This window comes from Aulonocara stuartgranti, assembly GCF_965226115.1.
Source record: "Aulonocara stuartgranti genome assembly, chromosome: 4".
In the NCBI taxonomy this organism is placed as follows: Eukaryota; Metazoa; Chordata; class Actinopteri; order Cichliformes; family Cichlidae; genus Aulonocara; species Aulonocara stuartgranti.
The window spans coordinates 23366640-23505185 of record NC_138942.1 but is presented as its reverse complement, the minus strand read 5'-3'; the positions used below and the strand labels follow the sequence as shown (position 1 = coordinate 23505185).

At 41.8% G+C, this 138546-nt stretch overlaps 10 protein-coding genes across 21 annotated transcripts; 4 read left to right on the top strand and 6 right to left on the bottom strand.

Annotated features, from left to right (window-relative positions):
• Positions 1–6488: 6488 nt before the first annotated feature.
• On the top strand, positions 6489–9336 carry atp5mf (ATP synthase membrane subunit f). The gene is made up of 4 exons (XM_082531059.1): positions 6489–6591; positions 7502–7609; positions 8983–9099; positions 9222–9336. The coding sequence occupies exons 1-4, from the start codon at positions 6504–6506 to the stop codon at positions 9248–9250; spliced, it is 342 nt and encodes a 113-aa protein (XP_082387185.1). The 5' UTR covers positions 6489–6503; the 3' UTR covers positions 9251–9336.
• Positions 9337–9413: 77 nt separating this feature from the next.
• Positions 9414–13268, bottom strand: cpsf4 (cleavage and polyadenylation specific factor 4). The gene is made up of 8 exons (XM_082531058.1): positions 12674–13268; positions 12482–12532; positions 11843–11995; positions 11647–11742; positions 11416–11509; positions 11106–11178; positions 10787–10945; positions 9414–10034 (listed from the first exon to the last, which is right to left on the bottom strand). The coding sequence occupies exons 1-8, from the start codon at positions 12774–12776 to the stop codon at positions 9966–9968; spliced, it is 798 nt and encodes a 265-aa protein (XP_082387184.1). The 5' UTR covers positions 12777–13268; the 3' UTR covers positions 9414–9965.
• A 2342-nt stretch (positions 13269–15610) lies between these two features.
• shmt1 (serine hydroxymethyltransferase 1 (soluble)) lies at positions 15611–22448 on the bottom strand. The gene is made up of 12 exons (XM_082529725.1): positions 22301–22448; positions 21545–21687; positions 21289–21434; positions 21075–21190; positions 20806–20966; positions 19044–19125; positions 18693–18905; positions 18448–18561; positions 18234–18356; positions 16835–16951; positions 16269–16379; positions 15611–16180 (listed from the first exon to the last, which is right to left on the bottom strand). Exons 2-12 carry the CDS (start codon positions 21635–21637, stop codon positions 16008–16010), a joined length of 1449 nt encoding a protein of 482 aa, XP_082385851.1. The 5' UTR covers positions 21638–21687; positions 22301–22448; the 3' UTR covers positions 15611–16007.
• A 2025-nt stretch (positions 22449–24473) lies between these two features.
• Positions 24474–29446, bottom strand: pdap1b (pdgfa associated protein 1b). 2 transcript variants are annotated; one of them, XM_082529727.1, is made up of 6 exons: positions 29425–29446; positions 28188–28279; positions 27529–27633; positions 27270–27391; positions 26837–26988; positions 24474–24937 (listed from the first exon to the last, which is right to left on the bottom strand). In XM_082529727.1, the coding sequence occupies exons 2-6, from the start codon at positions 28251–28253 to the stop codon at positions 24873–24875; spliced, it is 510 nt and encodes a 169-aa protein (XP_082385853.1). In that variant the 5' UTR covers positions 28254–28279; positions 29425–29446; the 3' UTR covers positions 24474–24872. The 2 variants fall into 2 exon arrangements, with proteins under 2 accessions (XP_082385853.1, XP_082385852.1); XM_082529726.1 differs by lacking the exon at positions 29425–29446 and adding an exon at positions 28546–28688.
• Positions 28872–33633, top strand: bud31 (BUD31 homolog). The gene is made up of 4 exons (XM_082529729.1): positions 28872–29263; positions 29712–29834; positions 31096–31262; positions 33175–33633. The coding sequence occupies exons 1-4, from the start codon at positions 29170–29172 to the stop codon at positions 33223–33225; spliced, it is 435 nt and encodes a 144-aa protein (XP_082385855.1). The 5' UTR covers positions 28872–29169; the 3' UTR covers positions 33226–33633.
• Positions 33634–45490: 11857 nt separating this feature from the next.
• On the bottom strand, positions 45491–71493 carry usp7 (ubiquitin specific peptidase 7 (herpes virus-associated)). 6 transcript variants are annotated; one of them, XM_082530331.1, is made up of 31 exons: positions 71003–71493; positions 65317–65421; positions 64469–64667; positions 62436–62574; positions 62133–62221; positions 61899–62007; positions 61030–61160; positions 60820–60874; positions 60629–60709; positions 60165–60255; positions 59964–60046; positions 59521–59630; positions 58634–58811; positions 57855–57999; positions 57535–57665; positions 56181–56315; positions 55619–55720; positions 55056–55161; positions 54256–54348; positions 54065–54132; positions 53720–53820; positions 53244–53397; positions 52939–53006; positions 51853–51961; positions 50904–50981; positions 50711–50811; positions 50013–50112; positions 49545–49664; positions 49377–49448; positions 49171–49261; positions 45491–47507 (listed from the first exon to the last, which is right to left on the bottom strand). In XM_082530331.1, the coding sequence occupies exons 1-31, from the start codon at positions 71088–71090 to the stop codon at positions 47401–47403; spliced, it is 3339 nt and encodes a 1112-aa protein (XP_082386457.1). In that variant the 5' UTR covers positions 71091–71493; the 3' UTR covers positions 45491–47400. The 6 variants fall into 6 exon arrangements, with proteins under 6 accessions (XP_082386457.1, XP_082386452.1, XP_082386453.1 ...); XM_082530326.1 differs by having other exon boundaries at positions 51853–51955; positions 71003–71211; XM_082530327.1 differs by having other exon boundaries at positions 58655–58811; positions 71003–71211.
• Positions 71494–74318: 2825 nt separating this feature from the next.
• On the top strand, positions 74319–82133 carry LOC309705895 (HUWE1-associated protein modifying stress responses-like). Its single transcript, XM_082531965.1, is given in 6 exon segments — positions 74319–74856; positions 75884–75964; positions 76370–76437; positions 77160–77370; positions 78577–78809; positions 78812–82133. Coding segments are annotated over 6 exon segments (873 nt in total). The 5' UTR covers positions 74319–74660; the 3' UTR covers positions 78896–82133.
• A 939-nt stretch (positions 82134–83072) lies between these two features.
• On the bottom strand, positions 83073–85658 carry dctn5 (dynactin 5). The gene is made up of 6 exons (XM_082532024.1): positions 85482–85658; positions 85234–85302; positions 85032–85150; positions 84733–84844; positions 84206–84308; positions 83073–84097 (listed from the first exon to the last, which is right to left on the bottom strand). Exons 1-6 carry the CDS (start codon positions 85527–85529, stop codon positions 84000–84002), a joined length of 549 nt encoding a protein of 182 aa, XP_082388150.1. The 5' UTR covers positions 85530–85658; the 3' UTR covers positions 83073–83999.
• A 1233-nt stretch (positions 85659–86891) lies between these two features.
• LOC309704499 (acyl carrier protein, mitochondrial-like) lies at positions 86892–89739 on the top strand. Of its 2 annotated transcripts, none has more exons than XM_082529669.1 (5): positions 86892–87122; positions 87901–88020; positions 88361–88448; positions 89271–89384; positions 89468–89739. In XM_082529669.1, the coding sequence occupies exons 1-4, from the start codon at positions 86952–86954 to the stop codon at positions 89360–89362; spliced, it is 471 nt and encodes a 156-aa protein (XP_082385795.1). In that variant the 5' UTR covers positions 86892–86951; the 3' UTR covers positions 89363–89384; positions 89468–89739. The 2 variants fall into 2 exon arrangements, with proteins under 2 accessions (XP_082385795.1, XP_082385794.1); XM_082529668.1 differs by having other exon boundaries at positions 86893–87122; positions 89464–89739.
• A 1399-nt stretch (positions 89740–91138) lies between these two features.
• On the bottom strand, positions 91139–131196 carry LOC309705518 (trinucleotide repeat-containing gene 6A protein-like). 5 transcript variants are annotated; one of them, XM_082531410.1, is made up of 28 exons: positions 130847–131196; positions 129407–129456; positions 120945–121040; positions 111673–111976; positions 110948–110995; positions 107763–109700; positions 107454–107652; positions 106879–107351; positions 106637–106768; positions 106410–106433; positions 105552–105695; positions 103432–103617; positions 103128–103288; positions 102917–102994; positions 101750–101917; positions 100967–101116; positions 100059–100178; positions 99818–99946; positions 99599–99673; positions 99332–99506; positions 98958–99098; positions 98586–98756; positions 98361–98501; positions 98169–98276; positions 97821–98048; positions 97512–97582; positions 97253–97392; positions 91139–96895 (listed from the first exon to the last, which is right to left on the bottom strand). In XM_082531410.1, exons 5-28 carry the CDS (start codon positions 110991–110993, stop codon positions 96547–96549), a joined length of 5547 nt encoding a protein of 1848 aa, XP_082387536.1. In that variant the 5' UTR covers positions 110994–110995; positions 111673–111976; positions 120945–121040; positions 129407–129456; positions 130847–131196; the 3' UTR covers positions 91139–96546. The 5 variants fall into 5 exon arrangements, with proteins under 5 accessions (XP_082387536.1, XP_082387537.1, XP_082387538.1 ...); XM_082531411.1 differs by having other exon boundaries at positions 130990–131196; XM_082531412.1 differs by lacking the exon at positions 106410–106433.
• Between the last annotated feature and the right edge of the window lie 7350 nt (positions 131197–138546).

Here is a 138546-nt window from a genome sequence, read left to right as displayed (position 1 = left end):
GTGTGTAGGCGTTTTGATGACAGCATTTGGGAAAATGCCACTCTGGAGGTTGGTGCCGGCTTCTCGGTGTCAAAGGATGACATTGGATTAGAGGTTCTGGCCCACACTGTGTGTGAAACGCACACAGGTGTTGGTTCCACAGAGTGTGTGACTGAATCTGACCTTCATTCGGAGAAGAGAAGAGCAACGTGGATAGACTGAGCCGTTTTCTGCAGGCTTACATCACAGGTAATTGACTTTTTGTGTAGTATAGTAGACACATTTAATTAAAGTAGACGCTCAATTCTATTTTATTTATATAGCAATAGATCAAAACAGCGGCATTTATATTGTAAGACAAAGAGCCTACAATAACCCAAATTGTAGAAACTTTACCAAAACAATGTCCTTTAACTGTCACATTAATCCACTGTCTAGTTCCAAAAGCTCACAGGGACTTGGGACTAGAAAAATCCATCATATTGCTCCTGTTTTAGCTTGTCTTTATTGACTCAAAGGCCTGAACGATCAGGCCTCATCATATCTTTCTGACTTATTTGTCATTCCTAGACTTTCTATAAAGTTTCTACAGGTCGTATGGGAGCCTTCAGCTCTCAGGCCACTCTCCTGTGGAACCAGCTCCCAGTTTGGATTCAGGAGACAGCATATTTCCGTTACTGACTACCTCCACCAAGACGGTGGCAGCGTTTTTGGCAGCGTGTGCATGTGTCATCATTCTGTCTATAAACACAATAGCTCAAAACTTTCTGAATCAATTGTGATGAAACTTTGTAGAGGTGTGGAGTGGGGTCAGGTTAACAATAAGCAAAAACCTCGTGACTGAGAAACTATGATTCTCATATGTGCGGTGTGTATTGTCAACATATTGAAAGTATCATATAAAGATTTAAAATATCATCCCACTTTTGAACACCGACTTCTCTTTCAAGATCAACAGACCAATCTGAAGGTCATTGATGATAATTCTACACAGAGCTATTTAAATCTTTCTTACTTCAGTTGTTTGTATCGACAACATATAGGCATACAGGGAACAATAAATAGGGATGTAAGTTACTCTAACCTCTTCTTCAAGCTCAGATAAGGTCACACATGTACTAAATCCACACAATTGTTTTAAAGTGATTGTACTCAAAATTATGTTAAGTATATTAAAATTGGTTCAACAGGGTAAATAACAAAAGGCTCCACTTTGTATGTTACGTCCCCACATGAAAGCTAGGCGAAGAGTGTGGGGGACAGTAACAGTTGGATCCAGGTTGAAATGAAAAGAACGCCAGGCAGAGATATTTAACACAAAATATATCTTTATTATAATCAATTAACTCAATATTCATATACACAGTAACAACAAAAAGAGACAGCAACGCTACTTTAATGATAAATCAGACAGGCCCACCCAAAAAGATGGTGACCACTTCAACAAAGAAAACAACATTAAGGCTTCAACAGAAAAAGACAGCAACGCTGCTTTTAGCAATAACCAGGCAGGCCAAACCAAATAATGGAGGCCGCCGTCACTTAGGCAAAACCACTGCTCAGTTAAGAGCTACTCACAAAGAGCCACGCACGGTGGGGCTGGTCACACACACAGCAGGCCTTTTCCACACCTAGACCAGACTCACACACTGACCAGCACAGAGGAACTCCACCAGAAGCCTCTTCCACTGCTCACATCGCAGGCCAATCGCTCAAAGCGGCTACACCAGAGAAAGCCACCCTCCCACATCCAGCCCATCCCCAGGTTATATAACCTCAGAGAGGTGATTGCTGACTGGGCCCAGGTGGTAAACGAGGCCAATGAGCAGCAGCTGTGTCCTGGGGAGAGAGAAGAGCAAGAGAGAGACAGAGGGGTGGAGCAAGAGAGGAGGAGGAGGAGAAAAACACCACGCCCACACAAGGGCAGTATCAGGAGGCCCAGCTAGGGCTGTAACACCCCCTCCCATAAATACAAACCAGTGGTTTGTCACAGAACGTCCTACCCAACTTTTAAACATATCACCTACCATGCACCATAATAACGGTTAGGCATACCCTGCCAAATCTGCCAAGACCTTTTTGATGGGTTGAAAACACTGCACGGGGTTGGCTCAAGTCCCTCAACATAGTGTCCCAAGTGACAGCCAGATGTTTTTTGAGCCATCACATATGGAGAACCCAGCGAATAGCTAGAAGGCCTTTCCGAAACACTTTTCAGACGCTTCTTCGCTAGGTCATGGCGACAGGTATGCTGGTTAGCCAGAGGTGCAGGTTTGAATGTTTGTGTCGTACACAATGTGTCACACTGCAGGTCTTCTGGACCTAAAAGACGGTCAACAGGTGGCGGACCACAATTAGTCGATCTCTGACAGTGACCAAATGACACCACCGAGCAATTATGCTCCAACTGTCGCCTAGGACTGGCAACTTTGTCCGTTTGTGAACCACAGTTCACTCTTTTGAAAGCAGATCGATTTTGCTTTGAGTTGTCTTTTGAACAGTGAGCAATCAGGTGGCCAGGTTTGTGGCAGAAGAAACAGAGCTTTGCTCTGGATCTTGAAACCATGCCTGCATTAGCATTGTTAGCTGGCACACTCCTAGCCCTTGAGACCGACTGTTTCTGTTTGTAGGCCTCACAATTTGCAATTAAATGGTCAGGCTTAAAACAGAAAAAACACTTTTGTTTTGCCTTGGAATGGGACACAAGTACCTCACTCTTTGGGTACTGTGCAGCTGGCACATCACTAACCTTCACTGAGGCGACGTGTTGTACTTTGTACATTGTACTTTCACTTTTACTTCAAACTACTTAATAGATGTTTAAAAAGAACCTGGATACAAACCACAATGCCTTTGTTTTAAATCCTGTCCAGAGAGTGAGCTGGCTTGGCGGAGGTTTGCATTCACTGAGTGCTTCTTGTTACTGGTAATTTTAGGTGCTCGTTGGCACACACCTCCACATTCATATGAAGTCTTCATAATGAAAATAATAAAGTCCAAGCACCAGACGTGAGCCGTGAACACAGTACGTACTCAGCATCATCATTAGTCAGCATACTGAGCAATCCAGTGGATACAGAGCAATAGTATGATAAAAGTGTAGTGTTAAAGTGGTGTGTGGGTTCGGTAAATAATTGCAATACTCACAATGTAACTGTGTTTTGGTCATGAGGCGAGCATGGTTTAGTGCTCCTCTGTTATTTCTGTGCCCAGGTAATGCAGGGAGCTCTTTAAAATTTCATTATGAAGAATTGTATAAGGTACTTTCTGCTGCTCCCCTACTTCCAAAGGTACCACAGCAGCTGGTCCTTCATGTTTAATTTGGTGCAGATTTTATACTTAATGCCCTTCCTGAAGCAACCTTCTTTATGGGGACTTTGAAGCCTGCACGAGGCGTGCATTAGTTCATAACTCCTTGGACTGGGGTTGCGTCTGCCCCTAGGTCTCAAACTGGAAATCTTTTTCATGTAAGGTGAAGGTGCTAACCACTCCATCATGGAGGATCATCATAAGGAATTTGATGCTGTGGGATGCTAAGGATAGTGGGTGCTGGACATGCCTGCGAGTCGTCCATCTAATAAAAGTCATTAGAGAGAAGCAGGAAAATCAGTCTAATAAAGGAAAGAGGTTGGTGCTGAGTCTTGAGTCTTGGATGAAGGCCAGAGACATAATTTAGTTAGTGGTATGTGTGTGTGCATAGGGGTGGGGTTGATACACAGGGGTGTATTGATTGGTGGGTGTGTTTAACAGGGACCTGAAGCACCACAGCACCTCCTCCCCCACTAACACAAACCCCTCTCTGAATGAGACTGTATCTTCAGGTACATTATGTATAAGTGCTACAAGCTGTTGTTGTGCTGCTCATCGATCGCCTCCTTTTCTGAAACCAAAATAAAAAGGACCTGTCTGATAGCGTGTCGGGACACATCAATAGTAAACCCTTCAGGTCAGTATTTCAGAATTCATGAGCACCGATCCTTTAAAAAAGAGAGAAAGAAAATGTGAGAAAACGTGGAGAGCAGCCAGCACAAGAACCATACACAGGTTATCCTGGATAAATAAGTCTGCAGATTTCCCATTCAAATTCTGCACAGGTTACAATAGCACTACTGATCAGCCACAACATGGTCTGTGCTCTGACTCCAGCAGGGCCTGCTGTGATTTGACCCGGTGGGTGTGTTCTGTTCTTTCTCCAGGTGTAGCTGCTTCCCTTTTGTACGTCTGACTTGACTCAGCAATAAAGCCAGAGTACTTAATGCCAGAGAGAGGAGCACGCTGGTACCAGAGAGCCGTTTTGATTTGCACTTTATGAGCTGTGTGTCTTCTGGTGATTTACCCTTCGTAACTTACTCTTTTGTTTGGTGGCCAACTTCTGGACTCTGTTATGTTTGTTTCTCTCTTTTTTTCAAGGTCGTAGCAGAATTCGCATCTTTTACATTTTTATTATTAATAAAACCCTTTACTTGGATTATTTTGCCTTTTAGGTTACTTTCCCACTTCCCCAGTTTAGGCAGGCAACACAGTGACCCAAGGTTTCCCAGCACAGCATTTCAGTGTAAGAAGAATGGGCCTTATTTACTTCACCTTGCCATGTGTGCTGTGGAAAATCAGGGTTTGTAGTCCTGACATTTTAAAATGTATTATGAAGTCCTTTTAAATAAGTAAGAAGATCTTTTATAATGGAAGTCCCGCTCAGTTCAGCTCTTTGTGTTGCTCCATGTGGATGCTTGAGCGTCGCTGTGCAGCACTGATGGAAGTCCTGCTCTTTCATCTGCTGCAGGGGGAAAGCTGTGAGCTCACCCTAAACTGTACGTTACAAAGGTAACTCTGCTTCTGTGAATCACAGATCTTTCACAAACGGGACAACAAAATCCCACGTGGTAGCCTACAACCGGCCTCTCAAAATCCTTATGCCCTGAAAGATTCACAGAGACCAGTGCGGCTGTTTTGTTCCCTCGCAACTTAACAAGGTTGATGACTCATCCCAGCCAACGATCTTACAAAAACACAATTCCCACTCGCTGATCACCTTGTACTGGCTAATGACAGAACATCCAGAGCTAGCACAGACCCAGAGGCCACGCTGAGCAATTAACCTTAGAAAATGTTTAAGGTGCCTTGAGAAATACTCTGTGAGCTGCATTGACCTAAAGGATGAAAAACAGTTATAAGCTCACATCAGCAGCCTTCAGGTTTCTTTCAGGGACTCCAGTGACCTTCAAGTGGCTTGATCAATGATATAAACACTGCTCCAGTGGTGTCCATCTGAATGAGCCTTTCAGAACAGATAAGAGGTGCTTCATTGCCGAGGAGACTGTTTGAGACGTGTGCTGTTTTTCCCTCCAATGGTTTCCAAACTCACTGGACTGACCTCTTCTGTCATATCAGCCCTTCATCTGTGAGGTGAGGCATCTTTTTGATCACCACATGGACAAACTATGCAACAGAACCGCCAGGCATGAGTAAGGCACTTGTGTTCTAAAGTTAATGGGGGAAGCCTCTGACCCATCTTCAGTCTCCACATACACTCGGAAAAGACAGCTCAGGGGAAGGACCCTGCATGTGGCTCAATGCACCTTTGCTGGCATGAAACTGAGACATTAGGTCATGCTCTGTCTTAGTCCAAAACACAAATGGCCACTTTGACAGTTGCTACGGTCCTTCCGTGTCCTGCCTCTTGTGCTTCTCCTACTATTTGTTTGAAACACAGCTTCCATTAGTTACACAGATGGTGGAAATCCAACTCCAGTGTGCAGGTGTTCTAGCATTTCCTCTCTTTGAGGCAGACAAAATCTTTATCTGATATACAAAGCAGACCAGGTTTCCCTGAGGTGATGCACACTTGAAAAATTAACTCACAACAGCGGCCAAGCTAAGAACTCCCATCCAGAGCTGTGACCAGGCCACTGAGCACAAATCAGTACCTCCAGGACGCGCATACAACTATTTGCATCTGCAGTGCCAATTTCACACATGTGGGGCAAAACTGTAATCCTAACAAGGTACTAGCAGCACAGGTGATGTAGCCAAAGTCAGGAAGGAAAGCTGGCAACAAAAGTAGGCTTCTGCAAGTGTGCAAGTTAATCTTTTAAGTCTTTACTCAATCAATAAGTTATAAAGGGCAGATCTCACTCTAATTAAATTTGTGCACACCATTTAACAAAAGTGTTGATTCAATTATGGTGTGCCTGACAAGTTTGTTCCTATTTTTTAACACATGTAGAGACGTAAACAGACAACCGGGAGTAACATTAAAAATATCTGAATAATGATTCATTCTAGATTTTTAAAAGTGAGGGAGGGTGAACAGATACAAATTTACACCAAAATAAATAAAAAATTAAGATGTTAATAAACATGAACGTATTATTCAGAGCAGATTACGATAAAATAGAAGAAATTAATTTATTTAGGAAATAATAATAATAATGATAATAATAATAATAATAATAATAATAATAATAATGTTTGTTGTTTGGTTTTATTGCTTTTGCCGCTCTCTAGTGGATTCACTTTAAAACTACATGACCTCCCATAATGCACTTTCTCCTTTTATTCCCATCATTCCTTGCAGCAAACCTTCTGCACCGGTCAAGATGGCGGACAGAGCAGGTACCGTAATGTGCCTTCTCCCAAAAAAATATTGTCCTGTTTTTGTTTTATATGTCATCATCTTGGCATATAACGAGGCTTTTGGGGACTGAGGGGTGTTTTCTATCAGACAAGCCGTGAATTCGTCACTTGAAGGTCTTTTTCGGACTGAAGGCCTCGCTAAACCCTTTGAGTCACGTCAAGGACTTTGCGTGTCATTGGCGGATTTACTGTGAAAATAAATCTGCAGGCCGCTTTTTTACATTTAACTGCACCTTTCAGAGTGACCTACAGCTTGGATGAAGCTCTAATAATCGTGCTGTTGATAAACGTGTCGATTATATAACTGTTTCTTTAGCTAGCTTGCTCGGTAGCACGCAAACACGGTGCGATTAGCACAAACTAGGATGGTCTCTTTGACCAACTTTAATTGTAAAAAAACATAAAGAAGAGCTTGGGTGCCTTGTTGTGTGCTTTATGGTGTTTTTGAAAAGCGGTCCAGCAAACTTTCATTCATTATGTCATCACAATCGGCTACACACACCTGGTAAATTTCAAACTAGCTCCTAGCGAGTCGGCTGCTGTGTTTTGAGTGTAATTGAATTACTGCGACGACTGAAAACATGTTAACAAGTTAATTATTTTGCAGAATTAAGAGCTTCGGTTTTTAATTAGTCTCCGTAACTCTTAGCCTGATAATTATTTGAAAGGTTAATAGTTTATTGGATTTTTTTTTTTTAAAAAGTCAGAAAATATGTAGGGAAATTACAATTTTGTATCCTCGGTACACGATGTTGCCACTTTTTGTCGTCTTAGACAAGCGGTTTAAACGTGTTTTTAGATTGCTAATGTTTGTAATTCAGTGGCATGTTTTTATTCTTTGTTGACAGTGTGCATTTTCAGTGATGACGCTCTTTTTACGTGTTTTTAGTTTCCTTAGCTGAGAAGCGGCTGATGGACGTGAAACTCAACGAGCTGGGAGCCTGGCTTGGAGGTCGAGACTTTACTCCCAATGGCATCCTCTCAGCCATTCGCAGGGGTGAGTACATCTTGCTCCGACTACTTCTGGTGGGCAGGAAAAACGTTTTTCTTTTCTTTTTTTTATCTACTGGAACTTGGTTTTTAAACACTGACTGATTATTTATATACATTTTTTTCAGCTTGCACTCTCTTCCTCACCTCTCTTATGCACTGTCGGTTGCTTTGGATCTTTGACCCCCACATATTTAAACCCATCCACATTAACTACTTCAGCTTATTGCATCTTTATGGTTTCACCTGTAACGCATCTGTTATGTAAGGAATGTTATTTATGAGGGCTCAGCTCTGCCTTTGGCTAGGCGCTTCCTTAGTACACGGGTCCTGAACCTCTCCAGTGACTTTATCAGAAAATGGATATGTATATAAAAATAAACAATGGCTTTGTGTGTGAATATTTCAGTTTTTGGCATTGATCAGATGTCCAACTCCAGGCCTCGGGGGGGCCAGTGAGGCTAAATTACCTCCTCAACATGTCTTGAAGCTCTCAAGAGGCCTGCCAATGAACTAATCATTTCATTCAGTGGTGTTGACCCAGGGTGTTATCTAAACTCAGCAGGACACCGGCATGGAGTTCGACACCCCTGATCTAAAACACTCTTTACATTTACCAGCAGTACAATTGTGTCCTTAAACACAGATTCTTAAAAAAATATTTTACGATGTGCATCATAGCTCATGTTTATCGCCTTGATTTTTGCTGAACCTCAGTAAAAATGGTCAGCATGGCTGTGTAGTTTTAACTCCCAGTTGGTATGGATTCCAGATCTAAAAACAAAAAAGTGTGAGGGGAAAATGGAATGATTTCTTCACTTTCACCACCAAGTATTTTTAATCTAAAGCTGGACTTTAGTTAAAATTGTTGAAAATTGACTGTTTTAAAGTTTTTAGATTTCACTTTGATATATTGTCTGATTGGGGCCCCTTAAGATTGATTTGCACAGAAACCTGGGTTGAAAATTATACCTGCTCTGTCTCAAAGTGGATTTAAAAATGCTAGTTTAACTCCACTTCTCTTTTGTTAGTAATAAGTATAAAATAAAGTGAAAATCCAGAATTGAAGTACAAAATAATCAGAAATGGCCCACTGGAGAGTAAGAATCTACTCATTTAGGCTACTTTACACTTAATCTTAGTATCCTTCTTTACATGAGGCTCGTGCTTTGTGGTCTTTTATTTTTTTGAATCACAAATTGCTGAAAAATGTCTCTTGACAGTAAAGGTTGCTGACCCCTGTGCTAGTAGCTTTACTTATACTTGGGACACTAATTTGAGAATCTGGCCTCAGTAGTAATTAAGGTCACAGAATGAGTGCTCCTCTTGCATGTATTGAATACTAAACAGGACACTTGACCATGCTGTTTTCTCTTCTAGGCCATGACAGATACTACAACAAGTACATCAATGTGAAGAAGGGGGGCATCGGTGGTGTAGCTATGCTGCTCGTGGGCTACGTGGCCATCAGCTACTTATGGGAATACGACCACATCAGTAAGAAACACACTCGCTTACAGAGCCTCTTTTCTTTCTTTGCACTCCTGTCACAGTTAACCTCACTGGTTAAAAAAAAAAAAAGCTAATATGTTAAACGACTTCCGCTTCTTTTCTTGTAGAACACGATCGCTGGAGGAAGTACCACTGAGCCCCTTCAGGAACGCGTCAGCTCTTTCTATCCTCGGCTCTGTTCATATGTGATTGTTGTGACCAATAAAAAAATAAGGATAAGGATTTACTGTTGTGAGTGTACTGTGTAAATCTCAGAAGTGGCTATGAGAAGATCAGAAGTGAGGGGTAAAAAAAATTAATAAAATCTGAAACAAGAACATTTATTTGTACAGACAGAATATGTTCAGACTGTCAAAGTGTCTCTTCCAGCTGCTCTGCACTACCGTACCTGCCACACACGGCTGCTAAACAGAGGCTGAAATGTCCAGAATGAGACCGTTGTAGCTAGTGTGGATTTGGGCACTGAGTACAAGCTAAATTACATTCCTAAGATGTTTATCACATTTGTTCAATTTTTTTTTTTTTTTTCCACGGTCAGACTTGGAACATAGCAGTGGCAGTTGCAGTCACATGACCTGAGGAACAACAGCACCTGTATTGGTGTTTGCAGCAGTCTGGACCCTGGGAGTGACTCTTCAAAGTCACCTGTACTGTACAAACCCAGCAAATCAGGCCGGATGACCTTTTTTCTTGTCACTTTCATGTGTCCACAGGCCCCCCTCCCACTGTCCGTGTCTGTCGGGCAGCAGTTAGTCTTTAAGAAACACCAGCATGTAGAGCAGTCTTCCCCATTCTCTCTTCTGCTCACATCAGGGGTGGTGCGCTACAGCACTGAGGTGTTCGGCTGAAGGTTACTGACCACTCAGGAAGGCGAGATGGCCTTTAGTGCATTTGTTGGCATAGTGGCCCTTCTCGCCACACTGCAGACAAGAGGAAGACGGAAATGAAGCAATTAACGACATTTACTGCATGTTCCAGTTGTTCCCAGTAGCGAGGAAAAAAAAAAATCCTCTAATTTTAAAGGAGATTGTTTTAGGGGTGTTTTCCCTTCATTATTTACAGTCATATGTGCTGTGAGATTGGTGGCTCTGTTAAAAGTGTACAAGGTTTAAATAATGATATCAGTGAATGTCCAAGTAAATCCTATAACCCAAAACCCCAGGCTGTTGGAACAGCTGCTCCACCCACATTCATACATGTTCAGCATACAGTTTGCAAGAGACAGCCAATCAGAAAAAAGTGGGAAGCAAACTTAAAACTGATGATTCCAGATTGTGTTTGAACTGAGGAGCCAGACTCTTGTGCACATTTTTCATCCCAAAGAGATTTGTGTCACCGCCTTTTGCTTTTAGGCAAATGTGTAAAGTACTACACTGTGGAGAGCCAAGAAATTCAGAAAATTGTTCCCCTTTAAGAAGCTGGATAAATTCACAAGAGCACCAGTGATCCATCTTGTTCAAGGCTCACTGCAACCACGCAGAGGAAACCAGTATTATAGGTAAAACCTTACAAGTGCATCTAAACTTGAGAAAAGTCTGGTTTTAATGATCTAAATGTATGGCCGGTGCATGCTTTGGCAATATAACCAACCACAGTTTGATTAATGATTGCAATTACGACCAAAGCGAGAGACTGGCATAGCTTTAATCACACAGATGTACAGCCGACTCACCTTGTAGCAGGTGACTTGGTCCAGCGGACGAGGCCCTCTGTTGGCATTTAGATTGTTCTGCTGAGACACAGTAGTCGTGTTGTTCTGCTGCCGCTGGGCTGGGATGGAGTTGGTGAGCTGGATTAAGGAGAGCGACGAGCGACCAATGGTAGGCACGGGCTGCGGCAGGAGGCAAGCAGAGAGACTGTTTTCACTGTGCACCTCAGCAACAGGAACGAACAGTTAAATAGAAGCACCGAGAGTCATGCTGATTCATCCTGTGAGATGGATCCACGCCGGCATCGGGATGCATCATTCGAGTGTTTGTGTGCATTCTTACCTTTGCCTGGTTCTGGTTTTGCTGTGGGAGAGGAGGCTGTTCAGAAGCGCCCATAGGCAGCTCAAATCGGGGGCTGTGGAGGAACATCAACGTATAATTTACGTTACTGCAGGGTGAAGTCTCAAAAAACTTTTAATCCAGCTATCCATCATTATAAAATCAAACAAAGACCATTTATACTGGAGTGTAATGTGATGAAATGAAATTCCTGTACAATTGCTTGGCAGATTTAACCAACTTAATGTGGAGCAGCGGTCCTATCAGGAATCATACCTGTTGTGTAGGAAGTAAATGTAAAAGGACTACTTACTGCATAAATTTACAGGACTTTCCTTCTGGACAGAAGCCCACCAAGTAGTTCACACAGATCACCCTTCTGGTATGTCGGTGTCGGCAGTCAGGACCTGAGGTAAGAAGACGGAGACACAGATGAGGACAAATAATAAGACGTATTATGTTTTTCTCCATTTAAACCACAGAACAGACAGGCTACGTCTATAAGCAGTGGGTTTGTGGTATTAGTACCAGAATTTGACCTTACCGTGTTTGCAGAAGCCTCGGTCATACCAGGGACAGTCTTTGATCTTGGACTCTGGATCTATGTGTAGGAAAGGACACTCCTTGTTGCTGCATTCACCTGTGAGGGTCGCAGAACAAAACATTAATCAGTACGGCATTCATCTGACAAGATCTGTGCAAAGTTTAACCAAATAAATGCACTCATGATGTCAACTCACCGAACTTTGAGTAGAAGTAGCATTCAGGCATCTTGGTCATGTCGTATTCGTGGAGAAACTCGCACTGGTCTCCCTTCTTACACAGACCTCTGAGCCAGTGCTTACACACCACTGTCTTCTCTCCACTGATGTGACGGAACGGACACATCCCACCTGTGAGACACAGTGCGCTTTGTGACCGTCTCCTCATTAAGACACACATGGCTCTCAGTGTCATGCTGATCACTTAAAACACAATTTAGTACTTTAAATTTGGACATTTTGAGATCAGCAGAGACTGGCCTAATGGCAGGGATTGAAATGGTTACAAAAGTGATTAATAAAGATGGGGGGGGGAAAGGTCATTTCCCTTGAAGCTATTAGAGGAGTAATATAATTCACAACATTATGAAAATGGGCTATTCTTGGAAATCAGTGAGGTGCAGGCTACTGTAGCAGTGCGTAAACAGTATATCTAAGGCTGTATTTAGACATGAGAGGTCGAGCTTGCTTAAAAAAAGGTCAACCAGCACCGATCTGTGCGTTTGAGTGGCGTGAAGTGTCTAAACTTTAACTTTACGGAAGTTAAAGAGTTCATTGTTGGGGCCGTTCACGCTGCAGTGACATCACCACAGAGTTGAGACCATGTTGTGATTTTACCTTTCTGACACGCAGCTCTCATGAAGAACTCACACACAGCAGACCCGGACTCTGCAGAGACACACACGATCACAGGGTCAATGAACATAAGTAGTCAGTGGCGGTCAACTCTCCCCTCGTCAATTTTACCGTTAATTCCGCTTAAGGTTAACCCGCAGCGGGCTTAGTACCAGCTAGCATCCCAGCACTTACTATCCATGCCGGGGAAAGGCAGCGGCTGGGCTCCCAGCTGCTGCTCCACGGCAATCTCCAGGTCAAACTTGATGTGGTCCACGTTGGCCAGTAAATCCTGCATGTCCCCTGCAGTCTATTCACTCCTCCGATCAGATAAATGTCCGTTTCGGTTAAGCTAGCTCGAAGTCTAGCTACTAGCTACCAAGTTCCCTCTCAGCCTGCTAAGGCGGCTAGCCAAGCTAACTGATAAGTTAGCACCAAACTCCAAACTCCGATACCGAGAATACAACAGATGCCGTAGTTTGTAGGTCTAATGTCGGTTTTAAAGACAAGCCATGGACACGACCGGCCCGTAAATGTTTGTATGTCCCCGAACTACTCCTTGTTCTGTGTGGATGATGGGAGGCGCGCAGGCTGACCTCCGACCTGACAAAATCAGACAAGACTAAACGATCGCAGAGCGCTTCGTTAAATCCACAACTCAACAGTAAGTTTCAGTTTTTCCACATGATGAAGAAATGCTGCTTTAGTAAAATCTGTCAGCATTTCTCTTTGGGCTTAAACTGTAAGAAATGAGAAAAATTACAGGAAAAAACCGTGGAGCCAAAACAGAAATTTCTATAGTATAGTATAGTGACAAAACAAATTTCCCACGTGTGGGACTAATAAAGGTTATCTTATCTTATCTTAGTAGATCATTTGTAATCTGAATGTAAGAGCATTGAAATCAGAAATTACTGTAGTGTAGCATGAATAGCCAGGGGGGAGCTGGAAGGAAAAGATGTAAAACTGATTACATTTGGATTCTGGTGCCCCTTTATGTCTGACACCATTGGTACAAAACATATTTTATATCAGTCTGTGTGGTTCAGAGGCCCGACAAGGTTTTATTCAGCTTCACTGAAGTGTTTTTTTTTCTTTATAAAATCCATCGCTGTTGCTTTCGTGCATTTATTATGATTATTATAGAGCTTCTCAGTGGGAAAGCTGAGGGTACTGGGATGTGTTATTTTGATCTTCAATGATTGATTGATTGAATCTTTATTTTGAACATGTTGAAAAAGTACAACAAAATAGAATTAAAAGAGACAAATGAACAAAGCAAAACAAAAGGAAAACGAGCAACCACAACTCCAATTAACGTTCATGTTCAAAAAGGAGCAGGAAGAAGCATAAGCTTATTTAATCCCACCCCTTTTCCACTATCTAGTATCAATAGACTACAGAAATACCTCATTGCAATTACATTATATGTTATGTGTAATTTTTTTTTATATATATATACATATATGTTTCTATCTATCCATACATACGTATATACACACATATACACATCATGTTGAGCAAAACCTGATTTTGGCTCATTTGAACCCAAACACTAATCAACACTTCTCAAACCGAGCTTGTCTGTTGATGGAGTTCAAGTTCAACTTTTATTCGCCACATGCAGTGGCAGGTTGCCCTGCAGTGGAATGCAGGGCAACCTGCCCCCCGACTTTACACACACAACACAGACATCACATAGGGATACAAGTCAGAGAACGGTTGCATTACAGAAAAAACAATGAAATATACACTACAATGGGAAAGTACAAGAGGAAAAAAAGAGACCTCTACTCATACTGGGCTATAGGAGGACAGCATGAGAACAGGAAACAAAAAAAACTCCTCAGGACAGAAAGCACATAAATGTCCACAGTACAACATTATAGAGCACGTGACGAGCAACAGGGTTGGGTAGGGGAAAGGAGTAATCCCAGGCAACACAGCAGCCATCCTGCCCCTCGCCGTCTCTCCAGTGCGGGTCCAGACCCGCCTCGTGTTCCCAGGAGGCAACAAGCATCGAAGGCATTGGAAGGGGAGGGGGGATGTGTGAGTGCTTATCAGTGTAAGTGTATGTGTGTCCGTGTCCATAGTTCAGCTGAGACAGTTTCCTTCGCCCTACCAGGCTAAGTAAACAGTCTATCAGTCCCTCCAGGGCACTTGGGCTCACCCGAGCCCAGACTTCTCCTTGAGAAAAGGGTGTCAATAGCATTCAGAGACCAGTTGATCAAATCCATAATTCTCTTTTAGGTTTTAGAGAACAGACTGTGAGAGAGTGTTCCAGGGAAAGTAATACACACGAGACAAGACAAGGACACAAGAGGCTAAGCAGGGAAGATAAGGGGAAGGAGGAGAGGAGAAAAGTGCGACTGCAAACAAGATTCTAATCTAAAATAATCAAATGTATAGATTAAGAAAAATTTAAAACCCCCAAACCAGTGATTGTACCAACATTTGTAGTTTTCAGTAGAAACATATCAGATCCTTGTTTCCAATAAAATTGGGACACCACGTAAAATGTAAATAAGGTTGTTTGTTTAATTTAAAATTGGTACAAAAGCAACATATGAAAGGTAGAAAATTAGATATTCTTTTTTTAATTGGATGCCAGCAGCATGCTATGCTGTTTCAGTGTTTTCTAATGTCCTGTATCACCTGATCTTTCAGGATTACTGACCGTTTTTCCTGAAAGAGACTATGTTATAGCATATACAGATTCATACAGCAGTATCCAGTTTGAGTGAAAATCCAAGTCCAGGATATCTCTTCACTGAGAATTGTACTAGGAAGAAAAAATGTCTACTGGAGAAAACTTATTTTCACCCTTTGAAACCAATGTCCAGGTTTCACAGGAACACAGGGTCTGGATATTCGACTCTCTGTGGACTCGTTCTCATCAAGGTGATTTGAATTTTAATGACCCCTTAACTTTTATTCTACCAGAATTTTCATTTGTCCAGTGCTCTTGTAATGACATTCCAGCCAGCATCAGCTGTTTTTCTATTGCTGCTAAATCAAGATTATTAAACCACTGTAAGCTTCCAATATCTACTTTACTTAATCAGAGTCCAGAGCACTGATGTACTTAGACTGGGGGAAAAAATAAAGCAAAACAAAACATAACAGCTGAGGTTTCGTTCATTCTTAGTTTATTCAGAATGTAATTATTTTATTTTCAAAGTTGTACTTACGATACTATATACTGAAAATGTGGTAGTTTGCTACAAAACCTCTGAAGTGTAATCTTAATAAAGATGAAAGTGAGATTTCTGATGAGCTCAAAGCTTAAATATGATTGTAACACCCGACCATGAAGCTAAATGGAAAACACGTAAAAATGGGAAAGGCTCAGTAACAACACAGAATAATTCGATGGTTATTAAATCTGTTTGAACAGAAATCGTGTCTATCCATGCGAACTGTGAGTCGACAGTCAAAATAAAGGAAAAACAAAAACCCAGCATCATATGCCTTCGTACTAATCTTCTTGAATCATCCGTTCAGCTGCATTTAGAGTCTGAACTGCGCTCTACAGCTCGGGTAGACCTGGCATTGGGAATTGTCCGGCGAAAGCCTCCACCTCAACCCTGATCTCCGCTACCCGCTGCTGGAACTTCTCTCCCTGGGATAATGCCTGAACAAACGCCTTCAGAGTGGCTTTGGGATCCAGACTTTTCTGCACCTCCACAGTCAGTTCAATGCCTGCGGAAGAATGGAAAGCATGGGTTATTTACATTTTGTTTGTGAGAAATCTTTTTACACCAATTCCTCCTTTAAAGAAATAAATTACCTCTGTGGATGAACTCAGCCACTTTCCTGAAGTCATTCTCCACCAAGCCTCTGGAGGTAAGAGCCGGCGAGCCGAACCTCAGGCCGCTAGGTCGCAAAGCACTTTTATCTCCTACAAAGATGTACGAGAAAAACTAAGAATGGGACTTTGCAGAGACTCCAATCAAGCAAAAATGGGATCTATCTACTTAAAAAAAAAAAAAAAATCTTATTGTACATCTTTAAATTTCACTTAACTTACATTTTAACTACTGATTTTATCTACTGTTCTGAGTTTATCTACTGTTTTTTTTTTAATCAATTTTAAATCATGCTTTATTGTTTTTGTTTTTTAATTTCTGTGTAAAGCACTTTGAATCACCTTCTTGTTGAATTGTGCTATATAAATAAACTTGCCTTATTCCTCTGCTTCTGAGCATGTTTATGACAAAAGAATTTCCCTCAGGATAAATAAAGTTCTTATCCCATCTTAAATATGAAATGTTCCTTACTTGCCATACTCGTGTATGGAAAACTACTTTGCCTTACACACACACACACACACGCACACACACACTCACTAACTACCTGGACAGGTGTTTTTATTACAAGCAATGGCACATGCTTCCAGGACCTTCTCTGCTCGTCCTCCATCGGTTCCCTTGCTGCGCAGGTCCAGCAGGATCAGATGGTTGTCAGAGCCGCCTGCACATTAAGAGATTACAAAAAGGAACATTAGATGAGCATGAAGCTACAAATCATCCATCCACCTTTTTAACCCCACTGAGATAGTGGAGCGCTACACACTGGGCAGGCTACTCCATCACAGAGAGATGATCAATCATTCAGGCTCACTCAGGCTCAGGATCATCAGTTAAGTCAATGACCATATAAGGCTGATGCTGTAATTCAATTTTAATGAATTGATATTTTCCCCCTTTGCACCTACACGCTGCTGCACTCTCGTCTTCCAATCAAAGCAGTGCAGCAGATCTTTCATTAGGCATTTCAAAAGCTATCGTTTTCTTCTTCTGAAAAAGACTCAAAATCAGTTCTTTTGAGAGCAGATCCAATTTTAGGGAAAAGAAAGTCACATGGTGCAAGATCAGGCAAATACAGAGTGTGGTGTGGACCAAAGAACCTTTCAGAGAGAGCAGTGTGGGTCCTGATGAAAGAGGGAACCATTTTCCAACAGTTGTAGCCTCTTTTTCTTCACCCTTAGATAAAAATGTTCAAGAACCCATTTATAATAGAGTTTTGGTTCAATCCCTTTTGTTAATTCCTCTAGAACCCCGTCCTCTAATCCATAATTATGCTCTTAATGTCAAAGAAAACCGTTAACACAGCCTTGAACTTGAATTCTTTCATCCTTGGCAACCCAGGTGATGTCCAACCTTCTCCAGATATAAATACTCCGGATTTGCTTCAATTTGTTTCACGAGTTTATCCCAACCGTGGGATAAACTTTGCCTAAATGTCCTTCATGTTGTGCAAAGATTTCCCTAAGTCTCTTTGTTGATGGACACATTGCTGCAATCATTCTGACGCCTTCATTTGATTTGTTTTCGAACACTCGTTCTTGGGCATCCATGGTGTTCCCCGTCCTCGGCATCCTCCGAAACATTCACAGGATCTTTACTGCCACGCAAACACACATGAACATGCTGGCCTTCTGAAATTTATAAACAACCCTCTCTTTTGAACTATATATAAGGGAGGCTTTATAAAGCATCGCATGCACCATGTCTCATGTTCACATAGGACATCAATCAAATAAGATTGAGCAGGGATGGATGGTCAAGTTATTGCGGGATTGGAAACTTCAAGCCTCTTTTACTCTGAAGAATGAAAAAATAAAAAGTAAAGGGGCTTAGTTATACTTTTTGCATCCATGTTGATTGCTCTTCTCCCACTCAGTGTATTTTCAGCTGGCTGTCATGGCAATTTTCTCTTCCACTTGTCTATTATGGTGCTCTGCAGTACTTACCGGTGACAATCTTGTAGCCATGGTCAATAAGAGCGCTGGATAGAGCCCTGCAGTTAGCGAGAACCTGCAATTGATAGGCCTTGAACTCTGGTGTCATGGCTTGCTTCAGAGCTACAGCAACACCTGCCATTTGTAGGAAAAGAAACAAACAAAACATGAGCCCAGTGAGAGACATGAAAATTAGTAAAAAGCGAAAGTGGAAGAAAATGATGACCTGCGATGGCGTGGTTGTGCGGTCCTCCCTGCAGTCCGGGAAACACGGCCTGGTCAATCAACGACTCCAAGTTGTACAGAGTCTCTTTTCCTTTGGCATCCACATTCCGCACTCCTGAAGAGATGGAGTGAAGACGAGAAAGAGGAGAAGGTCAAATAAAAATAGTGAATTCACAGATATCAGTGTGGGGAAGAGCAGATTTACAACAAGACAAAGGGAGAAAAAGCTTCAGGTCCGTTTTATACCTTTTCTGTAGAAAATAAGCCCAGCACGGCAGCCACGCAGTGTTTTGTGCGTCGTCGTGGTAACAATGTCACAATGCTCAAAGGGTGAGGGCACCACTCCGGCAGCCACTAATCCACTTATGTGAGCCATGTCTCCCATCAGATAGGCACCGTTCTCATTAGCAATCTGCTTCAAGCGGGCATAGTCAAGGTTGCGAGAATAGCAGCTTGTTCCTGAGAAAGACAAAAAAAAGACAAAGTGTAGAGATTTTCTTTTCTTCCCCCGACAAATACCCTCAGATTTAAAGTTCCCAGTCACTGCTCACTGATGCATAAAAGTAAAAAGATAAAAACATAGGAGGGATGAACTACCTGCGATGATGAGTTTAGGGTGGAAGAGTCGTGCATTTTCCTGCAGCCTGTCGTAGTCGATGTAGCCAGTCTCTGGATGGACCTGGACAGAGAAGCAGCAGACCACATCATAACCAGGAGAATAACCTCCTCCTAAACATCAGCAAGACTAAGGAGCTGATCGTGGACTTCACTACAAAGCAGGCGAGGAATTACAAACCCCTCATCATCAGTGGCACGCCAGTGGAGAGAGTGGACAGTTTCCGATACCTGGGTGTCCACATCACTCAGGACCTGTCATGGTCCTGTCACATCAACACCCTGGTTAAGAAAGCCCGTCAGCGTCTCTTCTTCCTCAGAAGACTTAGAGACTTCCATCTGCCACTGAAGGTGCTCAAGAACTTCTACTCCTGCACCATCGAGAGCGTCCTGACGGCAAACATCTGCACCTGGTTTGGGAACAGCACCAAGCAGGACAGACGAGATCTGCAAAGAGTGGTGCGCTCGGCCGAACGCATCATTCAATCAGAGCTCCCTGACCTGCTGTCCATCTACACCAAGCGGTGCAAGTCCAAAGCTAGGAAGATTATGATGGACCTCTCCCATCGCAACAATGGACTCTTCTCACTGTTGAGGTCTGGGAAGCGCTTCCGCTCCCTTAAGGCCAAAACAGAGAGAATGAGGAGGAGCTTCTTCCCCCAGGCTATTCGGGGCCTGAACCAGGTGTAGGACTGGACTCTCCCACACACGTCACTATAAGACTGGACTCTCACACACGTCACCACACGCACCACCACACATTTCCTATAATCCTATAATTTATAATCCTTATAATCTTTATAATCTCTTCTGCTATTTGCACATTCTTTACTGTAAATTCCTAAGTTAATTTGTAAATTCTGTAGGAAACTGTAAATTGTAAATATTGTAAAACTTTCTTCTGTCATTTAATGGTCGGGCATTGTACAGCTACAAGCATTTCACCCCCATGTCATACTGTGTATGGTTGTGTGTGACAAATAAAATTTGAATTTGAAACCAAAATATAACACCTGCTATACACAAGATGAGGACAACACCACATAGTTGGACTTTGGATAAAACTTGAACCAAAGTGAAATCAGTTGTTTTGATTTTGCCCACATTTACAAACATAGACAGCCACAGCAGATACTGGTCAATTTTAATGAATCTGACGATATTTTTTTTCAGCATGAATGGCATCACAACCCGTGGGAGATTCAGTCAAACTTCACAGATGTGTAGTTCATTGAGTCTGAAGTACTCACTGGTGTTACAGATGGTGTGCTCCCACCACGAGGTGATTTCTAGTGCTCACTTTTGTTTCCAAAAATCGTATCTTTGACCTTATACACCACCTTAAACAGCAATATCTAGTCAGCCGATCTTATGACTTTAATTGAATGAATTTAAGTATGTAGACATGATCAGCGCGACATGCTGAAGTTCAGATTGAGCATTAGAATGGGGACAAAAAGATGTTTTAAGTGACTTTTAATGTGGTATGATTGTTGGTCTGAGTGTTTCAGAAACTGCTGAGTGAGTGGCAGTTCTCTGATGAAAAAGCTCTGTCACTGTCAGAGAAGAATGGCCAAACTGCTTTGAGCTGATAGGAAGGGAACAGTAACTCAAATAACCGCCTTGATTCTGTGATTTGTCCCAGCTGTCGTGAGGAAATACCAGAGCACATCGCATCTTTGAGAAATTTGTTCCCAACTCCGACAGAGCCTTTTGGTTCCCGACCATACGTGCACATACATACCTTGTATGGCATGGACTCAAAGAAGATTGAGGTTGCCGAGATTTTTTTCTTCTCAGTCATGAAGCCGTGTGTCAGGTGACCTCCATCTGGAAGATCCAGCCCCATGATCCTGCCGTGGGGCTCCACAACAGCCGTGTAGACGGCGAAGTTTGCAGGTGACCCTTACAGAGAAGCACAAACGGTATGACAGTAAGTGACAGGAGCACGGCAGATGTTGCATGCCAACGGGTGTAGTCAGACTCAGATTTAAATGCATCCATATTTGATACCCGAGTATGGCTGAACGTTGACACCCCATTTCTCCGAGTCCAGACTGTAGGCCTCCAGTGCTCTCTTCTGACAAAGTCTTTCTAGCTCATCGATATGCTCCGTACCACCGTAGTACCTGTACACATGAATCATGCTCACCATTACAAATAATGTTCATAATGTTAATGCCACACTAATGAGATTGAGCCAGTTGGGATTTTAACTAGATTGTACCTCTGGCCAGGATAGCCCTCGGAGTATTTGTTGTTCATACAGGAACCCAGCGCTTCAAGAACAGCTCTGCTGGCAAAGTTCTCAGATGCTATCAGCTCCAAACCGTACGTCTGCCTGTGCTTCTCTTTTTTAATAATGGAGAACACCTGAACACACACACACACACACACACCTGTTAGGTGGGAACTCTCAAAGGCCCATTATTAGGTACACGTTTATTAGGTAATTTGATGTTTTACCTCCACTAAACACAAACCTCTGAGTCGTTGACTGCCAGCGGCTCCAGCAGCATCTTGTTGTGCGATTCCCATTCTTCTTTGCTTATATGATGGGCGTTAGATAAAGACATGATTGCTGTTTTTTTCTTGGTCTCACAAAGTGGAAATCTAAAAGATGAGACTTTTACACAGACATAAAAACAAAAACAATATCAATTTGAAAGAAATGAACATCTGTGTGTGATGACACAGCATGCAGACAGCGCTGCTGACAAACTGGCCCTACAGATGCTCCATTATTGCAGCACAAAGCCTCAGACAAAGAGTGAATATGCAGCAGCACACCACCCCTGCTACAGTATTATAGTGATAAGGCTAAACTTTGAACCATAGCACTGCCCAAAAAGGTCACTGAACTACACAATCACTGGTTATTTTGTAACCCAGATAACAAGCTCACTGCTCCATGAAATCCACAGCTGCCAGATCTTTATCAGACTGTCTCTCCTCATGACAGTCATGCATCTGTGCAGCGCATGCTTCTCATTACATCTCCTGACTGACCCAGAAAGACAGCAACAGCTGTTCAGTGCACACGCTGGCTAAATCTGAACTGAGAGGACCCCTGAACACATCATCAAGTTTAAAAAACACAAAATGTGAAAACTTCTACCTGCAGAGCTAATCTGCTTTAACGAAGGTTAAAGTGCAAAACACATTTACTTCTCCACATATTTTCTCCCTGCTCGCATTAACATTACCGTCCTCTGTGTGTGAAACTTTAACCAGCTCACCGTCTGTGGAGACTCCCGCGCTGTCAGCCGTACACTGAGCTGAAGTTCGAGCCCCTGAGCGCCAACAGTAATATCTGCTTCACAGCGGAGGGTAAAGTCCGCCAAACTTCCCACCAATCAGCGCATCGCTTCTTCTTCGTTTGCTTTTTATCCTGCGTGCTACATTCTTTACTGCCACCTTGTGCTACGGGCACAGACATGAAGACGACTGTGAGGAAAAATGGAGATCAGCTCACCGGACACATTATTAGGCACACTTATTAGCATGCTCATTAACTAAAAAAAATCTAATCAGCCAATCACATGACAGCTCATCTCCATCTCTAGATCAGGTTCAAAGTAACCATCAGCACGGAGAAGAAAGGTGCTTTAAATGTCTATTCTGAGGATTTGCTGTGATATTCCCACACAAACATATGTAGTTTACAGAGAATGATCTGAAAAGGGGAAAATATCCAGTGAGCAGCAGTTCAGCTAACCCCCTTCCACCGTAGGAATCTTACAGTGGACTGAAAGCAGGAGACATTGCATTGGAAAACTTTGCAAAGAATTTTATTTCTTGTAAATGTAGTCATTAATAATAGGAGGGGTTGTGGGTTGTTGTTGTTTTTTTACTTACCTCACATTGGCCATGTTTAGTAGCTGCTTTTCTGGATTTTTAATGTACAATTTTATATTCAGTTAAAACAAACATTACTTTTGTCCTTGTGCCTTACTCCTCAGTCCCTCACATAGACCGGTGTCTGTGGAAGAATCCCAGCAGATCAGCAGTTTCTGAAATATTCAGGCCAGCATGTTTGGCACCAACAATGATGCCACATTGAGTCACTTAAGTCACCTTTCTATCCCATTTTGATGTAATTCAAAATCAACAAATCAGTGCATTCCCAAAAGCACTGATTTGCTGCCAAGTGATTGGCTGATTAGATAGTTGAAGTTAATGAGCACCTAAAAAGATGTACCCAATGAAGTGGCCAGTGAGAGTATATCTATGCATACCATGATGAAGAACAGCTGTAAAATAGCACTTCTCATATCTAACTTTGGACTGTTGGTGCCACCACAAACACACGTCTAACAGAAATCACATTAATTGCATATGAAATCGTCCACAGTTAAGATCAAAGGATAGATAAATGTGATTAATAGCTTCAGTCATTTCAGTTCATTATAAATGTATAACTCCCAAAGAAATAAATTATATTTTCATTGATGCATCTTCTCATGTGTATTTAAACGCAATTCTGTATTTTTCTACAGTTTTGCATCTGTGGTTTGACTGAAGCTTGTAAAATGTTATTTGACTTTTGTGCGTCTTTATCAGTCTCTCACATCATTGTGGTGGAATTTGTGTGGGCCCACTTCTTAACTCGTGAATGACCTTTCTTACTGCAGCATGACAGACTTCAAATTGTTTAGAAATGACCTTATAATGCTCCCAGATTAATGTACAACAACAATTCCTCCTCTGAGATCAGTGCTGAGGTCTTTCCTATTTGTGTTAACATACACACAGCCCAGCAAACTGACAAAACCTCTGTTTTTATGGAGGTGGCCACACTGACTGACGATCAGTTTATCAAGTTCATTTGATTAGCAGAACTTGCCGCTACTTACTGTTTCTAACAGAATTAAGAGGGTAAGGGTGGACTTAGTTTTTCATGTGAGTCAAATTTAGGTTGATAGGATGAATGGTTTCTTTATCTGAGACTATTTGTGTGCAAGTTAATTTATTGTAATAAACATAATTTGATAGCAACAAAGTGTTGGAGTAAAACTTTAATTTATAATACATGCACTGAACCCATCGTGCCATGAGCTTTTTCATGTCATAGAATGAGTGTGGCATCTGGGACACCGGTCAAATCTTGATTTAAATGCTCCTAATTATTGGGTTGCAGGTAATGCTTCCATGCATTATACCAATGACTACCACAAAGCCATATTTTACTCATTTTAATTTATCAGTTACATTAACTGATAACTATTTGGTTTTTTAAATCTACCTAACGAATGCTGTCTAAACCTGCAGTGAATCGGCAGACTCCATAAAGTAAATATCAGCTGACTTCCATATCAGCGGACCCAGATGTGGACTCTTGCACCTGAAGTTACAAAAGTCTCCTCTACACCAGGACATTCCGGTAAAGAAGCAAATAAATGAACAGACACATTTCACTGGTTCATCTTATTAATCTGAAATATTTTCATGAGTCAGTTATATACAATGTAAGTCCCCCCCCCCCAAAAAAAAAAAAGCCCAAACAAAAAAAGAGTGGCAAAGCTCAGTTAGGAAAGTTGAAATTGTACAATGATGAGTTTACCATGTTCAATATCGAGGGGTTCATCCCAATGTACGTGAATTTGATTTCAATTGTAGCTTTACTTCCTGGAAGGAACGAGGCCGTTATTCCCACGCCAAAATATACATAACCCCTCTTCACTGGTGTCTCCTCCGACGGTCACGCGTTACAGTAAATATCAAATACTCTTCATAGATCTTCCTTTAAAAATAGTCAAAGATATATTGCCTCAGTCCATGCGCAAGTGAAAACGCTTCGGATACTGTGCATCATTTGAGAGATAGGGAGTTTATTCCTCTAGCTGCTGCTGCCGCCACCGCCGCCGCTTCTTTTGCTGCAAAGAGAAAATTCAAGATGAAAACAGCCAGTTGTTGTAGTGGACCTAGGCTTGATTAACTACTAATCCACGACTACTGCAAATGCTGGGATTGTGTCAATACATTTCTGGAATCAGACTAGACATCATTACATGCTTAATAGACCATCTCAGAGCAGGAAATTAGTCACATGAATCACAATTTTTTTCGAGTGGACTAAGCAGGATTAAGTACTTTGTCAGCTTTCTTAATTTAATTCTGAACTTCAGTGTGCATGACTCAAGTCACAGCCTGACCTGACTATCAGAAATGTATCTACACATGGCAACAACTGGGTATTATTGTCAAAGGTCTGTTTGACAGCAATAAGTGAGTATATTGTTAGCACAAGGATGCGACAAAATGTAATAAGCTTCAACTGTGTTTTGTGTTCTGCCAGTGTAAACAAGTGCTGGTTTTTTTTGTTGTTTTTTTTACTCAAAGGAGACTTCTTTCACACAGAAATACATGCACACACTGTACAGGACAAGAGAGATTTATCAACACTAACAAGTTTATTAAAGTACACCTAATATGCTCTTTCTGACTTTTGTATCAACTGTGGACACTCATGTTATCAAGGTCAACGGTACAAAAAAAAAAAGTTCAGGCTTCAAACTGCTCCAAACACTCAGTGTCAGACAGGTGTTTTTTTTCTACTGCAGAGATCCTGAACATAGTCATTTCAGGAAGATGGCTCTGGCGTGAACACAGAAGCCTCGCCCACCTGATGTTTCAAGCCTGCTGGTTGGGCGGGACAGCCAATCAAGAGAAAGGTTTGTCTTAAAGGAGGAGACACTAAAACAGCCTATTGCAGACAAAGGACATACCAAAATGCTCAACCAAAGACTAGTATGAGAAATATGGATTATTTTTGAAATGGGAATCATTCAAAGCTATTCTAAAGGAGTGGAACTGAAAACAAGCGTAACAGATCAATGCCGGGAGATACAAGTATGGCAAACATCAATTACAATACTGCCATAACTGTGACAATCTGGCTTTGTAACACCAATAATAACACTTTGACCATTGCTGCAACTCCTCAGGAAAAGTGCAGAGTAATCGTGCTTGCCCTCCACTTGGTATAAGACACAAGAAAAACAAATATGAGCTAATGGGAAAGAAGTGGGACATCTAGCACTTGCAAAATAAGGCAGGGGCACTAATTCAGGTTTTGTACGGTGTAACAGGACAGTGATTTGTCCCTCAACTAAGTCTTATCACCACTTTAAACTGTAAGACATATATTGTTATGTTGTATGACTGCCATTGAGTATTGCATTAGAAAAACAAGGTTTTAGGTAAATTATTTTAATTGATTTAGTAAACATAAAAAACACTTTATTGTAAGAGCCTCTCCTTGCTGAAAGTCAGTGAGGAAAGTAACTTATTTATTACTAACTGAAAACTGGAGATAAGATGAGTAAAAACATCATAAAACAAGTTCGGAGGTAACAGAAAGTGGACTGGTACTCCTATAGCACCTTTCCATTTTTAAACAGCCGTCTACAATCACACACAATAAATTAGTGCTTTTATCTAACCCTAAGCACCTTTTAATATGTAATATTGTAAACTAAACCTGTTACAATAATAAATATATAATACATACTGTATACTATTAAAAATAGTATGTATTTTCACTCCTCCAGCTGCCCTTAAGATATCATCGAAAAGAATGCTGAACACTAAAAAAAGTAATAGGGTGTAAGGTGTGCCAATAACAGTGCAGTTTTTCTGAAAATAAATGTAAAGAATTCACTTTCATTGCCAGTTTTCCTCACAGGAAACTCAACATTTACCACCTGGTGTTTAATTCAGTCTGTGCTGTTAAATAACCACTTATGAAATGCCTGCACAGCTGAGGTACTTACCTTTTTTCTCCTCTTCTTTCTTTCTTGCCGCATCCTCTCTCTGTTTTCTAATGATGGCGAGGCGAGCGAGGTCAGCTTTGGCCTGGTCTGTCTTGCCGGCCAAGTGCATCTTCATGTAACGCTCCTTGGCCTTCTGCTTCTCGATCTCTTCTCTGTGCAGAAGAACATGTTTCAAGGTTAGAGGAATGACAGGAGTTCAGTTTTCCTGTAATGTTCTACACACAAAAAGCCTTTATGACACATAGTCACCTCAGATTAGATTTGTGTGTACCAAGCAGCTTTTTCTCAAACTGTTAACAATTTGCGCTTCAGGTTCATAATCCACAATAGTCCAAATCTCATAAGCTCATTGAAAAGGTTTCATTTAATACTATACTTTCGAGTAAAGTCCCCTATTGGTACTAATACAAGGTGACAGGCTGATGACACACACCTCTCTCTCCTTGACAATTGCCGGGGCTCTTCCAGCTCAATCTGCGTCACCTTCTTGGACTTCTGAGCCACTCTGTTGGGGTTCTCAATTTCTATCAATCCCTCGACACCGGCTCTCCTCCTCTTCAGACAAACACCAACATCTCATACAGTGCAAGCCAAACACTAACCACATATTGAGATCATAAGAAGTGCTTTAAGTGTGCACATTAAATAACACATTGGCCTTTATGTACATGATGGAAAAGCTGTGGCAGTACCTGGGAATCTTCATCATCGCTGTCCTCTGATCCAGAACCTGGTAGCTTCTCCTCTGCTGTGTCATTCTGAGCTGCACCTTCCTGCTCCTGCTCTTCTTGCTCTTGCTACAATACATAAATGACTGTTATTTTTTACATAATACATAATAAAGATGTTTAACTAATCATCTAATCGCTGAGATACTTTAAGAAAAAGAAGTGCAATTTCAACAATACATCTCAATTTCTCTACATGATATATTTTTGTAAAATGGCATAACCCCCTCCCTTTTTTTGGTAGCTCATTAAATAAAAAGGTTCTATAGCAGATGGTGAAAACTGTAACTTTTCAGTCATTTACTTGTTTAGCTGTTACTTAATCACTTTGGTTCAGTATGAGTTGTTATGGGGGGGGGGGGGGACTGGCTTTTCTTTTTCAATAAGAAAACCTATGAAAAAAAGTGGGTCGGACTGGATTCTTTGCTGGACCGATTCTAGCCCCCTTGCCTTATGTTCGACATCTCTGACGTAACAAGGATAACTTTCAATCAGGAGTGTCTAACAAAAATGTATCCGGCTATGTTTTATTCTTTTCAGCTGTTTTCGCGTTGCATTGTGGGAAGTGTAGTCTCCAGCCGGTCTACTTGTGTGGGACATGACTGAGTGTACACTCCACCAACCTTTCTCCTCTCCTTTTCTGCCTTCATCTGGGCATCTATCTCTTCGGGGCTGGTGTACGTCCGCATCCGACCCTTGTGGCCACCTTTCTTACCTGGAAGGACGACGAAAAACACAGATGTGATCGCATTTTGTACAGAGCACGAAAGAAAGAGCGGACAGACAGGCATCAGATGAATCTGAGCAGTTTATAGACATGCTGGCACAGGCCTGCTTAATGCTGAAACATCATTCAGAGCGTAGTTATGCGAGTTAGAATGCCGCCCCAGCGGTACATGTCCATCGGGTGGCTAACAGCGGACAAACAAACATACAAAAATGATTTCAGTCCATTCAAACAACTTTTAGAGTCACTCTCACCTCCTTTTGGCATTTTAACAAACGAAGTCTTTACTATAAAGTCCCTAACCAGTGAACACTGACAGAAAACATAAATGTGACGGCAGCGACACAAACTGACAGCTGGCTAAACTCACAGTTGCAATAAGGAGCAGTATATTTTGCGTTGTCCAAGGATATGCCGGTTCATAAATAGTGAACACACGGGTTTTTTTTGGTAAGCCCGTATGCCGCTATGAACCACACATAAAATATTCCAAGAAACGTGTTAGTTATTTTTCCAAATAACATTGGCTATCGTAGTGTAGAAATCTAAATAATGCCCTTAAATGTAAGGCAATTTGTAAGACTGCTAAAGTGATGCAATAGACCAGGCCCGACAGTAAAACATACTTAACCGTACGAAATAAGTATTTTAGGGGAACTTGCATAGTTTATTAGGCTGAGACAAGTTTTAAGAAGTTACTTAACGCCTTTATAAAGAGGTTATCTTAAGTTTCGCGCAATGACGTCGTTCGAGAGACGGAAGGCCTTTTAATCACCCCCCGCATGTGACGTCATATATACGCGCCTGAGAGGGGCTCGTAAGACAAACAGGAAAATACTTACAGCGTTTTGTTGCATTTTTAGCTAAACGGAGACAAAATGCCAAAAGTAAAGAGGAGTCGAAAGCCTCCCCCAGACGGCTGGGAGCTCATTGAGCCCACTTTGGACGAGCTGGATCAGAAAATGAGAGAAGGTAGGCCAGGGAAGTTTCTCGGGGTGATCGGCCGTGGGGCTGTATGCGCAAAGTGAGTCCTGTGTATGACACTGTGAAGCAGCATGGTCTCCCCACACTGATGGATTCGGGTTATTCAGTTTCAGTACATGTTTATATTTGAAACACAAGTTGGCTCTCACCTGAGTTATGTGATGTACCCACAGTAAAAAAAATTGGGGTGAGGTGGGGTGGGGGCGCGGGCAGTGGTTTTCCTGGATTTCCTGTTCACATCAGCTACATCCGGTAACTGGGAAGAAATGGGAAGCTCACCTGGCCCATCATATTTCTGCTTACAGGTGCCAAAATCCTGTGCGGGTTCACCACATTAATACATTGCATTGTATCAGTTCCCCAAGGCAGGTAGTCCTTGTGATGTCATGCTCCTGGTATCAAAGCTAACCATCCTGAATCTTGTTCTGTGTTCTAGCTGAAACTGAGCCGCACGAGGGGAAGCGAAAGGTGGAGTCCCTCTGGCCCATTTTCAGGCTGCATCATCAGCGGAGTCGATACATCTATGACCTATTCTACAAAAGGAAAGCCATCAGTAGAGGTGGGCACAGCCAGCTGAAGTGTTTCCATTACACAGGTTGTGTTTAGGGCAGCTATGGACCACTGCTAGCACTTTCATCTCCTTGGAGGACCACTTTAGTTTTCAAGTATTACAAAAAAACCCTAACAAACAAACAAGAAAACGCCCACAAAATACTTAAAAAAAATGTAGTTTTGTTGTTGTTGTTTTTAAATTTAAGATATTGTATAACAAAACAAAACTGCACAAGTAAACACAATTTTTTTCTAACTTCCAAATGAAGCCTTTTATTAAACTACCAAATAAAAAAATTGGCACTCTTTCTGGCCAGACACGTGACAGCACTTCTGCTAATATTTTGTTTGTATTTAACACAATAAAATATAGACATAAGTGTACACAATAGTTTTTGAGTGCTAGTGAAAATGGTTTTCTTTACAAATAATTCTCTCACTGAAACACTCACAGCCAATCCCTCAACATGTTTATACTCTGCTCATTTTGCCTTCGTATTAAATAATTTTTTGCTTTTTAAAGAACTTGTTTTAACATTGCACTCAACAACAAACAAATCCTCCCTAACAAAAAAGGAATTTCAAGGGCCAAATTGCATTATATTTCTTCACATCAATATACAGGCTGAAAGTGGCCCCTGGGCTGTGAGTTTGAGATCCCTGGTCTAGGTATACGCATTCATAGTGCACTTACTCGGACTATACATGTGGAAAATGCATCTATGAAAAGCCATCAGTGTCTTCATTTGGTCCGGAGACTCGTGGCATTGGTGGCTGGGAAGAAACTCTTATGTCATGGCATCAGCAGCTTGTTTTGAAATGCAGTAAAGGCTAAAGCTGAAAATGTTTTTAAATAACATTAAAACGTTAGGGGGAAAAAAACACTGAAACAATAACCCTCTCTCCCCGAGGTAATTTGTACATTGACGAACTCTGGTAGGAGGTACAGGATTCCCTCATGTAAGCCTAACCACTATACTCATTTGTTCTTCTGTTAGTTAAACCGATTAATGAACATGACAGAGAAGTGTTTTTTGAGGTGAATATTTCAAATGATAATTATTAATTGTTATTCATTTATTCATTCAAGTGTGTATGCCTGCTTAGGGTGTTTGTCTTGATTTGTGTTGATGTCTAATTATTGATGCAACAGTTTCCTGATCCAGGACGAGTTTCTTCTATGGGAGATGGTAAAGGTATCTTATCTTAACATTTCCTGTTCTGGAATGTACAAGATATCAAACCTGTACTGTGTTTCTTCCTTGCAGAGCTATACGAGTACTGTATAAAGGAAGGCTACGCAGACAAGAACCTCATTGCCAAGTGGAAGAAGCAGGGCTATGAGAACCTGTGCTGCCTGCGTTGCATCCAAACACGAGACACCAACTTTGGAACCAACTGCATCTGCAGAGTCCCCAAGAGCAAGCTGGAAGTTGTAAGTCTGGCAGTATTTTAGCATTTCTTGCTAGAATCATCTTTTCAAACAGTTTCCAAGGAAACAACAGATTGAGCTTGTTTCTGTTTAGACAGAATTTGTGTGTTTGTATGAAGAAAACACAAAAAGGAAACAGAAAAGGAGACTAGAAAGCTGAAAACGTGACTGTCAAATTGAAGAAAATATGAGCTTATTTTCTTGATCAGGCAAACACGTTCAATGTACAGTAGCTTGCAAAAGTATTCAGCCCCTTGACCTTTTCCACATTTTGTCACATTACAGCCACAAACATGAATCAATTTTATTGGAATTCTATGTGAAATAGAATAGATCTGGACTTTGACTGGGCCATTCTAACACATGGATATGTTTTGTTTTAAACCATTCCATTGCTGCCCTGGCTTTATGTTTAGGGTCGTTGTCCTGCTGGAAGGTGAACCTCTGCCCCAGTCTCAAGTCTTTTGCAGACTCCAAGAGGTTTTCTTCCAGGATTGCCCTGTATTTGGCTCCATCCATCTTCCCATCAACTCTGACCAGCTTCCCTGTCCCTGCTGAAGAGAAGCACCCCCAGAGCATGATGCTGCCACCACCATCTTTGACAGTGGGGATGGTGTGTTCAGAGTGATGTGCAGTGTTAGTTTTCCGCCACACTTAGCGTTTTGCTTTTTGGCCAAAAGGTTCCATTTTGGTCTCATCTGACCAGAGCCCCTTCTTCCACATGTTTGCTGTGTCCCCCACATGGCTTGTGGCAAACTGCAAACGGGACTTCTTATGGTTTTCTGTTAACAATGGCTTTCTTCTTGCCACTCTTCCATAAAGGCCAACTTTGTGCAATGCACAACTAATAGTTGTCCTATGGACAGATTCCCCCACCTGAGCTGTAGATCTCTGCAGCTCGTCCAGAGTCACCATGGGCCTCTTGGCTGCATTTCTGATCAGCGCTCTCCTTGTTCGGCCTGTGAGTTTAGGTGGACGGCCTTGTCTTGGTAGGTTTACAGTTGTGCCATACTCCTTCCATTTCTGAATGATCGCTTGAACAGTGCTCCGTGGGATATTCAAGGCTTGGGAAATCTTTTTGTAGCCTAAGCCTGCTTTAAATTTCTCAATAACTTTATCCCTGACCTGTCTGGTGTCTAAATCCAATCAGGAATCTGTGGCAAGATCTGAAAACTGCTGTTCACAAACGCTGTCCATCTAATCTGACTGAGCTGGAGCTATTTTGCAAAGAAGAATGGGCAAGGATTTCAGTCTCTAGATGTGCAAAGCTGGTAGAGACATACCCTAAAAGACTGGCAGCTGTAATTGCAGCAAAAGGTGGTTCTACAAAATATTGACTCAGGGGGCTGAATAATTACGCACACCCCACTTTGCAGTTATTTATTTGTAAAAAATGTTTGGAATCATGTATGATTTTTGTTCTACTTCTCACGTGTACACCACTTTGTGTTGGTATTTCACATAGAATTCCAATAAAATTGATTCATGCTTGTGGCTGTAATGTGACAAAATGTGGGAAAGTTCAAGGGGGCCGAATACTTTTGCAAGCCACTGTATATAAAATAGCCAGTATGAAAAGATGCTGAAAGGATGATCCTCTCGTTTTTCTTTCATTTGTGACAGAAAGAAGTAGCTTATGATCTGTTTCTATTAAACGTTTTTGCTTAGTTTTACAGAAAATTACACAAAAAACAAGTTATGGGAATATATTGTGCAAGATGTTTGAACCAATATAAAAGCCCAGATAAATATCCTACTTGACTCCATCTTTTTTTGTGAGGTGTAGTCTTTATGTAAATCTTTAAAATAAAAAAAGATATGTCAGGAGACTTGATGATGTTTATGTATTTTAATAAGCAAGAATTTGGAGTTATAAATACCTGTCTGACCTCTGCTGTGTCTTTTTTCCCTGCAGGGAAGGATCATTGAATGCACCCACTGTGGATGTAGAGGATGTTCTGGCTAACCCTTACTTGTATTTTTGGACTTATGATTTTTCTGTCAGAACCTTGAAGCAACATTATCTTTTTGGAGTCGCCTTCATGTAAAATAATCTGTCATTTTCCCATCCATCACCCTGAGTTGCCATTATAGGGGAGAAAAACAGTGGAAAAATGATAATACACCAAGAGGGGCTGTGTTGAGTATATAAATTTTCTGTTGCGTTGTTTTTTTTGTTTTTGTCTTTTTTTAAATATCTCGCTAAAGCTTGCAACTCTAAAAGAACCAAATTAAGACCGGTCATTCCAGCAAGACACAGCCACTGTGGCGGTCATTTCTAATGTGCTTGTTTCATTTAAAGCGCAGTGTTTAAATTTAAATTTAAAGAGTCATCACTGTTATAGTGCAGTTTTAAATAAAGTGTTTCAGATTGTCTTGCTGTCTTGTTTTGCTTTTTTGTTGTTGTTGGAGGGGGAGTTGTGTGGGGGGTTTTTTGTTGTTGTTTTTTTCAATCAAATAGACTCTAGACTTTAACAGTCTTCATCTGAAGTTCTGATTCTGTTTGTCGTGTTAAAATAAATCACTGAAAGGCTGAAGGTTTCAAAGATTCGTGTGTAATCATAAAAAAAAGATTTGGATACTTGAGGATGGGTACTTTGCATTTGCATGTTCTAAGTATAAAATATTGATGTAATATTTTGTATGTGTTTAATCGCTACAATGGCGCAAACCTCCACAAGCATGTAGCTTTAAAAGTTATGGAAGTGAAGATTTGCAAATTAAATCAAGACCTCAGTTATATCAGTGAACTTTTAATAATTCAAAATGCCAGGCTGTGTCTCGACTTCAGATTAATAATCTATAGCAAACATATTATGATTATGCATTATATACACCCACATACACATGAACAACAATAACTGTGGTCCAGTAATGAAGTCACTATTAGGGCGTCATATAGTGGGCACATTATAGTGGAAATATAGCTCATGTAACATATGACACAATCTTACACAATCTTTTTCATCTTATCAGAGGTCCCTCATGTACGGAGATCATTTATGTATAAAAAATATTTACTCCAACAGTGACACAGAAATTACAGAAAAAAAACTGCTGAGAATTCAGGATCACAAGTGGCTCATAAAATTAATCATTTTTAAATGTCACAGCTTTCTTACTTACTTTTCTTTTTTAAATGCATTTTTAAACTGAATTACAAATGCAAAACTTTTCACTTGCAATACCAGATACACCCACCAGGGGGAGGTGTACCTTCTTTTGTCCATATATCTTTATGGACAACAATTTGTCCATTAAAATGAGGTAAGTAAGTTGATGTTTTATATAATAGTGGTGCCACATTTTACTTGCTTTATTCATTTTGATGTTTGAAAACAGGGTTAAAATAAGTGTATTTGTAGATTTGATCTAATGTATTTGTCTGTTTGACTCCTGGCTTATTAAAAGAGCCAAGTTAATGTTCCTGTATTCTTACAGCCCACTTAAAAATAAATAAATAAATCCAGTTGTAGTCCTACCTTTTCATGAAGGAGCTCTTGCACAAGGAAAGACCTAATTTTGAGATTTAGGCATAATTTTCCTGTACACAGACATAAACAGATACACTGGTAGCACAATACAGGAAGAAATGCAAGATTCCAACAGAAGCCTACAGTACTGTGCAAAAATCTTGAGCCACCCCACATTTGTTTTTATTTAGAATAACTTTATTATCCACAATTTATTATCAATGGACAATTCTCTTTGGTTCACCAAGTTATAAATCAAGTGACTTCATATCAACCCACATATACATGTACAAAAAATGTCATTACAAAACTTCAATACAATGATAACATATCAGAGCATCTAATTATTCAGTATACTAATTGCTCTGAGCACAAATGTATGTTTGGCTGTTTCAGTAAATAACTGCATCCATTTCCAATTTTTCTAGAAAATTCCAAAGAAATAAGGAGTGACTGACACTATAACATTTTGTAACTTGGGTTTTTCCTGTTGAATTTAAAGATGGATATTACATGCAGACTTTAACAAAGGAAACACAAAGCAGTGACTCAATGCCATCTTTATAATTTTGCTCTTTACATTGCAAAGATCAAAAAGTTTTGAACTTGGTGATTAAAAAACTGCAGATGATTTCCACTGTTTTCTTTAACAAAATCAAGTTTAATGAGAGGAGAATCGGCATTATGAAATAACATCAGTTCATGTTCAATTTCACGAACAAAAGAAAGTGATTTCAGAAGCACAAGTGTGACCACACAGAGCACACCTGAGCACAAAACAGACATGCTACCACACAATGCCTTCATAAGCAATATCATCTGATTTGCTGCTAAAACTCTACAGACATCTATGAAAAGTCAAGTCATCAGTGAAAGTGAAGAAATGTAGTTTTAACCCTAGAACACTATCGCTGGGTGATTTACACCCGAGAAAATAGATTTACATGATTTCTCTCTCCTGCAGCTGTTTGCGTGTCGAGGAGCCTGTGCCTTCACCAGGGAAGTCTCAAATGTCCCAGGAATGGGTGGACCAAAGACCAGCTTTCCAGAGTCATTATTTTGTTTTAGGAGTTTTATTTTTCATTTTGTTAGACATGGCACAGTTGAAAGTAAAAGAAGACCACTCTAATTTGTCATGTGTTGTCATATTTTCATATATTTGATTACTTTTCATTGGTTATATTATATCGGGTAAAAATCACCCGGCATTAGTGATCGTGTTACTATTTATAGCGATAGTGTTCTAGGGTTAAAAAGCAAAATCACAGATAATATTTATCCATACTTTATAATATTGATAGATCTTAATTTTCAGGTGTTTTCATTTGGTAGTTTTTAACCATCAGAATAAAACACAAATGTATGGACAGTGCGGTGACCCTCCTCGGCTTGTATTTGTAGGTCACATAACTATTGGGCGGAGGTGAAGAAGTCTAGCTGCCTAGTTGTCGTCAAGGGGCAACTGTGGCTTTGAGGACATAAGGAGCTGGCCTGACTCTAATGCATACTAACTCATCCAAGCATGCATCACACAGCTGATTCACTCACTTTCCTTGTTGTGCTTAATGCTTCACATCCTTGTGTGGACTCACACTTCAAAGAAAAGCTAGAGCAGGGTGCTTTTATTTTAGATGAGCTTTAGATCATTTGAACAAGACTAAATGTTAAGAAAATTGATTGATTGATTGATTGATTGATTGATTGATTGATTGATTGATTGATTGATTGGTAATTTATTTCAACATGTGAACAATATACAAGTACATTTAGAAAAGAAATAAGAGAGAAAAAAAATACTATACAAATTACATACAAAAAAACATTCTGATTAATTTACATGTTGAAAGGGAGTGGGAAGAAGTATACACTTATTTAATCCCACCCCTTTGCCATAAATTATCAGTGAATATTTAGTCAGCTTCCTTACTGATATAATTTGTAATAAAAATAGTGAACAGATTTCTGATATACTATACTATAATATCACATCATGAATTTTTTGTTTGTTTGTTTGTTTCTAAATAGAGACATTCACTTAATTTAAATATTTTCCTTTTCTTTATAGATCGAGAAGATCATATTTTTATAACTCTTTTTGAACAGTTTTATGTTTGGACATTGCTTTAATTCCATATTCAGTTTGTTCCACCTTGCTGGCGTCTGAGTCGGACTGGAGCTCTCTGCCCTTTACCAATCCAGCCACGGGCCCATCCATCTGGCCCATCAAGACTCACTCTCATTTCATCAGTCCATAAAACCTTAGAAAAACCAGTCTTGAGATATTTCTTGGCCCAGTCTTGACGTTTCAGCTTGTGTGTCTTGTTCAGTGGTGGTCGTCTTTCAGCCTTTCTTACCTTGGCCATGTCTCTGAGTATTGCACACCTTGTGCTTTTGGGCACTCCAGTGATGTTGCAGCTCTGAAATATGGCCAAACTGGTGGCAAGTGGCATCTTGGCAGCTGCACGCTTGACTTTTCTCAGTTCATGGGCAGTTATTTTGCGCCTTGGTTTTTCCACACGCTTCTTGCGACCCTGTTGACTATTTTGAATGAAACGCTTGATTGTTCGATGATCACGCTTCAGAAGCTTTGCAATTTTGAGACTGCTGCATCCCTCTGCAAGATATCTCACTATTTTTGACTTTTCTGAGCCTGTCAAGTCCTTCTTTTGACCCATTTTGCCAAAGGAAAGGACGTTGCCTAATAATTATGCACACCTGATATAGGGTGTTGATGTCATTAGACCACACCCCTTCTCATTACAGAGATGCACATCACCTAATATGCTTAATTGGTAGTAGGCTTTCGAGCCTATACAGCTTGGAGTAAGACAACATGCATGAAGAGGATGATGTGGACAAAATACTCATTTGCCTAATAATTCTGCACTCCCTGTATACTGCAGTTACAGTACTGTTACAGGTGAGTGTTATCACATGACCGTAACCCACAGTGTCTCAGACTAAAGACAGATCTGGAGAAATCAACAGGCTGACGATGTCACTGATGTTTACATCTGCACTGTGTGCTACAACTCTGCACCCAGAGGCTGTGCACCATTCACTCATTTACACACAGAACTCTGAATAAAGCTTCAAATTCATGTGTCACAGAGAGACAAGGCCACACAGATCTCACAAATCCATATTTCATTCCCAGCAGAACCCAGATTTGATCATTTTGAATTTGATGGCAGTTCCAGAAAATCTGAAGAAATCTCTGTGGGCAAGGGACTTCAATATTGTCCAGTCACAGGCCTCTTATACTGTACTTCCCCAAGATCATGCTAAACTGCACACTGGATCTATTAAAAGAAACATGGCTTCATAGCGGCAGAGTCTGAATACTGAACTTGGCAACATGCGGTGCAGATGTTTCACCATCATGCCTGTCACAAAGTCCAGCACATGCTCTCCTCAGCTCCCAGATGTTTATGGACCGCTGTTAAAAGAAGAGAGAATGCTGCACAAGGTGAACCTGACGCTGTACTTCCATTTTGGAGACATGTTGCTGCCATCAAATTAAAAAAGACCCCTTTTTCTTTTCCTAAAATATAATTTTTTGTCAGTTTAAACATCTGATATATTTTCTATGTTCTATTCTGAATGAAATATCATTTAATGAGACCTGAAAGTCGTGGTATTTTATTTTTATTCACATTTTACACACATTGGGGTTATAGATCAAAAACAGGGTTCAACACTGTTTCTCCTGATCTGTGCTTAAATGCAGAGCATCACAGACTCTGATTTACTGAACTGTTTATGCTGTTCAGTTCAACACTTCTCAAATGATGCTCAGGCCTGCAGAGCTGCAGCACACGTCGCGGATATTAATGACATCATCACTCACCTGTGACGTCACCTGATCGGTCCTTAAAGACACGTTCTGAAAGGCAACAACAACACGTTTTCACTCTGCATCATCAGCTTATCTCCTGCTGTTTGCTTCGTGGTTACATCTGTACAATCTAACAGTGAGAGCCACCTCAGCATAAATGCAGAACTCTGTTATTACATTATTGGAGTGAGTAAAGCAGCGATCTTAGTTGTGTTTTCAGGATGTTTTCAAAAATGAAAAACTCACCAACGATGAGTTTAATGTTGAAACGTTGTTGCTTTGGGTGAAGATGTGGAATAATACAGGAGTATTCTCCACTGTCGACCAGCTTGGTGTTTCTGATGACTATGGAGGCGTTACCAAGCTTCAACTCTTCTGAGAAATGTGAGACCCGACCTTTGAACTGCTCATCTTGTCCCGGACGTCCGTTATTGTATTCGTCGCCAGCAGAGTACAGGAACACCTCCTTCTGACCATCTTTCTTCCAGTCAAAGACCTCATGTTGAAGGCTCAGCTTGGTGCTGAGGGAGCAGGGTAAGATGGCATCTCTTCCTTCTGGGACCAAAACTGTGACAACTCCCCGCCCTGAAGGATGAAGCATATTTTAATTCTTATGTTTCAATAAGTCAAAAGTCCTAAAACACATGTACGTAACCTCCAATGTCTAAAAGACGTTTTTCAAAAGTAAAAAAGTAGATCCAAGTTAATCCCAGTTTTAACATAAAACAATATTTAAAAAAACGATTCAATTTGTCATCACAAATTAAATCTACTCTTGAAGAGCAGCAGAGTTAGTCCTTAAAAAGATGCTTTTTGCGTTTTTCAGTTTGATGTAATTTCACTTTTTTTTTTCTCAGTCACCTGGTTACCCAGCATGCCTCAGTGGTATAAATTTGCAATATGACATTTGTGTCTGTGGTTCTCCCTCATTCAGGACACAGCAGACTTGAGTGCAGAGGGCTTGTTTGTTTGTTTGTTTGTTTGTTTGTTTGTTTGTTTGTTTGTTTGTTTGTTTGTTTCCGCTGGCCAAGGGACGCGTTTAATCCTTCCTCTGACAGAAAGTATTTTTCTATAGTGGAAATACACAGGACTGATACAGTAAACTCATTAATTCACAGTTAAATTGTCCGGTTGTATATACTTTTGTTATTACTACTACCAATACTACAACAACTAATAATAATAATATTATTATTATTAATAATAATAATAATAATAATAATAATAATAATAATAATAATAGTGATAATAATAAAAGTAAGAAGAAGAACCACTGTCCTCTCTTTTCTCCCTAAAACACTAAAGAGAGCTGAGAAATGTTGGAAACTATAAAATCAAACATATTTAAAGTTGTGGTTGATTAGCTGTTATAGTTTGTTCTTACCTATGCTGCCTTTTCTGACGTACAGTTTTCATTGTGGTTGAAAAGAAATGTTAAACCGTGAATTTAAGTAGTACAGACTTTACTTCGTTTTGGTCCACCCGTAGGTTGGAAAGGCAAAAACTTCCTCTTTCACTCCAGAAAGAGGTCGTATCCAATAATCTGAGTAATCCAGTATGTATCTTTTATATTCTGGATTTATAAATTTTAAAATTACACATTTGTAACATAGATTAACAGCACTGTATAAATTTAGCTGAAAATAAAATTTATGATTTTTATTTTGGCCAGCACAGGTGTCACTTTTGGCTTCCAACCAAATCGTCTGAGATTTTCCCTGGTGCAGAACATCTTGTATTTTTTAATAATACTTTGTACTGTAGCCACTGGAACTTGAAAACATTTAGATATGGCCTTGTAGCCCTTTCCTGACTTGTGAGCAGCCACAATGCACAGCTGCAGGTCCTCAGTGAGAGCTGAGAAATGTTTTTTTCCACAATAATACGTCTTGTACATTGTCTTATTTTCTTTCGGCAGACACCTATGTCATTTCCAGTCAAAACAAAACTTGCTGGTTGAATAAAAGTAACTTTAACTAAAAATTTGCCATGGGTATGAATAATTATGGGCTTGACTGTTGTGTGTTTAATCATCATGTTTGAAGTACAGAGTTTCTTCAGTTCTGGTCAAGAGAAATAGGAGAAATAGCGCCCCCAATAGGTGTCCATTGCTTGTGGGAAGTGCTTTGCATCCGGTGTGTGTGTGAGATGAACTCACACACGTCGGAAAGAAGACTCAATGCAAAAATCCGACCCAATAGGCTTATGTTATGTACTTATGTGCCCTCTTGGAAATTAGATTTTTATTCTCAATTAGTTTTTTACCTAGATAAATAAAGGACTAATAAAACAAACAAACAAAAACTGTCTTTTGAGTAATCCAGATACCACATTTTCCTCTACGATCTTTTATATTTTTTAGTAATTCTGATTATGCCTTCCAAAATAATGGCCTGTTGAAAATGCCCATAATTTACCTAACTTTCAGTGATTTCGGAATGCTCTAAAAACAAAACTGGAGGCTGGCTTGACTGCAAGTCTCGAATTGGAGGCTGGCTTGACACAAGTAAATATCTGTTGGTGCTCCAGACATTTTCATTCCGGTAACTTCTAAATATGTTCATATCACTCTTTATAGCCTATTAGTTTTATTTTCTATGCACTCTGAGCTCATAGCAAATTAGAACAAACATCCTACTGAGTGATTTTGCAGAACTACCTTCTATTTATAGAGTTGCTAATTATTTGGCATTATTGCAGCAAACCAGCCTATGAAATGGATAAAACATCGTGACTGGGTTCCAGCGCTACACAAGGGACCTGCTTCAAACATACCAGCATGCCAATCAGATTACTTCTTCCATGTGAGGGTGAAGAGGTGACCCTCCTGGATAAGATGGTGTTTACTGCGTTTGGTGAACAGTGTGATAATAAAACCAGGGAAAATGAAACCTGCTCCTGTTAAATATTCTTAAGTCTTTTGCTGTATAAATACCGTTATGTTTTTCAAAAGATACAGTAAATAAAGTAATGTTAGTAGTGGGTGATATCATGTAAACACTGTCATGATTTTATGTAAACATTTTGTCATTTGTAAACTATAAATGACATGGATTCTACACTGTAACTGATGTGATGTTCTATAAGGTGGTTTTAATAAAAAAAAAAAAAAAAAAGGCAAAAATTAGTTTGTTTCTTTATTCAACAGTGGTACTCAGTCAGTACATATTCAGTAAATGCAAATTATTTACACGGCAGTGCACTACAGGCATACATCTAGACCCCTAGATAAAACATTATGGCATTATAGCAGTGACAACTCCTCCACAGTAGCAGGTGGGATTTTTCTTTTTTAAGGACGGCTCCTTTTACCTTTCAATACGGATGGTCTGTTTATGTTTTGATCAAGAGCCTTTTTTTGGGCAGCTGAAGAGGAGAAGTCTATCTTATAGCCAACCACTGACTGTATCTTGGTCATATTACCCAGCAAAACCCAGTATGCAGGTTCATCTGTAACAGTCCTTGTGCCACGGATCAACACTGTTGCTTCTACATTAAACAGAAGAGCAGTGACGTGGGTGCAGGTCTCTGCGACTCCGGCCATACAGGTGCAGTGGGCGGCTTCAACCTCCCCTGTGATGCTCACAGTGACCCATGGCTGCAATGCTGGTTCATTCAGTCTTTGAGAGTGCAGGGCTCCCACAATGCATTGCGGCGTGACGTCAACTCCAAAGCCCTGTACATTAACATATTTTATTGTGAAAACTGTTGTTGGAACCATACTGAATTTAACCAGATAAATGTTTTATATAGTGAGAGAGAGAGTATGCAAATTGCTAACAAACAGTCATTATAATTCATCATACATTGAGAATAGCAGACAAAATCAACAATACAGCTCTTCCAATTTATATATATATTTATATATATAATTTATAATAATAATTAATATTGTGCTGAACGCAGAACAAAACATTAAATAAGCCACACCAGTGTCTACTGTCTGTCTACTGTTTACTATCAAAGCCAAGTGGCTAATAAAGGTAAACAGAAGTTTTCTTGTTAGTTTATCTTATTTCAGGATACATGTCATATATCCACTTCTGTGAGGACAGCATTGTGCCATCACGGACCAGGGTGAGTTATAACAATGACAAACCCTGGTTTACTCCTAAACTCAAAAAGCTGTGGCTGGAAAAGAGAAAGGCGTTCAGAAGCGGAGACAGGGACTGCTACAGAGAGGCCAAGTACAGGTTCACTAAAGAAGTGGACGCAGCAGCAGATTTCAGAGAATGACTCGGCCTCTGTGTGGAAAGGTTTTAGGAATATCACCAACTACAAGCCTAAAACCCCCCACTCCACTGATGACTTGCTCTTGGCCAACTCCCTCAACGACTTTTACTGCCGTTTTGACGAGCCATCAGGCAGCCTTCACACCTCCAACGGCCCCAACAATAGAGGCACTTTGGACACTAATTCCCCCACCTCTCCCCCCTCCATAGAGCCATCACCACCTTCAAACTGTTCACCTACAACACCCCCCTCCTCACCCCACACAAAAGAGGATTTCACACCACCTCCTCCCACCACAACTCTTCATATTCATGAAGCAGATGTGAGGAAGCAGTCTAAGAGTCTGAATGCTCGGAAAGCTCCCGGCCCAGACGGTGTGTCTCCTGCCACCCTCAGACACTGTGCAAACGAGCTGGCCCCAGTGTTTTCTGGCATTTTCAACTCCTCACTGCAGGCATGTCATGTGCCTGCCTGCTTCAAGTCCTCTACCATAATCCCTGTCCCCAAGAAACCTAGGATCACTGGACTAAATGACTACAGACCCGTGGCTCTGACATCTGTGGTCATGAAGTCATTTGAGCGCCTAGTTCTCTCCCATCTCAAGACCCTCACGGCCCCCCTCCTGGACCCCCTGCAGTTTGCATACAGAGCCAACAGATCTGTAGATGACGCCATCAACATGGCCCTCCACTTCATCCTGCAGCATCTGGACTCCCCAGGAACCTACGCCAGGATCCTGTTTGTGGACTTCAGCTCTGCCTTCAACACCATCCTTCCAGACCATCTCCGAGGCAAGCTTTCCCAGATGAATGTGCCTGATCCCATCTGCCGGTGGATCACTGACTTCCTGACGGACAGGAAGCAGCATGTGAGGCTGGGAAAGAATGTCTCGGACTCCCGGACCATCAGCACCGGCTCCCCTCAGGGCTGTGTTCTTTCTCCTCTGCTCTTCTCCCTGTACACCAACTGCTGCACCTCCACCCACCAGTCTATCAAGCTAATCAAGTTTGCAGATGACACCACCGTTATTGGGCTCATCTCGGACGGGGATGAGTCTGCCTACAGGAGGGAGGTTGAACGTCTGGTGTCCTGGTGCAGCCACAACAACCTGGTGCTGAATGGCCAGAAGACAGTGGAGATTATTGTGGACTTCAGGAAGCACACAGCCCCACTCCCCCCCATCATCCTGACTGACACCCCCATCATCTCTGTGGACTCATTCCGCTTCCTGGGTACCACCATCACTCAGGACCTGAAGTAGGAGCCCACCATCACCTCCGTCATCAAGAAAGCCCAGCAGAGGATGTACTTCCTGAGGCAGCTGAAGAAATTCAACCTGCCAACACGGACGATGATGCAATTCTACACCGCAATCATCGAGTCCATCCTCACCTCCTCCATCACTGTGTGGTACGCTGGAGCCACTATCAGGGACAAACAGAGACTGCAGCGTGTTGTGCGCTCTGCTGAGAAGGTGATTGGCTGCAGACTCCCATCTCTGCAGGACCTGTACACGTCCAGGACACTGGGGCGTGCAGCTCGGATCTTAGCTGACCCTTCTCACCCTGGACACAGTCTGTTTGACCTGCTCCCCTCAGGCAGGAGGCTCCGGTCCATTCGCACCAGAACCTCTCGCCATAAGAACAGTTTCTTCCCCTCTGCTGTTGGACACATGAACAATAAACGTACGACTGTTCCCACCACTAACACATGACCCTACGCTGTGTTCACTGCATCATTCCATGTTTGGCACTGATCACCACCTGCACTCATGTATATATCATGTATATATCATGTATATATCTTTCTATGTAGCACTTTTAATTCTTATTCTTACTTTTATTTTTTCATGTCTATTTAAGCGCAATTTATGACAGTATGTTTGCACTGAAGCACCGCAGCAATTTCCTAATGTTGTAAACCTGCTCAACATTTGGCAATAAAACCCTTTCTGATTCTGATTCTGATGTCATACATAATACTTGCCATTATCCAAAGACACACCTGCTTACCTGTATAAAAGGCCCCTAAGTTCGGATAATTCTATTTGAGTTCTGATACAGGTGTTTGTAAGTTTATATCAGTTAATATACTGTTCATTTAATATTCAACCTTCTATTATTTTGAGCCAGCCCACCATCTTGTGACATCATCCAGTCAGTAAGGTGGGCAGTTTAATGTCAGATGAGTGATGTGAGTCTGGTGGGGATGATTCTTGTGGGATGTGATGTGTGCATGAATGATAAGTGAGTATTAATCTGTGTTGCAGTCTCCTTTCCTAAATAAAGAAATTACCTATTTTTGAAGTATCTTTATGACTTTGGGTGATTGTACTTATATTGTTATCAGTCCAGTTCTTTTTGGTCACTTCAAGTAAGTTCATAGAAGTGTGAGGTTATTTATTTATTTATTTTACAATTTCTGCTGCCCTCTTGGCTAGATCGATCTTGAAAAACACTTTTAAATGTTAATGACACTTTTTACCCAGATATGATATGTAAAAGTCACTTGTCATTTCTGGCTCTACATTACTTGATATTCTTCGTGATATATGGTATAGCTATTTTTTGACAGATTTGAGGTCAACAAGTCATTTATAACAGCTTAAATTTCTGCAGTAATTTTTTGGCAAATACCGGGAATCGCAGGTCGCACACTGGCACGGATAAGCAGCAGCGGTGCGTCTATTTGTTTTTATAGAAAATTTTTATTCAACATACATTTTCCAGCAAAAAGGCAATATACAGGAATAGTTGTCGTACACTGCTGCTACACTGAGGATTTTAAAGTGGAAAAGATCAAATTAAGGTGTGATTCTGCAGGTCATCTCTGTACTGCACTTCTTAACAAGACAAACCAATGCAGTTAGTTTTTAAAAGAAAAACAATCCAAATGTAACAGAGGGGGAAAAACCTGTCAATGGTACATCAGGAACGCAAAACAAACGAACAAAAAAGAAACCTACACACAAGAAATATGAACACCTGGCTCCTTCTGTACCCAACAACAAAGGCGTGTGTTTCTCTTAAATTTTACACGTTCATATTTTTAAATATACAATTCTTAAATGTTGTCTGTACAGAGCCAGCTATGCGCTATTAGGGGTGCATTCCATCTGTGCTTTAAAAGAAAGAAGAAAACAAAACCTGAAATTAACAAAGGAAAAAAGAAATTCATAGGGCTTAAAGTGTTTCTTACAATGCTGGTTTTTTGTCTCCAAACAATCCTCAAACCAGTGGGGCTCTAAGTGTCTGCAGCTCCCTACCAAGCACAGCGCAGTTACTGCTCCCAACCACCAGGGGGCGACAGATTCAATCAAGAAAGAAGAGAGGTTGCAGCTTGCGTATGTGTGTGTGTGTTTTACAAGAGGAATGACTGAGAGGAGGAGGGGGGGGGGGGGGACAAACCTTTAGCAACCCCCCAAAAAACTAAAAAGGAAGTCATCAGGGAGGTAACACATATCTGTGCGTGTCTGTGTGTGCGTGAATGTTACCTAGCAACTCACAATCAGGAAAAAAAAAACAACTACTTTTGCCAGACCTGAGAAACTTCTAAGGTTAATTTCCAACGTTCAAGAGGAAATACAGACAAATCGTATTTTTCCCCATTTATTTTAAACAGATTCTGTTTTGCAGATTTTTTTGTTTTTAATAATACAAGGTTTGCAGAAAGAGACAAAAAAAATTTATTTTTTCCTCCAACCAAACTAAGTGGAAAAGAGAACTTGAGCGTAAACTTGGAAATACTGATTTTTGTTGCTCTGTAGGGATGGGAGCAGAAAATATAAGGAAACCTCATCATAAGAGCAAACCAGAGAACTTCAGGGTGGACGCCAGCCCGCAGCTGCTTTTGCAAAAATTATTAATAATTTTAAAACGACTGCATGTCTCCATCATTTCTGCAAGTCAGTCCTCCAAACAGCACACTCATTGACCTCTCCGCACAGCAGTGTGACGCCCCTTTGAACAACTTTATTTAAAAACAACCCCCCAAAAATTGTGAAGGGGGAAAAAAAAAAAAGCTGTAAATGAGGTGGAAGTGAAAACTAAGCCTAGAAGTTCATATTTATATATGAAAATATTTATATATAGCATACATATTATATATGCTATACTGTGTCGTGATTCCTCCTAATTTTTTTTTTTTAAACCATAAAATCCAATTACACGTCTCCCATTTCTGAACAGGCAACAAAAAGCAGTCAACAGGCAGACAAGCCAGAAAAAATAACCGAACAGCCTCAAACGTGGAGGGAGACGATTTTTAAAAAAGGGGGGGGAAAGGGAAAAGAAATAAAATGTACAACAAAATAAACAGTCAGTGGTTGGTGCGGTTTATTTTGTGGTTGAATAATCCATCAGCTGCAGCAAGATCCCAATCACTGAAGACATAGTGCCGGTGTAGAGCTGTAGAGGTGTCCAGGCGGGGTGAAGTGATGAACACACACACTCTCTCAGTCTTTCTCACGCACAATCACACACACACACACGGTTGTTGGTTACAGTCTGTGGTTATGGTTTGTTAAAGTAGGTAGGGATGAAGGCGGAGCAGGAGAGGATGAGGAGGACCAGGGGAGAAGGTGGGGGTGGGGGCTGCTTTAGTTGTGGATCTTGATTGCTTTCTCCAGGTAGGTGTAGCGACCTCTCTTTGGAGCTTTGTTGAAATGATCCAACCCTAGCCAGGGGCGCGGGTGGGACATGTTACCTACACAGGAGGACACATCAGAGAGGCCATTAGGAGAAGTGACAGCGCCACCTGCAGTACAGAAATCACATGAACAGTAACAGGAGCAGTGGGAGTATTTCTGTAGCCCGCGTGACATCGACATTAATCTCGGGTGTCGCTGACACACCGGCCAATATTAGGAACGTGAAGAAAATAAAGTCCAGTTTTAATGATTCTGGTGACTGGGTTGGGCTACACACATCAAAACTATCGACTGCAGGGGAGCTTTTGGCCATTTTGATGCAGTTACATTACAAATAAGAACCAATCACTGCTGCAGTGAACAAAACACCAGAGGTGCCGTGTCACACTTGTAAAGGAATCACTAGAAAGGCAGTGTGGTAAATACTAGAAATACACATGCCAGCCGCTTTGTTAGGTACACCTGTGTAACTGTTTGTTCTCACACATGCACACGCGCGCACGCACGCACACACACACACAGATCTAATCAGTCAATCACATGACAGCAACTCAGTGCATTTTGCCATGCAGACATGATGAAGGTGACCTGCTGAGGTTCAAATTCAAAATCAGGGAAGAAAATGTAGCATGGTTGTTGGTTTCAGACTGAGTGCTTCAGAAACTGTTGATTTGGTGGGATTTTCCCACACAACCATCGCTGGGGTTTACAGAGGACGGTCCGAAAAAGTAAACAGGGAAGCAGTTCTCTCTCAAATAAGCACTCGTTACATCCAAGGTTACAGAAGAGCATCTCTGATTGTCATAGCCTGAAACAGATGGGCTACAGCAGCAGAAGACCAGCCCAGATGGCACTCCTGTCAGCTAAGAACAGGAAACTGAGACTACAATTTGTAAAGGTTTGCAAAATTTGGACCACAAAAGATCAAACCGTCTTGTCTGAAGTTGATTTCTGCTGTGACATTCAGATGGTATAATGTGGCAAAAACAGAATGAAAGCATGGATCCATTCTGCCTTTTATCTACACTTCAGGCTGTTGGTGGGGGTTTAGTGGTGTGGGGGATATTAGTACCAAATTAGCATCATTTAAACACCACAGCCTCGCCAAGTATTGCTGCCGACCATGTTTATAACCATGCACTCGTCTTCTAATGGCTACTTCCAGCAGGACAGCAAATTATGTCACAAAACTCAAATCACCTCGAACTACTTTATTGAATGTGACGATGAGTTCACTTTACTCAAATAACTCCCACAGTCACCAGATCTCAGTCCAGTAGAGCACCTTTGGGATGTGGTGGAACGGGAGATTCACATCACGGATGTGCAGCCCATAAATCTGCAGCAGCTGTGTGAAGCTGTCATGTCAATGTATCTGAGGAATATCTCTAGCACCTTGTTGAATCTGTGCCATAAAGAATGACGACAACTCTGATGGCAAAAGCAGATCCGACCCAGTACTAACACAAGGTGTACCTAACAAGGTGGCCAGTGAGTGTACATAAAAGGTCTTTAAAGTTCATTATTAGGTGGATAAACTTGTATAAATATGAGCAGCCGTGACATTGAAGTGGTGCATGACGAGGCACTGTCACAGTTTCATGCTTTTGTTTTATTTTTGTGTTTGGCTCTAGCCTGGTGTCGTTCAATCGGCGCAGTATCAGTATCAGCAGCAGTTACACTGGTATCGCTCCCAGTAGCGCCGCAGGCAGTAAATACCTGGCTGTGGTTCAAAGTCCTTCAGGTTGACCTCGTACTCATCCTCATTGATGTACTGATGCCGACCCATCATCACAATTGCAAACTTGAACTGAAAACACACAGAGACAGACATCTGGTGGTTAACTACCCCCCTTGTTAACACTTTAATTATTTCAGCATCAGGAGAACGCTGTTTAAGAAGAAGCAAACCAACGACGACCTACCTTCTCAAACTCTTTCTCCTGGATGTCCAGCATGGTCTGGATCCTCCTCATCACCTCCCGAAACGACTCACCCTGCACAAAGGAGAATAGGATGGCAGTGAGTCAAGAAGAAATAAAATAAATAATAATCCCCACATTATGTGGTACAAGTAAACAAAAAAAACACACCTGTCTGATCTTGAGCAAGAAGGGAATCCCAAAGGTGCCAAAGACCTCCTTATGGAAGTGAGCAACAGGAATTAGCATTTCAGTGTCCTTATCCAAGTCCACCTGGTCCAAAGGAATCTCCTGAAAAAGCCAAGCAGCACAAGAGAGATGAAGGAAGAAAATAAGCTCAGATCAAACCACTGACTATAAAATGTAAAAATAAACACACTGTTTTTACTGACACCTGGTGGTCAAAGTTTTTAACGCGCTGTAATGACGCAAGAGCTACAGAGAAAACTGAGCCAGAAGCTTGGTATTTAACCTTTAACAAGCATGAAGAAGTAATACTTCTACTGCTAACTGACTGGCTGTGAGGGCAAAAATACAGTGTCGGCCTGACGGCGTGTTAAGTGGAAGTTAAGCGGCTAACATAAAATAAACGACACAGTGAAACGCGCTGCACAGGCAACGCCTCGCATAAACACTCACCTCTATTCTGAAGGTGCGGCTGGCAGCAGGAGATAAACATTCTAGCAGCTCGTCCTCCTGGTGAACTCCGATGATTTTATAGCTTACTATCTCTAACAGCCTGCAGAGGGAGAACGAGGGAGGAGGCATTAACGCTCTGCAGGAGCTTCTCAAATGCAGCAAAATCTGATTCTGACATCACACCAGGGAAAACAAGAAATTCAGCCAAACTAAAGGGAAAGGTGCCAGTGCAGTCACAGAGAGCAGGTTTACAGAATGAAATGGGGCTGTGCAGGCCGCGGTTGCTGTGAGGGTTGTAATTGTCAGACTATAATTTTGTGAAAAGTGTTTAAAAAAAAAAGGAGAAGCAGCACACATTTCGCACGTGGTTAGGATTAGATTAAAAAAAACAAATCAAAGGGGTTAAACAAAAGCCAAAATGTTACCTGGATCAAGATGAGTGGAAAACTAAAGTGATAAACTTCACTACAGACAGTCTAGGCCACAACAACAAGCACTCAATCTCTAGTGATTTGCCCAGTGTCAAAGATAATGTTCAAAAAGCTAAAACGGACCATAGTGTGCTCGATTTTTTAATTTTAACTCAGTTTACCATCAGATGCAAACTCCCCGTACGGCAGAACAGCTGGAGCAGCTGTCAAAAAGTTCTGATTGCAACCACTGAGAGGAAGACAAGCAAGCCAAACACAGATGGATACCTGAGCTTCTCAGAGCCATTTTCAGACAGCTCCACAGCCTTTTTACATTCTTCCAAAAGGTCCCGCACACAGCCGTGCTTGTCAGGGTAAAGAGTAATCTCCTGCAACACAAGAAACAGTTTCATGTCTATGGTTGAATCACAGAAACATTTTTCCTTATGTAAAGGTTTTTGGGGTTTTTTGAGTGTCGTACCTCCTCTCTGAACTGGCTGTTGAGCCATATGGATTTAAAACTCCTCCTGTTCTCAAAGTCTGTTATCTTCATCTTTAACTGAGAATACATAATAGAGAAAAGAGAGAGATAAAAACAAAGTTACTCCTTTTGTGGACTCGTAGGATGTGGCCTTCGATTTTCTTCTGCTAATCTGGGGCCGGGTCACTGGGCCAGCAGCCTAAGCAGAGAAACCAAGACCTCCCTCTCCCCCAGCCACCTCCTCCAGCTCATCCAGGGGAACTCAAAAGCGTTCCCAGGCCAGTTGAGAAATGTGGTCTCCCCCGTGTGTCGTGCGTCTACCATGGGGCCAGGGTAACATGAACACCTCAACCAGCAGACATCACAGTCAGATGCCTGAACCACCTCAACTAGCTCCTTTCAACATGGAGGAGCAGCGGCTCTATACCCGGTCCCTTTCAAATAGCTGAACCCCTCACCCTTTCTCTCAGGGAGAAATTAGCCAACCTTCAGAGAAAGCAAATTCTGCCTTTTGTATCTATGATCTAATTCTTTTGGTCACTACCCAAAGCTCGTGACGTAGGTGAGAGTAGGGACGTAGATCAAGATACAAATCCCTGTCGCTCATGAACAAGACACTGAGATAAGTCATCCACCTGAGGATGTAACTCGTTCCTGGTTTGCAGGAAAGATTTGAAATAAATAAAAACTTTCTCACAACCGTTTGTGTGTTAAAAGTTCAGGTAGTCAGAAAACATTTTTACCCCAATGACTTTGTTTTCTATCAGACAGCATTTTATATTTTATAACGGAGGAAAGACAAAAAGACATTTAAGATTACCAGAATTATTACCGGCACTATGAAACACTGAGCTCCTTTTCAGGGGAAACACCAGTTATCTTACTCGAAAGAGAGAACAAAGACAAACTTGAAATCCTGACACAGAAAAAGTAGACAAACCAGTCCTACCTGCTGGTAGTAGAGTTTCTTGGGCTGCCGAGGCTTGAAGAATTGCAGCAGGTCCCGCAGCGTTCCCTCATAGTTGTGTCTGAGAGGATTCCCTGGACCGTCCCTGTACCTGGCCACCACACCACCAGGCAGGGGGGGAGGACAACAAAGGGGAGGGAAGAAGGGTGGAAGGAGAAGAGAAAGAAAAGTGGGAGGAAAAGAAGCAAAGAAGCAGAGGTGGAGGTGAACAGCAGAGCAAGACGAAAAAAAAGAAGCACAGAGGGAGAGGGAAGAGTAGGAGGAAAAACAACAGAAGACAGGTGGAGGGGGGACAGGTTATGCAACATTTCTACTGACAACTGCAAGTAATCAAATCAAAGGCAAACCTGACAAAAGCTACGAGTCACAACACTATTCAAACGCGGTCTACACGTTCCTTTCTACATGTCAAACAGAATGACAGGATTTTGAGTTATTTAGGAAAAAACAGCCTTGAAACAACACTGCATTATTCATTAAACTACAGGCCGTCTTTAGCAGATTTTCCTGGCTCCAAATGAGCCTTCTGGGCAATGACTACGCACGTCGGCGAGATCGATCTATGTACAGTGAAGGTGATGAGTCAGTTATTTGGCCCAAATCCATGTGGTTTCCTATTCTTTCTGACCATCAGATTAAGAAGCAGCATAACACGCTTCAGTAAATAAAACACCAAAAATAACGAAACCGGTCAGAAACATTTTGTCACAGTCCCTCTATGCAGGAAAAGCCTTTGTTTAGTATAACCTTTTTTTTGTCAAAACCACAAAAAAGGGATAATTACGCTACAGCAAAAGCATAATTACTCAGTTATGTGCAAAGCAAGAACTAAAGTGCTCTCCCTTGTAGTTGACTTCATGTTCAGTGTTGTTTCAAAGCCCTTAACTGCATTTTTCCTGACTATAAAGGCCATATTTTGGCTTACAGTGAGAACAACGGCTTAAGAAGAAAAAAGAAAGAATGACAATCACTATTATGCACTGTTATTGTTACTACATTTACGAAGAATGCAGTGTGTGTGTGTGTGTGTGTGTGTGTGTGTGTGTGTGGATGAGACAAGCCTCCTACCCCTGTGACTTGAAGAACTGCAGTAGCATGGGATCTGTGTTCAACCTCTGCGCTACAGTCTTAGCCACCTGACAAACACAAAAACAGACAGTTCATGACGGGCCTGTCAGATTTCACCTGTCAATCAAATTTAATGCTAGCAGGTGGAGGGGGTGGGGGGCAGCAGAAATCCACTCCCGGATTAACAGTAGCAGCAAAAAATAAAAATCAGTCTTCGTATAATGACTCGGCAGCTTCACATGAGTATTTTTTAAAAATAATAAGAGTTAATCAATATTCATCCAAAGAACCTCAACCGATCGTACCTGAAAATAGTTCATGCGGTTCGACAGTGTGACCACAAAGCCGGGGTCGTTGTGGATGGTCTTGTCGCAGAAAATGACGTCCACCCGGTGGTAGAGATCCCGGAAGTAGTCCTTGGCCGTAGGCAGCTCGCTGCTGTCGTTCTCTGGGTCGTCCCTGTGGTGTTGGAGAAAGGTTGGAAAGACAGTTTGAGGTACGGGTTGTGTTGTAATGACGGGAAAACAGAGATCAGTGTGACAGAGGGAAGTGTGAGTGAAGTGAAGGTAGAGGTCAAGCACAGAAAGCGCAGGTCAAGAAGTAAATGAGGGCACAGACATAACAAGTAAAGCTAACAAGTTCTGCAACAATTTCTCAACCAGAGCGTCATCAAAGAGAGACATTTTAAACGAAGGCAACTTGAAGCGTGTCGACCTCGGGAAGATATCAATTTGGCAGATTTCTCAAAGCACAAGTGCCAAAACCCCCCAAAACAACTTACTTCTGGAAGACAATGATGTCCCCGTCCATGAGCTCGTCCAGGGCCTTGTCCAGAGAGACATCATAGTCCTGTATCCGCTCTGTTAGATTGGGCTTTACTTCCTGTAACACACCAAGCATCGGGGGTTATGCAGTCAATTTATCTGCTAAGTGCAAGATAGTATTTATTTTTGTGGCAGATGTATGTATGTACCAAGGCCTACATATGACAGAGTGCAAGTGTGCACATGAGAGCCTAACACAGCTTCTGTGCCAGATAGAGGAGCCTGAGAATGTGAGAGTGTGAGGGAGCAAGTGAGAAAAAGACAGGAGTGTGTCAGCGACTGGGCGTCACAGAATAGATCACCTCATAGAGGATAAGGCTAGTTTCCTGCTGAAATCCTGCTCTCTCACACATGACTGGCAGCAGGTCTCCTGGTTAGAGGGAAAAAAGAGAAGCAGAGAAAAATCTCAAAATCTTTACGTTCACTGCAGACGAAGAATTCACACACTGCACCTTATGAAAGGGTACTGAGGTTATAACAGAGTCACGCTTACTTATTTTGCAGGATATAGGTGTGTAGATATGTCCACAATAATTTAAGCTTCTGGTTTTGGGGTCATACATCTTCAAGAACAACATGACATCATCTAGAAGAGAAAAACAAAACAGGGCAAGGTGAAATCAGCAGCTATACAACACGCCTGCCAAAGAAGTGGTTGAGGAGCAGTATAGCTTCAATTTGCATAAATATTGTTCAACTGAAACACTAAACAAAGCACAAAACGCCACTTATGGTTCTGCATTTGTGTCTGTTGGTGCAGTTCTCCAGCTATGCAAAGGGAAAGATTGAGCGAACTGAGAAACAAAGAGATACGTCCAAGCGTTTGCAGCCTTCGGGTTCACTTAGTTCCACTATGAAAGTTGTTTTTCACAAACCACAAGGATCACCAACACCACGTAAACTACATGTCTCGCATGTCTCTGACGTTGACCCCAAGTGGCAGCAGGCAGCTACAACATCGCACTACAAACAGTAGCATGCCAGAGCCTTTAATCAGCAGCTAAACACAGTGTTAATAATCATAAACACTCAGAACAAACCCATCAACATTCAAACCGATCAGTAACTATGTTACTGAGTAACTAGTACTCTACGTTTATGACTGTGACCTCTAAGGCATTGTGTCGATTATTCTTATCTACACGGTACCAACACAGGCAGCTATGTAAGTGGAATCAAAGACTGACACCTGAAGAACATGTTTTCTACAAAAATGATATTTTAAAAGTTTAGAGAAAAGAAAGTGCTAAGACTCAAAGTCTGATGATGAGCGCCGATGGATGGAGAACTTACGGTCTTTATCAAACTTGGGTAACGTGGCCCCACTGGCTGCCATCTCTGGATCTACAGTCTCCAAAAATATTGTCCAGGGGTTCTCATTGTCACTCAAGTCGATCATCTGAAACACAAAAATGTTCCAATCTTTAAAAAAAGTTTCTTATGTTACATTTAACTGAGTCATAAACTCAGGAGTGGTCCCAGGAATTAAAGTGACATAAAACTGTTGCATTATACGGAAAACTTGTAAAGAAAAAAAAGACTTGTAAACAAACTGAGGATTTTTTTATTTTATTTATTTTTTTAAAAAGAGAGATTTGACAGGTGATTCTATACATGGAGTAGTTATCCAGGGATTCAAATTAAACTCAATTTAGATAATGATTCATAAAAAAAATAATTCAGGGAGTGATAGTTCCTTCTAGAACCCGTGCTCTAAATCCTGCATATTTTTGAACTGATCTTAGCACAGTTGTTCTGGTTCACTGGCAGCTTTCTTTCATTATTTTAATGCAAAAAAAACTGGCTAAAGCATACAGGAATTTTTGAAGATGTGTGCCACAGGTGCAAACACCTACCGACTTGTTGCAATCGGCCTCGTAGTCGAGCATGGCAGGTCGCTTGGTTCCGTTGCTACGGGCCTGCATGGGCCAGAGCCTCATCTGGTCCTGTGGAAAACCCTGCGGCACATCAATACAGTTTCAATTTGCGTATAAGATGTGGGAAAAGCAGAAACGTGTTGAGAAAAAGACATCAAGACTAAAATTTCCAACTGGTATTTACTGATCAACCGCAGGGAGCCAGAATTTAAGCAAGTGTGTGTACATGTGTGCTCCGCACTGTTGACAAGCTAACAAGCCCTCTCTTTCAGCCTGGGGTCCGAGCGTGAACCTGAGACACAGCATGTGCGTGAATGCGGTTTCTTTCACAAATATTAAACTTCCACCGAGCACAAGTTACTTTGATGAAAGATAAGTTTACTGACTAAACATTTCATGCATCTTGAAATCTACAAACTAAAACTCTTCGCAGTTAATCTTAAATGGTTTATTTTATTCTTTAATTTAAAAAAAAAAAGTTAGAAATTTCATCCAAATATCCATCACCATCAAAGAGCATACAGTCCCACAGATGCCTCACCATGGTCTGGGAGAGGTTCTGGACAAACTCTTGCAGCGTGGAGCTCTTCAGGACCTTGAAGACCGTGTACTTCACTTTCTCCTCGTCGTACATGTCGTTGCCCTGATGACCGCAAAACTGGTCCTCGGTCACCATCTGCCCAGAGAAGGAAGATGAACAGCATTAGTATAACTGGACCAAGAACCAAAGTGTGAAAAATAAGAGACTAAAGACTTCATGCAATGAAAACTCACTCCCCCACACCCAAGTTATCTCTAGATCTCGACAAAGCAAGAGCTTCATTCTTTGTATCCACACTGGTGGTGACATTTCACTGCAGCAGTCAGTAGCTAACACACACACACACACACACACACACACACACACGAAATCATAATTATGTCGAGCTTTCTGTTTAGAGGGGTGCTCCACTGCTAAGACTTTCAATGAGGTGTCAGTTCTGATGGCTTACAGGCAAAGTGCAAAGCAAAGTTTCACACAGCCTCATTACAGCCTTTAAATGTTACGCTTATCACCTCTTCAGAGGAAAATAATGAGCGTAATTAGCCTTTGTGCTGCCTTAATACTCGAACAAGTAAGTAAGTCAGTGCTGAAAAGGGTAAACCTTTATCATTTAACAAGCCATTTCCTCATTATCACTGACTGCTCTTCTCCCCATCTCAACCACACAGAGACCGCCAAACCAGAGCGAGAAGACCTGCAGTTGTGCGTGCCACTTGTAGGTTACACCGAGTCCAACAAAACACTCGAACACTTTGCTTGACAGAAAGAAGAAGCTTCCGTTTTCCAGCCCGTCGTTAGCCCGACGATCCGATCCAACATAAATGTCTAAACGTCATCTACTCGTTTTCAAAAAGGCAAAACAGTTCATTCTTATCGCACTGAAATCCAGCATTCATCCACCTATGAAACATATCTGCCCCGTCTAAAGGTGCACGATGTTATACTTTGCATAGCTTCTCACGAACTAAGCTGTTTCTGTCAGGCCTCTTATGGAGGTCGACTTTATTGGGTTCAAGTTCGAGCTTCAACAGAACAAATATACTGATTAATATGAATAAATAATCCGAGAAGTACCGTACGAAGTCCTGCACCTTTACACACTTTAAGCAATAAACACCAAACCATCCAGATTACAGTATGATGGCGTAAAACGGCACAAGCTGCTAGGTGTGGTGTTTCGACACAAATGTGGCTCTACCTGAAATCCACAAACACAGCTTCAATTTTCTCCTGTACTTCCTACACTGTAGGTTTCTCATGTGCTGTATACTAAATTATTCAGCCACCCAAGTATTTTGATCGCAAAGTATCAAAGCACCACAGAGCGCTTAAATAACCTCCGATTCCCTACCTGGACCTGCATGTAGAGGTGAGCCTCTTGGCGTTCCTTCCTCTTCTGTGCCTCCACCCTCTTCTCCTCCTGCAGACGCTCCACCAGTTGCTGGGGGATGTCCACGTCGGTCATCGGCTGGAGCACCTCGCCTGAGTGTGGGTAAAACGGCAGAAGTGATAATTTAGTACAACAGTATTATTCACTACAGTCACCTCCATGTGAAACAGGAATTTTATTTGCACTCATCAGCTCAGAGGATACCTTCATGTGTTGCTGGGAAAGTTTCTCATACCGATGTTTTTTAAATGACGAGTGAAGAAGGACGGATGTTTACTTACTGAGCTTGGACTCACGGATGTAGACCAACATGTACGCGTTGGTGCAGTGGCGGACGGAGAGGTCATCGTCGTGTCCGCCGTAGTTGTGTTCTATGGCCTCCTCCTTGGTGCATCGTGACACTACGTCATCATCAAACTTGCACCACTGCAGAAAGAGACAGAATGATAGACGGAGACAGATGGTGATTGCAGGATGGGGTCCCAGCCAGAGGAAGCCAGAGGAGGATGAGGAGCAGAGGCGAGATAGGGGTGGGGCAACCACCAAGGATTGGAGTGGAGGGGAAAAAAGAGAAAAACCAGAGAGCACTTAAGACAATCATTGTCACACAAACCTAAATGCAGAATTAATGTAACATCACACTGATGTGTGTATATCAGAGGGGTTTACTCGATGAGTATGAGATTAAGAGTCTGAGCTGAGAGCTCGTGTTTACATCCGACTCTTTACACTAACACATCTTTTCTGACAGCGTTTATTCCACTAAACATCTAAATTGTGAAACATCCCTTTTCTTACATTAGGTGATATCGTCTCACCTGTCAGGAAGCTTGTGTGTTCTGTCATTTTCAGTATAATAATCACTGCAGACCTGGGAGGCACTTATTCTGACTCTCAACCCTTGGATCTTAATGCATGCAGCTGTATGTAATTAATAAACACTTAAGGTCAAGAGGTAAGATAACATAGCTCTGAATTCCTCCACAACATAAACTCCTTTTTGTTTTTTTGTAAATTTGAGCATTTTTGGTGAAAAGTGCAGAAAAAAAATTGTTCTCACTATTGGATCCTTGACACTCACTTTGCCGTCTCCTTTGGGGTTAAGATAGACGACGTAGTGACCGCCATGGTTGTCCCCGCTGTGGACTAGCACAGCGTGGAGGATGTAGTTGGCTGGGTCCTTTGAGTCTGGCTTCTGGAGGAACTCGTCCAGAGGTAACTGGTCTGGAAACTCAAATCTAATGAGCACAGAAAGATGGCGAGGCGTTAGAGACAAAGAAATTGAGAAGGGAAAAAAAAAAAAAAAAGGATGAGGTAAGCAGCAGTATTTAAAAAAATGGAAAGGTAGAAATAAAAAACAAATAATGTGAAAAAACAATGTGTAGATTAATACAAAAAGGGTCAAATATCAGCCAAAAAGTAGCATAAAAATGGAAGAAATCAAGAGTAAACTTGAGCATATTCAAAACTACTGTCATTCCACACCCACACCCGTGTCTCCATGTACGTATACAAAGCCCTCAGGATGCCAGTTGGCTGTAGCATCATCACAAGGATGAGTCAGAGCTCATCGAAATGGCACAGCAGAAAGTTAGCACTTCTAAATGGTAGCGTTTGCTACAAGTGTCACATTATTTCTGCTGGATTCTATTTTTAACACCATTAACTGTACACAGATTGATGGCACAGAAAACAATCTTGGTTCCTTTCTCACCGTCTGAATAAGCGAGGTCAGGGCAAGCTTTTCACGAGTGTAAAGCTCAAGTGACATTCCTCCTTTAACCTATGCTACAATGGAGCAGACCTTCTCTAAAATTACATTCGAGCAGCACAGTTACCGTCTCATTGTGTGACGGGGAGTTATCAGGGTGCGTTCTGCACAGTAATTCACAAGTAACCTTACTTCAAAAACTATTTTTAAAGCATCAGCTTGTTTTTTTTCCTTACCTGTCATTGATCTTGATGTTTTGGTCGGTCTGTGGGTCGTACATGAACCTCATCAGCTGCAGATGGAGGATCGGAGGGAAGGTGAGGAACTTCACTCCCTTTTCTGCTTCCTGCGACGCAAAACAAAAATGAGTCAGTCATCTGGTGAGGACATCCCATTGACATTAATCCTGCCATTATAAACCCTTTCAGCTTTAGGCTGCTCATTTAAACCATATCAAAACAAGGCAGGTAAACAAGCTCCAGATCTTATTTTTAGAGCTACATATTTCTGTAGCTTGGCAAGAAAAACCGGAAACCTACTGATCCATTTGAACACGTCTAATTTTTGGAACACCAAATATTTTTTCACAATGACATAAAAACTAAAATTTTAGTCCACTTTGCTTCAATACCAACAGCATGAAAGCAACAAGAGCCAACAAATTGCAGAAATACTTCACCTGCAGCCCGTGTTCTCCTGCGTCATATTTGTTGTCTCCATCTAACTGCTCGGTTGCCACATAATCTTTGAATGACTCAAAGACTGGAAAGAAGCAAAGATTATATTTAGAAAATCGCCGCTTTGATATGTGTGTGAAAATCATGATCATGCAGGACAAATGTGCCACTGATCAATAAAACACCACATTTATGCTACTCACTGTTCTTCTTTCCTTTTATGCTAAGCTGGATGTCATAGTAGTCCTCTATCCGCTCAGACCTGTAGTCCACATGCTTACACTGGATATATGACTGCAGAGTGACACACACACACACACACACACACACACACACACACACACACACGCAGAGTCAGACTATACGATATGAGAGGCGAGTCAGAAACATTATTTCTCATCGGGTCACGTCTTGATTTACCCTCAGTCTATTCTTAAACTGGCCTTGTTCCAGGCTACATCCTGTGCTGTGTTAGCCTACATCATGTCGCTGTGTTTACAGAATCTACTGTGCGAGACGTGCTGCAGAGACATTACTGAGCAAAATAAACACTATAAATTTCCCCTCATAAGAACAATATTGTACAAAAGATATGCAAAATATGACCATAACTAAAAGGGCGAGTCAGCTAAGAGGAGGAAGAGACGGAGAAAGAGAGATGACATACCACCATCTTTCCTCTGAAGAGCTTTGGGATTGTTCCCTCAACACAAGTGCCTTTCATTTTGTTCTCTACGTTGTCCAGGAGCTGCAGTGCGCGCGCGCGCACACACACACAGACACACACAAACAGTAAATACTGTCAGCTGTTGTTCACCGTGCATACAGGACCTTTTTAAACGTGTATAGGAAACTCACCACTCTGCACAGCTCCTGCACATCATGTTGCATGAAGCTATCTAGTGTTTCCCACCTGCACGTAAAAACACAAACACCAAGTGAGAGAATACAACCAACCGTCACAACGCTTATTGTGAAATTCTGATGGTTGACCCACATGTCAAGCATGCAAGGATCTAATAGTTTTGCTTACAACACATATAATATTCTAAGCAAGTCCTAACTTACCCAAAGGACTTCGTGAGCTTCTTGGTGCCAACCGGTTTGTCGCTGTGTTGCAGCTCGTAGAAAACCCTCTGCAGTGCCAGGGGGACGCTCTTAGAGGAGTCATCTCCTTCTGTGGGCATCATGTAGACCGCCTGGGAAGGATAAGGATGCTCCAGGATTACAACTTTTATATAAAACTAATCATCTTAGGCTGACTGTACTATTTTTGTGAAAACATTTACTATATTTAAACTCCAGATATGCTACTGGAAAATTTCAAAAAGCACTTTGATCGTAGAATTAAAAGAGCCAGCATGGGAGCAATGAAACAAAAGCAGCAACTATAGTAGAACGTTACAAATAAATAAATATGCATGTCATAAAAATATATATATTTTTCAATATGTAGACGATGATATTTGAAACTGTTTCAATGCTCATTTCCACCAGGGTCATTCGCCCTGGGTCATTCGCCCTGGGTCAGTAGCATTTTCTTGGCAGTAGAAAGTTGGCACGTGCAGAGCTTAACAACTGAGCTTGTTGGCTAAAGAAAACAGCAGTCGTGTCTATTGGAAATATTTCGCATTTGGGGGAAATAAACACAAGAAAGCCGATATACAAGATCCACTCATTTAACCAAGCACCTGAAAGGTGGAACTACTATATCAAGAATTAAGAGCTTTGTGTGCCTCATGTCACATTACAACCTGCTTATTCTTACTTGGATGAAAAATTAAAAGCTTTATGACCGTATTGAAAGTGGTGCTGAGAATCAGGGGGTTTAAAGGTATTTTAAATAATCAAATCTATTATGTTAAGAACCCTATAACAGATAAGAAAAACAGCCACAGCCACACACAGTCATTAGAAGCCACAAAACAAAACCTTACCCGTCGTAGCTGGTTGGTGAAGAAGAGTGTCTGTAGCAGGCTGTTCATGTAGCAGGTCGCTCCTTGGTTCTTAAGTCCAACATAGCCTGTGTGTTTCTTTGAATCCCAGCTGGTTACAGAGACCAAAAACTTCAGTTAGTTATAAGTCATAAACCCTGAACAGAACAGAGAAAATGCACATGGGAAATAGTTTATAAAGACAAAAATAAACGACTCAAATAGAACACAACATACGCCACTCCGTGTGGGGCATCCGCCTGGACGTAGACTTCGAATGTAACTTTGTCGTCGTCGATGAAGCCCCTCTCTGGATCGGTCACATCCTGAAATGCATCATTGCAAAACAGTTAATCTTTTTAAGAATAGCAATTTGTAGTAATGAAAGAATACAACCAGGCCCAAACAAAAGGTTAACAAAGTGGTAACTGCTGAGCGAGAAGAAAAAAAGAACCCCACCAACACTCACAGCAAAAATATTCCACTGTTTCTTTGACAAAAGTAACAGTACATTAATTTCTGACAGGTTTGTGTACTTACACTCCAGGACATAAAGTTGGAGAAACCCCAATCGTTCTCTTTGTGGAAGAACAGGTGACTGATCCTGCGGCTGAATGACTTCTCGTCGTCTTTGTGGTTAATGATCTTTAGCATGGCCTGTGCGTGGCAAGACCATGACCTGAAACACCAAAGACACGACACCTGAATACTAAAGAACTGTTTAAAAGTTGTATTATTTCCTCAGGAACATTTTGGCGGCACTGAAATCGGCACATTTAGAAGACTGCGTAGGCTACGACGTTAAAACATAGGAGAGCAGGACCAGCAACCTGTGCAAACTTATGAGCCAAGTAAGCCATCCAACACTGTTCCACTTCAGCTACTGAAAAACATAAAACAGTGTTGTGCACGGTAACAGGATAAAGCATCAGATGCTAATTTTACATCCTTCCACACCATTAACCAAGATATACCCAAATCACCAACAGCATCTATGCATCTCTCAGAGTGGGATTACAAACTGAATCAATCTATAAGCCTCACATTTACATCTGTGCCCTCCCAAAGATTTCAGTTTACACACCAAAGATATATTAAGAAGAGAAAATATAAACCCAAACACACAAGGGTATTTAAAAACCAACAACCCCCACCAGGGAAATAGGGCTGACAGCACATTTTCTAAATGAAGTTACGCAGCTGAGTTGCACCAAAAAAAAGAAAGAAAAGGGCAAAAAAAAGTGACATTCGATTGTGAAAAATGACATTTCATTGTGGGAACTGGCAGCTGTTTGTCTCAAGAGAGGCACAGAAAACAAAAGCTAGGTTGCCACCAGAGCAGTGGTTAAAACCAGCAGCTGTGACCCCGTTAATGCAGCAATACCCAACCGCAACACAGGACGGCTGGGCTGTAATGTCGGAGCACGAAAGCTGTGCAGGTTTCAACTCCTGCTACTTCACACAGGGAGCGACGGGAAAGTGGTGAAGGCTTTAGCCTGCCACGATCAGCGAATATGAATCGTCTCGACGACTCGATAACAATAATTCAACAACCACTGTGTGGCAATGATGAAAGAAGGTTCCCAATCCAACTGTGCTCCAGTAATCAAAGCAAGCCCCCCTTTACATCAATGCACCTACAGGAGCAGTTATGATTGCGCCATGTTGTTTGGAATTTTGCAGCTATAACACAGACAGTGAAATGGAGCAAAACCTGCGTCTTTTTCTTGAGGAATAATTTGCTCTGATGTTTTAAAGTATTTTGACAACACCAGTAAAAAAACAACAAAGATGTCATAGGTGTAAACCTTCAAACAGCGGGCTGCCTGCTGCTCTGGCAGGTATCCTACTGTATAGGACACGAGTGAAGAAAAAGAGCAGAGTATTTAAAATTGGTCTAATTGTGTAGTTAAGTTAACATTAAATACCAGAGCTTTGCTAGTCCCAGCTATTAAGCAAACTGGGAAAGAGAAAGATGCCGCTGAAAAACTATGGAAGAAGCTTTGACTGTCTAATAGGACGTCGAAAAGCCTCTTTACCTTTCACTAAATTAAAAACATAAATCCAGTTCTAATCTAATTTCACCAGCTCCAAACTTGACTGTGTGCAGTCTTAACAAATATGTTTTCCCATTAGCAGCTGCATTTTACAAAACAGCAATAAAAAGCATTTCCACTGCAGTCTCACAGTATGGGATAACTGCGCCGAGCTGCTGCGGTCCTGCCAGGTACCAGAGACGACCACAACCACTGTGCGTCAGGCCTCCTGGCTACACACTAAAACCTCACTTTCACTTCATTCACTCAGAACATCATATATCACATGAGATACTTGAGAGTTTTTACTGCAGCTTTGGCACATTTCAATTCGGGGCTCTAGGTAAACTACATCCCTCGAAGCGGTGTAGTGGATAAAACATCTGCAGGAAGTTCTTCACAGCACCACTGATCCCGACTTACAGTAGAAAAACCTACTGCAACTTTCAAAGCAGCAGAATTTCCAAGAGAGCATAAAGTGAGTTGATAATCACAGCTTATATCAAAAGGCCCACATCCCAAACCCCTCTTACGTACGTGGAATCTGACTCTGCATTACACTGCAGGAAGAAGCCCACGCTCTTCTGGTGTGGTCGGTCAGGATAGAAGCGCGGCATCACCATTATCTTCCAGGGAAGGTTCCGGACAAAGCAGGACGGGCTGAGCACTGACTCGCTCAGGCGGCTGAAGCGCTCCACCACGAACCGGAAGGTCGCCTCCGACCGCCAGCTAGTGTCTGTGAGAAGACGGGAGGGTGACGCGTTAAGAGGGGGAGGAGAAGATTTGGTGTGTAACAGATTCCCTCTGATTCACTGAGAACTTTTAATTCGATACAGCACTTCTGCTTTATTTGCCCAGTGATCCAAATAATTGGGGTCAGAACTGTCATTATTCCTGGACACCTGCAATCCGACAACAGAAATACGAGACAGAGTTCCACCCCACATGTTTTGGCAGTAGACGGTTGCTGCAGTCGAGCAGGGGTTAGCCTAAACTGCCCACTATGATGCAACAGTGGTGCAGCACAGTGCTGCGGCACCATTTGATTTTTATTAACCTCATAAGTTATGTTTAACTCACGCTAAAGAACGTAAAAGACATAATTACAAGTTACTTCAAACAACTTCTGAAAACTGGCAGAAGTAAGAGAGCTTACAATTACATTAAGTTAGAGAAAATACCGTTTAAATTTAATTCATACACTGCCAATAAATAACATGGACAAGAGTCTTTATGTTTTCCCACTGACAAGCTGTCAGCATTTGAGTTACTACATATAAAGACATTAACTTCAGGTGTAATTTCAACCAGACGACCTACAGTTTCTTCTACTCGAAAAGCTTCAAAGAAACTAAAGCGTTTGCAGAGCTGCACATAATCCTCACCATCCTCCATGTCCTCCTCTGTATTGTTGTGTCCGTCTGCCATGGCCACGTTACCATTGATCACTGGGTTGGCGGGGATTCTTGGAGGATCATCTGTATCCCCAGCTACACAGGGAGAGATAAGCAACATAATAAGACTGCATGGATATGGCGTTCCTGGATAGATTAACATGTTAGACACCCCCTTTTTTTTCCTCTTTACTTGGGGTAAATGTGGCTGAAAACTGCATTCCCAACTTGCAGGTGTCAAAAGGTCAGGAACGTGCAATCGAAAATCCCTCTAGGATTAATAAAGCGTGGCAAGTACTTTTATATGTTCATTTTGTAATTTTAAACCAAAATAACAAATCTGGACAATGTGAGTAGACAGAGAAGTACAGCTTAAGCGTCCTCTTATTCTCCCATTAATGCCATTTTTAGTTTCACGTTTGGGTCACACAACTGATATATAAAATTTTTTTTTAATTATATATATATATATATATATATATATATATATATATATATTAGGGGTGCAACGATATTCGTATCGATATTGAACCGTTCGATACAGTGCTTTCGGTTCGGTACGCATATGTATCGAACAATACAACATTTGTAATTTATTTTATCAACTTTCCTTCTGACGATGCTGTCTGTGTTGAGCGCTCAGTGAATCTGCGTTCGACTACTCCGCCTAGACTGCACTGTCGAGCGCAGATCCACTGAGTGCTCAACACAGACAGCATCGTCAGAAGGAAGAGCGCAGGGCAAGCTAGCAAGACAGAAGTTAAGCTCTCCAGATCTGGCGTTTGGAATATTTTGGTTTTCATGTGACGTATGACCCTGAAGGTAAGCGAGTCATGGACTAAAGTAAAACAGTATGTTGGATGTGCCGTGCAATGCTCAATTACATGGGTGGGAGCTAGTGTGTTAGCGCAGTTAGCTCGTTAACGTGTTGGCCGTCTAGCCCCATGCACGGGGTGATCGGCGGTAGCTCGTTAATGGAGATTTGCCGTGTTGTGGCGTTAAGGTCATTTCAACGAGATTAACCTGAAATCACTAGTGGGAACACAACGAATATGACTGCACATTTACGCCGACATCATCCTAGTGCAAAGACAAAAACAACAAGCATGCTACTAACTTTAGCCGAGTCATTTAGACAGCTGTTAGCACATGATTCTCCTTATGCTGCTGAGAATATAGCCCAGAAGAAGCGGATAGTATAGCTTTTATTTTGGAAAGAGCCATTTCTCTGTAATAAACTCTCTTTTCCAAAGATGAGTGATTCCTCAATCAGATACAGGGCTCGCAATATCGCTAGCCCGACGTCCTGGGGCTAGCGATTTTTTTCAGTCGGGCTACCAAAATCTATCTCTGCCCTGCCCGTCGGGCTATTGTAGGAAGAAAAATATATGTCAATGCTTTTGCATTCTTTCAGAAATGTAGCTGGGTAATTATGTCATTGGCATCTGTGAGCCACTGTCAATATGTGACATATTGAAATCGCGTTTGAATTTGCGCTTGTTTTTTTGCTTTCACTTTGCAATCGCGCGAACTGTGTATAGAGAGCGACAGCACTGATCTGTGAGTGATGAAAATTTGTGCACCAATTCCTCTGACATCGTCTTATTAATCGTTAGCTTACTATGCAAACATGACAAGTGAAATCTCCCGCAGCAAGCTTAAACATGTGAGAGGTTGATCGCGCAGAGAATCGCTGAGCTTATGTGAGTGCGTGTGTAAAAGCAGCAGTATATATATTTCATTTCTTCTGAGCCAAATAAGACAGGTCAGGGTGAAGAAGTGACAGCCAAAGAAAAGCTTACCACAAAACGGAGAAGTTATGACAAATCAGACTATAAGGCAAAAAGAAAGTGCAGCTTTATGGTTTCATGGACAAAAGAATTTCTGTGGCTGCAATATGACGAGCTAAATAACCAGGGCTGCACATAAGTGGTCCGCAGGTGCGCATTCGCTGTCAAAATAAAAAACGCGCACAAGGGTTAGGGTTAAATTTAAAAACTGTACTTTTGAGTTAAAATATATATTTATAATTTTAATAAATGACAAATTAAAAAGGCATGAACATTTTTTTTGTATCGAAAAAATATCGAACCGTGACACCAAAGTATCGAACCGAACCGAACCGTGAATTTTGTGTATCGTTGCACCCCTAATATAAATATATATATATATATATATATATATATATATATATATATATATATATATATAGTGGGGGATCCTTCTTTTACTTTTTTCTTCACTTTAATGGGAAAACCCCGCTGACACGGGATTTTAAGCCTCCTTTCTCAGTCTGTGTATGACAGAGTGAGAGCAACAGAGAGCGAATGTGTGAGTGTGTATACGTGTGTATGAGCATAACAAAGGCCCAGCGACACCAACAGTAGGCTGGGTAATTACGGATACAATGCAGGATTAAGCAGCAAGTCATCATTCAGACAAAACACACGCGTACAGGGGACAATAATTATCCCAGCTCGGCAGCTCGACGCACAGTCTAATTTACCAAAACACGCCGATGAGGGAATCAGATGCGCGCTGAATCGACTTCAAGGAGTGAGTGAAATCTGCCCGGATCCTGTGATGTCCCAAAATGGGTTGCTTTGTCACCTCGTCTCTCGCGCAAAGTTTTGCGTGTGGCACTCCTCTGTGTCGGTCTACAGGTAACGCTGCTGACCGAATCCTCCAGGAGACTGACCTCATTTACCCAAGCAGATTACACCATGCTATTGGGCTCCGTCAGTCAGCTCCATGACAACCTTTTGTCCCGCCCACTGTGTCAACCTATGCTGAAATGTATTTATTAACGGATCTGTCACCAAAAACTGCAACAGTAAGAGCTGGGTGTTTTACTTATGGGACAAAAATCCACAAAGAGCAAGACTGCAGAGCTTACCCCGACTGGCTTAAACTATAAAGAGAATAAAAATGAACCCCTGTGATTTAGCTTAAGTCTCACTATAGCTGCAGTAACCCTCAAGTGAAAAGTTTTTAGAGAAAAAAAATGCTAATCTTTTCTAATCTTATGAAGCTGAAATCCTTTGGACTAAAAGCAGCAAATGAAAGTTTGTCAATAATCACACTCAATCTTCTCCTCTAATATACAAACTTTATGCTGAGCAAATGGAAAAAACACTCCAGATGTGTGGTTAACCCACACCAAAAAGGTTATAACTGCATGGTTGATCTTGTTACAGTGACTTGGCACTAGGAGGCTACAATGCAGTTTGCTGCATCAGGCCACACTAAGCTGTGTTCCTGTACTTTGAGCAAACTGGCCCTAAATGCCCATAAACAATACTAAGTCCTCACCAAGGTGCCAATTGTACCCCTTAGTCTTGTATTTCTTAGAACCTTTTGAATATAAAGGCATTAAGATTGTTCAATATTCATTTTTAGAGGGACCCATATAAAAGCTTGGCCAGCTATGTGACAGCAACAGCCCTGCTTTTAAATTAGAGTGCGGAGACACACAAAAAAACAAAAACACAAAAAGAGGCAAAATGATTTAGCTTTGCCAAATGAGTGATGGTGGGGCTGCAACTGCATGGCGCCTCATACCATATCGGAAATGGAGTGTGGGAGTGTGTGTGTGTGTGTTGCTTCTGAGAGAAGTCAGAAGCACCAGAAAAAGTGAGCAGTTTGTTATGTCAACTTGTCTTCACTGTCCTTGTAAGGCTTCAGTGCACCTAAGGATAAGGTATGATAGGAGAGGGGGTGGGGAAGTCCGCTAAATGCACCTGCTATTAGTGATTAGTGTTACAATGAATCATCAAACAATGGAAATGTTGTGCCTGGTCATTTCTTTATTTACTCCACAGCATGCATGTAACTGCTTAAGGTCATTTGTATAATACGTGCTCCCAAATAACAAGCAAAAGCGTGTGAAAACATAGTAAAACTAAAAGGTCTGAATGACGCAGTGAAAGTGCCCACTGGTCCATACTCAGCCCCAAGTTGACATCATTGTAAACTTAATAAAAATGCTGGTAGTGCTGGTGTTGTGTGTGCAGACTGCTTAAATGACCGCCTCGGACTCCAAACTGAACCCCAAAAACGAAAAAAAAAGAACAAGAAAAAAAAACAGATCATTAAAAATGGCGAGCTCCATGCCTTTTGGTCTTCCATACAATGAAGCAGCAAATCCCCGCGCTGCCTCTGTGCGGGCCTGGCTTACCGCAGCGGCAACTACCGTTACTTGCCAGCGTTGCTCCACGTTTCACGTAACGACACTAAATACCAGGATATAAATTAACATAAAACGGGATAATGTACGCTTGGTGTTCCACATTGTTATAATTTCAGCAGGGATAGCTAAAAATGTAGTGTGTTAGCTAACACAGGATTGACGCATATGCGTTCCCGTTAGCCACCTTAGCAAACACTAGCCACAGATTCACCTCAAGGCCTTTATTAGCCAACATTAGCTGGAGTCAAGAAGTACCAGCTATTGATGTAGATTTACTGTTAGAGGAATCGTTTTACCCTCAGCTGCTAAATTATAACCGTGAGATAAAATTTAGACACAAGCTAAAAGCTCGGAGAAAAAAATGCAAGGCCCGGCTCTCGGGCAAAAGGCAAAATCTTAACGATGCAAAATACAAGCCACCATTTTGGAACGCCACACACCCCCTCCGTGCACTAGTTGGCTAGCTAGCTAGCATGCTAGCTAGAGAAAGAACGTAACGAGGTGCGCCTTGGAGCTAATTGACTAGCTCAATATTAGCAGCCGCGCTAGCACCGTTCTTCGCGTTTTACAAGGCGTAACGCGCAAAGTGGATGTTAGTGAAGCAGATACTCTGTTACAATATGGTAACATGTCAAACTTTGGAGACACACCTAACATATTTTTACCCAAATGGTCAACCGATCTCTTTAGCCATTTAGAAACCAGCATTTAATGTACGAGCAATCACACGATGCTAACGCACACGCTCTCACTGTTAGAGGCTGAACCAACGTCACTTGTCGAACAACAACTAACAGACTAAAGTTTAACGTTATCAGTAAAAAATAAAAACATATATATCACTACTTTATTCGCGGGAGAAGTGATGAACGCAGCTAGCGATAGCTGTCAAAATCACCCCAAAAGCCCACACAGCCAAGTCAGAGCAGAGAGATTAATTTACCTTAGCGTTGGATCCGTGTTAATTGCAACACTAAGCAGACTGTTTACAAACACTTGGGCCACCAACAAGCATCGGGCCCGGAATTCTGTGAGTGCAAGCGGATTCTAGACGGCGGTGATTTGGCAATCTCGAAGCAACAAGCCGATGAACTGTTTATTTGGAGATACGGTTGCCGATCAGAATGAATGATTTATGCGGCTAATCTGCGACAATGTGCGGGGAAAATGCCACCGGTTCTGGATAAACCTGCAAACAGCTGAATATCGCAAGCAAACGAAGATCGTTAAGGACTCGGTTTGCTTGTAACGCAAAATGAGGTCAGCTGAATACAAGTATGCTGCATCGGACGCACAATCAGCAAAAAAAAAAAACCAACCGGCTATCTCTGCTAGCTGCAGGCCTCCGTGTTTACCGAGATGTTGGGCTCAGTTAATGCGGATAAAATTCCGTGCATTTCTCGTGCAAATGTTAACTTATGGCACAAACCTGGTTAAAAAAAAAGATTAATAAAAAGTCCGTTCACTTTACTCGGGGCCATTACTTACCTTCCATCTCCATGTCCTCCGGTTCACTGAGCTGCTGCTCGCCGGCTTTCTGTTGCTGCTGCTGCTGCGTGTGGTGATGGTGGTTCATGTTGGCAGGTGGCGGTGTTGTTGTTGTAGGTGTGATGCGGTGTTCCCTGTTTTCTCTGTTGCCCTCGACCTTGTCCAGGGTCGACTCGGTGGGGAACCGGGTTCTGGACTGCTGGTGAGGTGTAGTGGGATGCGGAGGTGGGGACAGGTCGAGCCTTGGCGGCCGGGCCTGCTCTGTTGCAAACTCGGCCTTGTCCGCTGTCAGCGCCGGGGAGTGAGGAGGGGAGGTCGGCGGGGGAGCGGGTAGAGAAACGCGGACGTATTTGCTCGCTATTCGCCCAATCTCGGCGCCTTTGGTGGGTGCGAGTCGCTGGTTGACGGCAGGGGTTGCGATGGATGTAATTAGGGGAGGGCGGGGGGACTCCGAAATCGGAGGCCCGCTGAAATTAGCTAAATCAATCCGGGTCTACCCCGGGAAATGTGGGGCAATAAGAGAACTCTGAGCACGACCTGCACCGTCAGGTACAAATACCCTGTTTCAAGCTAGCGCTAAGCTACCTGACACTAGGCAGCCAAATGGTATTAAAGGTACGACAATGAAAACAAAGGCTCATTTGCTATACACACACACATTCAACAACTTTGCCTGCGATATCCCCAGTCTGTGTGCTCCTCCGATTGTCCCTCGTCTGGGGGAGAGCGGAGGAAAAAGCTATCCATTCAAACCAGCTTCCCAATACGGAATAGCACTGATGTTAACGTTAATTTAGAAGTTCACGGAGACGAGAGTTTGCGCGGCCCGACATAAACCAAAATCCTCCAAACCGCCCTAACACGACAGACGACGAAACGCTGCAGCAGCTCGTTGCATTTCTAGCTATTCCCCTCGCTTCTCGTGAAGAATGTGCCCGGTCATACAACGCTAGCCTGAGCTGTGCGGCTCCCTCAACCCGCTCCTCCCGTTTGGTTTGTGATGTCTGAGGTAAATCTCAAAATGGCGGTCGCGCTTTTCTCTGAAATGTCACATCCGCATGGAGATCCAAACACGGGCCCATCCCCGAGCCAGCTTCTCCATCCACGCGAAATCACACAGGCCGGGTCGTGTGTGTATTAAAGGGAGAGGAAATATAAGAGCTAACGACAATTATTACACGAGTGGGATTGGTTTAATGGCTGTACGTGGCGTGACATTGATTTGAATGGGAGAAATCGCTGAGCTGTGGGGCTAAACTGTGTAAATACGTGGTAATAGCGTGTGTGTGACGTTTTACCCAACAAGGTGACAAAACCAAAAGTTTTCATTGAGCAGTTCTGAACAGATTTACTTAAAAAAAAACAACCGTGCTTTCAGAAACATTGTATGGAAACACAACATGATTCAGCCAATAAAACTGTAAAACCACGTGGTTTCCACTGGCATTAAAGACAGGAACCCATTTACACAAGCGGGACTTTTATTTTACAGTGAACACGAATATTTATTTTCCAACTATTGTGCCTGCACAGCTGTGTTAAATTAACTTTTAATATCACACCATGGACAGCTCGAGTCATTGCCAGTTATTTTATTTATTCAATTTTGTATTTTAATGTGTGTTTACCTGGTTATCAGTTTCATTCAACATGTGTGTTAACTTTATGGACTTGGGTTTTCAAGAACTTGCGTGCACTTTCATGCTTGGATGCACTATATTACTCGAGATTTAACTAAAACAGGACAATTAAAAAAAACTGAAATGGAAAAACAACAACTGCGCAATGTATTTAGAATATAATATCATATCCACCAAATAAAATCTACTGCCTTCAAAGGTTATTATAATAAGAAGTCCAAAGTAAACTCGATTCCAGTGACAGTTAACTAAAAGTATAAAATAAACTTTTGAAAAAAAGTAACTAAAATCAAATTTAAAAAAATGAGGTTTAATTTATAGTTTGATTATAACAACAACAACAATACTACTACTACTAATAATAAAGACTCTTTGTTTATTCAGACTCTTGATGCCTGCAACAGTGGGTCAAATGAGTCAGATTTTCCTAGGTTGTGCCTGGCAGTTGCCCTTCATGCAATAGTAATGAAAAAAGACTAAAACTAACACTGAAACTAGTAAAAACTAAACTACAACGTAACACTTTCAAACAATAAAAAATAAACTGAAACAGGAAAATCAGCCGACGTGAACTAAATTGAATTTAAAAGAAAAGTCAAAAACTAATTGGAAAATACAATACTATAGTAAAACTGCTGCCCTCCTGCTCTAAGACCATGTTATTTACTTAAGAGCTGATCGCCTGCCTGGTCAGGAACGCGTTAATAAAGTAAATCATCATCATCAACTTTATTTATAAAGCACTTTAAAAACAACCACATTTTGTGGTTGTTTTTTGTGCATTTTAAATGCACATTTTGGATTAATTTCCAGATTTTACTATTAACAAGTATCTTTTTCTTCTTCTTCTTTTGGCTGCTTGCTTTAGGGGGCTCCATCTCACCTGTAACCCCCATCATTCTCCTCCACCCATCTTCCGTTGTGACAGATATGATATGCACCAACCTTCTGCATATCATCCTTCACAACATCCACAAATCTTCTCTGAGGTTTTTTCTCTTTTCCTCCAACATCTTCTATCCAAGGCATCCCAAACCCCCTCAGCCTTGGCTCTTTAACTTTGTCTTCTGTCGTCAATCATGTCCTCCTGATGTACTCAACCAACATATATTACAAACTATTACATTGTCAAGAACATTGTCAAAAAGCAACAATACTTTTAATGCATATATAACTGTGTGGGACAATACGGGTTCCACTAATCGTACATTCTTTTTTTTTCATGTAGCTGGTTCTTCTCAGAGCAGCAGGTCTGAAGAAGAGTTTCATGACATGGCGCCATCTAGTGGACATATGTCAGTCCTACACTCGGCTTCGTCTAATGAACTTGAACGCTCATGGGTTTAGAAAAGTCTATTTTTTGTTGTTGACGTATATATTTTTAATATACTTACAATGCAGCAGTTCATATATTATAAGTCTGTAAGTTATGCCTAGATTAATAGGTGATAATTCGCTATATCTAATGCTATAGAAATGATGAAATATAATATAATATAATATAATATAATATAATATAATATAATATAATATAATATAATATAATATAATATAATATAATGTGTTTGCTCTCTGAGCTCCGTGTCTCTTGCTAGCTTAATACATTTGCCAGCGAGCACTTAAAGTGAATTTTCACTGAGCTTCTTTTGTGTCAGCGGTGTGAGGGACGTGTCTGAAAGCCAATTAAACTGCGTGCACAGACCCAGAGCCCACCCTGCAGCGTTCATGTGGCCATTTGTCGCTGACATGTAGAGTAATGGGGCGGGAGGAAGTGCATAACAGGATAGTCTGTGGTGCATATATCCCGACGTCGGCAACTAGGAAAAATAGTTAGCTAGGTTTATGATGGCAGGAGTAGGTGGCGACGCAGTATCGTAGTACGAAATAGAAAAGAAGAAAAAAATAACAAAAACATAAAAGTACTCATGATTTCCCCTCATATAACTCTTTAGACGGCGTCGAAACGGCCATCTTTTCAAGCTAAAAATCGAATTTCCCTCGAGTTTTTGGCGTATTAAATGGAGGAGAAGAAGGAAGACGGCGACTCGGAGATACAGGAACACGGACCCGAGCACTGGTTCTCAAAATGGGAGCGACAGTGTTTGGCCGAAGCGGAGCAGAGGGAGCCGAGCGAGGAGGACGTCGACAACGAGCAGGATAAACTGTGGCATCTCTTCCAGAACTCCGCCACTGCCGTGGCACAGTTATACAAAGGTCCAGCCCAGCGCTCTCCTTTTTGCTTGTCCGTCTAACGGTGCCTGCATCCCCCCTTGGCTTGTTTGTTAGCAGCCTGACTGTACACCGAGCCCTATAAACTAACATTAACGGCAGTGTAGCTAGCTCTTTAGGAAACTCCTCGTCTAGCCGGGTACTGGGGAAACTATCGTTTACAGGTGAATTTTGCAATGCTACATTTTTTTTCTAGCTAGTCCGGGCTAGCTGGTGACAAAGAATTGTGAGATATAACCTGGCGTTGTGTAGTTACGCCGAGCACCAAATAGCAGTGGCCACATCGACGAAGCGATGAGGTAGTTCGAGTTAACGCGAATACTTTGACACTAAAGTTTGACAGCCGCTATCGTCAGGTTAGCCAGGCTAGTTACAAAATGGCGATGGCAACAACAATCGTAGCTACGCGACATTCCCAGATGACAGTCTGCTGTGTGCTGTCAGTGTTAACATCTGCTACACCGGTATCGATTGGTTGCAGACGTTGTCCCCCCAAACGCGTTGAAATAAGAGCCCGCACATACGTGTCCACTGGCTTTGTTTTGTTTTTTAAACAGCCGACTAGCTGGCGAGTTGAGCCGATGCGAAACGTTATAATCACAAGATGGCGAGGATAATATTGGTTTGTCTACAATCTGCTGTAGCTTGGCTCTTATCGGTCGGGATAAATCCCCGGCACGTAGAAACAGGAGTTTGGCTTAAGTCTTTACCAGTGTGTGTGTTTGACTGGGCTCTGCAACTTAACTGCTGAGAGGGCAGTTAAGTTCGTGTGTCGGCACTCTCCTGCTAAACAAGCTGCTGCCAAGCTGGCCATCTAGCGCTGACTGCCAGTTATTTTTATGCCAAACCCTGTCCCCCTTGCAGTTGTAGATGCAAGACAAAATGGCGAATGAAAATGATCCTCAACTTCAACCCCTTTGCTGTCATTTGACCACCACTAGTATGGCACCATGGTATTTGCTTTAAATTACAAGTGTTTTTTTCATTTTTATTATTCCTCTCTCACCTTCAGACAGAGTATGCCATCAGCAGGGCCTGTCATTGTGGGTGCCATTTCAGAACGCTGCTACAGCAGTCACCAACCTTTACAAAGGTAACCAACCACATCCTCCTCCATCCTTGTTCCTTGACTACCAGGTTCTACACTTCCTGTTGTGTCTGTGCGTTAAGCCAGCGGTGTAGACTCTGGCTGTAACTTTGTTAGTTTTGGGAAAAGTTTTTGATCTGTCCCCCCACATGAAAAGGTAAACAGAAGTGGTTATTATCGCTGATCAACTCCGTGTTAATCAGCTTGTCACATGGTTTAAGGGACCAAAAACACACAGCACAATGTCAGATATTCACTAGTGAAACAAAGCCTGTCTCTTAGTAGAGCATCTCCACTTCTAAATACGTAATAAATAGCGTACAACATGAGAAATGTTAAATAGAGGTCCATATTTGGTTGGCTTTGTTATATATAATCGTGAACAGCTGTTGTTGTCTTTCACTCTCACAGAGAGTGTCGAGGCCCATCAGAGAAGCTTCGATCGGGGCATCCAGATAGGACACCAACGTCGTAATAAGGTGGGTCTTGTTCCTCTGCTTGTGACTAATTGTGACTTTACAGTTTCCTGTCATAGACTGTCGTTTAGGAAACAAAAATTAGCTATGCACGACAGGGTCAATGAAGGATATTACAAAAAAAAAAAAAAAGACTGGATCGGTGTTTGTTGATAACAGATGCCTGACTGTAGAGCCTGTGACGCAGCCTTCCCTACTCTGAGTGACCAACGTCTTTGCTGACATTTATGCTTTTACTGGTGCATTATGTGTTAATTACCATGCGGTTTACTGCCAGTGTTTTTGCAGTGGCACACATGATAGAGAGAAATTAAAATGTTGGGACTTTAACCCTCCTGGGTCCCTTTTCATTGTTAAACAAAGAGTAAACATTTGTCCCTGTATTTTTTCCACTTCTTTGTTGAAACTGTTGGAGTAGACCTGAGGGAATTGATTATCTCCCTCCAGGAATTTACAGACATTTGTGAGTCCTTATATTGATGCTGTGATTAATATTCCTTATGTTGAGATGAGTGTTATTCTTACTGATAAGTTCAAAAACGCAATGGAAAAAGTAGCTGGAAATGTAACCGTACTGAACAATCTCAACAGTCGCCGCCTGCTTCAACCTGCCGTGTAGTTAAATTTCTTGGGAGATGTGCGTCAGGTTGTGCTGTAGGGTTTCAGTATATGCTTCCTTTTGAAGCATAAATTCTCAGATTTTTATAATGTGCATTGGATTACAGGACATGTTGGCCTGGGTGAAAAAGCGCCGGAGAACCATCCGCAGGGAGGATCTGATCAGCTTTTTATGCGGCAAAGCACCACCGCACAGAAGTAGCAGGGCCAACCCTCGGCTGGCCATGGTGGCCCCCAGCCGCGCTAACTCACCAGCAGAGACTGGCTCATCTGTAGAAGCGGACCTCCAGCCCTTCAGGGAGGCCATAGCACTGCATGGTGAGGACATTTAAGTGCAAGGCTGACTCGAATGCCAACTCCATACCAAAGAATCAGAATTGACTTACACCCCCTCAGTGGTAGCTACAATGTTAAATAACTTGTGTGTGTTATTTATGCTCGTAAACGTATGTGTGTGACCTCCTGGTTCCTAAGTTTGATAGATAAATGGTTAATGTTCCACAGTGACTGTGAGATGAGGACTTTCATAGGAGACCTTTTAAACAGGTCTGTCATGTCTGAGCATTACAGTGCTGTGTTTAAGGCCTCTCATGTGTTCATGAGAGGCCTTCTGTGTTTATGCCTGTGAGAGATTGGAGGCTTGTCCTTCTGCTACATGTGGCTCAGAGATAAGGGTATTTTTGTGAAAGCACTCTTTATTTTTTTTTCTCTTCCTTTTTTCTTTTTCTTTTTTTTTTTTTTTCCAGGTCAATTCCTGTCATTTGTGTTTGCAAGACACTATTTGACTAATCGAAAGACAGATTGTTTCCTATTACTCACCTTTCTATAATTAAGTTCCATTTGAATATGCTGGTAGTTTTTGCTGTGCTGTACCACAAATAAATACTCAGAACTTGACGAGCGTCACATTGTGGGTGCATCTGAGTTCAGACTGGGTCAGATTACAGAAACGGAAGTCTGACATTTCAGTTCATCACAGTTTGTCACCTGTTTGTATTTTGCTGTGATCATCAGGCCTGATAGATTAACTTTAACTTGGTTGAAATTAGGGAAATGGTGATTAACTGCAAGCCTTCTCTTTTTGTATATCTCTGTCAGATTGGATCATGCGCTATTGGTGGGTTTTTTTTAACATGAACAATGTGCTGAGTGTTTCATTCCTTTTTAAATAGATGAATTCAGCCTGAAATTATTTCATTTGTTGCATTGGAAATGAGAAAATGGCAATATTACTCAGTGCTGTCACTTTCTCCTGAAATAGCTGCGTAATCAGGAGCTGATAGTTAGAGCTTTCTTTTGACGGGAACAGATGCTGATGGTTTTGGGTTTTTTTTTGGCTTTTATGAAAAATGAGTTTGTCCATCAACCATTTAAAAGATAAACAAAGTTGAATTTTTAAAAAAAATATATTATTATCATTTTTTTTAATGGCCTACTGGAAGCTTTCTTCTTATCAGAGGCTGTAAATGAGATGTAGACGTCTACCTGCTGCTAAACTTCCTGTTCTTTCGTCTCCTTCTTCAGGTCTGAGTGGTGCCATGGCGAGCATCAGCGTCCGCTCCGGTGCTCCGGGTTCTCCTACGCATGTCAGTGGGAGTAGCAGCAACGGAGGTGGTGCGAGCGGAGGTGCTTCTTCCGGCTCTGGGCCGGTGTGCCGCAGCAGGCGTAACGGGCTCCAAGACGTCGACCTAAACACTTTCATCTCAGAGGAGATGGCGCTGCATCTGGACTCTACTGGCGCCGCCTCTGCCGGAGGGGGGGAGGAACCAGGAAACGAAACTCCACCCAATGTAGTGATGTCATCACAGACTCCCCAACGCACAAACGCAACAGGATGATTTGATCTGCCCCTGCCTACATGCGAGGCGAGGGGATGGTGGGTGGGTTAGCCTTCAAAGCCAAGGCTAGGAGAGGGGGCGGGGGGATGGATGGGCTCGTGTGGGACATGTGCAGATGTACAGTCACGCGCACTCGGATGCTTCGGCTGAAGATGAAAACGAGGACTGAAAGCTCTCGAATTCTAGTCCTTGTCTCCTTTCCCAGCTCGTATACTACAAATCATCGATCTACAATCAAGAACACTTAACGAGTGGGCGTGAGTGTGTGCACGTGACCAGGAAGCCACTTCGCACATTCCTCAAACACCGCCCTGGAAAGGAGACAACGAAGAAAGTTCCCGACTTATCCTGGGATCCACACAGTTCTTGAGAGGGGCAATAACGCTCCGTGCTGCTCGACAAGTAAAAGCCACTTTGATCTTTGACACATTTGTGCCCTTCCCTCCCTTAACCTCACTCATCCTCACCCGCCACCTTAATAAGGAAGTGAGGGCCATGATCAAATCGCTTCACTCAGTGGATTGTGTCGCTCGCCAAACGTTGGACCCGAGTCACCCCTGCGTTAACCCCACCCCCCTTTTTGTTACTTCATCATTGCAGCTCTTAGTTGGCGTAGCCTGTCAGTGGTGGCGCTAAATCGCCTAGTAGGAGTACGGGTGTGTGTTTGTGGCATCACGCTGCCTCATCTGCCACTTTGTAAGCAGTTCAGTTTGTCTGGCTACTAGGTTGACGGCGTCTAACTACAACAGCAGCAGGCTGTCAGTGTTTGGACATCCATTCAGACTTTATTCTCTGCTAAGTGCTCTGCTTCTACGGTGGCTCGATTTGTACTTCAGGCCGTCACCTTTTCTTTGTTTGTAGTTTTTCAACCACCAGTGTTAAAATTCTAGGTTTGTTGCCACTGTTTGCAGCAGCTATAGCCAAGTTAATTTTCCGTTCTTTTTCCACTTTTTTTCCTGTTGTTGTTGCTGTTGAGGATAATGGAAAAGGAATTGTATTCTCTTTGTTTATGCAGCTTCTCCAACAGCCCCTTACCCCCTCTGCTCTGGTCTTATTATGAAAGCAGCTGCTGTTTTCCCGTCGTCGTGGGATGATTCTGATGAGTTGCAATAAGGATTTTTTTGCACTTAGTTTTCACTTCTGACTCATGCAAATAAATCGGCTCTTCCATTTTTATTCCAGCTGTACCTTTGTCCGGCCCTAAACGTGCACACTTATGAGTTGTCCACACACTACATTCACCTCTTTTCTACAAATAGCGGCGCTGATGTAATCATGCATTTCAGCCAGGCGCCACAGCACCGCTCATCAAAATTAGAACCACTCATGCTGATGGCAGTCGTCAGATTCAGTGTCCACCGTGCTTTTCAAGATGCTCGATAACATTTAGCCCTCTAACTTGATTAAAAACGTGGGCAGTTTCCCAGGAAAAACTGGCTCGGCGCCGCTTTTGTGGAATAGAGGTTTAAGTGTGGGGATGCTTAGAAATAAAACAGGAGCTCTCGCACTCACTTGATTTTTGTCACTTCTTCAAAATTATTTGAACACGTCGCAGAGACTGTTTGACATATGGTGTAAGATATTGGAAGAAAAAGCCGAACTTAATTTTTTAGGCTTTAGAAGTGGTGGCACGCTCAAAAACAACCACCAAACATGCCACCCGGCGCACACGAGGTAACTGGGCCAGCGTGTCGGATGGGAAGATGGATGCTGTCTGTATTTTGTGAAAGGGGTGTGTGCATTAATAAAATGTGGATGGGTTCGTTTTTTTGTTTTGTTTTTTTAAACTTGGTACAGAACGAAGTAACATGGGGTTGAGTTTCATTCCTACAATGGTTGTTTACTTCCAACATTCAGTGAGGGAGCAGAGCAGGAGACATTAATGGCACATGAGTCAATAAACGGGGTAAAACAAAGCAATAGGAATCGGTTTGTTTTAGGATGTTAACGTGATGTTATCAGAGCTAAACCTGAGCATGTTTGTGGGTGTAAATGATTAAAGAAATCTTGAGTTGTCTCAGTATTACAGCGCGCTGTTCTACCTGTATTACGCACAGGAAGTGACCAGTGTGGTGTTAATGTTTCCTGCTTTCTCCGTTTGTTCCTCATGTTGACTCCAGTTCTCTCCCTTTCACATTTTATGGCCTGTGAAGTGGCCTTTATTTAGTTGTATAAAGCATGCCAGTTTGGTTTTTTATTTTGTTTTTTTTTAACTTAAATTCTGGTCACCGATTTCATTTTGCGTTTTCTTTTTTGTGCTCTAGGTTGCCTTTTATGTTCCTATGATTTCAGGCTTTTCAGTAGGAAAAAGAACCCGGGTGATGTTTGGCGATCTGTCAAAGTCCTGGATCTGTGAAACCGCTGAGACTCAAAATGTAAGCTTGGTATTGAACACCTCAGCTTTGCCTGCAGAGGGCGGAGGGGAGGTGGGGTTTAAGTGTCTGGTAAGCTGAGCTGCTTCAGCCATCACTGATTCAGTGAATAATCTTAACATAGGACCCAACCTTGATTCTTAAACAGACAAATGTGCCGTAAAGTCACATTTCAGGTCGTGTGCAGTTAAACCTCTGAGTTTCAACTTTGGCAAACAAAAAAAAGTATTTAAATTTATTTTGTTTTAGGTGGTGTAGCTCCTGAGGACTGACTGGTCTGCTTGCCCACACGCTCTTCATTAAAGCAAAGGAATGCATTTCAAAATGTTCTAGTTTTCTTCTCTTAGACGCTTTGGCTCGCTGTTCTGTGTCTAACACTTCGGCAGTATTGTTTCTGAAACGAAACGAGGTGTTCGGCTACAAACTAGTAGCTTCACCCGCCTGCTGTTTCTGTTCCACGTCATGTCAGTTACAGGGAAGTGTGTGTGTTGACAGGAAAAGCACTTAAAGATTGAGCCTATCAAAGGATGTCTTCTTCCCAAAGGTTTGATTGAAGAGTTTGATAAGAGCAGGATTGTGCCGTCTTTGCAGTCCCACTGTTAAACCTGCGGAGTTGACCCCCGCTCCCCCTCCTCAGATCAGCTTGGGGTCACCCTGTTTTCTGTTTCTTCCCTGAGCCAGTCGCAGCCTTCATCCGCATTGTTTCATCAGGGTGACTCATGCCACAAAGTCTCTGGAGCCAACACTATCATCAGCTGTTTCTTATTTGTTTAAAAAGGTAATAAATGGCTAATCTATATACTGAACATTTAATTGTTGGTATGATATATGTGGTTCACATTGTAAAGGAAATAAAACCATTGAATCGCAATCGGATCGGCTGTTTCATTTTAAAAATAAGGACAGCGTTTTCAGAAAGAAGATGCTGTAAAATGGGAATAAAGACAAAATATAACCGTTAAAAACAGGCAGTAAGGCCTCTTGGTGCCATTTCCTGTTCTAAACAGTGTGTTCTGTTTTAGTCACGTTTCACAGCAGCACAGCTCTTCTGCTTCAGATGATCTTCACGTCTACATTTCCCTGTCAGTTTGCAGTTCTTTAACTTCGTCAGTAAATAAGCAAAGTATCGAAACTGTTTTTTTCTTCTCAAGCATAAATGAGGAGCAGGTTAACAGTATTAACAGTTTGGAGACTTAGAAATGTTTCTGTTAACAAAGCTGCTGACATTTGACTAACTTGTCATTTAGCTCACCAGGTTGAGCAGATGACTTGCATGTTGTGAGAAATATGCAGCTACCGGGGTTAAAGTCCACGCTGGGTCATTTCCTGATTCTCTTCCTGCTTTCTTGTTTTAATAAAGCAATAATGACCAGAGGCGTCCCTGAAACTTCACACCTAAAAAGCCACTGGATGCAAACCACTACGGGCAGCCAGAGGACAGCGGTAGAACAAACATTTCTACTAGATCAGTGACATCAAATAAATGATTACGTCATATAGAGACAACTTTGATCCTGAGTGAGCTAAACTAGTGAAAACCTAAAAACTTCACATTTAATTTGTGAGATATCTTAATATAAGAAAAATAAGGCAATATTCAACAGTGTGTCTCAGTTTTCATACATGACAAAAAAGGCCTTTTTTAAATGTAAAACTAAAAAAAAAAAGTTTTTATATTATAAACTGAAAAAGAGGAACTTGTCTGTAATGTAACCATTTATTACTTAATTATGTTGTTGTAATATGAAAGAAAGCTGTAAAACTGATAAAAAAAAAAAATACAGTGTAAAATGTATGCTCTCCTTTGCATTTCCAAAGCAGTCAAGTGGGCCAGATTAGAGTGTTTGCTGGGCCAATCCTGGCACCCAGGCCTTAAGTTTGACACCCCTGTTAATAGATGATCAGCAGGAAACCTTTGCAGATTCTAAATCAGCAGATTGCACATTCTCAGGAACATCAGTAAATAAATAACATTACTGTGGTAAAAAACTATCATCGTATAATCCAAAGTAAATGATCCCAGATAAAGTTAACACCTTTGAGACGTTTGTAGGGTTTTCAGTCATTTACATTTATTCATATGCTTCACTATTTCTGACTTTGTCTCACAGAAAACGGCAGAAGCGGAGCAATGAGGGCCATCCCCCAAACATAAAAACAATATTAAATACTTGAACAGTTTACAATGTCCAGCAAGGGACAAAAAAAAGCAAACAATGAAGAAAATTACAGCCATAGTAAAATTAATGTGTCTTCTGCTGATATGAGTGATACGCACATTCAGCCTACATCCTCAAAGGACTAGTGTTGCTACGGTTTGGTCTGTGGGTGTTCAATATTAAAAGCCATGTTCTTGCATCCTTCGTAGCTCCTCCACCTCTTCATCCTCATCTGCAGCTGCTCTCAGAGAGCCATCGGGTAAAGACGGCAACGATCAGAGGCCACACAGGGGGTCCACGAGTTTTTCTCCGTGATGCAGTGGACAGGGCAAAGCATCAGAATGACATCTAACGGGATTTCATTTTATTTCTCAGAAATTTGGAGATGCCAACACATGGTAGCTTTGTGCAACTGAATCTGACTTTAACACGTGATGTTTTTTTTCTTGGGAAATTAAACTCAAGGCCTCGGGTCGATGACAGATAAAAGGTGAGCTCTTAAGAGTCTGATGAGAGCCCCCAACGTGCGGCTGGCTGAACAAAGGAAGAGGTCCTGGCTGAGAGTTTAAGAGTGCGACTCATATCTGGCTGAGGGGCATGAACTTCTGGTAGTAACTCTTGGTTACATCAATCATGAGGTCCTGTGTACACTCTGGGAGCTCTCCTGAAAACAGACCTGAGAGAGAGCGAGACAAACGCAGGTAAAGACCAGACATTGAGGAGAACGAAGACAGAAAAGTAGAAAGATGCTGGTCTATTGATTAGTTGTGTGCGTTTTGCTCACCTGGGCATCCAGAGAAAACGGTGAAAGGTGGCACCACTGTCTCAGGAGGAAGCACGGTGTTGTCTAAGATCTTGCAGCAATCCTTTAGCACACAACGGCGACCCTGCACACATAATGGGAAAAAGAAACTGAAACATCATCAAACATCACAAAGTCATGCACTTTCATATATATACATATATGTATATGTGTGTATATATACACACACACACACACACACACACACACACACACACACACACACATACATATATATACACATAATGACTAATTTGTGATTAAGTGAAGTCCCCATTTCTGTGATCCAAATCAACAGTTTGGAAAAAAAATGCCAGCTTGTGTTTTTTTGTTTATTAATTCAGCCCTCGACTGCCAGCAGAAGGTTGCATGACTGCCATGTGACTGGTTCACCACAGGCAATAAAGACATGCTTTCTGTCTATACCCCCCGCCCCACCCCTTCACAGCAATGTCCTTTCACTGCCGAGGAGCTAGCTGTGTGCGTGTGTGAGATTTTATTTCACTCACTATGACACAGTTCTTCCCAATGTGGACGTAGGAACCAATCTGTGCTGCATTGACCACGCAGTCTTCCTCAATGAAGACGTGGTCTCCAATGTGCAGTGGGAAGAAAGCCACCCTGCAGAGGGGGACAGGGCAGTGATGAGACAATATGCTTTTCTACTTAGCATATTCTCTCCTTTATTCATTTGTACAGTGACTTTAAATATATTTTGAGTGACAATAACTAAAAACAATCTCAAAGCATCTTTATCTAGAACACAAAAGCACATGGCTGGCCTGAACGTGTGTCAAAGATACTTTACCCTTTGCTGAACTTTTTGAAAGGTGGTCGAATAACACTCCGGCTTTTCACCACGCAGTGTCTGCCCACCCTGACGTTAGCCAGGTCCCCCCTGATGATGCAGTCATTCATAACAATAGTCTGCAAGAGAGAACATCCAAAGCTTTAGCACAGCTGGACACTTTCTATTCACAGTGTCGTTTCCAGGTGTGTGTTTTCCTTACTTTGCCGTTCAAGACTATGTTTTGACTCCCACATAGTACCGACTGTCTGCTCACTTTGTTGCCAGAAGCCTGAAATAAAACAACAACCACTGTTTATAATCGTGTGAACGATCGTGTCTGTGTCTGTCCACATAAATGAGTACAAACAACCGTCTCTGCTATCCGCCCAACGCCCCGTTCACTTTCTGCTTGGACAGATAGCAGGCTACGTTAGCTTAAGCAGCGGTGATTAAAATTCCACACAGTACCGTCTCAATGTACTCCGCTTTGTTGTACAGTATTTCAGACAACTCCATGGCTGGAAACCCGCTGAACTATCAAACGGCGTTTATTATTCTGCGATACGATCTAAAGCATCGATACGGATTTTCTCTATGGGAAGCTCCTTCTCCTTCTTCTTGTCTTCTGCGCAAGCCCGGACGTGACGCCATCAAATAACTTTATTTAAAATATCAGATATCGAACAAAAAACAGACATAATAAATGTGCGCGTGTAAAGCTAAAAAAATAAAAAAGAAAAAAGAAAAAAGAAAAAGAAATTATTATTATTATTATTAATAATAATAATAATAATAATAATAATAATAATAATAATAATAATAATAATAATAAGTAAAGCTTTTATAAACCCTGGAATAATTGTCTGTATATTTTGTGATAGTGTCAGGGATTTTCTTTTTTTTTTTGCTGTTATTCTTCTTTTTTTTAATGATATGGACTAATCTTGTCTGACATTTTTAAAAATAGGGAGCCACATATTGGTTCTTTGTCAAAAAAAAACAACAACTTACAAAATGTATTATTATTTTATTATAGATATACATATCCATATGTAAGTTTTGTTGTGTTTTTTGTTTAATGAACCCTGAGACAAACAGTAAGACGGCTCCTCTGTGAAACAGCTCCACGCCGTGGAGGATTGTGATAAAGACTCTGGAGTATCTCCAATGAGACTAAAGACACTGAGAGGGTTGAGCTGGGTTTAACTGAAGTGGTCGCATGAAAAGCTACCTGCGCTGTGCAGCACTGATGGGCAAAGTTAAAAACAAGAGTTTTTTTAAGCAGCTGGAACCTTTAGAGAGAGGAAGAGCACTTTGGTGTGATTGTGGACACTCGAGGGTTTTTTCAGAGGATATGTTATTCAGGCAGGTGGGACGGATGCAGAAGAAACAGGAGGATGAAAAAGACTGTCGCTCTTACTAACTGAAGTGTAATCTGCCTGAAACCCTGGAGACATTACTGCTACCTGGATCTAGCAATCAAGCAGTCAAAGCTACCAGAGGAGGCAGAGAAAAAGGGAAAAACACAGCTTAATCCAGAGAAACTGAGAATAAAAGTTTGTCTTTGTCCATTTTTATTGTCTAATTTGTGTAGACTTTATAACTTCATTTTAACAGGAGCTCTTATTGTACACCTAAAGAGCTGAAAGCAACATCTTCTATACTTGTTTTTGTTTCATATGCACAATCAACGTCTTGTTTTATGAATGTGAAAGTTCATTTTTACTTTCCAGTTAAATCAAAGTCATTGGCAGTTTCTCAATGCCCATGTGCTCGTGGTGAGAAATGTTTAAACAGTTTTTAAAAAGCGCAGATAAAGCGACAAATTAGAAATAAACACAAGGTTTGCACTGTGCGCATGCGCAACACGGAGCCCTTGACCCGCTTTTCTTCTTCTTCGCCTCGCACGCTGGCAGCTTTCAGTAACTGCTTTCCGTCATGGCGGCTCGTGTCCTGCAGCAGTGTGTCCGCTCCTTTGCTCAGCCCTCGTTGAGGCTTTGCTCCAGTAACCTCGCATTAAGAGTCACTGCCGTCCAGGCGGTGGCCGTCCACCGACCTCTCTCCTTCGCAGCAGACAGCCGGAGGACGCGGTGGCTCGTCCAGAGCCGGGTGAGTCTCCGGTAACATTGAACCATCGCGGCCTAGCCGCTGTGACCTACCGATGTCTTTCAGACCTGCGGAGCCAGCCTAGCCCGCTGAGAGTTCACGGTGTCACACGAGCAGCTTATTTCGCTTTGAACGACTCTGTGTTGTTGTGGCAGAGAAACACGAAACACGGAGGCGTTTGATTTTAAAAACGGGACAGCCATGTTTGCCCTGTTGGTTAGCTAGCTAGTTAGCAAAGTCGGTGATTTCATTGACAGACTTCATTCTTTATCTTGGCATTGCACGGCTGATTCTGGCTAAACATCGGGTACTAATGTGCAGAAAGGTAAAAGACTGTTGTAGTGCGGATGTTATTGTGTATTACGATAAGTGTGTTTGTATAACACAGAAAAAATGTTACAGGTGTTTTAGCGAGCTGTGTGCAGAGTTGTAAGTGAACACTAATGCGCTGATAAATGCGTTTAATTGCAAATTTAGTCAAATGAAACCATAACGCAGTAATTACAGACGAGATAATAAAATCAGCCACACATTAAAAGCTTCAGGACCAGCACAGATTTCTTCTTGGTCAAAGTTCCGTAAGATTTAAGTTTTATTTTGAAACTTGGATAAACCTTTTCCAGCCTTTACATCTGTACTGTTGCAGTATACTGGAAGATATTGCATCTTTTCACACTGTATGTAATACACACTCACTTAAGGCAAGCTAATGTACAGGCTGCATGATCACAACCCCCCACTCCCTTCTGCACTAAAACTCTTCCTTCTTCTTCTTCCTTAGATCCCCTCGGTGGGTGTGCTGTGCCGACAGTACGGAGACCTGCCCCCCCTCACTCTAGAAACCATCAAAGAACGAGTCATGTATGTACTCAAGCTCTACGACAAGATCAACCCAGAGAAGGTGAGAACAACAAGAGACCTTCAGTGAATTCTAGCTGAAACATGTATGAATAGAATACATTCGCAGGCATCTGTGAGGTGAAATTAGGCAATCGTGACTCATCCCTGTCCAGAATGGCTCATGGAAATTGTTTTTGAAAAGTTTACTGATTTTAATGTATTGAATTTAATAACAATTAGATTTTTAACTTGGAAAAACAATCTAAAATTAATACTATCATTCCTCATGTAGATTTGGTTTTGTTTTTATTTTAAAGCACCCTGAAATGCCTGTAGTGTTTGTAAGTTTCTGTATAAGTAAGCTTGGATTTCTAACGCTCGGGTTGGTTTCTGTTCCACAGCTGCAGACGAGCTCTCACTTCATGAAAGATTTGGGTTTGGACAGCTTGGACCAGGTGGAGATCATCATGGCCATGGAAGATGAGTTTGGTGAGAGCAAACCTCTTTATACTGCATAGAAAACTATTCCAAACTGTGGCTTTAGGCATTAAGTCAGCAAAAGAGATGTTTCTGACTCCTACGATGCCTAAAGTGCAGATTGTGACTGCTGTTGTACAGCCACAGTGGGAGTATGTGGATATGAAACATCAGTCTTGCAGTCTTCCTGCCTGTTGAGCGTCTGCAGTGTCAAAGTGCTGTCAAGTTTGTCTTCAGAGGGTAAATGCGACACTCTGTGTGGACGTCCCACATAAAGCAGGATATGCTCCGATTATATCCTGTGGTAGAAACACTGTAGTACACCTCATTCTACAGTATTTATTGGATTTATCTTGAAAATTGATTGAGAAGGTTAATGAAGGTTGCAGTTTGTTGCTTTTTACTTTTTGACTTGTAATAATTCAGCTGATTTATATAATCTGTTTGGGAGGTAAATTTTAAACAGGGGTGGCTGTGGATCAGGAGATGGAGCAGGCATTCTGCTAATTAGTAGGTTGGTGGTTTGATCCGAAGCATCTTTGGGCACGATACTGAACCCGAAACTTCAGTGTGTTTGTTGGAGTGTGAATGAGGCGTGCTGTTAGTGCTTTGAGAGAGAAGAATTAAATCAGAATCAGAGGACTTTCTTATTTTGATCAGTGAAGATAATAGACTAACAGCTTTTAATATGTGTGACCTACAGTTGAGGACGTAGTACCAGCGAGATGTTTGTGACCATCTGTGCAGAAAGCTGCTTATTCGTCCAGCATTATCGATGCATGTCACATGGCTTCTTTAGCACACGCCGTAACCAGTAACTTGTTTGTGCCGCAGGCTTTGAGATCCCAGATGCAGAAGCAGAGAAGTTGATGACTCCTGAGGAGATCGTACAGTACATCGCAGACAAGAAAGACGTTTATGAGTAATATGCTCTGTAGCACACCAGAGGCAAGTCACCATCAGGCCCCGTTTTCTGTCTTTGGTCACACGTTGTGTCGGTGCTCAATTTATATTCCTTTGTGCCCAGATAGGGTCACCTCCACCCACCCAACAGGAAGTTCTCGTGAAGCAGATGAGCACCAAACAGTTTCCTACTTCAACTCTTGTGTCCATTATGGCGACGTTGGCTTCAGCTGTCTCGTGTTTGACTGTATTTAAATGAACATGTTCAGGAGAGCTTGGAGATAAAAAAAGAATTAAACAAGATTATATCACTGGTTTGCTTTGTTCTCATTTCAGCTCCGCCCTGTGGTCCCATGTACAATTTGTCATTAATAGATCAATAAAGACACATTGTACACTTTCGTGTCTGCTGTTACTCCGCTTTGGGTCCAGTAAAAAGGACCCAGATTCAGCTGCACTTCTTTTCATTTGTTTCCACTGGCTGGGATTTGCTATAACTATCCATCTATTTTCATTTCTCATCTACTTTGGGTTGGAGGTAGACCGAAGCTTGATGCTGGGAGGTTCACACACCACCTGCATCCACTACTGACCTGTCAAAGGAAAAAAGCTCCCAAAAATACAGCTTAAGCATATAAGCCTGTGGTTTCTAGACTGTATATAAAGCTAAACTAGCTCCACATCATTAATCAGTAAATACTTTAAACATACAAAGAGATTTCATCTGCAGAACCAGAAGATTAACTTCAGCTCCATCCACCAGCAGCTCAGATAAATCTGTTTTCTCCAGGCCAGGGGTCTCCAACTCCAGTCCTTGAGAGCTACTGTCTGCACACCTGAATAAAATAACTGGCTTGTTATCAAACCCGATGACATGCTGAAAATGTTAATCAACCATTTGATTCAGCTGCATTGGAGTACGGATGCATTTAAAAACTGCAGGACAGTAGCTGTTGAGGACTGGAGTTGGAGACCCCTGTTCTATGCAATAACCCTGTTAGTGCACTGATTTAAAGGTAAGCTTCATGTTCCCTCACTCTTTACCTCGTAAGATGAGGACAAAACTACAATAAAGACAGTTCTTGAGTTTTAATCTTGTGTCCACACATGAAGAATGAGGTGCCATTGTTGCAGGATGTTCACACAGCTGGGACTGAAGTGTTTTTATTTCAGTACCCGACCTAAATGCACCTTTACAAAAAAAATAAAATGTAACCCTTTAAAACCTGGCCAATTAAATAATTGCGAGAAAATTCTATTGTGTGCTTTGTGAACCTCCCGATGAAAAATTAATAAAATATGAAGTAAAAAAAAATATGCAATTTTATCATATTTGTTACATCAGGTATGTTTTTGTGGTGCAACTTTTTTTTTTTAAAGGGAAAAAAATAAATGTAGAAGTCTCAAAAACTTGCGTATAAAATATGATACTTTGGTTTAAAGGGTCAAAAATAAACTCACAACTAACACATTTACACAATAATAAAATTAGCAAACCCAGCGTGGGAGTTTACCGAAACAGTTCTTTCAATTTAAGACAGATTTCTATAAACCAGACCAAATTAAAAGCTTTTCTTTGAGTAACCAAAGCATTCAGAGGGCTTTAAAATCCTGATGTCACAGGAAACATCACCTTGTCTTGAGAGATTGTCCAAGCAAACAAAAGCAGCAGCTACTTTCAGCTGCTCCCTCATTTACAGCAGCATGCCTGCGTCTTCTGAAGCCAGAGATGCTGTTGGGAGCACGAAGCAGAAGTTTTCAGTCACACGGAGAGAAATAAAGACTCTGGGAGGCGGCCGCTGTGTATTAGTCTTTTATTGAGGGTTGTACCCAAGTTATACAGCTTTGTATGCTGGCTGCAGAAGCCAGCGGGTTACAAACAGTAATTCAGTATACGAGTACAGCCAACAGAAGACCTACTACTCACTACTCTACACCTTAGTACAGATTCTCTTAAGAGCAGTAAAATCCAGAAAGAAATAAAGAGGAAAAAAATACAGAACAAACCAAGCAACAAAAGGAAGGAGAATAAAAGGATTAAAATGAAACCAAACAAGTAGACAGCATCAGAGGAGACATTCATTATTAGAGCACACTGGAGTTGGTTTTTTATACCATTAATATCAGGCGACTTCGTTTATTTTGTCAATTTTTATACCCATACAAATAAAGATTGTCCTTCAAAAAGTGCAGATTCCACCGAAGTTTAAAGATAAAATCCTTTGATGACCCGAGGAAGACATTTGAAAATAAAAAGGTACTTCCTGTTTTTGTTTGCAAGAGAGGAAGACGCCCCCCTCGTTGATTATAGACACTGTACGATTATATTCTCATATATATATTTTATATATAGTTTCAACAGTCTCCCAAAGCGATGTGCATAATAGGTTTACAGGTGATCCAACTACACACTGGATTGATAGAATCTCTATAAAAAGAAAAAAAAAGCACTGTAGTCGTGTAAAATTTGCAGTTTCACCGGCCTCGCTCGAGCTGCGAGAAAAATCGACAAAAATGGACTTTTGCAAATCTTAACCTGTCCTCCTCCTGCTACAACTGGCCCGCCGTTTGCTAGGTAATAAAGGTTTTTCAGTTTGTATTGTTATTATTAGTAGCTGTACTAGCTGTACAATTTAACGATGGCACGACACGTTTGAGGAATATTAGTGGGAATCCCATTTCAGCGGTTTTTACTCATTTTTTTGGGAATTTTTTTTGTTTTTGTTTTATTTAAAGACAGGGGAAAAAAAGAAGAAGAAAAACCCAAGGTGGACATGTAAGCCTGGGTTCAAACACTCCACTGCATAGTCTCTCTGAGCGACACCCACCCTTTCCCCGATAAACCCACCCTTCCCTCCCCACCCGCCCACATCTTTGTGCTGGTTAGACTAAAGCTTTTCAGGGTTTGTTTATGTGTTCATACTAAATGTAAAACGACAAAAAAAAAAAAGACAGCAGATTCTCACAGTTTTTGTATTTTTTCTTTTTTGTTTGTTTTTTTTGTTTGTTTTTTTCTGTTTTTCCTGTCAAAAAAATAAGCCTTAGCGCTTTTTGATCGACTGTAGGAGCCGTCAGGTGTGTTATGATATAATATAGCATTTACTCACAGGATATTTAAGTCAAGAGAAACACAAAAAAGTCACATTTTTTTTTCTTAAACATTAAAAAGTAGTAGAGTATCACCAGCCAGCTTCCCTCCTGCCCGCTACTTCCTTTTCCTTTCCTTCCCCTCGTCTGGCCCTGTCGGGAAGCTGCTTGGCAGCCCTGGGGATTGTACATTGCTCGTGGTGGTTTTCACTTTACTAAAAAGGTTTTCCTCACATCATCCTTTTGCAAATGACTTTTTAAATTTTTTATTTTTTATAATCTTCAAGCATTTAATATTGTCCAGCTTTTTAAGTACACGTATGCACACGTACACAACTACAACCAAACAACAACAAAAAAGGATTTATCCCTTTCCTTCCCTCCCTCGATTTGGCATGATGATGTATTCACTCACTCACACACACACAAACAGTCTCACGCAGGCTGACAGTAGATACAAACACGATTATGGAACCAAAACAGTAACGACATTATTGAGAGGCGTTTTCCAGACGTTGCTTGTCCCTTCTCTAACAGCACAGCAATGCTGCCACCTGAGCTGCTGATCTGGGGTCAGCCTTTGTCCCGGTAATAGTTAAAAGAAAAAAGGATACTGAGGATGGACAAAGCTGCTCTCAAATCAGCGCCAGGAACGACAGCGCTGCCAAAAATCAGAATGAACAAAGTGTAAAGTAATGTCATTGAGCAGTAAGGGAATATAGACAGTTGAGAGCCCACCCTCCCCTCCCCCCCACCTCAGACCTCCTGTCAGTTATGAGTCTCCTCTCCCTGTAGTTAAGCTTAGGAGTTGGAGAGGAGGAGCTGATCCTGGATAAGCCGGCGAGGAGGCAAAAGTGCAACCCTTTATCCCTGAAAAGCCAGGAAGAAGCAGCCAATCGCGAGTCCCGTCCCCTCCTAGCCTCGTTTCAGTCAAGCGACACCACGGCAACAGTGACTGCTGCTCAATTTCTCAAAAAAAAAAAATTTACAAATTTTTTTTGTTGCCCCTCATGCACGTTTGAGGCTGCGCTGTCTTTTATACTTTTACAAACCGTTTCAGCTACATTCAGGCCCAGCTCAGAGCCGGAGGTGCACCAACCAAGGGAGACCAATAAAGCACCATCTTCTCAAATCACAGTACACACACACACACACACACACGCACACGCGTGCGTGCGCACGCACACACTCTACCCTGTCGAATACTCACAGGCGCACCTTCTCCATCAGAGAGACCTGAAAATCTAAAAATCTGTCTCAGCTTTGCTTTCGGCCTTTTTCCTCTAGAATCCACCCAAGTGCAAAATCCAAGTCTCCTCAGTTCAACGTGTCAGACTAAAACTAACAACAACAACAACAAAAAAAGCTCAGATGTTCCACTTGATAACAACTGTTCAACACAACGACAACAAATACAAATAAGAGATATATGTAAGTATGTATTTATATATATTTATAAGCAAAGAGATCTGGAATTAAGTAAACTAATTTTTTTGTATGATTGAATTATTTGGTAGAGAGCGGTTCAATACTGGCACACATCACTGTCAAGTCTGGCTAATACTCAAGGTTCTGTCTCACTGCGTTTGCTTTGAAGTTGTTAAATATTCACGGGCTAAGCTTAAAAAATAAAAACCTAAAGCTTCTAGTACTTCTGAAATAAAAACCTACATGAGAGAGGAGAACTGGGGGGGGGGGGGGACACACGCACAAACACGATGAAGAAAAGATAAGGTCCATGGCTTCGCTAATGCTGACTCGTCGTTCATGCACCCCTCTGACACTTCTCTCCCCCCCCCCATGACCCTAACAAACAAATTGTGCATCAAAGTAACTAAACAATCACTGGTAGATAAATCTGTTATTCTCTTGTTGTGAAGAAAAACGCCACTGGTGGATTTTACATTCACGCTGTTCTCACACAAAACCTCCACAATTCACATTCACTCACACTCACACACACACACACACACACACACACGTACGTCAGGAACTTCAGATGAGTACCCCACCTTCCCCCCCTTTGCCCCAAAGGAAAGAAAATAAAACAGTACAATACAATCATATTCATTTTGTAAACAGGTAGAAGCCACTTGACTTGTTGTTGCATCTTCGGACACAATTAGGATCAAGGCAATGAAATGTGGACGACTTTTTTTACTGTTAAAATATTTTCTTCAACCAAAACGAGAGTTTTGTTTTTTTTTCTGATTTTTGTTTTTCTCTTCGTTCCATTTTTTTTTCAAAACACCATTTGTGGCAATGAGAGAAATTTAAAAAAAAAAAAAAAAAAAAAGGAAAAGCGAGTAATGTTTGTTAAACAGCTAAAACATTGTGACACATGGTCGAAGAGGGAGAAAAAAAATAAACGCCTCTCAGTAGGCCATGTGAATGCGAGAGGCTACAGTATGCATAGATACAGAGTCGCCTTTCTCTTGGTTTATAAGTCTGACGAGACACGACGATTTCCCCGCTCACAGTCACGCGCTCACGCATTAAACGATCCCCACTCTTGATTTTTTTTTTTTTTTTTTAAACATCAGTGGAGTGGAGGAGGAGGAAGAGTAGGAGGAGAAGGAATGCCGGGAGTGTCCTCGACCTCCCCCTCCCCGCACACCTCACCTCCCTCCCTCAAAAGACAGCATATTGAAAGCAGTGTGTTGAGCTTCTCCAGCTTAAAGCAGTTATTTGGCAGAGAGAGAGAGAACAAAAACGAAAACTTACAGACCTTTACATAGTTTTCAGTGCTAGAAGTTGTATTTTCCTTTCCTACAAGGAGTAGTAGTTTTTTTCTTTAATTCAAACTACAAGGGGGGAAAACTGGCTTGATTTCCTGAGAACCATTGCTGGTTATTTAGCAGACAAAAAGAGGAATAGTTCAAAATAACCAACGCCATGGCCAAAAAACACTGATCCGAATTCCCAGAGTTACAAAGCATCGTCTTCATCCTCAGTAAGAGTTGTTTTTGTTTGTTTTTTTTAACTTTTTCTGTTTTTAAAAATTTTTATCTTTTTTTTTTTTTAAAAGCGTTTTGAAATTTTTTTTGTGCATTTTTTTTAAAAATTTTATTCCATCTTCTCTTTAAAATGAAGAATGAACACACTTTCTGCCTCCCAAGTCTTGTAAACAAGAGGTTGCAGTGTGGCACCTCCAAAACATTGAAAGCCTATTCTGAAAGTGCTGTTCCCCCCCCCCTCCCCCCCACTAAAACCTGCCTGCCAGGGGGCTAATGAGAAAGGGGGGAGGGGCTTGCTAGATAGCCCCCGCCTCCCTATATTAGGATGGGCGGGGCTTACTAGTCCCAGCTGCGGCTACAGTCCTTTGCACTGCAGAGCTCAACTTTCTTTAGTTTTAAAACAAAATTGGTGCAATACTTTTAATGTCACTTGAACTATCACCAGATAATCATCCTAAGTCAGGTTTAATTCTTTAACTATCTGTTGATCTTGAACTCCACGACAACGCAGTAAGGTAGGCGTGCCAAGGCAGAGAGGAGCGCACACGTACTCATTCACAGCTCGCGCGCACACACACAGTAATTCTCACAAACACACACAGTAAGGACCTCAATGAGTAAACAGCTACACTGGAAAAAACTGGCTGCTCCCTCTATATTGCAGATTATACTGAGAAAAAAACAACACATTCAGTGCAAAGTTAAAAAAAGCTCATACTCCAACATTGTCAGCAAACAAATGCAAAAAAAAAAAAAGTAAAACAAAAAAATAAAATGTTAAAAAGAATTGGAATTCAAATAAACATGACGAAAGAAACAAAAAATACATATAATAATAATGAGCTCGATTGAAGCTTTTTTTCGGTCTGAAAGAGCACTACCTGGAGGCAAATATCCATCCGTTCACATTATAGAATTGGCCTGCATGATTCAAGTATTCCGACTGATATGTTTTTGGGCTAAAACAAAGTGGACATATGTGCAGAGAGAGAAACGTAACTTGTTTTCCACAGGGGAGACCCCGTTTTGTTGAATATCTTGTAAATGAGAAGGAGTCCAACTAGTGCCATTGCATTTATAGAACTACATTTGTGTCTCTATTCTGCTGATTATTGATAATTCTCTACTGACCCTTCCCCGAGCCCGTTTCACTGGCGGGCAGCTCACATGGAGTCCCCGCCCCCTGTCAGGTGATCCACTGGGAGGAAGGAGGTGATTGGAGAAGGGCTGCTGATCCTCCCTGCCTCGGTGCCACTGGGAGTCCCCCACAGGCTACTGGAATAGTTGGGCCCACCCCAGAGGGAGGAGCTGTGAAGGTCGCTGCTGTTCCACTGGTTGGGTTCAGAAGCGCGGCTTGGAAAGGGGTGAGACTGATCCATTCTGCTCTGAGAGGAGCCGAGGGTCTGCCAGCCAGAGGAGGGAGTGGCCATTGACTGCCCTTGTGCAAAGAAACGGCTGATTTCCTCCTCGCTGGCAAACTCAGCCAGAATAGTAGTGTTCCCCAAAACACACCTGTAGAAACAGAGCAGGTTAGACAAGAGTGAGACTTTTTGTCTGTACACAACATCATATGGCTGTTTTTCCATCCATTTAAACAGCCAACTGTCCACTACTGCAATTCCCCACTTAATTTTGGGAGGTTTTTTTTTTTTTTTGGGGTGGGGTGGGGGGGGTGTTATATGCCTGGAAGAATGCATGTGTTATCTGTAAAGGGGACATCTGACTGAGTGTCAAACAAATCTGTGATTAATCTGTCTATGACAAGTTAATTTGGCATCAACAGCCTGTTTTTATTCAAGGTCATCTGCTCTAAGAGAAGCTGAATAAATAAAAGTAAGAAGTGCCCATATTTGCGTGTGATGGTCTTACATGTGCAGGCTCTTCTGGGCCTTAGCGGCCTCATCCTTGGAGCTGTAGCATACCACAGCGTTACCATGTGGCAGGTTGAGGTGGAATGTGATCAGAGGGCCGTGCTGCATACACAGAGTCCTCAATGTAGAGCCGTCAATCTGGAAGAAGGGGAAAGAAAAGTTGAGTTAAACACGGGAAGTGATAAGAGGTGAAAAATATGTGAAAAAACATGGAAGTAATGATTGTGATAACGTTAACAGAATGAAAGTACAACTACCTGAGGTGTGAGATTTTTCAGAACGAGCCACTGGGTTCTCCCTGAGCTGCTGCTGTCACCCCAACTGGAACCTGTCAATACATACACCATAGAGTCAATCATCAGCTGGGATAGGATGCTAAAGCTGGTTTTGTGGTCAAGTTGAGGCTGCACAGGAGAGGAGCCGTGCATTTTAAAATTTATCGCAAGCTTCTCTATACAGTCTTGAAATCTTTTGAAAACAAAACAAACAAAAAAAACAACAACCCCAAAGTCTGTTCTGCTCATTTTGCAGCATGGAATTAAGGTTAAAGGGTGTGCTTCTCTTACCAGGTGTGTATCTGGACTCAGCGGTGCTCCAGCCCCCCAGCCTCAGGGCAGAGCCATCCCAGCCAGAGGAGGCAGGGCTGGGCTTCTGGCTGGTGAGGCCAGGCGGTGGTCTGGAGGGGGCCGCCACAGACAGCGCCTTGGGAGGCAGGGGGACCTTCCAAAGCTCATGAGCTAGGGAGGAGTTTGACACACTGCTGCCGGGAGACCACTTTGACTCACTGGGTCTGGCTGCAAGGCGAGAGCAGAAAAACAAAACCCGTTTAACAAAGATTTTCAAGTTTACAATAAATAAATAAATAAGGTAAAGAAAACATTTAAACTTCACTAAAGCAGAGCCAAACTACACACCTGAAGTGCTTTGTGCTGTACTGGTGAGGGAACCGCTGTGGCTGGAGGCACGAATGGATGACCAGGCACTGTTAGAAGGCATCGTGGTGTTCAGTGATGAGGATGGCCCTGGAAACATCAGCAGGAGGGGTCAGTGTGGGTCTGTGCTACCATTACAGTTATTGGGAGGGATCTGGCATGTGCGTGGCCTACCGTTGTTCCTGTCCCTGAGGTGGTCTGTGTCGCGGACGGTGTTGATGGAGAGGTTGTTGATGACACTGCCGGGGGTCACATATGGGTCAGTCTCAGGGTCAATGTTGGGGTAACCTTTCCAAGGCTCCCCGGGCCGGAACTCTGAGAACAAAAAACACAGGCAGACATCAGCAGGGTTCAACGCAAACACTTCGGGGATTCTGGTGGATTTAAAGGCGTCTGTACCTGGGGGCCAGGTGACAGTGTTTCCATGGGGCGGGGGGGAGTTGGCACGAGGTGGCCAGCCATCGCCCACCGAGCCCATTGATTGGCCGGGAGGACTCAGGGGAGAGGGGCCAGGAGAAATTAAGTCATAGAAGGAGGAGTCCTCCAGACGCAGCCCAGACGACATAGCACCTGTGGGACAAACACAAACATATAAACCATTAAAGCCAGAGTTTAAAGTATGCAGTGAGAAAAAGTGTGGGGATGCTTTAGTCACTTTAAAGACCAATATTTTTTCACTGTTTACATAGTAAACACCTCATGGATACCTCCCCCAGAAAGCCAAACAATACCACAGCATGCAGTGTGACAAACTAAATGCTTTGTCTGTACCAGGTTTGCTGGTCTGCTCCGGAGGGTCGGTAGCCCAAAGTTTCTTCAGTCTGGACTGGGGTGGCTCTTTATAGCTCACTCCACCACCACTACCACCACCAACACCCATGTCCAGGGGTACATTCAGGTTAGAATTCAAGTCTGAGAAACAGGACAGAAGAGTACATGTCAACAGATAATCAAGAACTCTCTGCATATTTTAAAAGGTAAAACTAAAATGTAATCCCCAAGATCTATCCTGCTCATGATCATCTTCTTACAAATCTGAGGTCTTAAGTGTCAAATAAAAAGTATCACCTCACTTCTCCACCCAGTCAAACTAGTTTATGATTAGGGTGCCTAATCTGTAATAACAGCAGTAGCAGTTGACTTACTTAAAGGGAAGTTGCTGAAGGATCCAAGAGTGGCAGCATCCTTCAGCATCTCAGGGGTGCTGTGGGACATGTAGTTATCCAGGTACGGCTTGAGGGGCGCGGCCGGCTTCAGCAGCGAGGGGTCCATGTGTCGTGGTGGCTGCATCGGTGATGGAGAGGAACCAATTGGACGTGTCTAAGGACACAAGGTGCACGGTTAGAGAAAGCAACCAAGGAGCTAAGACCACTGGGACAACGAGTGCAATTTAGTAGCACCCAGACACACACCTGTTCAGTCTGACGTCCCATAGGCATGGGTCTCTGGCTTTGAACCTTCTGCTGTTGCTGCTGGAGGAGAAGACGCTGCAGAGAAATAGAATAATGTAAACCCATCGTGTTGTTAATGTTACAGTTAGGAATTATGGCTCCATTTCTGTCATGTTGTTTTCATGTAAAAACTAGAAATAAAAATCTAAAGCTATACACTTCTTTTCCGCCGGTATTCACCTGTAATTGGTTGATCTGGTTGATCTGGTTTAGCTGTGACAGCTGGTTGAGAACAGCCATCTGCTGAGGGCCAAACAGAGGGTTCAGACCGCCATTGCCTCCCGGGTACTTCAACAGGGATGAAGGAACCTGAACAACAACAACAATTTGGGACTGAGTGTTAGAAAACAATCAGGAGTAACAGAGACAAGAACTCACTCTGAGTGTGACCTTTTGTGCGTTTTATTTTTATGTGGGGTACCTGAGCGGGCAGGATGGGTGGAGGCACTTGATTACGAAGACTGGGTTGAGGAGGGGGCTGGGACTGGGGGCCACCTCGGCCCTGTGCTACGGTGTTGCCGCCCAACATTGGGTTTACATTCTAATCGGGGGGGAGACAAAACAACAAAGAAGAAAAATGTAAAACAGTGTAGAAACAACCCTGACAAACAATGAGAATGAACCACACAAGGTTAGACGCTTGTGTGCAGTCAAAACTTGCCATAAGAAAGAAAACAAACAAAAAACCTCCCCCACCATTTGAATATCCCATGACGTCCACTAGAGGGCACACCATTACAAAAAGAGAGCTATTTTTATGGATGAGGCTCAGAGCCAACATCAGTTTCTCTGGAGCAGAGTTAAAGTGGGAATTCTCCACCACTATTACCACGGTTGTTGAATTATTCCAGGCATAAATAGAGCCCATGCTGTGGATAAACATAATTTCTAAACAGGCTAATATCGTTAAAGTTACTAATAAAGCAGCCTGCTGTCGGCATTTTCTTAACCATAACTGCCTGAAAAAGTTTGATCACCCCCCAATCATCTCTCTCTCTCTGATGTCTTAGGTTAGGACTTCATCACACAGCTGTCCCACACCATAAGCAGTACTGCGGGAGAACAGAGCATCATTAACCCCCCAGCAGTGCTCTGTGTACACTTTTCTGGTGGAAACACAGCTTTGTATTCTTTGCTGCTCAAAGGGAAGACTGCCACCGGTAGTCTTGCCCCTACCTAAAAATAATGGCAAAGCTTTGGTATTACCCATGTGAGCAGGGGAAAAATCACTGATTTAATTCTTTCTTCGCATCAAGTGAAAAATCTTCATATCAAACAGGGAATTTCTAACGTCTCAAGACAACTCTCTCTTCATTCTTCTCCACTCACCTGCCCAGCAGCCCCAGAACTAGAGTGGGAAGCAGACGGCCCAGAATTGAGACAAGAGACAGACTGAGCAGAATTGGAGGGGGAAAGGCTCATGCTTTGATTGGAGGAGAGTTCATCAGAAGCTGGGATATCGTAAGCAGAGGGTGAAAGCTGCAGAAGCAAGGCCAGGTGCACAGCAGATGGACGGTAAGCACACAGGGACAGGAAGCACACCAGCAGCAAAAGAAGCACAGAGAGGGAAGAAAAAGAAGAAAGTTAATTTTTTTTTTTTCAAAACCAAAGACAAGTTGAAGGTCGAGGAAAGAATCAAATGTGTGGAAATGAAGGAAATAATTGCAGGGAGTGGACAGTGTGGGGAGCAAAAGAGGTACGAGAAGAATGAGAAGCTAAAAATAAGGACGTGATGGTAGAAACGAGATAGCAGGATGAAATAAGAGTTAATAAGAAGGAGCACACTGTGCTAAAGGAAACGCAGCAAGCCAAACTGAGCCGGAACAGTTTGTACTGACATGTGCTTGCTTCTAATGATAATGATACAACATGATGAGGAAAGAGTGAAATAAAACACTAGTTTTAGACCAGCAAGCTGCACTGCATTTAAACCCCCACTGTGAGGCACTGTACAGCCAGAGGCACACTTCATTCTACACCTACCCCACCATAACAGCAGACTAAGACATTGCCCTTTATGAGAATCAGTTATTTACCTCAAGCCTGCATATACAGCACAGCTCCGGAAAGAATACACCTTGTACATGTAACTCCGCTCATGCTTCTCCATACCTTGTCATAGTAAGAACTGCGATCCATGGTGGAGTCCTTGTGGAGGTGGTGCCGAGACCCAGAATTCTTCCCCATAACTCCATTGAAGTCCCCAATACTGCCCATGTCCATACGCTTGTCCTGCACCATCCCTGCTCCAGTCTTAATGGAGTCATCAGGGGAGTCCCTCTGCAAGAACGAAGCCAAGAAAATGTGATTACGGAGACGGAACAGCATAAATCTTGCATTCTTTGAATCAGGGCTTATTACATTTGAAAAACCAAACACTTCAGCATGCTTTAACGTAGACATGAGTCATCTGTAGGGCTGTTCGATGTAACGATATATATCGGATGACGATATAAAAGCGTCTATTGTTTCATTTTACGCTATCGTTTGTTTCGTGGTGTCGCAAAATAAACTGTTTACGGCAATATTTTTTCATCGTTTTGATGGTCACTGTAGTGGCTCTATTCATTTAAGTTCTCTCTTTCTCTGTATTTTATATAACCACACTACGGACGGACAAGCGCCTGTTTTTATGCGTTGTGGTTAGCAACAACAACGGTAACAGCATCGCGTGTCCGCTTGTTTATGTTCCACATAAATCTTTCACAATAAAGCTCAAGATCCTGTTGAGACTTTTCAAAATAAACTGAATCATGTGAAAGAGCAGATTATTTATGGATGAGAATTAAAAAAGAGCCGCCAGGTGCTAAAAAATAAACCTTAAACTCAAACGTTAGAACAGGCTGTGTAATAAATAATCACAAAGAAAACAGCGGCCTTTACAACTTATGTCTAAAAATGTATAGTTTCATGCATCGGTTAAAACACTCGACTCCAGCTACATGACGCCCAGCTGGAAACACTTCCCACAAGTCGAGCTGCCCGAGATTCACAGAATTTACAGAAAATGTTACATTTTTGTGATTTATATCGTTATCGGGACGATAGAATTCTTATATCGGGATATGAGATTTTGGTCATATCGCACAGCCCTAGTCATCTGGTGGAAAACTAACTTAACGAGTGTCTCATAGTGAATAGAAAGCTTTCCTCTGTACTTACAGCTTCTGTTTTTGCTTCCGAAACACTACTTTCATTAAGAAAGTTATCAATAGCTCCGTGTGTGCTAGAGGGACACAAACACAGGGAATATTTAACTGAATGATTAATAATATTTACAGAGAAGTTCATGCTGCTGAACTGGCCGATGAAGGGTTTCATCCAGGGATCATCCTGTTTGTTGACTGGTTTGTTCATCTGAAACAGAGTGGACAGAGGGGAGCACTGTTAGGACGGCTTTAAAAACTTCTAATAAATAAAGAAGACTCCATCCCTTTATTAAATGGCCTCATTTCAAATAGAAAAAAGTGCAAAGATGAGATAAATGTACCTTAGTAGAGCTTTTATGCTTGTAGTTCCAGGTGACTTGGTCATGGGATCTGCTGTCCTGTTGATTGTTGCTCCACATGCCGATCTCCACTTCCTCTTCCTGGTCCCAGCTATTTCCCATCTCGTCACTACACCATGTGTCCATGCGCTTGGGACCTGGAGCTATCATGAAGGGAGGGAGATGTAGAAATAGATTACTAGCAAGTAAATTCACCTCTTTTCTGCCACACTTTAGTCACACCAGACTGCTTATTATCTACAGATGTTGCAATCAGATGTTTGTAGGGTTTGCTTTGTGCACATACCAGACTTATGCTGACTGCCCCATCCTGACCCAGACTCCCTGCTATCCCTGCCGTCACCCCAACTGTAGCTCTTGTCATTGGGCTTTCCCCAGGCAGACGTCCCGTTGTCCACAGTCACAGGCGGAGCAGCACTAGGCTCCCCCCATGATGCGGATTCCTTCTGTTGGGGGTATGGCTCACCCCAACCTGAAGGAACAAATGAGATGATCACTATGAGGGTACAGTTTCTGTGGTTCAATCTACTTGATGTACTTAAACACTATTTAACATTTGTACAATTCCAATGTTAGGCCAGTGGGAAAGTGGGCTGCATCACATTAAAGGTGGCAAGACCCAACCTGTTTTCCAAATGTACGATAATGTTGCAATTCATATAGATTTCTCCCCACTTAGCTGAAACTGGAGACCAGAGCTTAGAGCAACACTCCCTGGGGAACCCTATATCCACTCACTTATGTAAGCAGTGTTTTTCTTCCACGCTTGTGGATATGCACGTGTCATTGCAGGACATTATACCCTTTGAAATGTAACAGAATGCATGCTCAAGAAAGGGCACGTATGAGTTCAAAAGGCTCTTGTTACAGCCGACCACCCAGGCCCGTTACTTTCTCCCTGCACAGGAGACGTTTGGGGAGATGCCAGGGATGCCTCCCTGTAAAAATAGGACAGATCATGGGGTGGCCTCTGGCACTGATGTCCTGCATCTGACTTGGCTTGTTCATCACATATGCACGTATACACACACAAGAGGACAGACTGACACAAACAGGTAGATACATGTAGCCACAAACAAGCACATCACACAAATACACACAAACTGCCAATCAATAACCCCCAATCTATCACTCCATCCCTGTCCACTTGAGTGCATCAGCTGATACAAGGACTCAGAGGAAATTTTAACCAGTGTGTGTTTGCAAGTGTGTATGAATAAGCCTGAGCATCTGTTTTTGTTTGATTACACGTACATTTTGCAACACCATGAAAGTCTAATTTAGCTACATTTATTGATCATTTCCTTTAAGTGACCCAGACTTTTTACTTCACTAGGTAATAACTGAAATTAAGATGAATCAAGACCCATAAATTAATTTTCTCAATGCAGTAGCTAGGGAGAGGGTCCCACCCTTTCCAGACATCCACTTAGCGCCTCCAGTTAGCTCACTAAACCAGAAACCTTGAATAACCCTAAACAGCCCCCTCCTTTTCTCCTCCTCCGGCCCCTTCCATAGAATAGCTCTCCTACTCGTTTTAGTTTTCCCATCTCACATTGGAACCTGTCCTATTTCCAAGTCAGCAGACCATCTCCTGTGCTACTCACGGTCTCTCTAACTCTCTTTTCCTGAAACCCATCAAAAGCCTGCGTTTCTATAGCAAGCACAATTGGCGGGTGAACAAGAAGAGGAGGAGGGGGGAGGGAAGGGGAAAAAAAAAAGGCGAATGAGAGAAGAGAAAAATCGATGCTCTTAGCATTCCAAAGGGATGACTCAACTGGCTTTTCAAAAAGCCTTCAACACAGACAACACTGTAGGGAAAATGGGAGGGAATGACTGTACGTGTTTGGTCTCCAGCCATGCTTCTGTGTAAATTGGTGTATGCCTTTGTATATATTTGTGAGCGCGTGTATTTACACTGGCTTTGCTTGCACTTTCTCAACCCTTTTAGGACTTCTTCTATCCATCTTAATGAGAGTCTGGGTTAGCCTTGTTCCTCTCTTACAGACTCCATGACGAGGTTTGCACTTCTACCATTTTAAATACTGCCCCAGGCTCCTGACGTAGGTGTTAAATCACATTAATATATTTTTTTAAAAACTCAAAGACAATCTGTGCAAGAATTTGCACATTTTGATGATAAGTTTCCACTCTGGCTAAAATAAAGTGGAATATGTGATTAATAATATATGCTGTAACCTGGCAAACCACATTTTTGTGTGAATAGACGACACAATGAAAAAGTGCGAGTCTGTGGTGTACCGATGTTTCCACCTGTTTTAATGTTGTCTGGGCACGTGCATGCATTCTTCTATGCACAGTCCTTTCCTGTTCTCACAGTCAGGAATGTAAAAGCCACAACTGTGCGTGAGTATTCATATGGTGTGCAAACATTATCCAACCTACCAGAACCGGAGCTTTTGTCCTGGTTAACATGCTGCATTGACATGTGGGTTGGGTGGGACTGGTGCTGAGGGGAGGGGCCCACAGCTTCCTGGTCTGGTTGACCAGTCCTGTTCCACATGTTGACAGACCCACCGCTGTATTTGCCTAGGAGGGAAAATAAATACAATTTTATCAGCTGAATTTATTATTATTATTTTTTAAGTGGAAACAAAGCTAAAGTCTCCGTTTCAACTTGTGTCAAAAGTGCAGACTTGAAACTATAAATCAGTTTAAATTGTGCTGACAGACCAAGTAAAACCAGACTTGCGGCAAATAATTCCCATGGCAACAACATGGCATTTGGTTGTTTAGGAAGAAGAGAAAGGTGTGGGAGCAAAAGAGCCATATCGATTTCGAGTGTTGAAATGTGAGATTTGTGACATTTTGAGTGTTTGGAGTGTACAGTTAGTGTGCATGTTCTGTGCTTGGTGTGTAGTCTACTTGTTTGATTTTGTTGTGCGTCAAAACAATGAGGCGACTACTAAATGTCACAGATGCTTGCCAAAAAGCCACCAAAGGCAGATTGAAGATAAGACACACCCTGGAACTGGATGGGAAATGTTTCTTTTGGAGTGGCACAAATAACTTGTGTGGCATGTTTTTTTGACACCTGGTTGTTTTGTAAATAGTTGTACACAACAACAAATGCCTGAGACACTGCCTGCAATTTAATGCAAATAGTTGCATTGAATTTTGTTATTTGCAAAATTTGTACACAAGTTGTTGAAATTTACTGTTTATATTTGAATTTCAAGTCATAAAAACAGATAAACATGCTTATGGTTATTACAGTAAAAAACAAACAAACAACTTTCTTACTTGGATTTTGTGTTTTTACTTGAGCTTTTAGGTCCAGGTTAGGATAGTGTCAAAAACAGAAAAACTACAGTTAGATGTGAGGTTTGATGAAAAGACTGATCACAAACAAGAGAAGTTAAACACTTTTAAAAGGTGAAATATAAATCTAAAAATCAAAAGTAATTAGTCATCAATTATAGCCTTGAACCCAGCGGGTTGGGCAAACTTGCTGTAAAGTGAGTGTCTACCTGGGTCTCCCCAAGCTGCAGTTCCATCATCGATCTCCATTTTTCGGCGGATGGACTCTGGAGAAGGCTCTTCCCACCCAGTCGACACTTCCTCCTTCTGACCTACTGTGGGCATGGGGCCTCCCAGCCAGCCTGTGATACGAATAAATGAGTGAGTAATCAACTTCTGGTCCTCCCACTGAAAAGTCTTTTCTAAACAGCGTCAAGTCTCTTCCAAAGTTAGCATTAGATGCGATAACTACCTGTGGGCTTGTTTTGACCTTGACTGCCTCTGGACATGTTGGATTCAGGACCTTTTCCCCACTCGTTAGAGGGCTTAGGATTGGGCTCACCCCAGTTCTGGGCTCCAGTGTTGTTCTTCGATGGCTCAGCCCAGCCCTGAGTGGTACTCTGAGGTTTGGGTTTGAGGACTGGCTCTCCCCAGGTGGAGCCTGGATTTGGAGTGCTCACGTCTGGAGTATTTGATCCACCGCTCCCCACCCAGGTGTTACTGCTGCTGGTGTTGGTACGGCTCGGCTCGCTCCAACATCCAGAACCAGACCGGTCACTGTCGCTATCCCAACCTACTGAGCCTGCGCCTTTTTGGGGCTCTCCCCAGTGGCTGTTGGAGCTTGGTCTGGTGGTTTCTCCACTGGCACCCCAGGTGTCACTTACATTTGCACTGCTGGAACCCCAGCCCTGCTGTGGTTTGGAGGTATTACTCCAGGTACTGGATCTAAAACAAAAACATGGGTTTACCTGAAGCCTTTAAAAATATGCCAAGCTTTGAAGCTCCCTCGCTCTCTTTCTTGTATATTTATTTAATTTGATCAATTACCTGTCATCTTTGTTAATGTTGTTGCTCCAGGTGTTGCTGCTGCTGTTATTACCCTTGCAGCTGGCTCCATCATCCCAGCCGCTATGCCCAGCTCCTCCATTCAGTGGGCTTTTGCTGTCCCAGCCAGAAGTTGGTTTCTGCTCTCCCCTGCCAGAACTTCCTGTATCTATGCCTGAGCTGCCTGGCCCACCACCCCAGCCTGCAAATACAGGAAAGATGCATCACTTTCTGTCCTTGTATTATCTAATTTTATTCTTAATAAGATTTATTTATTTATTTATTTTTATTTTAAAAATTCATGCAAATTACCTCCAGATGTCTGGGAGGGAGCTGCCGGTGTCGTTTTGCCCCAGCCGGAGCTTCCACTGCTAAGCTTTCTTTCATCTCCCCTGGTGCCCTGGTTCTGATTGTTATTTGGAGAATTGACATCCCAGGCAGTGTTCTGCCGTATGGGCGTCTGTCCCCATCCAGTGTTGGACAGGACCCTCGGGTCCACTTCAGCCCGGACCAGAAGTGATAGTACTGATGCAGGATTGGGACTTTTTCTGCTCCTTCCCCCCTTTGTCTGGATGCTCTCTCTGTCTGAGCTAGAACGGCCTCCGGAGCTCTCACCGCTTCCCTCGCTTCCCCCAGAGCGACCCCAGCCTCCTGTGACACTCCCCAAGCCATGGCTTCCACTGCCTCCCACTGCTCCTCCCATTCCCATGGCGTCATCCTCCAGGCTTTTCCAGCCATTGTTAGAAGAGCTTCCTTTGTGACTTCCAGCATCTGAAGGGTTGTTACTAGGCGTTGTGGAAGACGACGATGAGGACAAGGACGCACTGCTCCCCCAGGGGCGAGGTATTGCTGCTGGGGGCCCCATCGTCGTTTGGTTTCCATTTCCTGCTGTTTGGCCTGTAGAGCCAAGGATTTGATTTGAGCCAATGCCACAGGACAAGTTGCTCTGAGGCTGGTTTGGGGTGTTGGAGGGCCCCTGGTCCCAGCGTGGGGCCCCAGTGTTATTGTGGTTATTATTACTCTTATAAGCAGCAGTAGAGGGGATTTGGGGGTTCACAGTGTCTGCATTTGGGGGGCCCTTGTCTACAGGGTAGGTAGCTGCGCCCCAAGGCGTACCGAATGCCCCACTGCCCCCCAGTTCTCCTTGGGGGTGCTGGGGTGCTGACGAGGGGTTTCCATTGGCCAGCGGACCCCCGGTCCCTCCTCCAATGGAACCCCAAGAACAATCCCCGCTGAGTTGGGGTGAGGCGGTAGAGTTTGGTGGACTAGAGGTCATTGTGGCATTAGTAGTAGTAGTAGTAGTATTCATTGTGATAGTGTTATTTGGTCCATTGGATTCAGTGTTAAGGTTGGTAGGCTTTAGGCCACCATTTCCACTGTTGCTGCTTAATGTACCATTATTCACCTCGGTGTCTTGCATCATACTGCTGTTGTCTGGAGCTGCCATGCCGCCCCAGCCCAGCAAGGGGGCCTGCTGGGGAGCCATACCTAGTTTGGAACCTATCCCCTGAGCCTGTGGAGGCCGTTGGCCCTGGGATGCTGGATTTGGGATTGAATTTTGTGGCCAGGCACCATGGTTGGCATTTGGGTTTAAAGTGTTTGGGTTTAACCCTCCATTGATGCAGGGGGTGCTTCCGCCAGTGGGGATCACATTGCTGCCTGAAGGGGTGCCCCATACACCACCGTTATTGACAAGCTTGTTGTTGTGGTTGCTCATGTTATTGCTGCCAATACTGTTGGACCCAGCCATGGAGTACTGTGAGGGCTCAGACATGTTATTTCCATTATTTGCACTGCTGATGGTTTCCATACCTGCGCCAACCACCTGATGACTGTTGCCATTGCCATCTCCGTTCATTGAAACGCTGACCATCATGGCAGCATTCCCCAAAGAAGAGGTGGGGGAAGAAGTTGCAGATGACGAAGAAGCATTTGCTGACATCATCATCACTGTTGTAGCAGCAAGATTCCTCTCTGAGCCGATTGAGGAACTAGAGTCTGCGTCCATGCATTCTGATGCCGACTCGGGGTCTGATCCTGATCCACAGCCAGAAGAGGAAGAAGAGGATGAGCAAGAAAAAGATGAGGGAGGCCAGACGGAAGAGCTGGTTGAAGAAGGGTTATTGGGGGTGTCGGTGCTTCCGTCTACTAGGGCTTTGCCCCAGTTGCTGTTGCCGTCACTGCTGCAGGGAGAGCCAGACGACCAGGGGGGAGGCTCATACTGCGAATCCAAGCCAGGATGATCCAGACCTGGTGAGAGATTGGAAACAGAAGATATTGTTTGAACACGGAAAAAATAAAGTTAAAAACACAACATTAGTAACATTTACCAAATTTAAAAAACAGGATAATTAAATCCCTCAAAGTTGCATGCATATATATATATATATATATATATATATATATATATATATATATATATATATATATATATATATATATATATATATATATATATATATATATATATATATATATATATATATATATATATATATTTTTTTTTTTTTTTTTTTTTTTTTTTTTATTTATTTATTTTAATTTCCCTCCAAGCTTCAGCTGCCCTACTGTTCTGGATGTGCTCACTGCCAGGGCTGAGCTTGGACACAGCTGCCACCATTTTGTAACCACAGCAGGACCCAAAAGCATGCCAAAGCAATAAAACTTGGATTCAGTGAGGTGGAGGATGAGCATCAGCAGGAGAGAAGTGATGGAGGGAATAGGGGAGACGGCAACAAAGTGTGAAAAAAGGAAATATGGAGGAAGAAAGAGGGGAGCAGTTGGCAAAGGAAATGAAGTGGTGGCAACTTAAATTATTCAGACTTTTAAACCCTTTTCTCACCCAAAATATAATAAAAAAATAAAATTAGACCTGGCATGTTTCTAAAATTAGACTGCATAGAACAATGCGATACAGGTTTCTGTACAAACACCCATTGAGTCTCAGATGTGAGTGGAAAAGCAACAGAAAGTAACTTTACTGTGCAAAGAAGTATCAAAGGAAAATTTTATTTAGACAGCCACAACCAGGCTACCACAGACTACGGCTACGTACCAGGCTACGGCATCGGCTCAACAAGGCACCGTTTTACAATCTGAATCAGAGCTTACAACATTCTTCATTTAAAACAGCAGCTGCCCTTTTCTAGCCATGTTTCTTCACCAGATGCCTGAACCTAACCTGGTAACGTGCGAGTCTCTTTAACCAAACGGCTGCCCACTTGGTCCCAACTTAAAAGTCTCTCAAACATAAAATGGTTGCCAGCTCTCGCTGCTTATCGCATTTGCTTGCCAAGTCTTCTTTTCCACCCTTTGACACCCACTTTCTCTCTCATTCATCTCTCTCTGTCTCTCGTATGTCAGAAATAAAATTATCAGCCAAGGTCAAGTCAGACTGAGTCTAACTCATCTGATGACTGCTCAGAGACTAAAGAAGGTACTTGAAGGAGGACTGAATTGCAGAAGACAGAGTATCAAAGAAGACCATGTGTAGTCACCTGTTTGATTAGGGGAGTGGCTGACGGAATCCCGAATGGGAGCCATGCCTGGAAACAGAGGAAAGACTGTCAAAAAGGCTGAGGGGCAGAAAACAGAGCAGAGAAAATGTTAGAAACAGTCATGGCAAAAAAAGGAAAAAAAGAAAAGAGACAAGCAAAGACAAAAGAAAACGAGAGCGTGAAAGTAAGAGCTTAAAGTAAGACAAGTGCAGAGGGTTTAGTGGTGAGATGCTGTTTTCTGAATCTAAGTTAGCAGGTAAAGGTGGTTATCCAGCTCAAAGGAATTAAAAACCCAATTAAAACTCCCCATTCGGCATCTTAACAAAGATAAGCAATTTTTTTTTATAAAATAATACTCAGGATCTTTTCCTTTTAGCGCTGGTAACAGAATGACTGCCGACCTCTAAGTAGCAACAAATAATCTTATAACATACATTTTTGTTGGATTATAACCAATTTTTAGAAATGAACCATCATTTTGGATGCAGATGAGGACAGCTGCCACTGTGAATCAAGTATAGCCTCATACAAATTTCACAAATCCTCACTTTGGCAGAACAAGAGCTAAGACATCAGGAGCTATGAGCGAGAACATACCTACATGTTAATGTTCAGTGCCATTTAAATATAACAGCATAATCGTTTTCTTGCTTTATTTAAAAGACAATGTTCTTGTGTGTTAAGCAAGTGACATCTGTTCCCTTTTCCTTCTCTTCACAGGTTACCTATAAGTGCCGCTGGTGGCTGTGACACCTGGCTGGGCAGGAGGGCGTCCCCGGGCTGACTGGAGAACAGGTGACCTCTGGATCCCAGGTCGAAACAGGGGAGGTCAAACGTCAGAGCTCAGAGAGCACAGCCTCAAGGGTCTGAGGTGAAGAGGCAGGGCTTGTCAGAGCGGGCAGCAGGCTGATCAGCCCCCCTTGGCATCGCTGAGGACTGTACGTGTGCGTGTATGCTATGTGTGGGGAGGGGAAAAGGGGGGAGGTTGAGTAGAATAAGGACTCTGTCTTGACTTGGTATGCTCTGGCACTGCAGGAACAGAAAGAGAGAAGAGGAGAGAGAAAAATGTGTGAATGCTACAGGATATATCCATTTTAAATCATTTCAAAAAGACTGTCAGCAACTGGTAGGGATGGGAACCGATTATCAATATATTGATATGATAAATTAGTCATTCAGATTTTATATCGATATCTATTTTTGATTGCCATTGGATTCTCATTGGCTCTTTTTTGAGAGTAACCACCATTGCAAAGCAGCAATAAAGAAATTCATGCACGTTATTTGCATGTTGTGGGTCAAATGTTTGTGCATGTTTGTTGAGCTACTTCTTTTTGTGATCAGTGATGGAGTCATTACTCAAAAGTAATTTTTACACATATTACACAGAACACTTTTCTTGAAAGTAAAAAGTTTTTTTTATTTATTTACTCCCAGACAAAAGCAATTAGTTACACTACTCGTTACATTACTTTCACGTTACTCTGTAAAATTACTGAAACACATCATCTCATATTCACCATTTAACAATATAAACCTGAGGCTCCAACCCCCCACATACACCAACAAAAATCCTTGAAGACACATCTCTAAGACCTTTCTCTGGGTTTTTGGCTAGCTTAGTGTTAGCATGCTTGGCAGATGCTTACAAAGAACTAAACTTGTGTTAGCAGCATAATGCGGTCGTTTCTGTCCGGGATGCAGTTTTCCACTCCATCATTTATCTTGTCCTGTTGTGCAATAAAAATAAGTGTCCGTATCTCTAGACTGCATCGCTATTTTCTGGGAACCGGTTTTCTACAAGAACCTGTTCTCGATTCCCATGCCTACCAACCACTAAACCACAACATGCTTAAGGCACATGATAACTACCAGAAATCCACTGCTCCTACAGTCAAAGCCTCAAGAGGTATCGTTTTGGTCAAGCACAGCTGTAAAGGAAACATGGTGGCTACCACTTTCCCTGAGCCACTGTATTTACTTAAGGGATTGAATGAAGACTACTTTGTTTGGATTCTGTGTCACTAACATATGAAGATGGCATTATCCTTTCTCCTGTCGAGAGACTATGGAGCAGGTGGAGTCAGCCAGGTTAGTCAGAAATCCACTAGCAATAAGCAGACACAGACACACACACACACACACACACACCTTCTCTTGGTGAAGGGCGGGGTAGGGTGAACATCTACAGGGAAGACTAGATTAGGGTTATACAACAAGCTTAAAGCAGCTCTGCACTAGGACACCAAGGCAAGGAAAACCTCTTACCTCGAGCAAAGCAAAAGGACGAGTAAAGGGACAAATGCAACACTATACATTGAGATATGGGGATACAAATAAAGCCACAAATCAACAAAGGGGAGAGTGACATAGGCAACCTTCATTGAAAAAGGCCCAGTGCATTTGACAGGAATAAGTAAAGTGTTTGTGCGAGTCTCCTGACCTTTTTCTTGGTGCAGGATAGAGTGCGTCAGCTTTCTGCCTGCTGCAAGCAGTATACAGGTCTATTTATAAATCTCCAGTTCAAATAGCAACCAGTCTGTTCACAAGCCAACATGATAAAAGAACAAACAAACCCATGTGTGCACACGAGCAAATGCGCTGGCAAAATTGAAGCAATGGAAATACGTTTTTACAATTTAAGTATTCACTGGCAGCTGGGGTGCTTTTTGTGGCGAGAATAACTTCAAATAAGATGCATCCTACAGCAATTCACACCAGGAAAAAGATTCAACCAGACCAGCAACCAGTGTTCTGAGACAACACGCTGACCAGAAACACTTAGAGGCTTAATCCCACCTTTATTAACTCTCAGCTCACTAGTTTAAACTGGGCACACAGCCAGCATCTAGACATACACCCTGCCAGAAGCTGCTTAAGCACCCTCTGGAACCAATCAAAAACACATACAACAATGATATCATGATTACTAAAACTCTTTCCCTTCTCCTTTCCCAGGAAAGTGACACAAAAATATTTTAAAGAGAGAGCGCTATCCAAAAGAGAGAACAAAGTTAAACAAAACAAGACAGAGCAGAAATACAGAGCCTTTACTGTGGAATAGACCTGCTCCCTCCGGCAGCCACGGCACTCAAAGTGCAAGATCCTTCCAGCAAACTGAGCTGTTTACTTCCCAGAGTCTTGGCTCAACCTTCCTACATGGAAAGACCTCTGTCAACTCCGAAGCATCTGCTTCAAAGCAGGTATGCAGGGAAAACCGCTTATATCCTTATAAGGCAGTGAAATCCAAATTAATGACATTGAACATCACTAACTGAGCTACTAGAACAATATTTTATCTATATATCCATTTATAAATATATTTATATATAAATTACTCAACTTTTCATCAGATTATCCACAGTGTTGTTCATGTGTGCCAACATGTGCCCAGCTTTTGGTGTCCACACACGCTTAGATATACTCTGACAAAGCCTACCTACTTATCTGTGTAAGGTATGAAAGCACTTTGTGTTTTTCTGAAATGCACCTCGCCATTTTCTTTGAGACAGCTCACACAGTTTTGAAATCAGCTACATTGTTGAGGCGAATAGCTGCAATGACTAATGTTGTATAAATTCTCAAGATAACATAATGTAACCAGATGAATGTATAAAAGACGCCCGAAGCTTCCACATGTGAAAAGCGGCTCAACCTTTCATTCTTTTTTAAGGTCACCAGGGGGCGATGCCAGAGATTGCAAAATAACTCCCAGCGCTATAGAAGTTTATAGAAGAAACAAGGTTTCTAATGCCTGAATTATCCTTCAGCGGAAAATCTACTTCATAATCCGGAATTTAACCGGAAGCCCATCTTAACCCTCCACATAAAATCATAAGGACTTCCCGAGAAATGCAACTGTACTTCAGGTCAGCGCAGTTCGCAACGACCGATTGGTGTGGAAATTTACAGCTTAAGATTGAGAGGGGTGTCCAGATACATCATATATCACGGCGTCGATTTCCTACTAAAGCATAATTCAGGCATAACTCTACCTATATAAAAACTGTTCTATAGTATTTTTACAGGAAGGAGGATTACCTGGTGTATGTTTGTGAATCCTCACACTGACCTGCTAATTTAGCAGTCAGAACCCCCCCCCCCCCCCACACACACACACCCCTCCCTCCTCTTCGTCATATCCATTTTCAAAAGACAAGGATAGTAACAGTAGAAACTTATCTCCAGTCTTCAAAACACAACTTTATAAGATAATGGGTGAGGTCATGGTGGCTACAGCCGATGTTTATACTGTCAAATTTAACAGATGTAACATTAGTAGGCATCTTGGTACCATTCCAACATTTGAGTCTGTGTTATGTTAATAAAAATAAAAAACCACCATCATGACTGGGTTTAAACTTAGTTGGTTCCAGTTACAAATAATTACTGGGAGAAACTGGTGAGGCGCCTTTACTATTGTGTAATACTTTCTGACTTTACATCTAAAAGATCTGTAGATGAATATATGCATGCCTCTAAATCCAAACCCTTTAATGCCAAGTAATTTTCTAAACTTGCAGTTTTCACTTATTAAAATGGCCTTTTCCCAATGTACCCAGTTTTATTTTTACTGGAAAAAACAAAACGTCAGCATCACCAAGGTGTATAAGCTTTGTTACTGCTGCTGCTCAGAACATCAAGTACAGTTTGTTCCTATTTGCTTCCATTTGAGTAAGGCTTTTGTAGGGGCCCCTGGAGTTGGCATCAACTTAAGTGCTGCTATCACCTTACAGACAGAAAGTTAAGAGGGGAGGAGAGTTTAGGGACAAGATACAGGATTAGAAGGAACTGAATAATACAATGAAAACCTTTTTTTCCCCTCAACGGTAAGGAGGAGAAAACAAAAGATAAGAGAAGTGAAATTTGAGAGGCAGAGACCTGTCACTGAGGCTGATGGGCCAGGAATGCAGCTGCAGCTTCTAACATGTATAAGTAACTTCCTCAATTCAGCGGCACATGAATCGAGCACAGTGAACACATTTGCTGCTTCACAGACAGAGTCAAATTAAACAATGTGAAAGAGACAATGAGGCCTTGAATGGAGAAGATCAGCAAAATTTACCAATTAATGCAAATACATTTAAAACATGAAGGAGAAGGGGATTAAAGCCAAGGGACATCTGAATATTTAAAAGCCTGCTTTTGTTCTTTTTTTTCCCTTTAAAAAAATAAAAAAAATAAAAAAATAAAGCAACACATGGTAATGAATCTGATGCTATTCGAAAGTCTTCTGTTTAATCCCAAATTGTTAAACTGCAGATGGGATAGTATAAATCTAAAACTAATAAAAAAAAAGTTTTCCTGTAACATGTAAAACGTTTAACTGGTTGTGAAATTCTGGAAGACCTAAACGTTAAGTACCCGCCAAAGTTCTGCATTTTCTGACATGTTAGAGACGTTTATTAGCCTGAACGCATAGTTTTTTTTAGATGACTGCTCTGCGTTTAATTTGACTCTTGAGCGACTGTCAGCTCAACATTTCTTTTAACTAAAGGCCCTCTTCATGTGTCCTGCTGTTGCTATGCAACTGCAAATCTATTTGAAGCATGGTGCTTTGCTGCCAAAAGCGGACACATTTTTTTAAACATCATCTGTATCCCAGTAAAGCACAACAGGCCCTCAGAAATAAAAGATATTAATAGTTGCACTAAGAGGGTGGCGGGAGAGATACACACAGGTAGATATACATTGCAGGATGGATTCAACTATATAGCTTTGTCTAGTGTTAATAACTTGAGATGCACTAAAGGCTTTACTTAAGCAATTCTGCCAGTGTATATCATTAGCTCATTAGGGCTGCCACGATTAGTCGACTAGTCACGATTATGTCGACTATTAAAATCGACGACTAATTTAATAGTCGACGCATCGTTTGAAGCTTTGTAAGATCACAAAGGACGCAGGAATGAGTAGTAGGATTTAAGAGTGTAATAACGGACTGAAACAGAAGATGGCAGCACTGCATGTACAAGGATGCCAGCTGCCGTTAAACCCCGAAGAAGAAGAAGCTGTGTCCCAGAATTCATAGCGCAGCCCAGCGCAGTTGTCAACAATGGCGGCAGCTAGTAGTTTTAACTTTACTCTTATTTTTCTTTCTGGGTCACAAAATAAACGTTTAACATATTTTCAGGCGAGAATGTAGCTGTGTAAACCTCAAATATCTGCTCAGTTTATCAAGACACCGCATATTTTCAAAAGTGCTCCGACGTTTTCGGAGACGTCTGTTACCCACTAGCTCGTTAGCTAGGCGGGGGCAAGGCTAACTAGAGCCGTGAGAACACCGGACTCCCGGCAAATCGTTTTCAAACCCACCGCCGTCTTTCGCTAGTCAGGTTAAACATATATATAAGTCACTTAGATAACTTAAAAATGTTATTGTTTGGCTTTCTTTAGTATTTTATTTGTTCCTGAGTAAATCGGTTTGGCTGAGATTAAAGTTATAGTTTTTGCACAGCTAAAACTGTCAAGCAGACAGCTGATTATCAGAAGTGTGAGACGCTGGAGAATATACTCCGGTGTCCTGTTATATTTTAGAACGCAAGGAGTTTATTAAACTTCACCGAAACAATCTGCAAATTTCATTAAAAATTAATAAACTACCATCTTGTCTTTATTTTTAGTTAGCACAAACACTTCAAGCTGTAAGCTAATGATAGTTATATAAGACCAGATGCTGCTGGTGCAATAAGCTGTACGCTGTACGTCCAATGGATGATGATCTGATTAGTCGACTAATCGCAAAAATAATCGGTGACTAGTCTACTATCAAAATAATCGTTTGTGGCAGCCCTATAGCTCATTTGATATTTGCTTTTATCAAACATGACAGACTAGCAGCTATCTGAGCTGTGACATCATCTGTGACCTCGCTGATGGGCATGCATCTCTCCAGCAGATATTTTTCTTTGGAAGCAACAACCCCTTGAGACCGTGCATCCTCATGTGGGGACATGACATTCTGGATTTTCTGCATCTTATACATTATTAAGCAATGCTGACCTTATTGTTTTCTTCTAAAATAAAGCAATTGTCCCCCCATACGAGGACATACTTTTAAGTGTCCAACAACTACATACCAAAACAAAGACTACCTACTTAAAGATATAGTAGTTTATATATTTGCAGTCCAACCAATCACAAATATGCAATAGAGATGAAAATGCAAACCAAACAAGTGCTCGGGTCACGAGAGGTTAAGATATGAGCACAAGTCTCTTTCACTCTTTAGAATTAGTATGGCTGAAAAGGGTCGATAGAGATCATTACTCCTGAGCTTTGAGTGGTGTTCAGTGTCCCAGGCATGCTCTGCATTATCAGATACAACGAGCTGAGATTTGATTAAAGAACGATAATTTCATTCATCTTCTTGTTTAACAGCAGATGTAACATAAACACTACAAAGTGCATTATTACAGCCTGGAAAATTATTTTCCATTTGAAATCTGTGTTCAAGGATTATTTTCAGGTGAAATCCTCCCAAATTTCCTGGAGCTCAAAACTCTTCTGTTAGGGAAGACCCTGTTGTCGTGGCAACATTCTTCAAAACACTCCCAATTCCTCTGGGCTTGTCCAAGCAAGATGACGCCAGTGCTGGGAGCACATGCCCTTGTCTCTCAACTCCCAACAGCCCTTTGTTAATAAATAGCCTAGAGACCCAGCGAATGCAAGCGAGCGATCTGCATCTTTCCTGCTTCAATTCTCCCATTTGGCGTAAGGTAAGCATGACAGACGTGAGGTGAGCATGAGAAGGACTGAGCAAATAAGTGCAGATGTGACTGAGTCGTGTTCGTCCATCTCTTTTTCAAAACAACATGTGTGTGAGATTGCCATGTGCAGCAGGAGTGTGTGCAGAAGCAGATAAGGACAGTCGTCACAATCCACCACTAGTACTTCAACTTTGGGAGGAGTTTGGAGGGGCACCCACTCTCATCAAGGTCAGACCAACAGCCAACTAAAAGCAACAGCTTCAGGTTTTGCATATGACTCAGTCATTTTGTCCATAATTTAGTCATCCAATTGATTTTACTCTAACATATCCACCCACACCCAGGTTTTATCTACACTACAAACAGCATAAAATTAGTCAACAGTGTTTGATTTTCCCTTTCAAGCTTGTGTTTGAACCTCGGCAGCGAGGAGACTTTCTTCAGTCTTCTGGAAGCTCGGCATGATTTGCTTTGTCATCTTGTGCCAAGTTGTGTCTCAAAACTAAACTCCTGCAGTGTTCTGAAACTGTAGGATCTTTGTCCATCTGGTGCAACAGCAGCCATTGTGATATACCAAAGAGCAATCATGGGCTTAATCATACCAATTACAATACTGCACTAGCATCTGGTTACATTTTCATGTCGATTATTACACAGGGTTTTTCCAGAGTTAAAACGGGCCTTTGGGAGCCACCAGACATGCAAACACGACTAGTTCATATTTAGTTAATTTAAAAAAAAAACAAAAAAAAACTGTTAGCCTATATATTTTTGGCTGCATTATAAACCAAAATGTATTTAAGCCTCAGTAAATCTGGTTAAAAACATTTAGTTACAGTACTGGTGATTTTTTTTTTGGGGGGGGGGGAACCAAAAACCACTGTTGTGGGTGGCATACTTAAAAAAAAAAAAAAAAAAATCTATATATGCAGTAAAAAGCCTGCCATGAGAACTGGAAAGTGCTTAAGGTACGCAGTCAAACCACTAAACACAGGGTTACACACAATTAGCCCAAGCAACATGAGCACATGGCTAATTAGCATAACATTACATAAAGGCACTACCCAAGCTATTTTCCCCTAACCATTACAAAATAGTACAATCTATATTTAGCTTCACAACACACATACACAGAACTATAACACAAGACCTTGTCATTTATATTGTCATTTCAGCGAAGTTACACCCCTGATATTTGGTGATTAACCTGGCGAGTCAGGGCCAGTCCTCCTACAGACTCCAGTTACAGCAAGGCAATGTCCCCCCTCTCTGTGTCATCAACGCATGGCCTTTATTTAGGAACAACAAGTGGCGGCACTTTTACAGAGCATGTCATTACAGAGCTTAAATTCTGAACTAGATTATTTAGTACTGCATCTACTATACCAAGAAACAGAGGGAACTACATATCCAGGATGGCAGAGGGGAGTGAAAACTAATAGAGAGAGACGCACTGAAAGACATAGTCAAGGTCAGAGACTGACACTATCAAACTTCCTGCCTACAGTAGCCATGACAGTAGTTTTACTTGTAACAGTAGTAGAACCGTGCTAACAGGAGTCAGTGGAAACTAAAAGCAATTCAAATGGAAAACACACCGACGTCACAAGTCAAAGTACACCAGCACTGTCACTGGAGTAAAGCACTACACAGCAAGGACAGAAAAACCTTTAGAACCCAAAGCAGGCAGGGAAATGTAGGGGAAATAAGGCTGAAATTTAATTATTAACTTTGAAACAATTTTAGAAATGAACAACAAGTGGGTTAGATCTTGTCTAAGCTGATATTTGCTTATTTCTATTATCTCCTGACAGGAGACAACCACAACCACACAGAACTGCAGCACTCGGGGTTGTGAAACTATTAAGTTTATGGTGAACCTTTTCTACTACCTGAAGTAGAATTCTGTTGATATGCAATATCAATCATACTACGCATAATTGCATTGGGTGCTTAGGAAAAATTTGCCTATTGAGCACAGAGAGCTTGCTTCTTTTTAATGGCACATTGCTCAATACAGAGAAATGGCTCTATGCGAGCTTTCAGAAGAAGCAGGCACTGATAAATCACACATGGGCTCCTAACAGAGAACGTACTTCTGCAATATCAAATCAACACAAATTGGCCCGGCAGTGGGAAACTGCAATACTTTCAGTGGAAGTGTCTCGTAATTTTACAGATATCCTTTATACAAATGAATGTAAATAAATTATAAGCTGGTTTTGGTTATTTTTATTTTGAAATCAATTTTTTTTAAAAAGGAAAGAATTCCTGACACCACGCCTCACCTTTTGTCCAGTCCTGTACCTTATCCTCCTTCCTTTTCACACTCTCCGTCTCTCTCTCTCTTCCATCCACTGTTCTTCCCTCTGTGGGTGTGTTCCCTGTGGACAACAAAAGACATTGTTTCTCTGTCAATGATTTATTTAACACAAAAAAGGGTTATTTTATTACACAAAAACCTATAATCCCGGGTTCCCAAATGTACAAATAACAAAACTGTCATCCTTAGTTTTATATCACTTCAAAAGAATCATCAAAAATAGAAACCCTGATGTTGGGACATCTTTTAATTAGTATAGTTTGTGTTGTAGTTTTGTAGTCATCCTGGTTTCCTGCTCAGAGAGTGTTAAGTTAAGCAGCACTGGCCCTGGTGGGTGTGCCATTTAGGCCGCAGGAGAAAGCTACAGGCTTCAGTCTAATCCAATAATGAGATTAGCGCACAGCACTTACCTCCGCTTTACACAGACGGGCACACACAAACAAGACAGATGCATTGATATACAATATAGTTTGGCACCTCGTTTCCGATTTAATCGCAAATTTAAAAAAAAAAAAAAAGTGAAATCTGTAAAATAATTTAAAAAGCATTAAATCACCAGGTTTACTAAAAAACAAACATTTAAAATGGTAGATTTTCAGTTAAAGTATGTCACATTTACAGTGAAGCCAAGCCGATAGATAGATCGATCGATAGATATGATAGTTCAGTGACTGCTAACCAGCCACCACCACCTTCCAGTCTTGTGTCCCATGGTTGGACGTATTCCAATGCCATGGTCTTACACTGCAGTTGCTGACTGTAGCGTCCTACTGGGAGCCTGGGCCGCTCTAACCAGAAGCTGCAGCAGAAACTGGTACTGCTCTGCTGTAGCTTTCTGAGACTGCAAACCAAACTGTCTACCTTCCCCAGATGCGGTCCAACACGTTGGCGCTGGAGCTTTTCCATACGACGACACACTCATTGGAGATGTGACTGGTTCCTTCTCCTTTATTTACTCTTGCCACGTATAGGCTATATGGTGTTATTTAATGTATGAAAGTGTGGGCGCACATGCACCCAGCCGCGCTACTACTGAGACCGATTCTGTGGCAAACACTGCTACTGCTGGGAGCAGAATCTGATCTGTATAACATCTTCATGACATGCACACAGTGTTGAGTGTTTTAGAGGCTGGTGTGGAATTACACTAGTCTGAACGGCATGTATTGCTCTTGTACATGACAACTTCAAATCCTAAATGTGAGACTTCTCCTGAACTTTTCTTTTCAGCACATTTAAATGAAATCAATTGTCTACTCTAACCTTTTCTAATCAAGTTAACTGACTTATGGATTTTGAGGGGGGTTTTGTGTTTGCTCCCATCTTCACCCACAACCCCTTCCTCTCTGCTCCCACACTTCCCCCCCCCCTCCTTCCTTCACTTATTTCTAACCATCAAGTGCTTCAGCAGATGGCTCTAGGTTCAATAACAACAGCAGCAGCGGCTGGTGGGCCCTCCTGGAGAGCACACATAGACCCTACAGACAGCATCTGTTTATGAATGGGCCAACAATTGCCCATCCCCCCCGACGGCTACAGCTGACAGAGGGAGGAGGCGCGACAAGTCACCGAATCAGAAGGAGATAAAGAAGAACAGGCAGTCAGAAGAAGAGGGAAAGAAAAAGGCAAAAAGTTTGAACAAGATGTTTTATTAACATAGCAAAGACAACACAGACTGCATTCAAAGACTGACACATTACCACAGAAACATTTCCTAAATGTTGTTCATTTTATTTGACCAATAGTCTAGAAACACACGAGCCAAGTGAGGATTTAACAAAAAAAGAAAAACAAACATCTTATTTCTGACTTTAACAAAACTGCAGCATTCTTCAGTTAGATCAGTCTTCCACAACAACTGCTGAGAAAATACCCTAATGTGTCATAAATTGCACCTCTTCCTTACTTCAGCACACTGACCACGTGCTTTCAGTTTCCTTTAATGAGTCTGTTAATGTAAAACTGTAATAAATCAGGACAGTTACAGGAGAACCATCCTCCCGTGTTAGTCAGAAAGTCACGTGTTGTTTTTGTCATTGCTCCATCTTTATAAAGTTAAGCATATGCAAACTACAACTGGAATGATTTTAGGTGTTTGAAGAATTTATTAAACTTTGTTTAATAAAGAAATTACTGGAAGGCTGTGAATAAGCCAGTCCGACTCGTTCTGACTTGAAGGACTTCATACGCTATAATAAAACCACAATGTCAGGATTCTTTTGAGTCTGAAAAGATCAACATTTACTTTGTTTTGTCCACAAGATACACTTTAGAGCTATTTTCATTCTGTGCCACAAACAATTTCAGACAGAAAAAGCTGTAATTTTTACTGTAACGTACACGTCAGCCGACTGCTGAAGCAGGACTGCTCTCCCAAAATATCTGACCTCTAAATATGGTCTTTTTTTGGTTTTTTTCCCTTCAAGTGGATAAGATAAGCTGGAGAGCTCATTCCATTAATAAGCACACACTTCATTTTTTCCATATTGAGAAAAACAAAGGGAGGAAGCCAAGAGATTAAAAAGTAGCAGTCAGATGAAAAGATGTACCAAAGTGCAATAGCTGTAATTTAGTAACTAAAACAGATACACGTTTTATTTAACTACGGAAATGTAAACAAGACAGTGGAAGTGTTTTGTTTTTTTTGTTTTTTTTACTACATGTCCTTATTCAACCTCCATTTCATGAATTTCTCTGTTAACCATAAGAGGAAGTGCTACATTGAGTTGTTTTCAAAGGATGAAAGCCACTTTTACTCCTGTGAGCTTCACAGTAAAGCACAAATTTTGCTGCCACCCACTTGCCCTCACAGTGAACTCCTTCACGCCTGCTATCAAATAAAGCTGTAACACTAAAAATAATCAAACTATATCTGGGTTTTTGAGGAGGAAGAGATCAAAAATTGGATTTTAGCTTTAGACTACTGCATCCTAATATATGGTAGTCGTCATGCAGTGAAGCTGGAGTAGACAGTATTGAGTGCATGTGTAGCCTTAAAACAACAGAGATGAATACGAGCACACACCCACACCCACTTCTCTGTCCCTTAAGAACAAAAGCCAGAAGGTGGTCGCGTGGCTAATTTACATGGACATCATTTGCATCAATTTGCATTAGTATGTTCTCACAGAGGCTCGACACTGGAGGCTCCCTGCAGGAAAACCATCACTCAATTAGGGAATGAAAATGAGCAAGTCTCCATCACAAACAGACCAACTGCAGAGGCTTTGTGAGGGGGGACGGTGTGGCACTTCCAGCCGAGCTGATTTAAATCTGTAGTTTCATGCAGTCAAAATGAGGCCGGGTTCATTTCAGGTCACGGTAACTTGAGAGGAATATGATATTAAATCAAGCTGCTGGTAACGGGAGGGCGAGTTTCAATTTAAGGGTTGTTTTTCATTGTAATCAGGCAAATATTTAAGTTTAAAATGAGAAAAACTGAATTATTGCCTTTTTTGGAAATAGAAATGATCAGTTTTACTGATTTCACCTAACTAACATATTAAGTTAAGGAATTTGGTTAGGAAGTTTTAAAAGCTCAAAGTGAGTCTAAAAATAAAACGAGACCTGCGGTTTTATAAAAACACTGTCTCGTTTCTAATAACCTACAATGCAAGTTATACTAGTGTGACTCAAACTTCACTGATGCAGCTCAACAGCTTGTTTATGTAAAACTGGCTTTGCCACCCTGTCTGAGCCTGCACGCGTCAAATTCATGAAATGCTCTGTTTCGGTCCTTTCGCTCATGACCATTTACAGGTGTGGCTTTATTGCTCAGAGGTCCAATGGTCAACTACCTGAGCTTCCACCACTACAGCAACAATGTAGCAATGTCACAACCTCATGGGACTTCATAGCTCTGCCATATTAAATTCCAAACATGACAGTCTAAACTTGGCCATTTCAGCAGTGACTCATTTTGAGCGCTCCCGCTTTAACACTTCTTAAACCGCTTGTGAAACTCTTTTAGACAACAGTGAAACATATTTATAGAATAATTTGGATAAGGGACCCAGACAGTCAAAAATAAAGAGAAGCGAGACAGCAGATCCAAAGGAAATAACACTGCTCACAACCAATTACACATTGTGTTAAGATTACAAATACAAAAAAGGATAAATGCAGTGAGGTGGACTTATAAATATCCCAGACTTGTATGGGATGTCCATGTATACAAACTCTCTCAGTCAAGTTATGCTCATACATAACTAAGGGGCTCTAAAGTGAAAGTGCTTCACAGTCTTTATTCAGTCCTTCCTTGAGGGATGTAATCCCCACCGGAGCCTCAAAACTATCAACTGTTCATACTCCTCCTTTCCTTTCTAGAAAGAAAAATCCAACACCAGCTGTAAACTTGATGCTATCGTTCAGGACATCGAAGCAAAACTGCCTTGACAAACCTCAGTTGTCAAGTTAAAAGTTGACACCATTTTAAAGACGCTTAACAGGATCTTCGGTCCATGTAGATTCATTCAAATGAGTTTATATTTAAGTGGATGAATTATTTCCACTTCCATGCCTTCAGTAGGAGTCACTCCCACATACACAGCTGGAAAATATGCTTCACTGCTGGGAAAATGTGAAACATCATCAACGAGCTTTAGCAACCATCTCCAAACAATCCACCTAACAAAGCTATGAGACCATTGTGGAGGGTGGAGAATTTACAGTGTAAATGTAAAACAAGATGCACCCAATCAAGACTTCAACCTAAAAAAAACAGAAAACATGAAGCACGGCCACTGGGACGCATTGATAAACCAGTTGTGGTCCACAGCTCTATTGTGTGTCTGCATGTAGACCAGCACAATGAGCTGCACAAACACCTCTCCACACACAAAACATCGGGACTCTGGCTTCTCGTTTAGTGATTTTAAAACAGCAAAGCTTACTCAGCACAATGTGGCCTAGACCAACCCAGACCCACCAATTCAATTCAAACGGAACTGCATGTGCTTGCATAAGCAGGAGCTGCCAATCCAGTGTCCCCCTGACCCACCCACCCATGCACAACCCGCTAATATCCCACCACACAGAGGTAGGACCTGTGTCATCCAAAGAGAAGTGCCTAGAAAGCCGACTAACCGTCACTCTTGCATTTGTACACTGAAACGCTGCTTTCTAAAAAGGAAAAAAAATAATGAAAAAGCTAAAAGCACTTGTGTGATGGTCAGTGAACAGAGAGGCATTTACACTCACTTGCTGTGATTCTGTTGACATTATACAAGACTTCGGGCCAGCAGTCTGAACAGACAATGTCTGTTTAGATATACAGGTCCTTTATTTAGTGTCAAGAAACATGCAGGGATGCACGGATGCACTGCAACCGTGAAAACAGCCCAATTCCCGCAATAAGTACACTTAAGAGGCCACACCTCCTAATCTAGTGTCCAGCAGGTGGCAAAAGATCTTACAGCTGCTTTAGCATTAATGCATAGCTGGCTGGAGGACTCATGCCTAATGTTGAACACCTCAAAAACTGTATGTATTTTTCCAAAACGCCCCTTAAACTTGAAGCAGTCAAACATATTCCTGGATGGAGTAGAGCTTGAATTAGCTCCAGAACTTAAATATCTTGGGGTCATTCTAGACCCAACATTATTTATGTGACTCTTGAAGAATAAAGTGTCCCAGGTACTTAAATTTAATAATCGAAATTTTAATCATATACGTAATAATTTTAATATGAATGTTGCAAAAACTTATTTTTACTCAATGATCATCTCTCATATGGACTATTGTTTGACGTCCTGGTCACTTGCTTATCCAACAACACTTAAAACTATTGAAAACATTTATAAAAGAAGTTTAAAACTACTTGACAAAAAACCGACTTCCCACCACCACTGTCATGTGTTAAAAAATTATAAATTACTGAACTTCAATAACTTAGTGAAACTTAAAAGAGTGAGTTTAATATATAAAGTCTTACACTCCCTTGCTCCACCACCACTAAAGCAGTTCATTAGGCATAAAGAAAGCTCAGGCAGGACCAGTCGAGCTACAATCCGAGGAGACTTGTTTATACCCCACAGACGGACAGCATTTGGGCAGAACGTCCTCTCTGTTAAGGGAGGCCATCTGTGGAGTAGTCTTCCTCAACCCATTAGAGAATGCTCGACATTCAATTTGTTTAAGGCAAAGGTTAAAAACTGGTTATGGACAAATCAAGTGTGTGATCATGTATGAGTTGTATAGTTTTAATGTTTTATTTGGGAACAGAATGGTGTGTATGTGTAAGTTTGGTGATGGAGTTTTTATTATGAATGAATGATGAATTTTTATGAATTATGTCTATTTTTTTATGTTTAAGGACAACAGATGGAAATTAGCCTTTGGCTATAATCTGGCATGTTTACATTCATGTAATTTATTTTTTTTTACATTTATGTTCATTAACATGCACTGTCCTAAATAAATAAATAAATAAATAAATAAATAAATCTTGGAATCCAGATGTTTCAGTCTCATTTCAACAGGCACATAAAAATCACGCACCTAGCTAGGGCTGTGCGATATGACCAAAATCTCATTTCCCGATAAAAAACATCTATCGTCCGATAACGATATAAATCACAAGTAATTTTATATTTTCTGTAAATTCTGTGAATCTCAGGTAGGTGAAGTGTTTCCAGCTGGGCGCCGTGTACCTGGAGTCGAGTGTTTTAACAGATGCATGACACTACGCATTTTTAGACATAAGTTGTAACGATCGCCATTTTCTTTGTGAGTATTTATTACACAGCGTGCTGCGGGGAAAAGCCTGTTCTAACGTTTGAGTCTAAGGTTTATTTTTAAGCACCTGACGGCTCTTTTTTTTTGCTTCTCATTCGTCAATAATACTTTTTCCATGCGATTCAGTTTATTTTGAAAAGTCTCAACAGGATCTTGAGCTTTATTGTGAAAGGTTTATGTGGAAAATAAACAAGCGGACATGCGATGGTTTTACCGTTGTTGTTGCTAACGACAACCCATAAAAACAGGCGCTTGTCCGTCCGTAGTGTGGTTATATTAAATATAAGAGAAAGAGAGAACTTTAAGAAATGAATATAGTCACTACAGCGACCATCAAAACCATGAAAAAAAATATTGCCGTAAACAGTTTATTTTGCGACACCACGAAACAAACGATAGCGTAAAATGAAACGATAGACGTTTTTATATCGTCATCCGATATATATCGTTATACAGGGTACAACCTTCATGAAAGTAGCATTTAAAGCTGCCACCAAATCTAGTTTGAGATTATGTTTTTGAGGGATTTTTTTGGCATTTTGTGTGTACATCTAATGGTAAAGGTAGACTAATAGGATACATTAGCTATGGCTGTAGCATTTGTAATCTGGTGCTTGGGCCTAGCACAACTGCTTCAGTTTTGCACCTTTGATCCAGGAGGACGATATTTCGTCCCACTGTATATTGATGAGTTGGCTATAAAACTACATTCGACCTTTAGGGAACATGTCATGTCTCATGTTCCCTAAAAAGAGGTTTTGGATAGTAAGGCACTGATTATGGTTCCCATTTGCAAGTTCACACTGACTGATGTCAATTTTGTCATCAGACGGCAACTATGAGGGTCTGTGAGTATGCCTGAAGATTTTTATTACTATTATTTATTTATTTTATTTTTAAACAGACCACATAGAGTTGTTCTTGAAGTATACATGACAATACAGCAACTGCACATGCACCCAGACAGTGGACTTTAACTAACATAACAGAGAAGACCACTCAAATGTTGTCTCTCATTGTTGTCGGGGAGACGGCATAAGTTTACACTGTGTCTGTTTTCACAGTTATTTTACTGCTGATTTACAGATTTTGGTAAGATGAGGTTTTCAGGGGGAAAATAAATAAATAAGAATTTCTTGCTTTCAAATTTCACCACTTCGCCTGCTATACCAGTGCTGGTGTGAAGATTTCGCCTGAGTGGTGACACCTACAGTTCAGCAAAATACTGCTGCAGGTAGTCACCCCATCTACATTGCCACAGCTTCGTACCTTTTACACCAATGTCGCAGTTTGTGTGCAAATGCGACCAACACAACAACCATAAATGGGCATTTCTACTTCAGCTTCTTTCATGAGTTAACCTTGAGCACTCCACATGTTTAATGGGCAAATAAATGGCAGACCTGAACAGGATCAAAAATTCTCCTGTTAAGCTTTTGAACTGTCCTCATTTTCAGGCCCTGTTTCGAGACACCCATTAATGTGTTTATATAGGGTATAAACGGTATTACACACAACATAAAACCATTCAACAGCACCATAAACTGAGAAAACACATTCAAAGAACACCCGTTTATTTTCCATGCTTTCAAAATCCAAAGATCTTGCTGATGTAGTATTTATTGCAGGGCTATTATAATATACTTTACTGCAATTGAATATGAAATGTGTGTCTAAAGGTGCCACACTGACCTGTTAAGATGCTTCAGTTTCTTTGGTGGCAACAGCTTCCAATTCCGAATCTATGAAAGAGAGAGGAGAGATAAGAAAAGCCTAATCACTTGCACGCCATAGCCATAAAATAAAACCCCCAGCGACTGATAAAATCTAACCTGGATTTGTGTGCTGTGTGTGTTACAATTTGTTTATTATCAGTAAAGCAACAGCTTGTAAAGACAACATTAGGACGCTACCACAACAGGTCTGCGTCATCCCTGAAAATGCAAGCATTATTCAATTAAAGCCACAAACTTCAAACGACTATTTGGCACTAATCATATGAAAAGCATTTCAACTAGCTGATGTGGAAATGCAGGTCGAGCTGCATAACAAGGCGATGCATGGCCAGCCCCCCTCCCTCCGCGAAGCTGTGGCCCCACTGGAGAACGTGTGAAAAAAGACAAACACACAAATTGTGTGTGGGTGTGCGCGCGCCTGTAGGTCAAAGTTGCACCTCGGGTCCTGATCGGCCATTATCTCAGCTGTTGCCCGACTTGCAGCTTAACCAACATGGCTTCTCTCGAGCCTGGTATTTTTCCAGTGCAACTCAAAACAACATCCCCGGCAGGGCATCAGATCACAGTCGATTCAGTTAAATCATGAAATGCTACTGTGCTGTTTGCAGTCTCGTCGTCGCAGTTGTAAAGCAAGGGGAATACGACTGCAAAACCAGCAGAGCTCAGGTCTACACTGGATTAGCTAACCAGCTGCTTTTGTCTGTCCACCGACAGAGGGGGTTAAAGGTTCCGATTGTAGCACAACTTTGCAGGTTTACCATTCCCCCCCACAATGTCAAATCAAAATTATTTCTAACCATCCCGTTTCGGTTAATTTAGGTCACGGAGAAACCTGTACAGAATATGCAAGTTCCTAAAATGTAAAACAACCCGTCCCGGTTACCGACGAGTAACCTGCGTCGTCAGATTAGCTCAGGTGCTAAAGCTAACGCTACGAAGCGGCTAGTTAACTTACACGGTCGTATTTCACATGCAGCAATTATGGAAAAGCTTTTGTAACAAACAGAAATAGTTCAGAAGCAATACCACAGAACCAAATGCTTACGCACAGCTGGCAAACTAGGGTTAATAAGTGCTACTAGTAGTTAGCGTTAGCACAAGGTTAAGCCGCCTACAAAGGCAATTTTTTTCCTGAAAGACTCTACGAAATGTTTTAGCCATCTACAGGCAAACATCAGCATTTATTTTTTTCCGTCGACGTTTTTACAAATTCAGCAAAATCGAGTCCCAAACGCCAGGAGTTAGAAAAGCTACCCCAGCTTAATCATTGCTAACTAAACAACAGCGTTTGCTCAACTTATCTCCACCAGCCGCCGTCGCTCTCCTCACTACCTACGCTAGCTCGACACAAACAAACGGTCGTCTGAGCACGAAAACAGCACAAAAATATCCATACCTCATTGAAGTATAAAGTGCAACAGAGTGGAAAGGAAAGCCGACTGTAAGGCTAAAGAAATTCAACGCGTTTGCAGCATCTACGAGGGGAGGCATTCATCCTGCGTGATCGCCATTTTCTTCACTCGCCGCTGGCTGGCTAACCTTCTTTCGCTCGGCTCTCTGGTTTCCCCGTCGCTCTCTCACTCGCTCTCTCTCTCTCTGCGCACACACACATCTCACCGTGTGTGTGTGTGTTTCTGGAGGAGGGGCAGGAAACCCATTCACCACTTCCTCTGACTGAGAAGCCAAAACACAGTCAGATTGAGCTGATACAAAAAGAAACTCCGGTGTAAAAAGTATGCAAATGGTAACCAGGCCACGATAAGCGATGAATTCCCCGCAAATAAATTATCCAGCGAGAAATCTAGGCACACGCACCACAGATGCAAAGTGTAAAGTGTAGGATTTATTTTGCTTGACTGATTAATTTATTCTAAATTTAGGATTCATGGAGATATACATGTGATTATAAAGACACCAACTATTATCCAGACAGGGAACAAAAAAAAGAAGAAAAAAATCAAAGTCTAGCAGTAAAATTTTGAAACTATACGGAAGGCACAGCAGATTCCTGGCTACTACTTGCTTGCATTTCGTGACATTTAAACTATTAAATGTCACGAAATGCTACTTTTGAAAGGTTCAAATTATGTTTTAAAGATTTTGAGGAAGATTTCTGACACCTTTGCTTGTTTTTGCCCCAAAGTTATCACGTTATTTCTTTGTTAATTTCTCGCACTGACCCTTAATTTCTTTTAGTAGATAATCATCTGGAATCGGAGCATCTTTGGCACTCATATAATAAATGGCTTAATTATTAATATGCGCATTAGCCTAACATCATCTTTTTAAGATATGCGACAAGCTGCGTTTTGTTTTAATGTAACGCCAGACCAAAACCTGTAATTCCACGAAAGCTCACACAAGATAGGCCAGCTTAGAAACATAATGCTCTACGTGTTTCCTTGTAGCTGTAAGCAGAATAGAAAGTGAAAATACCTATCGACCAGACAAAATAAAGAATGTGGAGAATCTCAGTATCTCTTTCTCTCTCCGTGTTTTCTCTTTGGTATTCAAGAAAACAACAAAGAAACAGGAAGAATTTTTTTTAAAGGGGGGGTGGCGGAAAGAATGGAGAGAGATGGCCAAACTGCAGAGAAACAAATACAGTGTGGAATCTGCCAACGCTTCACCATGAAACAAAAGCGGCCGCTGCACGCGAGAAACCAGCAGCGCGTGCGTGCAAAGCAATGACCATTGACCCACCGATGGCAAAAACAAGCCCCAGCCTTGTGCACAGATTACTGCCCTTATCTGTGTGTGTTTCACTCCGAGGCAGAGTGAGAGGCAGAGTTCGCCTACCGCCAAGTAATGATTTTATCAAAGACAACAAGATTAGATTATACTGCATTTAAACACTGGGTAAGGTCTGAACACTGGGCTGTGGGCTGTTGCCAAAGAACTACCCAAGCCTGGGCTATTCGATGAATTCCTGCTACTGATGCTGTAGTACTACTGTAATTCTACTGCTACTGACTGTCTGTAGAACTATTAAACATCTTACAAAATACCACTCACTTTCACAGTTGTTTAATCTCTAATTTGTAGTTGAAGATTTCAGAAAACATTTTTTAACCACGAGTTCCTTTAAACTTCACGTGTTTCGTTTTGTTTTTTGTCCTGCCTTCTTCTCCTCACCTCCAACTGATCACAGAAAATTGGCTAGAGGGTTCTTCCTGTTAAAAGGGAGTTTTTCCTTCCTGCTGTTGCCAAATGCTTGCTCAGAGAGGGTCGTTTGATTGCTGCTGCTGCTGCTATTTGATGCTATATAAACACAACTGAATTCAAGTGAATTAACAAGTTTTCACAGAGCGAATGCAAGCTTGATAGCATGTTTCTATTTTAGTAGCTGGAAATTTGGGAGACTACAGGATGTAGTGACATTAAAGCTGGGGCATTTTGACTCATGCATGCAAACAAAGCACAGAAATCACAGGCCTATCAGGCCCTGTAATGTCATGCTTTTTTTCTTTATTTTAAGCAAATACAGTCATATTGAAAGTTTTGGCAGTGAACAGCAACAGTGAAACTGCGCCTAAAACTGTATGTCAGCGTTTGGTGAGGAAAACTTCTTTCTTGTTTTCCTTCATAAACGCCTCTGTTTCTAACCTTCAAATTAGGCCGAACGTGGCCGAGCCAGTTAAAAGAAACTAGGTCAAACTAATGTTTGGGACAAACATTCATGACATTAAGCTGGTAAGCCAGGGAGAGTCATAAGATGAACAAAGCGAGATTTAACAAAAAAAGCAAATAAAGACTGAATAAAATAACGTAACTCGATGTTGATCAGATATGTGTCAGTGAAAAGGGTTGTGTTAATGAATGATGACGCTATAATTTTAACACGCAGCTAAGGGTGTGCTTGTGTGTTTGAACAGTTTCAAAGAGGCATTGAAGTCACCTTGACAGACAGAGCAGTGTATACAGAGAGGCCGAGGTTTAATCATTCACACACACAAGTTCAAATGCAGGAAACAGACCCTATTGGCTTGGGTAAACAACGGCAGCTTTGATAAAGTTATGCAATTCTGTACAACTATATGCAATCCTCAAAATCTGCTCATATACATGGATACGTTATACGTTTTTGGGGGGGCATGGGGGTTATAACAGATTCTAAGTTGCTCACTTTGCCTTTTTAGGGGATTTAACTCGGCCACATCCAGACTGAGCGCACACGCACACCAGTCAGAGTGATCAATTGCAGCTGCAGGAGTGAGGGAGCTTGCACAAACGGGGAGACCATTGTTCTGTAGAGAAAGGATGGGGCAAAGAAAATTGGACTGAAATGTGAATGTGTGGGAGGAAGAGGGAAAGTGAGCAGGGAGAAGCAGGGGGACGTAAAGTTCGCAAGGAGAGGAGGGAGAGATTATGTGGTGGGGGTGAGAGTGCGTGCGAGAGAGCCAGACTGACAGACAGAAGAAGGTCAGAAAAGAGATTTGCATGTCAAGTAGTAATAGGCTTGTCCCGAGTACAGCCGTGTATACTGCTAAGCTGCAGTGCTCATAGTGCTATAGTGTGTGCATGTAGACATGCAGGAGATTATTACTATAGCCTAAACTAGCTGTCACTATTACAATCACATTTGTATTTCAGTCTGACGATCCTGTTTCTGAAACTTGTGTTTGTTTTATTGTTTTTTTTAATATTATATATATATATATATATATATATATATATATATATATATATATATATATATATATATATATATATATATATATATATATATATATATACACACACACACAGATAGACAGATAGATAGATAGATCAGCTGGGGGAAATTGTATTTACTGATAGAAAAGACTATTTTTGTACAGCTTACAAATTAGCTGTACTGGAAACTGTGTTTTCACTCGGAGGGCAGCAGAAGTTGAAACTACAGTAGCTACAATGTGAATGATGACAGAAAACCACCTTGACATCTTTGACATATTGCACTGACACTTTTCTTTTATTATTATTATTATTTTTTAATTAGAATGATCTAAGCTGAAATAAATCCAAAGTAAAATACTGGAGTGACTGGAAGAACTGAATACAGATTTTAAAAAAAGAAGAAGTCCAGTTTCAAAACTTTTAAGTCTGGCGTGGGACCTTTGATTCATGTCCTTACAGGCCTCTCTCTTTCTAGCTTGACCTCTGAACTGTGAGCTGATTGCATAGAGCTGCCAGAACAAAGTGTTCAAAAAAATCTGATTTTTGCTTCATCCAATGTAAGGCTTTCTGTCTATTACTCATCGCTCTCTGTCTCGGCTCTCCTGCAGGGTACCAGCTCTGAAATGGATTTGTTGAGGCTAAAATTACACCTGGTCTTCAACCAATTACCTGAACATTCATCCTCCCCTTCAAGCTCTCAGAGCGCTCACGCACGCACACACACACACACACACACACACACACACACACACACACACACACAAACTGTTTTGCCGCTTCACACAGATGACTTTCATTTACCCTTGCAGACTTTTGCATCCACAACACACAAGACACAGGTTATTGTGCAATATATAAAAGCAGGTACTTCTACATTATTTCCAGCCGATCTTTCCATTTTCCATTTTTCCCAACAATCCATCACCAGGCCCTAAATATGCAGATAGTCCTGATAAGTGTGCTGGATGACAGCATAAAACATTCAAATGTATCCCATTTATTTAAATTCCCCCTCATTTATATTCATATCACTGATCCAAAGCTGGCCTCTGTCCTTTACTGCCGCAGGAACTCATGCAGATCAGTGGTCACAGGAAATAGTGATTGACTCGTCTTATTGTCATTCATCTGGTGTACATGCTTCCTGTGCAGAGAGAGGGGACACAGGACCGAGATACAAACACTGTTGTAAACTTTGCCATATACATCTGCACACACATACAAAGTCCAGGGCTCTTGAACTTTGCGGACCTTTTATACGCACACAAAAAAACTTAAAAAACAGACTGAAAGCAAGGGAAACACAAAAGCATTGTATGGCCTGTTTACTGTTTACAACCTGCCCTATGTCTATAAATCACTCAATCCCACTCAAGTAGATAAAGACAAAGACACCACTACACTGTAGTTACCTGTTAATGAGGTTAAGTGTCATTTTATAAGTCATGTCACAGCTGAGCTGAATAAAAGGTTAATCATTTTTGTATTTCGTTAAAAATAAGTGTTCCCCAAATGGTTGCCAAGTAGTTGCAGGCTTGTCATCTTCTATGCAAACTACAGAGAACTCCAGCATCCCATATTTAATTTATAATTTCAGCATACTTTAAAACAGCATAATGTCTAACTATCAATATTAAGTCAGTAATGCTTTACAAAATTTACACTGTAGTAAAACTGATGCAGAAAGTGAAGCTGGTGCGTGCTTTACATACCTGGATGTTTTGCAAAATTTATGAGAGCCTTGTTCCTCTTAAAATGAATTCTATAATCTCCTTACTTTAGCAGTTACTTCTAAAATTAGGGACGTTCCCATTATCCTTAGGCTTCAGTCAACAGGCCCAGGCTCAGTCAGCAGGAACTAGTAGAAAACTCCTGGTTAGCGACTGTAAGGCAACCACTGGTTGCTAGAGAAAAATAAGTGTTCCCCAAATGGTTGCCAAGTGGTTGCAGGCTGTCATCTTCTATGCAGACTACAGAGAACTCCGGCATCCCGATAGTGAGCAAAGCAATCATAACGAGGTTTCTGGTGCTCCAGTCACTCTTGTGAGAGAGTTCAAAGAGTGACAGCCTGCAACCTCTTGCAACCTCTTGCCAGTTGATCAGCCAATGCACATGGAAGCTGTCAGGGGGTTGCCAACCAGTCCCTAAGCTTATGCGACTGAGGTCTTAGATGTTTAATGCCAATTATGACATGGTATCATGGAATCAGACCAAACTAGGATAATTATGGTTTATTTTCAGGTTTAAGAAAGCTTATTGGGAATGTGATAGCACCGATGTTGTGAACATGCAGCTTAAACCACTGATGTGCTCACAAGGTTCACAGAGAATACATGCTTAGATCAATATCTAAAATTTGTATTAGAGTTCTTGAAAGTACAGAACTTATAGATTTAAACTACAGATACAAACCTATGAGTTCCTACTAACCCCATCATTCTGCTACTCTTACAGAACATCAAAGGACGATCGTAGAGATTCACTCATTCACAAACACATTCACTTTAACCATCATCTATCACGCACTGAGCTCAGTATCTCACCCAAGCGCATTTTGACATTGATTGGTAGATGACCCGCTCCAACTCCCGAGCCACAACTGCATGAAAACAAAGGTGCAGTGAAATGAATGTCAACGGCTGAGATATATTATGTTATTAATGAACAGTCAATTCTCCTAGTGAACACCTTGTATAGAGGAGAAACTGGCTGGTGTCAAGAGCTGAGCAGCTTTGATGAAACCTCGATGTGAATGATGAGTGTGGTGCTCCTGGTCAGCAATGGTGAACGCTTATCCTGCATTTTAGATACCTCAGAAGTTGGATGTCGGAACTGAGGAGTAATGTCACTCCCAAGTTTGATGTGTTGTAATAGTAAGTGAGAAAAGCTAGAAAAATCAGGATTTGTTTTGTTTCTTAGCAAAGATTAGCTTGCTGTATGACTAGCAATACAGCATAACTGGGGGGTGGGTTTGCTACAGCACATTCATAGATACAGCCTGGTCAGTCCTCTGCATTTGGCTTATTTAGTGAGTTACAAATACCCAAAAGTGGCAGTACAGACTAAAAGGTTTACAGTTTTACTACTGTTTACCTTCAGTGCCACCATCTTAGATTTTTAACTTGATAGAGCTGCTCCCACAAACCAAGGAAATCCGAGCTGAGGGAACATTCCACATTTAAATTCTGATTGAGAAATTCCAACTTCCGTCTTAATCTGGAAACTGCCAGTATTCCTTTCATGCCTAGTACAAAACTCCTCCTTTAACACCCCCTTGCTTCTCTGCTGTAGTAGTTGTAGTTGTCGACTTTAACACTGAAAATTTAACAATTTTTGTTTTTACAGAAAAGGAAACAAAGGAACTTTTAATCAATTGCTAAAAAGAGTTGGATGGGTTAAATGCAAGGAGTTGGCTAGTCATGTAAAGTCATTGTTTAGTTCCTCTATTAAGGCACGATTCAGTGTGTGGCATGCAGGTTAAGCTGAAAACCATTGTCACGGATAGAGTCACTGCTGGTCTTTTGTTAATGCTGACAGAGAGAAAACGAGTCTGTGAAACTGCACTTCAAAGTGTGAATGACAAAGAGGAGAATGATGTGATGGGAGGGGGGGAAGTGACAGACGTAGTAGATAAAGGCGAGGGGGGGGACAAGAGAGCTGCAAAGAGCTCATTATGAGAGTAAATGATTTTAACTCTTTGAACACTGTTAGAGAAAGCTAATCCAACTCTGCTCTTTATTATGCACTGCTCTGTTGGAGAATGTAACCTCGTGGACCCTACAAAACCATAAAGCCCTCAACAACGATTTTTTTAAGCTCTAAAAGTCCCCAGAATAAAGAAATGTTTTCACTGTGATGATTGGCATCTACGCACACTCCTCCAACCCCCATTCAGGGCCAGTCCAAGCAGTCCGAAGTGTGTGTGTGTGTGTGTGTGTGTGTGTGTGTGTGTGTGTGTGTGTGTGTGTGTGTGTGTGGGCTCAGAATATTCCAGCGCATGGTGAGGGAGGGAGGGGGAGGGGTCTGTGTGCACACTGTCCTGGCACGCTGCCAGTCTCTCGGTCTCTCATTACCACTGTGCGTATGTGTGTGTGTGTATAAGTGCGTATGTGTGTGTTTAAGTGTGCAACGGGAGCCTGTCAGCGTGACGGGCATTACCATGGCAACACCAGAGCAGGTTCCAGATGCAGTGCATCATATTTCTGCAGGACGGTGCACAAACATACGCACACGCGCACTCCCATTAAATTGGCAGACCTTTGGTTAGCCATGCAGATTAGTTTTATCGTGATGGACCAACTCATTTAAATATTCATTCCTCCTTTTATTCTCTTCGCTCTGAGGCGGATGGTCGGCCGCCAGGATCCGGTGATCAGCACTGACCCACACAGACGCACAGTGCAGGTGATCTTTTACTTAGAAACCCTTGTCTTGTGG

What these genes read in the sequence shown, in the direction of transcription:
- atp5mf (XM_082531059.1), top strand. Translation starts at nt 6,504, where the DNA reads ATGACCTCCCATAATGCACTTTCTCCTTTTATTCCCATCATTCCTTGC. An exon ending in CAAGATGGCGGACAGAGCAG is followed by an intron (nt 6,592 to 7,501) that starts GTACCGTAATGT and finishes ACGTGTTTTTAG; the next exon opens with TTTCCTTAGCTGAGAAGCGG. An exon ending in ATGGGAATACGACCACATCA is followed by an intron (nt 9,100 to 9,221) that starts GTAAGAAACACA and finishes CTTTTCTTGTAG; the next exon opens with AACACGATCGCTGGAGGAAG.
- cpsf4 (XM_082531058.1), bottom strand. Translation starts at nt 12,776, where the DNA reads ATGCAGGATTTACTGGCCAACGTGGACCACATCAAGTTTGACCTGGAG. An exon ending in CTACTTCTACTCAAAGTTCG is followed by an intron (nt 11,743 to 11,842) that starts GTGAGTTGACAT and finishes CGACCCTCACAG; the next exon opens with GTGAATGCAGCAACAAGGAG. An exon ending in ACCAAGTCACCTGCTACAAG is followed by an intron (nt 10,035 to 10,786) that starts GTGAGTCGGCTG and finishes TCTTGTCTGCAG; the next exon opens with TGTGGCGAGAAGGGCCACTA.
- shmt1 (XM_082529725.1), bottom strand. Translation starts at nt 21,637, where the DNA reads ATGTCTTTATCTAACGCCCATCATATAAGCAAAGAAGAATGGGAATCG. An exon ending in CCCTAAACTCATCATCGCAG is followed by an intron (nt 18,906 to 19,043) that starts GTAGTTCATCCC and finishes TGTCTTTCTCAG; the next exon opens with GAACAAGCTGCTATTCTCGC. An exon ending in GCACAACCACGCCATCGCAG is followed by an intron (nt 18,357 to 18,447) that starts GTCATCATTTTC and finishes TACAAATGGCAG; the next exon opens with GTGTTGCTGTAGCTCTGAAG.
- pdap1b (XM_082529726.1), bottom strand. An exon ending in CAGAAAAGGAGAGGAGAAAG is followed by an intron (nt 27,634 to 28,187) that starts GTTGGTGGAGTG and finishes TATGTATTGTAG; the next exon opens with CAAGAGCAAGAAGAGCAGGA. An exon ending in GCGATGATGAAGATTCCCAG is followed by an intron (nt 27,392 to 27,528) that starts GTACTGCCACAG and finishes GTTTGTCTGAAG; the next exon opens with AGGAGGAGAGCCGGTGTCGA.
- bud31 (XM_082529729.1), top strand. Translation starts at nt 29,170, where the DNA reads ATGCCAAAAGTAAAGAGGAGTCGAAAGCCTCCCCCAGACGGCTGGGAG. An exon ending in AAGGAAAGCCATCAGTAGAG is followed by an intron (nt 29,835 to 31,095) that starts GTGGGCACAGCC and finishes TCTTCCTTGCAG; the next exon opens with AGCTATACGAGTACTGTATA. An exon ending in CCAAGAGCAAGCTGGAAGTT is followed by an intron (nt 31,263 to 33,174) that starts GTAAGTCTGGCA and finishes TTTTCCCTGCAG; the next exon opens with GGAAGGATCATTGAATGCAC.
- usp7 (XM_082530331.1), bottom strand. Translation starts at nt 71,090, where the DNA reads ATGAACCACCATCACCACACGCAGCAGCAGCAGCAACAGAAAGCCGGC. An exon ending in ACCTCTACATGCAGGTCCAG is followed by an intron (nt 56,316 to 57,534) that starts GTAGGGAATCGG and finishes TTCTCTGGGCAG; the next exon opens with ATGGTGACCGAGGACCAGTT. An exon ending in CTAGCCTTATCCTCTATGAG is followed by an intron (nt 53,821 to 54,064) that starts GTGATCTATTCT and finishes GGTGTGTTACAG; the next exon opens with GAAGTAAAGCCCAATCTAAC.
- dctn5 (XM_082532024.1), bottom strand. Translation starts at nt 85,529, where the DNA reads ATGGAGTTGTCTGAAATACTGTACAACAAAGCGGAGTACATTGAGACG. An exon ending in AAGCGGAGTACATTGAGACG is followed by an intron (nt 85,303 to 85,481) that starts GTACTGTGTGGA and finishes GTTTTATTTCAG; the next exon opens with GCTTCTGGCAACAAAGTGAG. An exon ending in CGTTTTCTCTGGATGCCCAG is followed by an intron (nt 84,098 to 84,205) that starts GTGAGCAAAACG and finishes GCTCTCTCTCAG; the next exon opens with GTCTGTTTTCAGGAGAGCTC.
- LOC309704499 (XM_082529669.1), top strand. Translation starts at nt 86,952, where the DNA reads ATGGCGGCTCGTGTCCTGCAGCAGTGTGTCCGCTCCTTTGCTCAGCCC. An exon ending in GGTGGCTCGTCCAGAGCCGG is followed by an intron (nt 87,123 to 87,900) that starts GTGAGTCTCCGG and finishes CTTCTTCCTTAG; the next exon opens with ATCCCCTCGGTGGGTGTGCT. An exon ending in GGCCATGGAAGATGAGTTTG is followed by an intron (nt 88,449 to 89,270) that starts GTGAGAGCAAAC and finishes TTTGTGCCGCAG; the next exon opens with GCTTTGAGATCCCAGATGCA.
- LOC309705518 (XM_082531410.1), bottom strand. Translation starts at nt 110,993, where the DNA reads ATGGCTCCCATTCGGGATTCCGTCAGCCACTCCCCTAATCAAACAG. An exon ending in TCAGCAGCATGAACTTCTCT is followed by an intron (nt 101,918 to 102,916) that starts GTAAATATTATT and finishes TCGTTCTTGCAG; the next exon opens with AGGGACTCCCCTGATGACTC. An exon ending in GCAGTTCTTACTATGACAAG is followed by an intron (nt 101,117 to 101,749) that starts GTATGGAGAAGC and finishes TTGCTTCTGCAG; the next exon opens with CTTTCACCCTCTGCTTACGA.